The sequence below is a fragment of the Astatotilapia calliptera genome, chromosome 2 (assembly GCF_900246225.1).
Source record: "Astatotilapia calliptera chromosome 2, fAstCal1.2, whole genome shotgun sequence".
In the NCBI taxonomy this organism is placed as follows: Eukaryota; Metazoa; Chordata; class Actinopteri; order Cichliformes; family Cichlidae; genus Astatotilapia; species Astatotilapia calliptera.
The window spans coordinates 13,582,345-13,706,260 of NC_039303.1; the positions used below are offsets into that span (position 1 = coordinate 13,582,345).

At 44.6% G+C, this 123,916-nt stretch overlaps 1 protein-coding gene across 1 annotated transcript; it reads left to right on the top strand.

Moving 5' to 3' along the window:
* The first annotated feature begins 2,669 nt into the window (after positions 1 to 2,669).
* fat2 (FAT atypical cadherin 2) lies at positions 2,670 to 101,534 on the top strand. The gene is made up of 29 exons (XM_026185187.1): positions 2,670 to 2,942; positions 18,643 to 21,909; positions 23,039 to 23,350; positions 29,601 to 29,659; positions 31,359 to 31,670; positions 32,462 to 32,669; positions 38,979 to 39,118; positions 40,295 to 40,357; positions 40,982 to 41,194; positions 41,433 to 41,643; positions 42,600 to 46,267; positions 48,675 to 49,071; positions 53,069 to 53,268; positions 54,500 to 54,653; positions 56,311 to 56,544; positions 59,834 to 60,223; positions 69,596 to 69,807; positions 70,790 to 70,927; positions 71,009 to 71,152; positions 74,509 to 74,706; positions 75,456 to 76,056; positions 76,142 to 76,342; positions 77,828 to 77,985; positions 83,580 to 84,018; positions 85,286 to 85,439; positions 91,965 to 92,058; positions 92,149 to 92,297; positions 92,383 to 92,657; positions 98,595 to 101,534. Exons 2-29 carry the CDS (start codon positions 18,651 to 18,653, stop codon positions 99,092 to 99,094), a joined length of 13,083 nt encoding a protein of 4,360 aa, XP_026040972.1. The 5' UTR covers positions 2,670 to 2,942; positions 18,643 to 18,650; the 3' UTR covers positions 99,095 to 101,534.
* The last annotated feature ends 22,382 nt before the right edge of the window (positions 101,535 to 123,916 follow it).

Genomic DNA, 123,916 nt, shown 5'->3' on the forward strand with positions numbered 1-123,916 from the left:
TTAACAGAGAGCCAGCTAGCTTAGCTACACCGCCTGTGTAGATGGCGTTGTCACATGAACTTTCTCATCGTTGTAGCTGTACACGCCAGGCGCTCAGGCGCCAAAGCATGCAGCAATGTTTTATTCTGGTCTCAGAATGGCTCAGTACTTCTGTTTGCTCTCCATCCACCCATTCTCTTCTGCTTAAGGGTCGTGGAGCCCATGCAATCTGCCATATGGTAGCTGTTTGTTCTGCTTACCTGAAATGATTTCTGTCACAGTCACATCTTTTCCTTCGGAGAGACGAATTATAGCAAACAAACTGCATAAAGCACAGGTTTATTTGGCTCACACAATGATCCCTCTTTGTGACTTCTCCTTCCAACTATTTTGACTTCAAAAAGAAAACTACAGAGGATCATTATTGCTGATAGTGTTATCATTACTGTATTATACCTCTCTGTAATAAGTTGTACTGGAGTCGACCTGTGCTGACAGATAAGTGTGATTTGTGTCCCTCACAGGCCACGGTAAGCCCTTTTCCATTTTTCAGAGTTTATATGACAGGAGAGACTTAATACGTCTTTATTCAGTCATGTAGCACAGAGCAGATACCACCCCCACAGCCCTGATTGTTCTCTGTTTCATTTCCAGCCATTAATGGCCCGGGGCCAGACGTTTGAATCTGTATGCACTCAGATTATTTGTAGTGTTTGCACAGCAGTAACACAAAGCCCGCCGATTCTCTGCTCCAACTGAAGACCACAATGACTCAACTGTTAGTCTCACCCACCACTATCAGCAAGGCAACAGAGTCACAGTCAACTTTGTTAGTTTTTTAGTAACAAGAAGGAATCGGTGGTAAAACTAAATTAAATGCTGAGCCATGAAAAAGAAAATAATTAGATGTTATAAACATTCTAAAAGCCTATTTACACAATTGCAGTCTATGTACTTTACAGTGCAACAAGAGGGATGCAGAGGACTTCTGCTTACAGTCAATCAGACAACTAATAACAGCTGTAGTATGAATCTGTCATAATTCAGTGAAATTTGCTGAGCAGCTAACTATTCATCAGGATATCAGAATATTTGGTTATGATTGTCAGGCTCACGTGCAGCCCTGTGTCACATTACAGCTTTATCATGTGGAAGGAGTGGAGCTGCACAACAGTTTAAACATAATTTTGTGTTTTGCAAAAATATTGTACTAAAGTAAAATATGTAATCCTGCTTATACAGTTCCGATTGAAAGTTTAAGACCACTTGAAAAATGGCAAAAAACATAATTTGCATGGTTGGATCTTAACAAGGTTCAAAGTAGAGCTTCAATATGCAACAAGAAGAAATGGGAGTGACACAGAACATTTTTTGAGCATGCAGTTTAATGAAAACAACACTTAAACTACAACAGATTTTACAGCTGATCAAAAGTTTAGGACCACACTGCCAAAAAAAACCCTGTAAACCCCCCAAAACAGAAATCAAAGTTCCAAACATGAACTCAGTAATGAGTAGCTCCACCGTTACTGTTCCCAAAGTTGTTGATGCAAGCATTGTCATGAGGTGAGTGGGAACATTTCTCTAAATGGTGAAGACGGCCGCATGAAGGGCATCTACTGTTTGGAACTGTTGTCCATTTTTGTAAACGTCCCTTGCCATCCATCCCCAAATGTTCTCAATTGAATTTAGTCAGGGGAACAAGCAGGATGGTCCAAAAGAGTGATATTATTGACATGGAAGAAGTCTTTTGTCCTGCGGGCATTGTGTACTGTAGCGTTGTCCTGCTGAAAAACCCAGAGGTTACCACACAGGTGAGGGTCGTGAGGACATGCTCTCTGCAACATCTGGACATAGCCAGGGGCCGTTTGATTCCCCTGCACCTCCTGAAGCTCCATTGTTCCACTGAAGGAAAAAGCACCTGTAAAATGTTCTCATTATGTAAAAATCAAACACATTATTGGATTTTTATTACCCATGTATTGCTGGGCAGCTTGAACTATATTACTGTTATTTATCACAAACAATGATGGTTTAGGCAACAAAGGACTCTTTGACTCTGCTCACATTAGATCTCTGGTTCACTCTTGTTTTATTCACTTTTTACCAAGCTGAGTTCCTCTGTGTCAGGCTCTGAGGTGGAGATTATTATTGGTGCCTTTATTTCATCACATCTGGATTATAGTTAATCACTGTGTTGTCTTTACCAACCTCCCAGGTTGTTCAGAGTGCTCACATTCAGACTTGCTGCCCATCAACCCCACTTTAAGATTCTGCTATCGACTTTCAGACCTCTGCATGGACAATCACCAGAGTACATCAATGAGCTTTTACATCCAAACCTCCTCAGCAGGTCACTGAGGTCACGTGATCAGTGTCTCAGATCTGTGGATTAAACAGAAAGTGTTATCGAAATGTTTTACTGAATTCTGGGTTTGGCTGAAGGTCTGTGAGCTCTGTCCTCAGATTTGTTTTTACCCTTCAGGAAAAATCATATTTGCAATAAGAGAAATGTTAAAAATGAAGAGACTGGATGTACAGGATCAGAAACACACACATATGCACTCACCACAGAGGCTCAGTGCTGGCTGAGGCCCAAAGGCCTGAACCCACAGGCAAAGAAAGGGGGGGCAGCCCACGATCTGGGCACATGGAGGGTGTGTGTGTGTGTTGCACTGACAGAGAGGAGGGACAGTGCAAGAAGTGGGTGGAGATGAGATCCTGAGGGAGTGCTGAGGTGTGTGTCTGGTGCAGATCCTCTGAAGGCGCTCAGGCTGAGACTCACTCCTGTAACTCTGCATGTTTGTACACTCGTCTTCTTTTTCTCATGAACTTTGCACCAAACTGTGATGGGAGGACGACGGCTGTCGCCGTGCGAGCAAAGGATTTCTTTTAAAGTTTCCGAAGCGTGACGGGAGAGGAGAAAGAGGAATTCCTGGAAAAGACGTCTAACTGGACGTCAGGTAAGGTTTCCACGCTGCTTGCTGTTTATTGTGAAGAATAATACCACTATTTAGCACCTCAGTGTCACAAAACAATAGTCAGGAGGAGCTTTAAACAGGACAGAGGAGCTGAAAACTACATGAAGCTCACATGTGAGAAAAGTTCAGTTTTTGCTTCAGTTTTAAAGCACATGTAGGTTTTCTCCGAGGGCAGCATCTCTCCTTGGGAGGATGTCTGAGGTTTAACACAGAGAATAAATGACACGTTTTAGAAAAGAGATGAAAGTGTGAGTGTGTGAAGTGTGTGATCTGACAGGTTTCGCTCCGAGCGTTTGTATGGGAGGAGAGTGAAGGAGCACATGTCAGCGCATGCAGGCTGACGTCCTGAGCTTCAGCCAAAGTTTCTCGGCCTTGTCTTCATATTTGTCCTCAAGCTGATTTACTGTATGAGCAGTTAAATCAGCCTCTGCAGTGCGCTAATAATTTGATGGTTTTGAAATAAGGGTTAGAAGGCGCTGAGGTGCTCCCGTATCCGCCTGCAGGGTCTGCCTGCAAACTGAGTCATGGTGTTTGAAACCGATGGAGGCGAGATAACCTTTAAGGACAAAAACACATAACTTCTCTAAAAGCACACTTTCCCTTTTGCCCTGAACCTGGCTTGACCTCACAGAGTCTGTGTTGTGTCCAGTTGTAATTTGGCTGCCGTGACCCTGGAGAACAGCTGTATCTCCTTCTTGTTCTTCTTCTTCTTTTGTTCGATGCCTTAGCGGATTTGGAACAGCAGCTTGTCTGCCCGTTCTCTGGTCGGCATGTTTGACTTGGTAAGGATTTTACCCTGGATACACCTGGAGCCAGGCCGGCACATGCTGTATGTTAGCTGGTGATCCCGTCAGAGGTGGAGTAACCAGATGCCACATCTCTGATGGGATGTAATAGATTTACTAGAAATCTAGTAAATGGAGTTTCGTGTTTTTTAGGAGTGGATGTTCTGCTGGTATTTCAAAGCCAAGCGCTCCGTCTGGACCAATGGGTCATTTCTCCAGGGCCATTTAATGACAGCGTTGATAACACGGTTGTAATGACTTGTTGAGATAAAGACGTAGCTGGAAGGGTGGCTGAAACTACCCGCCATAAATGAGAGATGGATGGTTAGCTGGGAGCTATTAGTCCAGCCTGCTGGGCTCTTGATGGGACTGAGCTAATGTCTCACAGAAGATTACACAGGATCAAAAACCAGTGCTGAGAGGGCAAAATGAGGTTACATGCACCCTGATTCAAACACACACATGCCTACCAGAGCAGCGACACACTTCTCCTCCTCTTCCTCACCGAGTCCGAACGAGCCTGATTGACTGATAGCTGCTGCCTGTTAGCATCCTGTGGAACTTCTGTAAATACAGTGCTGTGAGGCAAGAGTGACCCTGTGTGATTTAAACAGTCCCGCAACCTCACATCACATGACTCATACCTTCACACAGTGGCTTCGTACCTGTTCAGGTGATCTGTTTTGGTAAACGCTGGGTGCAAAGGGGTTAAAAATGTCTCTCACAGCCACTGTAACACACACACACACACACACACACACACACACACACACACACACACACACACACACACACACACACACACACATATCTGTGACGTGAGAGTTTTTATGAGGGCCTTCAGTGGTGCAGCGCCACATCTCTCACAGATGCTCCACCAGTAAAAGCTTTGATTGTAAAACAGAGCTCGAACAGAGTTTAACAGCAGCATGTAAAAGCTGTGGCTGTCGGGCGTGGGTGGGAGGGGAGCTGCTCCTAAACAAGGAAAAATGTCTTATTTTGATCACAGATGTCGTTAGTCTGCAGACGGAAAAGGACATGAAGGAAAAACGTGTGATTGTGCAACGCTGCAGTAACGTTCAGTTTAAAGGAAAAAAAACAGGTTAGTGTACTTGGGGCAGATTTTTGGCAAATTAAATAAAAGTGCACACAGTGATTTTTGAGTCATTAGGACAGCAGATAGCTGAAAAAAACTCTGAAAATTGCAGGTACTACTATAGTTTAGTCAGACTTTTCTCCAAAGGTTCATTCTGTTCATCTGGACGTAGCGTTTTGTGGGAGAAACGTTTCGTCACTCATCCAAGTGACTTCTTCAGTCTCAGCTGACTGCAGGTTTCCCCAATCCCCAAAACAGTACATGTGCATAATGACTGAAACCAGCCCACTGAAGGAACAATGGGCTGGGAGGTCACCTTCATCATAATTATGCAAATTCTCATGACCATTGATCAACAACCACTGATCAATGACCACTGATCAATGACCACTGATCAATGACCATGAGTACCATTCACAGAGAGTTGGGGAATGGCTGCAATCACAGCACTGTAAGATGGTGAAAGATGTACCCTTAGGCCCCCTCCTCGATTCAGAGATGGTCTTTCCCTTTTCACGTAAATGGCCTCCTTGACTCTCCTGGACAGATGTACATATGTGTACATCCTGGACAGCCTGCCTTTTGAATGCAAAATAATGCATTCTGGGTAAACTTTGAGGGGTCGTGTTCAGTGGGATAGGTGTCTGAAAAAGGTTCATTTTTACCAACACATGATAGCAGCTGTTATCCATGAACCCTCATTAAGTTGCGAAGGCTCAAAAATAAAAATAAAACCTTCAAAGGCTCCAAACAGTAAAAAGATTTGGAGGTAAAAGTTTGCATGGCTTCATTAAATATGTTAAAGATAGTGTAGGTCAGGTGGGGAAGCTCTGGTTGATTTATCAATCTTTGAACTTCTCTGGCCGTGTCAGCGCACTGTGACCACACGTGTGTGTGTGTACTTGAATAAAGCTCATTTGATTTGGTGGACACACACAGCCCAGTTTGACGTTGCATGATCCTGACCACTAAAACCAGAAAAACCTCTGAAAATGTTAACATTTAATAAACCACCAGTTATAAAACTGAACAGTAGAGCTCAGATTTTCCACATCCAGCCTGTTTAGTGTCTCTCTCACAGAAAACTGTCTCCGCGCAGCAGGCCAGGCCACCTTACTTTGCCCGGTATGGCAGGCCGAGGCTGATGTCCGGACCGCAGCTCTCATCTGCCTTTGGTCACGATCACCTATGACTCAGAACGGTGAGGAGTCCCACGTGTACGCTGAACCGGGGAAGATTGGACGTTTCTCTTTGAAACCCCCTGCTGAGGTTAGCGTCTCTGCTTTTGTTGTAGAGCAGAGCTCAGAGTAAAGGTCGGACACATTTCTGATCAAACCCAGAACATTAAATCATTTCACTCACTCTTTCCTCAACTCCTTATTTCTGACGGACTCTCCGTTTGAGGTTTCACTCACAGATGTCGGTCATCGAGGCCGGGTTAAGTCCTACCACACTGTAACTCACTCAGATATAACCGTTCAGCTAAAGGCCTCCACGCTCCAGCTTCACTCTGGGTGTGAATGGGGTTAGTTTGGAGGCCATGACCTTTCCAGACAGAGGTCACCATTGTAGCCTCACCCTGACGAAATCCAGCATCTGAATTTCAGCTGTGAAAGCTGCTTAAAGGGCTTAACATCTGCTTTTTAAGTTAAACACACCCCAGAAAGGCCCAGACTGCTGATTTTCATCAGATTACTGTGAGGAAGCTGGACTTTCAGCTCAAATAAAAAAACAAGCTGCCCTGCCACGAAGCTCACAGAGTAACGTTACTCTCAGCCTCATTATAAAGTCCCCCTAATAAAGCCCCGAAGCACTAATTTATATATGAGAACAGGTGAATAATTTGGGATGGTGACTGGAGCTGACCGTGCAGGGGTCAGGGGTCACAGTCATTGAGCTCTGCTAACGATCACGCAGGAAAAAAGCTATAAAGCGAGAGCAGAGCTGTGAGGCAGCTTCCATCAAAAAGAAGAAGTCATGGGGGTGGGGAGTCAGTCAGTCATACCTCCGACTGGCAGATGCCCAAGAGCCCGATTTTAATTGGTACCTGGAAGTAGGAGCGCATACAAGAGCAGCTGTCTGTTCTTATTTGAGTATTTTTTCACTTCATACCTCAACAGCCCTCAAACAGCGGAGCACGTTTCACTTCTCCTGTGAAGGTCCAAAAACACTCTGCAGACCTCTGGCTGTAAAAGAAAAAAGCTGACTGACACTTAACACCATGTAGAGTTTAAAGCCCTCCTAACCTGACACGTGGAGCCATCCTGCACCTGGTTGGTCCCTGAACTTAACCCGAGGTCTTTACAGATCTACGTGATGGAGGGATCTCTGTTCTGGTTTTGTCCTCTGAGGAATAAATCCAGTTGACCAAATGTGTCACACTGACAGAGTCTGCACTGTGTGCTGGTAGAGTCTCGATCAGTCGGACTGTTTCAGGAAACTGAGATGTCTGAATAGCAGAGAGGATGCAGGTGAAAGACAGAATCGCGTGTAAAGACGGGGCATGACTTCATGAGAAAACACAGCGTATGTATGAAAGCACCAATAATGCTGCACGTTACTGAGACAGCAAACAGATAAACTGCAGCTGCACGTGGCCGACAGGGTGGCTGTGGAAGTTCTGCCTTGTTGATAATCACTGATCACTGTGGGGTTGGCTGGTATTCGCTCTTCTTCATAGTCAGTTTCAAGTTCCAACAGGTTTGGCTTCATTGAATCCAACATTACAGTTAGGACTAGCTTTGCAGCGTCTGAGTGTCGGCCTCATTCTGGGCCACAGTCCAAGCTTCTGGAGGTTTATTTAAAGTCATGAGCCAGTGGTCGCTCTGCTGTCTGCTGCTTCATGAATGTAAACGTGAACCAAGCTGCACATTTTCACTTTTCAGAACAGTTAATCAATAATAACCTATGGTTTTTCCCTGATTGTTGGGGTTCTCTCTGCATTACTCTAGGTCTTTACCCACAGAATAACGTACTTTGGTGCAACTGCTGTTGTGATTGAAATAAAACTGAATTGAACTGAAACTGCCAGCCAGAGTCGGCGAGAGCCTTTCCCGTCATCTGTCCATCCACGACTAACAACAATCACTCTCGGCGATGGTCATGTTCGAGATGGTGTTCGTCATTTTTACAGCAGTAGCCTGTGAACTGTGACAGATCCATACCTGGACGATTCCTCTGAAATCACCTCACTAATCTGTCTGAGATGAGCCTGTAGGTGTTTTCGCATCAGAAACTATGAAATGATTGTGTGAGGGACACACACTGTGCATAGATGTTCTGCAAACAGCAGGCATTTCAAATGGCTGCTGACAATTTGCAAACAGTGCACCAATACAGGGATTAGCGGGGATTATAATGGACAACTCTTCAGGATTAATAAGAAGACCTTGAATCCCCTCTGAGGAAACTGGACCTGGCGTCGATGTTATTTTAAATGTAACTTATGATTCATGAGACATCTTCTTGTTTCATGTGCTGCGCTCTGATTGCTGTTCTTCATCAATTTTAAAACTCTTTCCATCATTAAGCTGCAACGATGTGCTGCAGAGCTGCACGTGTCACAGAGCATAAAGCGACCTTTCGTCTGAAGGCGAGCAGCTGCTGGAGCACCTCATTGTCAAATTTGACATTTGGGGCTGATTTTTCTCTTAAAGGAGGAGGAAGACATTCTTTACGCTTTGCAGTCATCAGATCTTAGGTGTTTTTTTCACCTTAAAACAAAAATGAGTACTTAATAAAGTGGCAGCGGGCGAAGCCTCCCCATCCATCACGGTCCGGCGCTGCAGCCCAGACTCATTACTGTGTGAGATTGTCCCAGTGTAACGACCCTCTGTTGTTCTTTTTAATGGCTACCAAGGAAATTGAACTCTGCAATTATGCAAATGAAGATGAAAGTCTGAAAGTAAGTTGAGTTTCTGGCAGAGGAAAACATGCCGCCGTGCCTCGGCCCAGACGACTGAGCGCATTAAAGGATAAAAACTTCAAACCGCATTCTTAGTGTTTGTGTGGCTTCAGAAGAAAAAGGCCGCCACGTTACCGGCTCACTGATGTGCAGCTGTGGGCATGCTGGGACACTGGGTGATTAGTGTCAGTAAGTGATTTGTACTCAGCTAATTACTGATTGGTGGCACAGGTGAAATAACGTGAGCCAATCAGGCTTAAGCTTCAGTTTGAACTGTCTCCAGCTTCCTGACTGAGCTTTCGGCTGTGCCGAGTTTGCTCTGCACAGAGCTCAGCTGTTTGTCAATAATAAGAACGATCATTTTTAGCTTTAACACAGCGGTTGCTTTGTGAAGCTTTCACTGATTTCTCATCCTGAATTTGTGCACTTGTCATGGCCTCGTATTTATATGTAAACAAGTACAACATAAATCAGGTAAAAACTGCTGATGGGAACTGTTCTCAGACTTAAATACATGGTTTTGTGTATATTTCTGAACCTGCATCCTGTCGGGGTCTCAGCAGGACAAACCTCCGACCTGCTGAGCCTCTCTGTCCGTTTCCTCCGTGCGCCATTAGCAGATGTCCCACACCTGGACCGAACAGGTCGACTCACCATAACCAACACTGGATCCAGCTTTTAGATACGGGATGGCAGTGATAGGTTTGTCTGAACTTTGTGTCTGTTTAAACTTCCTGGATGAATTAACAAACCTCCACGGGAGCTCTAATATCTAACTTTACTTATGTTAATTGAACACTAGAAATGATCGTAGGTCTGCTTATTATGGGCCTAAAGTCAGCTAAAAAGGCTCCCGTGCTGTGCATGCAGTGAGACTAAAGCTCTATGTGTACCTGGGTTTGTAGTATAAATGGATGATTTAGCTGTTAGAGAAATAAATAAAACACTGTTTTCATTTATGGAAGTGAACCTCAGCTCTGTGAAACACCTACACCTCAGCAACTCCTTTATGTGAAGACTGGGATATTAAATTTCAGGGCCCTCGTCTCTGCTCGCTTTTTTCAGAATGGGGGTGTAATCACTGACAAAAAGCAGGAAGTGGGTTGGTGGGATTAATACACTCACAGAGGGAGCAGGAGGAAGAATAATGCCAGATAGTTTCCAGTGACAAAAGGAAAACCCTGAGATCCTTTCACTCGCTCTGCGTTTCACTGCAGTTTCCTGGAGGAGAAGCTTTTGTACAAACATATGGCCGTAATTATTGTGCTCTTCAGGCTGAAACAATGTGCCCTGCCCTCCTGTTATAAAATACCCTCAGGTTTTCACAGCCAGACTGGCAGCTCTGCGGATCCATGATTCAACTTGTTGCAGGAGTCGTCACACAGGAAACAAACTACTACCTTCACGCTCAGTGAAGTGACTCATGTTCAGCTCCTCGTAGCATGGATGAGTAAGAACATAAGAGCAAAAGGCTTAATTTATAATAAAACTGAACTAGACAGAGCAGGCTGGAGGAGGGTTCCACTTTATGCAGGAAGTCAGACTATAAGAATAAACCATTTTTAGAAACGTATCACTTTTCAAAGCAAAACGAGGCCTGAAAAAGAGAAAAGTGTGACGTATTTCAAGGATGAGGCCTCATGTAGTTTTTTTCTTTCCTTGAACAGATGAGTCAGATTTAATTTTTAATTTAATTTTTAATTTTGAATGAGTCTGAGACGGTCATGATCAGTTCAGGAGGAGATAATCTCCATGTGAGGACACTTTGTTCCTCTCACGCTCCCTCTGCCCAGTATATCTGGATTTTTTTCCAGAGGCCTGTGGCAGTTCTATGAATCCAGATTCAGTGATAAGACCCGCCAGCTTCCTTGTGTCTGATGGTGTGGAGGAAGTCATCTGGTTTCAGGAACTGTTTACTCTGACATGCAGCTGAAACCTTTAACTGAGTTTTCTACAAAATGCCCTCAAAGTGGATCTCTTATTTCTTTCTATGACTTTTCCAAAGCAGCTTTGCATGATTAATAGTTCAAAATAATCCTTCTTTGTGCCCCACAGCTCCTCCTCATTATTAATAAAGCTCTTTCAGCTCTGATTGGCTGCCCCCTGCTAACAGAAGTTTTAAACAGCAGGTAGGTGACGAGACCACATTAGAGAAACCTGCTCTATGTGACATCATCCAGAGCTTGGAGTGATAAAATGAGTGTTTGTATTACAGCACATCATCAGAAACATGTTAACGTCAGCATGAACCACTGGGACTCAGAGTTTTTTACATGAATGCAAATTATTCCGATTTTAAATCGGCGTGTTGAAAGGTTGCCCAGTTTGAGTTTTAAGAAGTGTTTGTGTCAGTTTAACTGAGCAAACGTTGTTGATCAATTGATTTTTTTTTTGCTTTATACTGTGTTGCCAGGAAGTTTACATCTGATAAAATGCGAGGAAATTTAAGATGAAATGAAAAGATTATGCTAAAAATAAAAACCGAGACACAGCAAAGTCGAGAAAAAATAACAAAGATCTTAAAGATTGCTGAAAAAATGTACCAGCATGCACAACTGTGTTGAACTTAGCACTGCAGATAAGATGCACATCAGGCCTCTGTGCTAAAAGTGCTGAACAGAGGCGGCGACCATTAAAGACAGGAAGCTGTCTTTGACCCCATCCAGCTCGCACTGACTGACGGGGCGGGACCAGGATGCAGATGCTGCTCTGTTTGAACCCTGAGCCATAGGGGTGATGTGGAAATGTAAGCCATGCATTTGTTTGTGCCCCAAAATGAGGTCTGAGGGGGAAGCGCTGAGCTCACTGAACGGACAGTTTGCCATTTCCTGTGCAATGGGGCCGTTTGCTTTCAGAGCAGATCATCTCTCACATTCCTTTAAGTGATTTTCGCTCAAGTTCTGCTAGGATTTTGAATCCACATGGAATTAAATTGTACCTGAGGTGTTCTTACTGATCAAAGAGCTGAGAACTTGTGGTCCTCCTCATGCATTTGCCCTTCTCCCTGACCTGCGCTTCTGTGAAGGATGACATGTATTCCTTCATTTCCTTTGCCTGTAAATTTCAACCAAAAGCACTCCGTGTGTTTTTTAAACCTTAGTCTGTTAGAAATAAGACAGCTTAAATCATCAGCCCAGAATTCACTGCAGATCCAGCGTGCACGCTATCCTTCGCAGGTCAAAATGTATGTTAAACATTTACAGTTTATGGCATCCTAAGGCCCACACAGTGGTCCGTTTATCCAGTGTTTGATAAAACAGAGCACCAGCGCCACTGCAGCCCTCTGAGCAGTGTGTATGAACGCGTGCTGATGAAACAAATCATCCTGATTTGTGAGGTTCATTACAGGCCGGCTCAAAGCTCATTAGATTCAAATGGATTTCATAATGTTTTCCAGTTTCCCAGCGAAGGTCGAATCCATCTTCGTCTCCCTGCTTTGGTCCTTTTTATTTCACCACTAGATGAAGAAGCATTAGATTCCTCCTGTGACTTTTAATGTTCCCAAACTGTGTTCAATACTCTAATATGCAGTAATATCAATATGCAGGTGCAGACTGGCACAGAGCAGACTACAGTCGTACGTAAACTCCTTCAACAAGACGTGTTTATTAATCACTCTTTAATAACTAATTTTTAATAGAATACCTGGCCTACTAGTTTCTCCAAAAAAATGCTAAAATTCAAATCCTATTAGAGGACATGCTTGAACCTAAATCTGCATGATCAGGGAATTCCTGTTTTATGCTCAAAATTCCTCTTTAAAAAACACGTTACTCTACGTCCCCATGCACGTGGTTTAAATTTGTATATCTATTTGTATTTGACTGTCTCTAAGTGCTGCTGTACAAATGGTAAATATAAGACTTATCTTGTTTTATCTTATACTAAAAAATTATATTATATATTTATTTGATAAGATTGCTTTAACCTTGAAATATTCAAACTGGACTAAATGAACATGTAAATGTTTAGATTTGACTGACATGAGGCTGAATCAAACAGCTTTGTCTGAGAACACAACGCTTTGCTTTGATGTGAAGATAAAAAATAATAATATATATAAAGACATTATGCATGTGTATAGTGAGATGTTCAAGGGCCTTTTAATAATAAAGGAGAAATTAAATAGAAAAAACAAACACTGAAGAAGAGTCAGGAACATGACGGGAAATCAGATTCAGGCTTCTCCTTAAAACTTATCATAGAAACTAAAGCAGTGAAACGGGCACGTCTGCTTTCACCTCAGCTGAGCAGGTAACACTTTATAATACTGCTCCGACTAAGGGCTTAATTCTCCTGTAATTTATGTAATTATATTTACTTACAAATAGTTAAAGGTAAGACCAGGGGCGATTCTAGGATCAGAGCTTTGGGGGTGCTGAGCACCCAGAGAGCTGCCCATCCAGGCAAGGTAAACTTTCCTCATCACGATGAGACTTCTTCCCTGTCTCTGTCAGTCCCTGCATCCTTAAATGTCTCCCGTTGTCCCGAGTTCCCTCTGACTGTCCCCTTGGTGCATTTAAACCCCTGGTCCTCCCTGTCCTCGTCCTCTGTTGTCTTCATCTCCATTATCAGTCATCACAATTTTACCATCTCTGTGCAAGTCTGCAAATTTCTTTATTAAATCATAAGATTCTTAAATTCATCAAGTCTCTCTGTGCCTGGGTCCTCGTCACAAAACATGACATCACTGTTTTGTACATTTTAACACAATTTAATCCCCACATTTGTGAAAGAAAAGCAAAACACTTGTTTGGAAAGTCTGTAACAAAACCATCAAATCTGATCAAGGTTATTTAAATGCTGCAAAAGAAGAATGGATTGGAATTTTTAAAAAATACATATACTAATAATTGATGGCATTCATATAGCAGGGCCCTCAAAGCACTTTACAATTCTGGTGGAGGCAGGTACACTTGGTGACAGAAGCGAGGCTGCCATATCGCGCCATCAGCCCCTCTGGCCATCACCAGTAGGCGGCAGGTGAAGTGTCTTGCCCAAGGACACAACGACCGAGACTGTCCGAGCCGGGGCTCGAACCGACAACCTTCCAGTTACAAGACGAACTGCCAACTCTTTGAGCCACGATCGCAGTTTCCTAACCTTAATTACTGCGGGATAATAATGAATGATGCTCACTGTGAGTAAAAAGTAAGCTGGGTGCATTTTTTGGACAGAGATTCACTTTTAAAGTGTATTATAATACAATAGAGATACATAAAAATACACTCCAAAAATGGAAGAGTCCTTGAAATGTACAAAATATTATTAAAAAATGTAAAAAAACTGAGACACCTTAGCCTCTGGTACAATGTATACAATGTATGAAAAGATCTTTACTGCAGATACTAATATGGCTCTGCAGATTTTTTCTTGTCTTTTATCCTCTGCCGCCTCAGCTTGAGGTTGGCAAATCTGTCTATCACATTTTGGTGTTCAAGTCTCTCAAGCATCTCTTTCTCAACTGACATCACAGCCAGGTGCTGGAGTCTGCTTTGACCCATGGTCCTTCTCAGCCAGGTATGGAGCTGACTCAAGACACTAAAAGACCTCTCACAGCTCCAGCTGCTAACTGGGTTTGTTAGGACAACCTGAATAACAGTTTTCAGTTTGGGGAAGATCTGATTATCCAGAAGATTGTACAATGTTAACATATCTGGAATGGCACCAGCCTCACTCTTGAGCTTCAAAAAGTCTCTGGCAACCGTGACTTCCTCTGACTTAAGCTCAATATGGTAATGCAGTGCCAGGGCTGACAACCCAGTTTGTTTTGCAGACTGTGTATAGCAGCTTTAATCCGGTTGTTCAGTCTGACGTCACTAGCCGTGTCTGGGTCTAAACTCCGCTGCAGGTCCATATATCAAACGATCACTATGGCATTACTGAGAGTTGAAAAACTGTCTAAAGTCTTTCATCTTTAATAAAATGATCAGCGTTCTGCTCTACCAGGTGTAACAATTGAGTTTAACATCCAGGCATCCATGAAAATGGAATTTATGACATTTAACGGAGTTAGAAGTTAGCAGGGAGTTAGCTCGCTAGCTTCTATCTAAATACAATATAGCATGTCCTGACTGCGGGGTTTTGGAAACAAATTAAAACGTAGCCTACAGCTCTGTTATCACTTCCAGCATAAATGAAGACAGAAAACTAAACAGCAGTGACGTTTGTAGGGTTACTGAAGTTGGGCTAGCTTGTAGCTTTTCCAACTATTTATTTATAAGTGACTTATGTATGTATGTATGTATATATATGTATATATTGTACTATTCTTAGTTAGCGTATTGTCTGTCTTGTCTTAATGTTGGTTTAAAATGGAGCACTGTAACAAAAAATAATTTCCCCCAGGGATCAATAAAGTATTCTGATTCTGATTCTGATATAAAGATGTGCTACGTGACAGCTAACGACACAGCTATGTTAGCATAATATAAACAAGCTAACTTTTTTTCCACTCTATAAAAGTTAACGTGAGTGTTGTCGGTGGTCAGGAACAAATGTAATCGCATGGCAGGATGCTGTAAAAGGACCAAACTTCAGCCAGGAGAACAACTGAGATAATCCATCCACAATACGAGGTTAGTCATTCATATACTGCTGCATGGGCTGGGCTGTAGTTACATCCTAAGGTTTTAAAAACTGAGCTTAAATAAATGATTAGCGGTAATAAAAGCCTAATAAAAAAGAAGTCCTCTCTCAGTTTACTTTTAACCAAAAGGCAAATAAAAAAACCACATGTACATCTAATAAAGGATATAAATATTGAAACACTGATCCAACATTATCCTTTATTGATGGATCATTTGATTTTACACTTTTACCTGAATGTGGCTCCTTTTTTTGAAAAAACTACCTCATATCCATTATGAACCTGGCTGTCTCTCTGTACACAAACAAACACACACACACAACAGGAGTTATAAGGTTAATGGGCATCCAGTCAGTTAGCTAGTTAGTACCTTGGGTTCAATATCGGCACATATGACAAAATAACCAGTTTCTCTCATTACATTTAAAACAGGACGGTGGTAACAACAGTAGGCTGCGGACAATGTTACGTTTTACATTTTAAATAGGCTGCATACATTTAAATGGGAGCAACAGGACGGTCAAATGTTGCTGATTTTACTACAAAGCAGGACGGATTGTAGGGTAGCAAACATAGTCGGAAAACACGTTTTCAACACTGCAGGTTACCTGGTGTAATATTTTTCAGCTAAAAAGAAACATGGCCTGACTCCTACCTAACTATATAAAGAGTAACTGAAGGTTAAATGCAGCTAACATGTCCTGTTTTAAGCCAGGCACTTACACCTCTGCTCCGCTGCGTCTCAGCCACCATCGCTCTGGCAGCAACGGCGCTAGAGCCAGAGCAGGGGAGAGCTGGAACAAACCACTTTGGGAGGGGGGAGGGGTTATCTATACTTTTGTTGTTAAAATGTTCCATCTCAATTACGTACTGTATGCTTTTTATATTTTTAGTAGTGTGTCCCACAAACAGCAAATATTGTCAAAAAAAAGTAAGAAATCTTTGGGGGTGCTTTGATTCATTTTGGGGGTGCTGAAGCACCCTCAAAAATGGGCTAAAATCGCCCCTGGGTAAGACCATTTAAATAAGGAGGTAATAAGTCAGGTTTTAAGTAAGTAAGTTTTAGCGCTTGCGTAACAATATTTCCCAGTTTTACATTATAAGCACGCTTTTACAGGAAAAGAGACATTTGGACTGTGATTATAAAAATAAAGATGTCCCAAAATGTCCACATTTCCAGGCAGCATAAATATTCTCGGTGGAGAGATCAGCGATCTGTGAGGTGTCCTAAAAAAGTCAAGTCAAACCCTGAAGCAGTGCATCTAAAATGTGCCGGTCACAAAATAGACGTGAGCACCAGAAAAAAATGATGGTGCAGAAAGCCTGGCTAAATTACAAAACACCTTGCCTCTCTTTTGAATTCCAAGCTGTGACGTTGGCGTTTGTAATCTGATCAACTGTCACCATGTGAGTGGAGATAACACCCCTCATACCTGTCACCGTCCAGTGAAAGCTCCAGCGCCAGCCTACCTGGAGACTCGGGACCAAACCATCAGCGCGTCCGGGAGTGCTGTTTTCCTAAACCCACATGAGTGTGAGATCGTGTGAGATACTGGTATTCATAACTTTCTGCCACAATAAGGCATCTTTTGTCTTGCCCTTTTGTGTGTTCAGATTTGTTTAGACAACTGAAACCGAATGGTTGGTGTGAAGGTGTGAAGATATTCTATTTGAAATAGCTTATTTTTGTGGAGGAACCGGAGGTAGAAGGGAGAACTTTTCATACCTCTGATCTTGGAAAAAGGAGTTTGTTCCTTCCAGATTCCTATGATTGGATGAACTGTCAGAGACGCAGTGAGGATGGTGTGGGCATCCTCATTATTTTCCAGATTCCTTGGACACATCAGACTCTTTGTACTCCTCTGAATAAAGGGAGCTTCACTTTTAAAGCAGTTGTGTGATTCATGGTTTTAGGTCATTTGTGAGTTACTTTTAGCTTTTTGTGTCCTGATGGGGTTGATCTTTCTGCCAGCACGCCGTGTACACACCATCAATCAGAGGCTTGGACCACATGGACATGATGAACCACAGGAAAACATTAGCATAGGTAGATATGGCGATTCCAGAGATGCTGAAGAGTTATGCTACAATGCTGATGTATGGAAACATGGATTAGGTTCAGAAGGATATTGTGGGTCATGATTTTGAAAGACAAACTTTAAAGTGTAAGACAACACTGGCAGTGACATCCTTAACTTTTGATGTATGTCTTCATCAGATTTGAGTTTTAGGCCTCTACATCATCACGGGGATGTCTTCATCCTAACCCCCTTAAATGATTTCGTTTGTATAAACAAATTGTGAGCAATACATTGGACAAAATGCTGAATGTAGCAAAAATGGAAAAAATCTTTTGATTTTTTTTGCATGATCATCGTCATCATCATCAGGTTTGGTCCAAGTCCATCTTTTCAGAACATGTTCAGCTGCTGCTGCTGTGACTCATTTATGCAGAAAGTGTAAACAGGTTAAAACCACTGTCTTTCCCTAAGGCTAACCTGGTTTAGAGTCTGAAGTTTCCCAGGAAGTCAAAGAGAAAGTAAAAAAAGGAATTATAACTGCACCATATGCCTCCAACCTCCCAACAGACACTGTAGGTCTGTTACTCAGGTCCGTTATTTCTCGCTGCAGCTGGCGCATGAATTGAATCTGATTAAAAAGCATTGTCTTTCAGAACACCTTATAATAAAAGATGCTGTTAAACTGGAAGAATAAAAGACAAAACACACATGTGAGCTTTGTAGAGTTGGACATGAATGTGGGCTGCAGGTAGTGATTGTTGGTTTTATATGTTTAACTTTTTGATCAGGTCTTCCCTGTAAAAGGTTATGGGTGTAGCAGTTTAATGACTCATGCCTCCACGGATAAGTGCTCTTAGTCTCTGAGCCACCCACCATCACCTACCACTCCTCCACACATCGTTGCAATGACTCAAGGCGATTATTGGGACAACTCTGCGCTGCTGATATTCAGCCTCAGAGAAATGATTAGGGGGTATTTGGGCTGCCAACTCTCTGAAAAAGCTTGTTGGCCTGAAACAATCCAGCGTTTTACTGGTTTTACGTTTTGTCAAGACAAGTTAGGACAAGAGTGAGACGCCTCTCCGCAGCCTCCCCTCGGCTGTTGTGTCAATATGCTTTCTCTGTTGTACTCTTTGTGCTCGAGCTTCAGGGAAGTGATTGGTCTATTTACAAAATAGCTTGGAGTGTACATTTCATGTCTTGTCGTGTGATACAGGCAGCTGTTGTCTCTCCCTAAAGGCTTTTCTTACATGACTTTTATTCTTCTCTTTTCTGTCTTTTTTACAGATGTGAAAATGTTCAAAAAGGGGATTATGATGGCAGCTTCAGGAGCAATCCTTCTTGTTTTTGCCTCAGTCCTCACATGTGTGACAAGATCTGAAGGTAGTTATAGACTGGGAAAAGGCAGTTCTCCTCTGCTGTTTACACACCACCTCTACAACGCTGCCATCAACGAGAACTCAGCCCCGCGGATGTACGTTGAGACGCAGGTGAAGATGGGCATTGAAGTGACAGATCCGCTGTGGGACATCAAGTACAACATCGTCTCAGGTGACGATGACAGCTTCTTCAAAGCAGAGGCAGTCAAAGTCGGAAATTTCTGCTTTCTCAGGATCAAGACGCGCAGCAGCAACTCGGCTCTCCTCAACAGGGAGGTCCGAGACTCGTACACTCTCACTGTGGAGGCAAAGGAAAGCACTTTTGGCTTCGAGGCAATGACGAAGGTCTTCGTCCAGGTGCTTGACACCAACGACTTAAAGCCTCTCTTCTACCCGGCATCGTACAATGTGGCCATCAGGGAGGACGCTCCTCTAAAGTCAAGTGTCACCAAAGTCAGCGCTACAGACGCCGACATTGGGAGCAATGCTGAGTTTTATTATTCATTCACCAGCAGAGCTCATCCGTTTGTTGTTGACCCTTTCACGGGCACGGTGAGCCTCATCAAGAGGCTCAATCACACTCGCGCACAGCGCTACGACCTCACCGTATTAGCAGAGGACAGGACTAAAAAGATATCCGGTGTTCAGAAATTTGGGAATGTCGCCAGGGTCACTGTAAACATACAAAAGATGACCATGGCATCTCCAGTTATCACACCGCCCCCTGAAGCTACAGTGTCTGCAGATGGAAAAATAGATATCAATGTCCATGTGGAGGAAGGAGTTAAGCCAGTGGAATCCCTCAATATCATTGGAGGGGATCCCCACAAGTGGTTTGAGGTAATCCCCTCAGGTGTGCAGGGCAGTGACTTCCAAGTGATCTCTACAAAGAGGATTATCTGGTCTCAGGCTCGTTTTGGGTTGAATCTTTCACTGCAAGCTAAAGACAGGAGCTTGCCAAGTTTCCTCTCTCCAATCACACAAATCCACATTCCAGCCTATCATTACAGCCCACTGGCATTTTTGGAGGACACCTACATTGTGACTCTGAGTGAGTTTTCACCCCCACAGACTCATGTACTTAAGGTTTCTGTCACCTCAGTTCCCTTTAACGTTACCTTTAGTATCAAGAACAATCCAGACACCTCTAACTTTAAGATCAATCCTAAAACTGGGATTATCATAACTACAGGGAAATTTGATTATGAGAGGAAAGATCGATATGAGTTTGATGTAATGGCCAATCACGGTGAAGCTGAAACTCACATCGTGGTGGAGATAACGGATGAAAACGACAACAGCCCAGAGTTCACACAGACATCCTATCAGGCCACGCTGGATGAAAACAGCCCTGTTGGCAGCAGCGTGTTGAAAGTAGCAGCTTCAGACAAAGACAAAGGCAAAAACGGCTTTGTGACTTACGCGATTGCAAATTCAGGCCCTTTGCCTTTTACAATAGATCCATTCACGGGCATCATCTCTACCTCCGAACACTTGGACTATGAACTGATGAAACGGCGGTATCACCTGAGAGTTTGGGCGTCGGACAGCGGCGGCCCCTTCAGTCAGGTCAGCGAAAGCCCTGTGACAATAACTCTGAACAACATCAACGATAACATCCCTCTGTTCGAGCAGGTGGGCTGCAATGTTAGTGTACCTCTGGATTTACCTGTGGGACACGAAGTCGCAAAGCTGTCAGCTATTGATTTAGATGAGCTGCAGCAGCTGAGGTATGTCATCGAGTCAGGGAACGAGCTCCAAGTGTTCGGGATCAACTCTGTGACTGGAGTCATTTCCCTGAAACAACCTATCCCTCTGCTGCAGGGTTCATTCACTCTGAGAGTTGTAGCCACCGATGGGAAGCATCACTCTGAAGCATCGGTTGTCAGGATAACCATTACTAACCGAGGTGAAGATCGAACGCTGCACTGCAAGGAAACTGGCATTGCCAAACAGGTCACTGATAAACTAATCAAGTCAATCAAACCCATTTTAATCAATCAGGAGGAGGACACATTCTCAGATATCCACATCACCAATCGACATTCTCCCAAGTTTGATACAAGCATTCCCAGTTCGATTGATCTCGTCGAGAACCATCCATTAAATTCAACCATTGTTCAGTTCAAAGCAACAGACAACGACTCTGGGTTTAATAGTAAGCTTGTGTACGCCATCTCGAGTGGGAATGAAGATGGCTGTTTCTCCATTGATACGTTCTCTGGTGATCTTCGGCTAGTTTGTCCACTTGACAGAGAGAGAAAGGGGTTCTACATTTTGAACATCACTGTTTATGACTTGGGAATACCGCAAACTTCTGCGTGGAAATTCATTGCCGTTAACATCATGGATGTCAATGACAATCCTCCTGTTTTCGATCAGCCCAGGTACGTGATCCACGTGCCTGAAAACAAAGAGGTGAATTCGGTTATTTTTACATGTCGCACAGCAGACCTGGACTCAGATATGAGTGGTAAAGTCCAGTATTCCCTCCTGACAATGACCGACATGTTCAGGATGGATGAATTCACCGGAGAGCTGATTGTGACGGGTAGACTGGATCGAGAAAGCTCACCCAAGCATGATCTCCTGATTGAAGCAAGAGACCAGGCTACAGTCGGCCCTCAGCTGTTCTCCACTGTCAACCTGGTGGTGATTTTGCAGGATATAAATGACAACCCACCCAAATTTGTGCCCAAAGTGCATAAAATAAAAGTTCCAGAAGATGTTCCTGTGGGCACGCTGCTTGTCTGGGTGGACAGCATGGACTTGGATCTGGGCAGTGGAGGCCTTGTCACCTATAACCTCAAAAACACAGAGAGCGGGATCTTCCATCTCGACTCCTCCACCGGCGCCCTCACCCTCGAGAGAGAGCTGGACTTTGAGAGGCGGCCATCTTACAATCTCACAGTCTGGGCAGTCGACCACGGCCTCCCTCGCTCCTTGTCATCGTCATGCTTCGTGGAGATCGAGGTTCTGGATGTCAATGAGAACCTCCACCGGCCGGTGTTCTCAGAGTTCGTCTATGAAGCTCTGGTAAAGGAGGACTCAGCTGTAGGGACATCTGTGGTAACTCTCACGGCTTCAGACAAAGACCTGGGCAGAGATGGGGTTGTCAGGTACCACATCCATGATGGTTCTGGCTTAGGAGTGTTCACCATTGATGAGGAAGCAGGTAACTAACACTTGGTGATTCAATTTTTGTTGTTGTGATGTTTTTATCTAAAAAGTAGAAAAGCAATGTTAGCAATTTTTAGTCAGATGTGAAGCCTGATCTCGCTCTCATAGTTTAGCTTAGCAGAAAGACTGGGAAAAGGCCTTTGTCCTCTCCAAAGGTTGCACCATTAAATCTCACCTGGTAACACACTAGGTTTCCATATAGAAATAAAGTTTAGGAGCTAAGAACCAATCTGACTGAAAGCCAAAGCTAACCACCTGCTAAATAAAGCACTGTTTAGCAGAGTGTGTCTTCAGTGAAGGGTAAAGATTATAGACTAGTTCTCAGTAGAAAGGTCAAAGGTCAGAACCGTTGTGCTCTGTAAACAGTAATTAGCACTGCAGCATAAATTAAACGGCACAAGTGTTGCATGGTAACATTTGTCTTTTCCACCTCTCTGACACGCCTCGTGCTGCATTGAACTTTACAGCTGTATGCTCATGTGCTCACTCTGATAGAACGGGACGTGTACTTGCTTGAAGAAGCAGTTCTTCGTCTGGGGTTGTTAAAGTAGTTTGTATATTTTTCCATCAGCATATCCTTTGCAGAGGATACCCTGCGACCTTGCAGCGTATCACAATGTATTCCATTGGCCCGCTGCTGTACTTAAGACTCAAATAAAATCAGACTGAATGGCGTTCACTGTGACAAAAGAGTTATGCTGAAATATGTCTTTGTCTCCACGTTGCTGCTTCATTATCTCTCACTTGGGGCATCAACATTTAAACAGCCTCTTCAGACCACTGTGCAGAGGAGTACATTTCCATTGTGTTCAGGCCTCTGTGCGGGCCTCTTTTCTAGCGTATTAAGCTAACACAAATATGTCACACATTTTGCTGAACAGGGAATAACTTAAAATTTCACAACCCACGTCTGGGCTCCTTTCCAGATTTTTTTTGAATGCAAAGAGACACCTTAAGCTCAGTGACGGCGCAAGTGGCTGCTAGTTCCTCCCGGGCTGTACAGTGATTAAGCATGAACAGATTAGATGGATAAGTGATTCATTCCTGAGGCAGGGCAGCATGTTTGAAACATGTGAATACCAGTGTAGACAACAATGATTTAACTGTACCGTTGGTGTGTTTAGGTGTGATTCGTATGACAGAGATGCTGGACCGCGAGACGGCGCCTCATTACTGGCTCTCCGTCTACGCCACCGATCTGGGGACTGAGCCTCTGATCACCTGGACTCACGTCTTCATCGAGGTCCTGGACATTAATGACAATGCTCCCGAACTTTCCCAGCCGATGTATTTTGCATCTGTCCCAGAGAACGTGGACACGGTCGAATCCGTCATCAAGGTGTCGGCCACAGATGTGGACACGTCCTCTGAGGGGAAGCTTTCCTTCCAGATGCTGGAATCTCACCGATTGCACTTTGACATCGATCCTAACACAGGTGAATACTCTTCAATGAAAAATATAATCAAAGGAGACCTTGATGAATTTCAACATGTCACAGAAAGTTTTCCTGGCTCAGAAAGGTAAAACAAGGTGATATCATGTGAGTTATCTCAGTCGCAAACTGAGGCACAACATTTTAACACCAAGTTTTGAATGGCAAGCTAACCTGGAGAATTTCTTATCCATCCAGACCTTTTCTTTAACTTGTCCAATTCAAGGCTGCAGCGTCACAGGGCGAGCGGCAGAATACACTCTGGACACTTTGCTAGTCTGTCCCACAGAGAGACACACACACACCTACAGTCAATTTAACCTCAACAGTTTATTTAACGTCAGGGGTGTCCAACTTGAGAGCTACTGTCCTGCAGCTTTTAGATGCATTCCTACTCCACCACTGCTGAATAAAATGGTTGGATTACCTCTTCAGTATGCCATCAATTTTGGCAAAGGCCTGATAACAAGCCATTCATGTGATTCAGGTGTGTCGGAACAAAGACTGGAGTTGGACACCCCTGGTGTATGTCTTTGGACTGTGAGAGGAAGCGTGAGTACATGGAGAAAGGCCAAACTGCCCCCAGCTGTACAAAGAGTGTTTAACCTTAATTATGAGTACTCACCAATAAAAACATGGTCAGTACTCTGAACTCTGTCCTTAAAGTTCCTAAACCTTCATAAGATTGAAAAAATAATTTCCAGACCTAGCACTTATTCCATCCAACAGGTAGACATTGTGTTTTTAATTGCAGCTATAATTATTTTGTTATTGAATTTATTATTAGAATATAGTACAAAAGTACAATTTTCCAGTTTTCCAGCTTTGGCTCACGTCTCCTCCCTCCCACTTAAACATTTCTCACCCCTGAATCATGGTATTGAAGCATTCAGTGAGCAGCATATGTGCAGGCAAAAATACAGGAACTCTGGGATGTAATTGGATCAAGTTGCTCAGCGTCATTCTGGCATTTCACGAGCAGCTCGAGCAGAAAAAGAGACTTCATGCTCTCATTGCAATTGATTTACATCTTGATTCAAACTCCCTTTGTGTGTGCAGGACATCTGGCAGGCCTCTGTTGCAGAGTGTTTTGGTATATCTGTACGTGTTACATTTTGATTCATGGGTGAAAAGCTAACAAGCATATGCATGCTTGCAAATGCAGTGTTGCAAGCATGAGTGCAGTATGTGCTGCGGAAGCTAGGTCTGTCTATACCTATACAACAGGGAGCTCCCTGAGAGTCACTCACAGAGTCAGTCACGTGCGACCTGAAATAAAAACTGAGTTAGCATGACGGGAACAATGAGGAAGCCTAAACATCTCTGCCTTCCTCGCTGACAGTTGAAGCTGAATCACCTGGCGAGGACTTTGAAGTTAAAGCTATTGAGCGCAGCATTAGCTGTGATGCTACCAGCCGCTACCAGCCCTGTCCTCGTCCTCTAACATGCTATTTGTCCACGCCCCGAGGCCAGTGTACCGAGGGATTACAGAGATGTCGCTCAGAGACGGGGCAAAGGTTTGCTGCCAGCTGGAGTGTGTCACATTCAAACAAGTATTTTTCTATAAATGCAGGTGTATTTGGTATCCATTTACTCATGCATAGAAGCACAGGATGAATAGTGTTTTGCTGAAAAGGGGTTATTAAATCTCTGTGAACCTTTTTGTATTCTGAGGCTGCAGGCTGAGGACAGCTGACTGACACTGACCCAAATTCTTGCAGAACTGACCGAAGTTTTATTTTTTTTTATCCCTGTGCTGCAAACTAAAAATAATTAAAGTAAAAAAACTCCTAAAACCTGAAGTTCCTCTAACATCTAGCAGAGGCTCCAGCAGTGATAATAAACGTGCAAAAATAAACGTGCATTATTAGGGCTGTGGTCTCTTTGACTGACGGGTGGCTGGTGACCAGTGTTGCCAACTCCTCAGTAAGGAAAATCGCTATTGGCTGTCCTAAAAGTCGCTAGAAGTTGCCAAATGACGTCATCGCCTAATTTGCATAATTGTTCATGCTAATGTAATTGTAACCTACGGTGTTTTAGAGAGAAATAACATCGTGGAAGAGACAAAGTGAGTAAAAAACGCGTTTTCATGTCAAAAAGTCGTCATAAATAAGTCTCCAATACCACCAGAAAAAGTCGCCAGATTTGTCGCTAGTTGCTTTTTAGAAAAAAAGTCGCTAAGGTGATCTGAAAACTCGCTAAATATAGCGACAAAGTCGCTAAGTCGGCAAGACTGCTGGTGACACAAGTGGCTGTAGCTGCTAGCTGCCTGCTAGGCTTCTCCTCAGCTAGCTGGAGTTCCTGAACTGGACCTGTGGACTAGGGCTGGGTATCGTCACTGATTTCTAGAATCGATTCAATTCCGATTCACAAGGTCCCGAATTGATCCACGATTCGATTTAATTCGATTCGATTTAATTCGATTCGATTCAATTCGATTTGAATCTGGGAAATTTTGACAGTCAGAAATATTATAATTCAGATCAGTACATTTACATATTTTTGTATCTATAAAAAGGAAGCTGACACACGCAAGACTTTATCAAAAGTGTGTGCATCACAGCAGATGCCTTTAAAGGCATCTGCTGTGATGCACAGAAACACAGAAAAACATGAAGGTGATTTTCCTGGCCTGGGATTTTATAAAAATATTCTGCAGTACATCATAAACGAAAGAAATCCATTAATCAATAAATGAACATTACCTCTGAAGTTACAGCGGTTTTATTAGAGACACAGTTAAGTGTTTTGCATTTTGCATACTTTTAAAAAGTTTAAATTTGTTCAGTATTGAACGGCAGAAATTAGGTTTTCTTTTTGGAAGTATATAAAACGGAAAGAAAAAAAACGTCGGCCGACAGCGCTGTAAACAACGGCAGACTTGTGCGTAACAAGCAAGCGAATAATGAAGAAAAACTGTTCTTGAAGTACAGAGAGAGAGAGCTGTGCATCGTGGTCGAAGCAAAACAGTAAAAGTAAGAGTGAATACATGACGATGTTTATGTGAAGCGTAGTTTGGATCTTCTTTTGCTGCTGGTTCGGTCAATATTGTTTGGAGAGACATCAAACTAACAGCTTTAGAATCAGCGCATAAAGGGCGTGAACACAAAGCGCGGACCCGCCGACAGATCAGAATCAGCGAGCTGTCGGCTTTCAGCCCCGACTGTGAGAAAGGCGACATCTGACTGATTCTGATCCGCGGGTTGCGCTGTGTGTGCAGAATCCATGTTCCTGCTCTCATTTACTGTCTTAGCTGTTTGGTGGTTGTTGAAATTTTGTGAGGTTTCACCTGAGATTCTGGCATTTCGGGCAAAATAAATTTATATTAAAAAATCGATTCAGGATTTTAATGAATCGATTTCACGTTATCCAAGCCAGAATCGATTTTAATCGATAAATCGATTATAAAAACCCACCCCTACTGTGGACCACATTTGTGCTGTTGGAGCTCTTACTAATAGTTTTTACATTAAATCGCAGCTTCCACAGGTCCAGTAAACATCAGAACAAATGCTAAACAGGCTTTTTGACTTCGAGGTCTGCAACTGGTTTTTGTGGTTCACTGAAGTCCAAATCAACAGGAAACCTAGTTGCCATTTTGTGGCCTCTAGAGCTCTGACCTCAGCTTCTTTCAGCTCATACGGGATGAACTGGACTCGAACTGGGACCTCATCTTCTGCCTTCAGTGGTCACTAACACTCCTGGAGCCATGTCGGAGCACAGGCTGTCATAGCTTAAATCAAACAGACTTTTAGGATGTGCTGACATCCTCTCTGACTTTTACTTGTAGACAGCAAACTGAGCTGTCCTTAAAATCCTTTGACAACAAAGAATCAAAGAAATATCGTGTACTAGCTTATATAGATTAGAAAAACGGCGTAAGCAGAGGGAGATCATGTTACCTGGAACCTGTTCCTCTTTGGAACATGACCCACCTTGTCTTACTGTTAACAAATGAACCTCTTATTAGTAATATGAGGGTGAAACCACTCGTGCCTTGACAAGATGAAAGTGACTCATGACCACAGCGCTGTGTCCGTTTCAGGCGAGAAGAATCGAGGAAGCTTCGTGCTTTAATGCAGAAATGCACATGAAACATTGTCGTGTGTGTTTTGAGAAAAAGCATCTCGTGGAACACTTCATTATGTGTTTGTTTGTTGACAAGGCCAGGCAAGTCAGGAATGTGCCCACTTCATTAGCATTTTGCAACAGCAAATTCCTCAAATGGCTGCAGGCTGTTGATGATTCAAAAAGTGATATGATGCGATTGTGTATTTTATATTCTTGACATACACAAAGCACTCACCAAGATGTATGATATTTTTCTTACTATTAACAAATTTACATGAAAAAGAGTCCAACACCTGAGACCAACTTTTATATGAAATCTGTCTTGGGTAGCACATTCTCAGTCTCAGAGCCTGAGACTGAATTATTACGTCTATCGAGACGGGAACGATACACTGTGTAAAGGAAGGATGCAGCCAAAAGCCCAGCTTTGAAGCCTTAATGTGTTTTGGCCGTTGCCATGTTGGCTTTTCGGAGGCAGGAGTGACTGTATGTGGATGAGAGGTTGGAGTGCCAAGGCTCCACCGACCTTGTTATCAAGCTGAATCCACAGACTCAGTGGGAATGTCACACAGACACAGATACCTGCTAATTACCCCTCAGTAACATACAAACAAAAATTCTCAAACTTTTTTCTCATTGGCATTTCTGAAATAGTTCTCAGAAATTTGCGATGTCTGAATTAAAAAGCAAGTGAAACTAGTCCACATTCAAAAAAGAAGAGACGTAAAAATGTGATGTGAATCCTGCGAAAAAGGAATGAACGGCCCCTGACGCAGAAGCAGCTGTTTGTCCTCGTGTGGTTTTGACAGGCGTCCTGGATGGCTGAGTGAAAACAGGCGGTGGGGAGGGACGAGGCTTTAGCCGTGATTCCCACATCTGCACTAATGACAGGAACACACTTTCTAATGTTCCCACCTGTCCCTCCCAGCAGGGCTTGTTTGCTCTGTCATAAAAGGACTCGATGACGCTCAGTGGGGCCTCTTTTGCAGCACTTACGACCCCCTCCTCTGTCTGCAGCTCCCACACCTCTTTTGGTTGGAGACACAGAGACTTGTATTTTCCCAGCCTGTTGCTGTGTGTCTAGGACGCTTCTCCCAGCAGCTGCAGACACTTAAACACGCTGATTCAGCAAACTGTCAGCCGCGGTTTCCCTCGCGGTGTCTGATAATCACCTGTCACACAGTTCAGAGGCCGACTGAGCTCAGGCGGATGCGGCGGAAGCATCTGATTGGCTGTGAGTGACCCCTCCTCCCAGTGATCAGTCAGTGTTGTGCTCTGAGTGTAAGGTGACCCAAATTGCTAATTTCCAACTGTAGAGCAGCTTTGGATGACAAAATAGTGGTTTTGTCTTTCAACAGTAAATTCCACTGGTCCTGTAATGTGACACAGGTGCTTCCCGTATCTCCCAGCCATGCTGAAGGTGATGCCCTCCCCTTATGAGCAGCCGCTCTATGCTTCTGTCTCCTGTTGGTTATTTTGAGTTTATGGGCCTCCAGTTTTTTCCTGTTCTGCCAGCATCAGTACCGACAGCTCCAGTTTCTGTGAGAAAACGATCGAGTCCGGACGCCCCAGCCTTTGCCTGGTGGCAGCGGGATGGGCTCCAGCCCCCGCCCCCACGACATTGAAGTGGAGAGCGGAAGGAAATGGAGGTTTTTTAATGTCTTCTGAAAGTTTATTCTTGATATTAAACAATGCAAAAAAATGGATGCTGTTTCTTTTTTTAGACAAACAGAAGAAAGTCCTTTGCAAAGCTCCTCGATGCGATCTCTGTCGTGTTGAAGGCGGCTTGTTCTCTGCTTCAGAAGTTTATCACGCGATCCATCGCTCACTCTGTCCCTGTTTGATATCTGTATCAGTCTTTATTCAGGTCGACTTCACCTCAGCACTGCATCACACCGCCATCATCATCATCATCTTTTTTTTAGCTGTTTGTTGTAATTTTTTATAGCGACATAAACAAACATTGAGTGACCCTCAAAAACAAAAACAACAGAAACAACATCAAGAGCTGTAAAATACAATGTGTTTTCTTCTGTTACTACTCAGGGACACCCGCCTCCATTCCCAACCGCCACAACACACACACACACAAAAACTCCCAACTCTGTTTGTTTATGTGTAACCTGCACTCTCACTTCCTGCTAACAGCACCTGTGTTTGGTGTGTGTGTTTGTGTTTGCAGGTGTTATCAGCACTGTCTCAGCTTTGGATCGAGAGGATAAACCGGAGCACAGTATTGAGGTGAGACTCTGATAAACAACATTTTCTCTTCCCATCAGATCGATGCAGAAACAGGAACACAAATCCAGCTCTGCTGTGAATCGCCGACGTTCCCATAAATCCAGAATACACAGCAGTGCTCGCTGCTTTACTGACACGCTGAGTCAGGAAATAGCACAACCCCCCCACACATAACGATTTTTTCGAGAAAGTTTTCAGACGAACAAATAAAAGTGAAAAAGGTTTTTTGCCCCGTCCGAATGTGTTGTGATGATTATTATTTATTTATTTCCAATATTTTTTTTTTAAAGGCCAATAGTTCATCTTTTAGTGTGTCTCTGTTGGTTTGTGTTGTTGGCTCATGTTAAATATTTAAGATATATATGGTTAAAAAAATGCATGGCATAAAATAACCGTGTTATTGTGTATATATTTATTTATATTTAGATTTCTTCATACATTCTTATATAGTTCTATATTGTGTATTGTGTATTTTGTTGTACAGTTATTTTATTTTCAACTTTAATTTATATATTTATCTTATTCTTCCCAGTTAAATTTACCTTTCATTCTAATTTGTGTTGTACAGTTATTTCATTTTTAACCTTAATTTATATTTTATTCCTTCCTAGTTAAATTTACCCTTTTTAATTTTTCATATTTATTTCCTATCTTATTCATAGCCTTTTCCTTTTTTGTTCTCTTTAGGTCACGAGCAGTTGTCCAAGCATTTCACTACATATCGTACTGTGTATGACTGTGTACGTGACAAATAAAATTTGAATTTGAATTTGAATTTGAATTAAGAGTGCATGAGGCTGAGAGTATGAAAACTGGAATTCTTCCTCAGGGAAACAAGCTTTACTTCAGTTGGAAGCTCCACTTTAAAACTTCCACAGAAATGGGAATCAGTGCACAGTCATTACATTTAATTATGTTGTTGTTATGTGGACAATCGGAGGTGTGTAATGAGATAAAAGCAGAAAGAAAAGGCATGTGACTGGTAACATTTAGATGCTGGTTCAGATATTTCAACATCAGAAAATCAAACCACATTTCTGGCTACCGACTAAAAGAAATGTATCTCAGCTGCTTGGAAATTAATCTTCCTTAACTGGTGTGACATTTCAGGACAGACCCAAAGTTTCAGAGATTTGAGCCGTCCATCTGAGACCATTTTTATTTTTTCTGATATTATCTATTCAAATCAGTTTTATGTATAGAGCTCCAAATTAGAACAACAGCCTTCTCAGCCTTCTCCATTTTTTTGTAATGATACTACAGAGAAAACAACAACAGGCAGATAACTCCCCTATGAGCAAGCGCTTTGGCGACAGCGGGAAGGAAAAACTCCCTTTTAACAGGAAGAAACCTCCAACAGAACCAGGCTCAGGGAGGGTCAGACGGGTTGGGTGTGAGGGGAGGAAGGTGGGACAAAGACAAGCTGAGGAACAGAGCCAGAGATGAATAATAACTAATGATTAAATAAGACAGGTGCATGACCACATGGAGAACATCTCCACCCCAACCTCCCCCACTCCTAATAAAGGAAAACTCTTAGCAGCAACACAAAAATACCCCCGCCTCCAGCAATCTTTGTCGTAGCTTTAAAACCCCAAGAAATTCATTTAGTGGTTTAAAATTAAGTCAAAGTAAATATAAAGATCAATCGTGCTTTTATTATTCTGATGTTGACCCTCCAACTCTTTTTCACCTTCAGGTTATCGTGTCGGATAACGGATCTCCGGCTCTGAGCTCCACCGCCACCGTTGTGATCCAGGTTCTAGATGCCAACGACAACCCTCCCAAGTTCATGGAAAAACGTTTTGACGTCAAGCTGCCTGAACGGCGTCACGATGGTGGCAAACAGGAAGTCTGCAGGATACTCGCTCAGGATAACGACGAGGGCCCGAACGCGGCAGTAACCTACAGTCTGCAGGAAAACGTGGACGAGCAGTTTGAAATCGACCCAGTGACGGGCGTGGTCACATCGCACGGCGACTTCTTGCCCGAAAGCTACAATATTCTCACAGTAGGTGCTGCAGAAATTTTCACCACAGCAAGTTTACTTGTCCCGTCAACGTTTCATACGGCTGATGAATCTGAAGCTGTTACAAACCTGTTGTTAACGCAGTGTTTACTCATTGGATGAATTTACTGCATGTATGATTATTTTATCAAGCTCAATTTTTCCGATGTTTTGTGATGCAAACAGATCTGACCAATCAGACCACTGCATTTGGCAATAAGTGCACTCACAATACGGAAATAGTAAAATAATCGTAGGTTACCTCTGCTCCGGCTCAGTCGGCTCTCTGAACGGATTATTACGTTTCCTCAGATGTGTTTCCACCTCTGACATCCTTAAATCAGGACGTCAGGATCTCATCATCACTTTTTTTCACCGTTGTTATTTAAGGATTTTTTTTACACACACTTGCGATTTGTGTCCCAAAAATTAGGAATTTCATGTCTTTTTTATTTTTCAGAATGCGCTCGTTGTGCAACACCTTCAGTCTGTCAGCATCTATGTGTTGATCCTGACTCAGTCAGAGCGCCCCCTAGAGTCAAAATGACATAAGCAGTATGCGATTGTTACTGTATGTGGCACGACTGTTACCATAGTTACCATAGGTAACCAGTGAGTCCAGGCCCTCAGCTGTTAGTTCATCTGACGCGGCGACATGAGTGACGGTGTAATCGTCATTTTTGGTGAATCTGAAGAAAACATCTGGACGTGAGCTGGAAGTGTTTTCAGTTACCTGCTGGACTGGATGTGCAGGTGTGTCACAGCTTCCTGTTTAGTTTCTCTGTTTATTCCAGATTAAAGCTACAGACCAGGGCAGCCCGTCCTATTCATCCACCGCTCGACTCAACATCGAGTGGATCGCCCTCCCGCCTGCCTCTGCGGAACCAATCGTGTTCGTCGAGCCACACATCAACTTTGCTGTCATAGAAACAGACCGCGTCGCTCAGATGGTGGGCGTCATCTTGACGGAGCCGCATCGGGAGAAGTGGTTCGATATCGTGGGTGAGTGGAACCACACACACACTCTGAGGTTTGACCTTTGATGGAAGCCGAGCATCACACAAATGGCTGTAATGACCTTGAAAGTAAGACAAATGATGGGGAGAAGTGCTGCTTGCATTCACGCCTGCAGAGCGCCCACTTCCACAAAGAAAACAAATTAGAGGAATCACCTGCATCAGAGCTGGCTGAGCTCATAGTAATGATTCAGAGTTTCTCCGTCTCCGCTCCTCCCGCTAAACTCTGCGGCCATGGAAATGATATTTGACGTTCGCCATATTTCCACTTAGCCCAGAGTGCTGACTCGGAGAGTCACAGCTAACAGGGTCTCATCATTTTACAATCAATCCTCATGAGTTTCCAGATGAGCTGAAGTAGTGTGATTTTCTTAAGGTCAACCAATATAATGCAGCCCGTGCAGGACGAGAGCACCGGAGGAGGGAAATGTTTAGATGTTGGTGATTTATGTAATTTTCCTAAATGTGCCTGCTCGGCTTCAGCCAGAAGTGCCCCAGAAGTGTGTCGGCTTCACTGAAAGGCCGACATTCCCATGCGACATAACTCGACCCGCATGAGCAGAAAAGTGAGCGAGCGGGTTCATTGCTTGAAAAACTCAGAGTGACAGTCGAACCGAACCTGACTCAAGAGATCCAGTCACGACGTTTATTACTACAGTCATGTTATTGCAATAAAGAAAATTGATGCAGGCGTTTTTTTTACGTGAAAACATTTGATTGATAACTGAGGCATGGTGAACTGGTCCCAGAGCCGTGACCTGTGTTCACTCAGCGAGATGAGAGACCCCGGAGCGAGTCATCTGTGGGATAATGTTTTCAGCTTCTCCCTCTTCTCTTGATCGCCGATGTTCAGGGTTTATTTCATCGATCAATACAAAGATTGCATGAATGATTCCAGCAGGTGGCGAGGTGTCAGCTCCAGTGTTGGCATGGCTTTTATCTCGTGTGTGTGTTTGTCAGATATTTGTGATGACACTGCAGCTGGATGTCATCACCAGGGGCCAGTGTTAGAGATGGTGTGGGGTCAGGTTTACGTCATCAGTCCTTCAGATGAGCTGCTGCAGTGAGGACAGAAGTCAGAATGTAGAAAGATTTTCCTGGTGATTAAATCAAACAAAGTCTGTGCTTCTCAGTTTTCCCCCTCCTTTTGTGCTGGACTTCCACCAATCAGCAGCTTACTTTCAATTCAGCCTGTGTGTTTTCTGTTTAAAAAATCCCAGGAGTTAGATGTGACTCAGAAGGACAGATTCATCCTCCCTTTTCTGATTCGTCAGTCATGTAATCACTGAATAAACATGTGAAATTATGCTGTTACATACTGACATTTGCCTGGCGGCATCTCAGGCTTCTGTCTGTGCACAAGTGAAAAATCTGCAGTGCTTTCAGAAAACAGGTAGAAAAACTAGCAGCGGATAAATAATGCAAAAGGCCGGCGCTGCCTGAAGAGGGGGAAAGGATGGAGGAGAGGAAAAAAAGGTCTTGGTGTCAGCGGTATCAGCAGGACGTTTCTCTCTGTGAGCAGGACACAGCAGAGCTCCTCTCATCACCTGCCAGATCCCCACTGCAGGGACAACTGGCCTTTCCTCCTCTGCCTCCTCCCTCCTCTCAGGAGGCCGCCACGGACAGCTCTACAGAAATCCATGAGAGGCATGACATCACATTCAAGTGGAAGTCATCGCTGGCTGTTCCCTTTGAGGCTTGCAGGAAAACACATCAGGGTTTTGCCAAGTGCTTCCTGCCAGGCGGGGTGACGCGTGCAGAGAAAGACCGAGCTTCCTCCTGCTCGGCTGGCTGCGCCGAGCTCGGTCTGAGCCAGAGCCCGGGCGTGACCCTGTGCGTCCCAGAGGAGGCGCTCGGGTCTGCTCATTCTCACATTTATTGTGATGGAGGAGCTTGTACACACAAATTCAAATTGTAAGAGTCATTTTGTCTGAAAAAAACTGATAATCTTTATAATCTTCACCCTGTGCCTCCTCCTCCTCCTGTGTTTGCAGGGTTCCATCTTCTTCTCTTATTTTACTGTTTGGCACATGGGTGCTGATATCTGATGGGACTCTCTCAGACAGATATCATCAGGTATTTATTCCTCTGATTTGCCCTCCCCCCATCAGATGTCTATCGCCGTGCTGTGTTAAGGGCCAAGTGGAAACGGCAGCAGTGGAATGTTTGCTAGCAGGCGAGGAATGCAACCCGGCTGTTTGTGGATGGATGTGGCGCCCTGCAGGTTCACTGGGCACTGATCTGAGATCTGGGTCCTGGATTGGGTCCCAGAGGGGTGCATTAGGATGAGGCTCCAGCTTCTGTTCAGACAGAGCAGTTTATAAAATGTTTATCCCGAAAGGTGACATTTAACCCAAGACATGTTTCACTGATCAGACTTAGGAGGAATGAAAAAAGAAAACCACATATGCAGTAAAAATCCAGTCATGTCATGTTAGAGGTTAAAGCTGTGCTCACACAGCTGTTAGCGGCTTATTGTCGATGCTTTTGCAGGATTTAAGTCTGAAATAAATCGTGCACATGTGATTTACTACTTTGCTCCTGATGTGGTTTTAAGCTTTAAGCTACGAGTGTTCATTGTTTTTGGAGTGACAGACGTCATCAGAACAAGCTCAGGTCTTGCTCTGTCCTGCAGGTGAAGACGTGCAGGACAGAGCAGGTCCTGCAGGTGAAGACTTCACCCACATGTTTCTGAGCACAGATGATAATTTGGGCTGAAGTTGATGTGCAGTGTGGGCGGGAGGACGTGTCTGCAGGAGGTTGTTTTACAGCAAGCAGAGCGCTGTGCGCAGAGATGAAGGAAACTGTAGAGCACAAACAGCTCAGCAGTTCTCTGCAGGATCACGTCAGGTACACAAACAGAGACGTTTGCAGCAGTGAGATTACGTTAGTTTAAAGTCTGAATATGAACGTTAATAAAGACGTACAGCCGGCAGAGCGACAGCTTCATTTAGTTACAGTAACTTCGGCAACACGCAGCTCGTTCTGGTCTTAAAACATCTGATTTTAATGCGTGTTGATGTTCATGAACGGAGGAACTCCTCACTGATGCCTTTGCTTCAGCGGCCTGCTGCTCACAGTCACGTGTTGGTGAGCTGTTGAGCTTTAACTCTGCCGATAACGACGCTTCTCTCATTGTGTGTTTGCGTGCTCCTGTAAGTCATGAATCTGATTTGCTGTATGTCTGCGGCGCCGCAGGAATGAAGACAGTCCATCTTCGTTTTCTGACCCTCGGCCAGTGACTCGCGGCGCGCAGCAGGAGATGTGAGAAAATGAGCTTTTCCTGGTGGGGTAGCTGACCTGACCCCCTCTGCGGCGGCTCGGCCAGGTCAGGAGAACAAGGAAGCTGGCGGCCGAGTTGAGAAATGAAAACTTCCAGGTTTGTGCCTGGGAACAGTTAGACGGGGAAAGCGCAGCAGGACGTCTGTTGCCGGTCATGTTAACTCTTCCTCCTCGATTCGCCCTGAATAGGCGGTGGCTGCAGCTCTGCCGCAGTGCCCACAGGCAGTCATTACTCAGACATTTGTATGGTGATGTAGGGATGACATATCAACTACCACTGAGGCCCTGCAGGACGTTCAGAAGCAGGCTTACCTGTCCAACACTTCACACCTGAAACACAGGAAAGGAAGACACACAGAGACATTCGCATGTCATGTGTTAAATCTTTGCTTTCTGAACAGAGAGGCAGGGCTCAGACGTAAGAAGTTCAGGTGTTACTCACCAGTCTGACATGCTACCCAGAATGCACGTGTGAAGTTTCAGCGCTGGTTTGTCTCCACTACGTCACAGACGTGAAACTGCTTCAATTCGTTCAGACCGATGGATCCATCGGTCTGAACAAGAGCAGATTTAGTCTTTAGTTTGGTCTTGGAGGGCTGGGGTGGGATTTGGGAGGTCTGCAGTACTAATGAGATATAAGGGCTCAAAATCCTAGAAAAAAAGCTTGGCCTTCCGGCCACTGGCACCTTGCCCTGGTCGACATTCACAGGTTATGTAGACGGAGATAAATTCCTGAGATGAAGCTCTTTTTCTTCTGTGGGTCATTCTTTTCTTAAAGAAGCCTCCAGTGTCCGCAGGGATCATATCATTTTTTTCCCTGGAGACGATCAGTAAAGTGAATTGCTTGACCCGATTATCTATCGATCAGGAACAAACGCCAATGAGAGACTGTGTGTGTGCGATGAAGAAGTAAAAAAGAACAAGAGGACATCAAAGGCTTAGTGCAAAAATAACACTGCACTGCCTCGCTCATCATGTTACACAGTAATATCAGTGTGTGTGTGTGTGCGTGCATGCATGTGAAACGAGGATATCGTAATAAACACCATCTGGCTGAGCAGGCATGAGGCTTACCTTTCTCACGTACATCCACAGAACCTGCTGAGAAAGAGAGACAGAGAAGGAAGGAAGGATAAAAGGGAGGAAGTGTATGAAAAGAGCAATAAACAGATGGTGGGAGGGGCTCAGTGAGCAAATGCACAGGTACATCACTGTATGTGTCATAGTTCAGTGATTTGTGACAAAAAAAGTCAAGAAAACTCATTGGATAACCACGGACAATGGGATTCAGGTGCACAGATTAGAAGGACAAACACGCTAAAGTTTCCTCTTCACCGCAGAGTAACCATCGATGCTACAGCTCATAAGGTTCATACAGAGTTAAACCCTTAAATATCTGGTCTGTGTTCCTCTGTAAAATCAAAAGATAAAGATGGGACTGAAGTGCAGTTTAGTAGCTTTTCACTCCAACTCACAGAATGAGGCCCCAAAAGACATTAATACCAGTGAAGAACTCTGTCGTTAGGCTGAAAAGGGGCAAAATAAAACTCCTGGAGATACTCGAACTGAACGGTGTTGGTGTGAAAGCAGTCCAGTCTGAGAGGAATTTTATTCCCTTCAGCCTATTGTCAATGGCTATGTGTCTGTGACATCGAACACCAGGAGGAAGAGAGATGAAGGTTAATTATAGACGCCCCCTTACTGTTCTCGTGGTGCATGAAAAGATGGAAAGCTGTGATTGGTCACAGCTGTAGTGTGCCATATATCCGTGTCATGTTCCAGCAATAATCAGCTGATTGTGTCCTTTTTACCCTGGGAGGGTGCTGCCATTGCCCGCAGGGTGGATGGGTGGAGGTACACCTACTAAAAGTCTTTTTGATGGGTTTAAAGTTTTCGGACAAGTTTTCTGAAAGTCTTGTGGACACGATATCTCAAGAAATAGGTGACCTAGTGTTTTCAGATTTGGCTGCAGCTCATTAGGTGCAGCAATGCATCAGTTCATTGGTGCTTCCAACCCTGGCTGCTTCAGTTTGCCTGCCAAAGTATCCTGGGGAGAGATTGTGAACCCTGAGTTGTATGTGAGCGTTAGATAGAAAGAACAAAGTGCTTCTGTGAATGAGGCAAGCTTGGAGTGCTGCGGTGGAGTAGAGAAGCACATAAGAACCCTCCTTTAACTGTTTACCGAACCAGAGGTGATACTACAAAGTAATCAACTGGGAATACTTGGAATGGTGTTATTTGAGCAACACATTATCCTTCTAGCTTCGTGATTATGATGAGGAAATGGTTTCACAATCCTATCTTTGTTATAAACAGACACACAGTGTTTCAGCCTCTAATCCTTTATCTGTAAGTAAGACTGAACTCTGTGGATCATATTTCATGCCTCAGACCATGAGCCACTGCAGCACATCCAGCTGTTTTCTGGCGTGGACGCGAGAGCAGACGAACCAGTTTCTGCTCTGTTTGAACTTGAAACAAGCTTCAGTTTAAGCAAACCAAAGGTCACCATCAAAGGGAAGCGATGCATCGGAAAGGTTCACATGTTTAGTATCGAACTGCATGCTGCTCCACAAATCCAACATCTACCGCTGCTGTTGACAGGAAACAAACAGAGATCTCGGACAAGTGGTGCAGACAGGTGAGTGGCTCAGTGGGCCAATAAGAAGGCGTCACAGAGTTGTGCTGTGGACTCTGGTATGAGTCTGTGTGTCCCGCCTTACCAGCGCAAGAGTGTCTGACACACATTTGTTTCAAGTAGAAAGTGACCCGCTCTGCACGCTGCCTCAGTGTGGGTCACATGATGTCATCATAATGGTGATATCATAATGGTTCATAACTGGCTGTATGTGTAATTACATGTAAATGAAAAGCAGCAGCACCAACCCTGAATGCCCCCCCAGAAATTATTGTTAACACAGATTGCAAAGTGAATCTGTGTTAACAATGCCAATAATCGTCACAATCAGCCTAACTGGTAATAACTCAAACTTGTCCCCCTCTCGTCTCTCAGGTGGGGATGAGCAAAAAGACTTTGACATCCAGAAGAACACTGGGAGGCTCTCCATCGCCCGCCAGCTCGATGCGGCCCGGCGCTCCATCTACAACCTGACTGTGCGGGTCACAGATGGGCACCACAGCACCATCACACAGGTTAGGAACACAAGTGTCTTCTTCTTCACTAATAAACAGATGTTTCAGCGCGCAGATAACAGCAGCACTTAGTGTTGGTGTGTGGACAGAGGAGATGAGATGGTGAATAAAATAAAGGTTGTTCCACTCATTACCAACGGCTGGAGGGCAGAATTCGATTGTTTTTACCTGCCTGTGTTTGAAACAAGTGACGACCTTTGTCTTTTCTGTTTACTGCTATTAGATATTTATATATTTTGATGTTTAGCATCAGGAAATCCTGAGACTAAATCTGCCTCATCGCACTCACATCACACATTTGGAAGCTGTTTGCGAGAAAGAGATAATGAGGCCAGCTAATTATTAGGCTCAGTTAGGCCTGCAAAGTTTTTAGTTTCATTATAATTATAAAAGTATACTGTTAAAAAGTTACACTTCGAAACACATCAGCTCTCAACAACTTCTGCTGAATATCTGTACTGAGGAACCAAAGGAGCCACATTGATCAGCTTACAGAATTCACCCCAAACATCATATGTGGGTGTTTTTGGGGGTTGTCTCCTTGTTACCCCTGGTCTTAATTTCATTAACACCCAGTTTAACAGCCCCCTCTGATACCTGATGCTGTACTTTGTGAGGAACATGACACTTTTGGCTGATACTGAATTAACAGTTTGGGTCAGCCGTTTATTTAAAGCGCCAGTTCGTCTCATTTAGTCTTCTAAAAATAATCCTTGTCTGTTAAGGAGGCACTTCACACAAATGGAGTCTGGGCTGACTCACAGTGACAGTAACTCACAGCTGTTTTTCATTTAATGAGACAAATAAAGGACTGAGACAACGAGCCACTTTTCATGTGAATTTATAGATTTCTGTGTTTGTGAAGCCACAGTTTAAACCACTTGTTTAGTCGAACTTAAACAAATACATCAAAGCGTCCAAACGTCATTTTCTCCCTGTTTCTGACATCAGAGGAAACAAACGGCGTGTCTGATGGCAGCACGCTGTGGCAGCAACACATACAAACATCCTACAACTCCATTTGTGTCTTCATTTTCAGTCTCAGGGTTGCTGTAGAATCTAACTCAAGATCCTGCGGGCAGTCACAGATCAGCCGTTTTGAAGCTTGACCTTTCACATTTGATATTGTTCATGCTGAGAATCCATTTTCTCAAACCCTGTGTGTCCCAACTGCAGGTCTACGTCCAGGTGCTGAACATCAATGAGCATCGGCCCGTCTTCCTGGAGCCGCTGTACGAGGTGAGAGAAACGACAGCCCGCTTGCATGTTCTACAAAAAACTGTGCTTTGTTGTGTATCTGACGGACAAACACCAAACCAGTTCCACATCACTGCTTTCCGCTTTCTCCCTTCTCATTCTCCGTTGCCGCCATGCTTTTTTGGCCATGTGCGTATGAAAACAAAGGCACATCTTCTATCGCGATATTTCATTTTCTTATCGTTGCCTAACATTGTACCGGTATTACCATGAACAGTATAATATGGCCCAGCCCTAATGAGAATAGATTCAAGCATACTGGAACCAGTTAGCGTTTGGAGTCCTGATGATGACGTCAGAAAGTGACGTGAACATTTTGAAATGTGTTTAAAATACTTATTCTGTGAGTTTGGATGAAATTTCATCCAATCTGTGGTTTTGGCCCAACAGTGATGGCCCAACTTGCATTTACTTTACATTTTATTTTAGTGTGTTTAAAAAACTCTCACTGCGCTGTTCCTACTGACTAAAATGTCAGGCTTCTCTGGATTCACTCGATAATAGCTGGTTATGAAGTCTCACAGTAAAATGTTTTGGAAGTCCTCTTTCTCTCAGTTGTTTGTCGGTCACAGTAATCAGCCTCCAAATGTTCTCTGTGGGTTTAAGGTGAGGGTTCCTGAGGACACCTCCCCATGGAAGGACATCCTACAGATCAGCGCTCAGGATGGTGACACCAACAGCAAGCTGGTTTACTCCATCCACAGCAGCCTCCACCCGGACAGCACCAAGCTCTTCCACCTGGACCCGAAGAGCGGAGTGCTGGTGATGACGGAGGAGCTGGACTACGAGAAGATCGCCGTTCATACGCTCACCGTCATGGTATTGAAAACTGCTGATTTACTACCACAAACATGTTTATGGAAGAAGAAACTCAGATTGTGTTTTCCATAATGTCCAACAGCGTGAACTTTGAATGCTGATGTTAATTAGAATAATAAGATGAAAAATAATCTCTTCGTCTGATCAGAACAGTAAAGTAAGACTTTTATTTGTCTTTATTCAACCCTTCAGTTTCTTTGTTCCTCCAGCAGTTCATTATCTCCTCGCTCGTCTGCAGGTGCGTGACCAGGGGATACCAGTGAAGAGGAACTTTGCAAAGGTGGTGGTTCACGTGGAGGACTGCAACGACCACTCACCGGCTTTCCTCAGCCCTCGCTATGAGGTCGGTGTCTCTAACCTGGCCCACGCGGGCACCGAGGTCCTCCGGGTCAAGGCCCTAGACAAGGACATGGGAAGCAACGCCCACATCAGCTACTCGCTGCACTCTGGTGAGCAGGCCTCTCTTTTTATTCATGGTGCTCCCTTTTCTCATTTTGAAAGCTGGAAACCTCTGAGTGTCAGGCACTTGAAGTGAAAGGTTTAAGGGCACAGCGATGATATCCGAGAAATCGTCTCTGTGTATTCACAGCTGCAGTTTCCTCCTCTTCGATCTTTTCTTACCTCACAGCTGAAGCCTGCTTTCGGCCTGCTCTGTAGGTTTTTCTCTGATGCTTATCGTGTGTGTTCAGAGCGGTTATGAAAATGCGTGACGGAGCATGGCGCTCGACCCGAGTTGCCGCAGTGGAATCCTTTATGCCTGCTTGCTGTGTTTCAGACAGCAGAGAACATCCATCTTTACAAGTGTTCTGTCTCAGATTCAGCTTTCAACACTTCTTTTTTTCTTTAAAAAAATGGGCAGTGGGCAAGATAAATGTCTCCCAGAGGAGCTTCTGCTTAAATCACTGCAGCAGATCCAAGAAAATCCCTCTTTAATTCAAATTCTTTGAAAATCTTCCTAAAAGTAGATCGTGGAAACAAACAAAGGTAATTTCACATTGAATACTTTAGCTTTTGTTCACCCACCTGTTTTTGAAACAGAGGAGTTTATATGAGAGAAGTGTGTTCAATATCTTGATATCTAGATTGATAACAGTCTTAAATTTGTTAAACCTGAATGGCTTTTCCTTTTTTCCTGAGTTTCTAATAATGATCATTTGGATCTGAGTACATCATGGTCGTCTCAGGCAAACTGTTCCATTTAAGAGGAACAGCCAATCAGAAGAAAACTTTCTTAAAGAGGAAGGGGCTAAAAGATCTTGTTTCAGACATCATTTTGAAAGCTCAGTAATAAAAGGCATGGAGCTGATTTGATTTCTTGGATTGCCAACAATGAAAGGTATTTTTGAGGTATTTTACCAGTGGGATATTTTATTTGTGTCAAACTTCCTTTTCTGTGTCCCTGCAGGTAACATCGACAACGTTTTCAACATAGATCCAGACTTGGGATCCATAAGCATCTCCAAATCTTTGGATCTGCAGCCTCAGGACCTGTTCCACTTGACTGTGAAGGCCACAGATCAGGGTTTTCCTCAGCGCAGCGACCTCTGCTCTGTCCACATCCACGTCCGGGTCTCTGAACAAACCCCACCCACTTTCCTCTCAGATGATTACCTGACGGAGATCAGTGAGCTGAGCGCTATTGGTACTCCCGTTGTCACCGTGTCAGCCTCAAGCCCAGCTGCGGTGCATTATGAGATAGAAAGCGGTAACCGGAACGGAACATTTTACATCAACTCCTACACGGGGTTGATTTCCACACAGGGGCGCCTCGATTATGAGACCTGCGATTCGTACAAGCTGAGAGTTACAGCTTCCACCACAGCTGGAGCCGTGTCCAGGACGGTCGTTCACATCTACGTGGTCGATGAGAATGATAACGCGCCTGTGTTTGAGCAGAGGGAGTACCAGGGGCAAATAGGTGAGTCCGCTCACATAAACAGCATGGTGATGGGAGAAAGAAACACCCCCCTGGTCATTCGGGCCTCGGATTCAGATCGAGATTCAAATTCCTTGCTGACTTATCAAATCCTTGAACCAGAGGCCCTGAAAGTCTTTAGAATAGACTCGAGTATGGGGACCATCTCCTTAATTTCACTGCTGGACTTTGAAACCAAGGCTGAGTATCACTTCACGGTACAGGTGAAGGACTCAGGGGAGCCATCGCTGTATGCGGCAGAGCCGGCCAAGGTCACTGTTCGCATCCTGGACCTGAATGACTGCCCACCACAATTCACTGCCTCTGTGTATGAGTCATCCATCATCCTCCCAGCTGTCAGAGATGCAGAGGTGGTGTGCATCACAGCTTATGATGCTGACTCAGCAGTGTCATACAGCATCACCGAGGGAAATCTTCATAATGCCTTTTCAATTCACCCCAATACCGGACTCATCACTGTGAACAACGTGTCTGACTTCAGGCCGTTTTATCAGCTGCATGTCAAAGCCTTTGACGGCCTCTACAGAGATTTAGCTATTGTCAACGTAAGCGTAACAAACCTAACGGAGAGTGACCTCAGATTTGAGCACAAAGTCTATTCAGCGAGCGTTTCTGAAAACATAAAGACTGTCAAAACTTTAGCAGCGCTCAAAGTCACAGGATGCTTTTTAAACGAACCTCTTTTATACTCTGTCCTAAACCCAGCAGGCAGGTTCACAATCTGCCCAACAGCAGGCCTACTCGAAACCACAGGAGTCCCTTTTGACCGGGAAGAACAAGACGTTTATGACGTTGTGGTTAAAGTGCAGGACATGAGAACCCCACCGAGAACAGCCATCACCAAGGTCAAGGTTTTCATAGATGATGTCAATGACAACTTGCCACAGTTTTTAAACTTGCCTTTTTCAATGATGATTTCCGAAGACGCGGAACCAGGAGATGTTTTGTATCAAGTGACCGCCATCGACAGAGATCTGGGAGAAAACGGAGCCATTGTGTACAATTTGGAGGAAGACTATGGCCTCTTCAGAATAGATCCAGACATTGGCGACGTGTCCCTTCAAAGACCTCTGGATTTTAATGCCCTGAATAAGTACGTACTAACGGTGTCAGCTATAGATGAGGGCGAGCCCAGTCACAGCATCATGGCTCAGCTCAGCATTCAGGTGAGGAATCGAACCAATCCAGTCTTCCAGACTCTTCTGTATCCGCTAAAAGTCCCTGAAGATGTTCCTCCATTCACCACCATCCTGCACGTCCAGGCGAGGAACCCCGAGGGTTACAGGCTCATCTACAATCTTGAAGAGGAAAACGCTTCAAAACACTTTCACATTGATTTCAAAACTGGTGTGCTGACAGTCACCAACCCCCTCGACTATGAGAGCCAGACCATGCATGTGCTGATAGTCAGAGCTACTGACTCAGTGACCGGAGCTTTCTCAGAGGCCTCAATTGAAATAGAAGTGGAGGATGTCAATGATAATGCCCCGGTTTTCTCTAAGCTAATGCACAATGTGAATATCGCGGAGGGGCTCCCAGTTGACACCTCTGTGATCAAGCTTTCTGCCTCTGATAAAGACTCTGGTAGAAATAAAGATTTGACCTTCCACATGGTGAAAACACACGGAGATGAGAGTGATTTCTTTAAAATAAACTCTCAGACTGGGTTGATTGTTACAAAACAGGTGCTGGATTATGAAAGCAGGAAACATTTTAATTTAAAAATCAAAGCCACAGACAATGGGACCATCCCTCTGAGCAGCGAGACTTTTGTGACTATAAATGTCACCGATGTCAACGATAACCCTCCGGACTTTGACAGCTCCCGGTATAAAGCCACACTTGATGAAATGGCAAAGTGTGGCCACATTGTCATCAAAATCCAAGCTTCAGACCCTGATACTGGTGACCTGAATAACCTCAAGTACAAAATTCTCTCAGGGAATGAAGGCCGGTACTTCAATATAAACGAATCCTCGGGTATCATCTCCTTTTCTAATGTCTGCAGGAGGAATCTCGATCCTCACTATAACCTGACTGTGGCGGTTTCTGATGGCGTGTTTCAGAAAACTGCCCCCGTCAGTATCGATATGATAAACAGCAACAGGCACAATCCATACTTCAAGCAGAGCGTCTATGAAGCAGAGCTGGCCGAAAACGCAGAGGCGGGAACTCGCGTGATCCGGCTAGCTGCAATCGACCCAGATGATGGGCCGTACGGTAGCGTTGACTACACCATCATAAACAAACTTGCTGATGAGAAATTTGCAATCAGCAAAGATGGGCAGATTGTCACAACTCAGCCACTGGACAGAGAAAACCCCTCCCAGAGGGTCATAGCAATCAAAGTCATGGCTAAAGATGGAGGTGGTAAAGTGGCGTTTTGCACTGTCAAGATTATCCTTACAGATGAGAATGATAATGTACCGCAGTTCAAAGCATCTGAATACCAGGTTTCAATCCAGTCGACAGTTAATAAAGGCTCCCCAGTCATTCAAATCATGGCTTATGACGCAGATGATGGCAAAAATGCAGACGTCACCTACCTGGTGGATGAAGCGGAAGAAGTGACCGAAGACATTATTGAGATAAACCCTTTCACCGGAGTTGTGAGTGTCAAAGAGAGCCTTGTGGGCATGGAGAACAAGATCTTCAACTTCAAAGTCAAGGCTCGTGATGGCAGCCTTCCTTTTTATAACTCCACAGTCCCCGTCCAGGTGAAGGTTGTTCCGCCAGAGGTTCCTCTTCCGAAGTTTTCCGAGCCACTTTACACCTTCTCGGCTGCAGAGGACATTCCCATAGGGACTGAAATCGGCGCTGTGAGGGCGGACTCCGACATGCCCCTCATTTACAGCCTGGTGAATGGGAACACCGTTGAAAGCAACAAAGACAAAGTGTTCAGCTTGGACCAGGAAAGTGGAACTTTGTTGTTGCAGAAGAGCATTGACCACGAAAAGACAAAGTGGTACCAGATAGATGTGATTGCCCAGGGGAATCACAACGGGACGGACGTGGCATCTTTGGTTTCTGTCAGCATTGAAGTCCAGGATGTCAACGACAACCAGCCAGTGTTTGATGCAAGTCCATACAGAGCTTTCCTGGCTGAAAACATGCCTGTTGGAACCACTGTTATTCAGGTGAGACACAGGAAGCTTCATTTGATACCCGTCATGGTTTAAGCAAAGTGTGTATAAAAGTCTGAACTGTTATACACACTGAAAAATGCACTATAAACTCGCCCATCCACTCTAGTTACCAGACTGCAGTGTATTATATGTTCTGTCTGAGAAAGGACTGTTTCCTCTGATATCCTTGGGTAAACAGGGAGTTTCCAGCAGGGATTTTCCTTACCTGTTTTTGTAGCAGATCATCATTAGGTTGCTGAGGATGGTCTTACACCCAACGAAGCTGCTTTAGGCGGAAATATTTACCGAAGGTTCAGAAAAGTTAGACTCTGCTTTCAGTGCAACAACTGCATCATTGCATATATAAATATATTCCACACATGTAGCAATTAAAATTTAATGCTATTCTTCCAGCTGCTCTCACAGCGGATTATTTTCAGATTTCATACTATTCATCTTTTTAAACTAGCCCTTTCAATACATTATTGAAAAATGTAAGGGAAACATCACCTGTGATTTTTGGGCGTAGAGCAGACTGAGTAGAAATGGTGTCATTATTGGTTTGCTCTTTCAATAATAGAGTTGAGCAGCCCAAGAGATTTTAAAGCCACTGGAGTCAAGACAAAGCCAAGGCTTTGTTCTCAATTTTTACAGAGGATGACATTTAGGCACGGATGCAAGACTATCACACTTTGGATACCTTGGTTAGCTTACTTCCCCAGGACTTCTACAGTGTGGAAATCCAAATAATACACCATGTGCTGGAGCAACTGCCCCCTCTAAGAAACAACCAGGACAGGAGTTTGTGAGAATCAAAGTTCCTTAAACTGTTCAACACACAAATGAATCCATGATGTGTTTAGGCTGGTTCATAAGTTCAGAGAAAAGCAGTTGGTGCTTCAAATATAACACATACAACATAGTAAACATGGAGTATTTTTCTACTGGCAGTGCCAAAAAATGCACATTAGCATAGATTCAGATACCTGCTAATCAGTGTTCATTACATCCAAATAAAATGCTAGAATTTCACTGTGCACCAAGCCTGGAGCTCAGACAGAGTACAGTAACCTCCCCACAGACATACCATTGGTCAGATAATGTCATTGAAAAGGCTCCAACAGCACAAAAAAATGGTCCAGAGGTCTAGTTCAGGCAGACAGCTAGCTGTTACAACTGCGTGTGTCACCTGTCAGTCAAAGGGGGTGTCCAAATTCATAGGTTGCATGAAGCTGCATTTATACGCCGATTACCTCACAGTGACGCGACGAAGGCTGTCCAAATTTGTAGACTCCGACAAATGCGGCCGACAAATGCGTCCTCCTTTTCCCCAGATTTCAGGATGGGTCGGGTGTATCCTTCGTGGCCCAACCTATCCCTGTGCTTTGACGTTTTCAGAAATGTCTGTTACCCACCAGATTGATAGCTAGCCGGCTCACTAGAGCCGTTGAAAACAGCGGACTCCCAGCACATCGTTTTCAAACCCCCACGGTCTTTCGCTACTCAGGTTAACCATGATATACAGGTCACTTAGATAACTTAAAAATGTTATTGTTTGGGTATTTTCTGTGTTTTATTTGTTTCTGAGTAAATCGGTTTGGCTGAGATTAAAGTTATAGTTTTTACACAGCTGAATAAACATCAAACAGAAAACGGATTAAACAGAAGTGTGAGATGGTTGAGAATTTACGCCAGTGTCCTGTTATATTTTAGATAGCAAGGAGCAGACAGCTGAGTTTATTAAACTACACCGAGACAGATCGTGACACAAATCTGAAGGCTACACCGTACAATTTCACAGCTGCTCACTTCTGGGCTACCCGGCCTTCGGAGGACCCAGCCCACATAGACTGCATCCTCCTGAGGCTGGGTCCTCAGGAGAATGCAGCCTATGAATTTGGACACGACTAAAGAGGCCATGCCCCTAATAATGCAGACAGTAAGCCTTAATCCAATTTAATCAGGTCAGTTATAGAATAATTTTCTCCCCGTGTTTTGGTGGGAGAAATTATCTATAGAGACCATTATAGTTTGAGCATCACACTGTAAACGTGTTTATTCCAACATGGGAGTCTGTGGGACTGACTCTCTGCTGGATCATCTGCTGGATGCCAGAAAAACTGCAGGTTTTGGCACTTCGGGTGTCAGTTTTTTTCAGTTATATCAAAGAAGCTGATTTCGAGTTTACAGAAGCTGTGATGACAGGTAAACTCAGTGCATACCTCTGAAAATGCTGAATTATGGATGTTTCCCTGGTTTTCTGTTTATTAAGCATTAGCATTAGCAAATACAGGCCATTTAGCTTAGCTTAGTGAAATCCTGCAGCAGTGTATGAGCTAAAGAAACACCTGGATTCTGCAACAGCATCCCATGTTCAGATACAGTCTCAGCACAACTCTCTGCACCTATCCACCTTTAGGTAACGGCCAACGACCCGGACACAGACACCAACGGTGTGGTGACCTACACCTTGGAGCCGCTGCCCGATGACACTGCGTTGGACATTACTGAGGTGTTCTCCATCGACGGGGAGAGCGGCTGGATCACCACACTGCGAGAGACCGACTGCGAGGCAACCAGGGTGTACAGGTTCAACGTCGTCGCCACTGACCACGGCGGCAACGCAAAACTGTCATCCAGCGTCCTGGTGGAGGTGATGGTGACGGACGAGAACGACAACCCGCCAAAGTTCACAGAGGAAGTGTACCGCGGCTCGGTGGTGGAGAACAGCACTCCCTACGAACCCATTGTCTACATGACGACCACGGACGCTGATGTGTCGTTGGAGAACCGCCTCATCACGTGTTACATCACAGGTGTGTTCATGGGTGTGTGTGTTTGTAAATTTGAGCCTGTTTGTTTTGCTCTTGCGTGTCTGGGCATTACGTTTGTGTGCGTGTGTCAGCAGTGTTGTTTTGTCCGTGTTTGCGTGTTTATCAGCGTCCCGTTGAAAGAGTGGCCGCTCTGTTACGAAGATGTTAATGAGGTGAAATGAGTTACGTGTTAATCACCCCCAGCAGAGAGTCAATATTATTGAGCCTCAGATTAATCGCACTGCACTGCCAGCTAACGAGGGGAGAATACCAACAGGTTGCCCTGCAGCTAACAACAAAACAAAGCCTCGAATTAATGCAAATCCTGTTTTCCCCCAGACAGTTAAACCGTTCTAAAGGAGCTCTCTGTCACACTGCGGTTTTCCTAACAGACGAGTATTTGCTTTGGAATAATTTATAATAGAAGGTTTGTCTGATGCTGACATTTGCTCTGCTCTAAGAAGCGAAAACAGAAACAAAGCCTGCCCACCTCTGCTGTGATTGATGAGAGGATTTTACTCCCATCACCACAGGATGATTTTCTATTCTGTTTGTTTTTTCCTCCTATATTTAATTCCTTTAACTTTGCAATTGCACAAACATTCACATTGTTGTTCTGGGGGCTGTTTGAGACGCTTCACGCTGTAAAAATGCTAATCTGGCTCCCAGTGAAGGCAGCAAAAGACATAAAGAACGTCCTGTGTAATGAGGACATGACTTCAGCGTCCTCAGCAGCAGTGCAGACTCTCAGCTTTAGTTCAAGCAGGTTAACTAAATGCTAACTGTTCAAGAGTGACAGAGTTCCTCCCTCTTTATTGTAAAATCATTTTAAATGTTAGGAGTTTTTTCCCCCTGCAGTCTCTCTCATGAACACCTCGAAGAATACCCCATTCCTCTGTGTTGAGATGCTCTCAGGTTGCTTTTGCAGTTTACTTTGGGTAATTATCATCTGTTCTGCTGTGAAGCTGTGCAGAAGTCTGTACACGTCACACTTCATCCTGCTGTTTCTATTAGCAGTGAGATCATCATAAATCACCAGAGAGCCAGCTCCACTGCAGCCATACAGGCCCAGGCCATAACACCGCCTCCGCCATGTTAGACAGAGGATTTGGATGCATGCACTTTTCTCTCCATCATTCTGCTTCATCTTCATCCTGTTTTCATCTGTCCAAAGAGTTTTACCAGTACTAAATAATAAAAATAAAAAATATATAATGAAAAGAATAACGATATAGAGAAAACCTTTCTTCACTTCTGTTTCTTTAAAAAAAGTGACAAAAATATGAGGTAGTGCTGAATTCCTGCCAAAATAGTGCACAGATTATTTTCCAAATACAGAAACAAAAACATCAGAAGATTAATTTAAACTCTTTATTAGTCAGCTGTGTGGAGACCAGTGTTGGGTAAGTTACTTTAAATTAGTAACTTAGTTACATTACTAGTTACTTCTATCAAAAGTAACTCAGTTACTTCAAGTTACTCATTACTTTCAAAGTAACTAGTTATTAGGAAAAAATAACTTTGGTTTTACTCAGAATTCTCTTGTTAATGTATTGCTTCCGTAACTGGATACCAAGCAAGATTGCCAGTCTTCTAGCTTGCTTACTTGCCACAAGTGCACTGTGCCACCTACCAATAGAAAGGAAAAAATAATGTGCATATTTCCACAAGAGAAATCCCACGCCTGGACCGTCGTTGTCCGCCGCCATGATTCTAGCACAGCGTCATGTGCACTTTTTACATCCAACACAAAAACTGCAGTCGTGGTGCTTTCGATTGTACTCAGAACTCGGGAATTCTGCCTTCTGAATAGGAAGATGTAGGTAACACCAGACTGCATACAGGGCTGGACTGTGACAAAAAATTGGCCCGGGCATTTTGACTAGAGACCGGCCCACCATTATAGGAAAAATCATAAAGCCTTTGAATGAAAATAAACACTGTTGTGACAGTGATGTACACTGTTTTGATGCTATATATGTATCAATCTAACAATCGTTTGTTGTAAGATTCAGATAATTATTTTTTAAAAGCGAGACATTTTAAATGAGAATAAGAAAGAAAAGTATGTCTTTGTGCCCCCCTTTCCCTGTTAATGCCCTACATGCCCCCCTGGCAAAACTTTGCTAGACCCGCCCCTGCACAGTTACCAGCTGTCAGCTACGTAAAAAAGGATCCTGGTTTTATTTGTCTCTCAGAAACAGTTCATAACTTCCCTTCAACTCATTCATGTCACCTAAAAGGTAAACCTGTTTCTCCATCACCTGTTCAGCTCTGATGATCCAGTAAGGACATCTCCTGGTTTCATCTTCATGTTTCCCTCTCACCAGATAACCAAACCATATCATGACCAGCAGCTTTACAGCTGTGGCTCCAGCAAACATCAGCTGATACTAGAAAGTAATATTAAATAAATTCTAACAACAGCTGACCAAGCTTAAACGTGCTGCTGTTGTTTAGCGCGACATCCGCTGGTTTCCTCTTTCTGGCACAGAGTGGGAGATAAACAAACAAGAGAGAAAAGCCGATCAGCTGATCACTGATCAGTTTCATGATTGAAGTAGAAACGGGAGAGGGAGGGGAGAGAATGAGAGAAGAAGAGGCAGCTGTGCAGCAAAGACACAGAATAACTCCAGCTTTGTGTCTTTTTCATTGTAGCTGAAGTCCGGGACAAACTGTTCCTTTTCACCTCAATAAGAAACGCGTAATATTTTCTCTGAATACCAGACGATTCCGTTTTTTACGGGATGGTTGGCAATTAGAAACTCCGTCATGCTAGCTAGTACCCAGTACGAAAAAGTCAGCATAACGAAAATAATCTCCACCTAAACTTGGTTTATGTCTGACCCAGATAGACTGCAGACTCCTCTTGCCTCCCCTTTCCGTCATTCACCTGCTGGCCTCCAACACTTGCTAATGTTACTGAATCTGTGGAAGCTCCACGATAGCCACCACATGAAGTAACGAGTAACGACCCTATCTAAATCCCAGTAACGATTAACGCGTTCCTGGTTTTGGCATAATAACTAGTTACCGTGCTCGTTACCACAATAATAACGTAGTTACTGTAACGCGTTAGTCCCAACACTGGTGGAGACAGAGCAAGGCGGTTGTTTCTCAAATCCATAACATGAAGTCTAACACTTTTATCTTCAGACTGAAACGCTGACCCATAAACATCAGGAAAAAGTTTTCAGAGCAGAGTGTGTCTGTGTTTTTAGGTTCTGTCTGTAAAAGTGTTGCTACTCTCACATTATCATGCATTTAATATTTTGGGGGATTGCTCTGAGTATTTGATGCGTGAGTGGAGGGGATTTTTTTTTTTTGACTGAGTTATAGATACTTAATATTAATGCAGAACATTTAAAAACAACAAGCTGACCCGAGGTGCCTTCAAGTCACAGCAGAGGGTATAAAAATAAACAGGACTCAGATAAAATATATTAAAAAGTTAAACTTAAATGAGAACAACAGATTAAAAATGCAGCAGGACGTATTAGACTGAAGTAAGAGTGAAGACTGAGGTCAAACAGCATAAAAACACGATTAAAATAAAAAGACTGGAAAAGAAATAAAAGGAATCAAATCAGAAATTAAATAAATATTCAAACTTCAGCTACAGGGAGTCAGGAAAGAATTAAAAGTTGATTTTCCTTCACACCAAATTGTAAACAGGGATACACAGGAGGGTCTGACTGATCTGATAAGGTTCAAAATGGGACAGGTTAGTCAAAATTCATCCATGCTGACCATGTCGACCCCTTCCAGAGTGAACCGATGAACATTTATCCAAAAGTTTGAGTCACAAAAGAAAAGATCAGAAGAGAAAAGCTGAATTCACGCTCATTAACGTGATCACACGTCTGATGCTTCAGCAGAATGAAGGACAAAGCAAGCTTTTCTGGTAGAAGCCTAAAGCAACAGTGCTCACGGCTTTCTACCTCTGAGAGCATGACGCCAGGCCTCTCTGCTGTCACTCACGTCCTTCTTGCTCCTGCAGCCGGAGACCCGCTGGGTCAGTTCGCCATCGTGCAGGTGGACGAGGGCCAGTGGGGTTTGATTGTGAAGGAGAGTCTGGACCGAGAGGCCAGAGACAGATACGCCTTGAGAGTCACGGCCACCGATGGCAAGTTTGAGGCTCCCATCAGCGTGGACGTCCATGTGCTGGACATCAATGACAACAGCCCGCTGTGTGAGCAGGTGAGTACAGGTTACTTCAGCTCTGCAGTTAGATGCATGGAAGCCACTCAGAGTGAAAATGGTAAGGGGAAGTGGACGCTGGGCTGTTTTTGAACCTTTATTTTTTAAAGCGTTTGTTTTTCCTTTAAAGGTGCTTCTGGGAATATCTCCACATTAAGAGTAAAGACAAAAGCTGCTGCTTCCTGTACAGGCTGTAAAGCCCCCGAGGCTAATTTATGAAACTGAGCTATTAAAAAAAAGATTAGTCTTGACTTCGTGTAACATTTAATATTAAAGATGGTTTCAGTATAAAGCCAGTATTTCTCCCTGTCTGTTTCCTCACAGTCATTACTAGAGTTTAATGGAGACAGATGCATGAAATGTTCACCATCATAGATCACGTATCATCCAGCAGCCAGGAGAAATATTTCTATCATAATAACATATTGTTTAACTGAAACCAGGTAAATAACATTTGCATGAATAATCTTTACTTAACAGTTAATAAAGTCCTTTTAAGTCTTTATAAGCCAGTTATAAAACTGGCTTTGACACAAAGTCTTCTTAAAACAAGACTTTATGGAGTATTGCATCATAAGCAGTTAATAAGTAAAAAATAATTTATTTATTACACTTGGAAGGTTTGTGGTAGGTTTGTAACATGTATATTAAACAGTTAATTGTGACATAAATCCATCCATCCACCCCCTCCATGTATACATCCATCCATGCATCCACCCATCCATGTATACATCCATCCATCCATCCATGTATACATCCATCCATCCATCCATGTATACATCCATCCACCCATCCATGCATCCACCCATCCATGTATACATCCATCCACCCATCCATGCATCCACCCATCCATGTATACATCCATCCACCCATCAACCCATCCATCCATCCATGCATCCACCCATCCACTCACCCATCCATCATGCATACATCCACTTATACATACATCCATTCATCCACTTATCCATGTATACATCCATCCATCCATCGATACATCCATCCATCGATACATCCGTCAGTCCGTCTGTCCCTCCCTTCCTCCTTGTGCCATATGTTATGGTGTCAAAGTTCAGATGTAAGTAACAACTTACTTAACGTGACCTTTTTCTCAGCTCTGTAGGTGTGTTTCTGCTGCTTCCTGTTTTTTCTCTTTAATCCAACGCTGAGTAGCTTAACTGAAACCCACCCAGTAAATGCAGGCCTGATTATTGTTATTATCCTCCTGCTGCAGCTCGTGTACAAAGAGGTGGTGATGGAAAACTCGCCCTCCAGCGTGTTTGTGCTCAAGGTTTCAGCTTCCGATCCAGACGTGGGCACTAATGGCCAGATTTCCTACACACTCCACGGGCCAGATGCCGACAAGTTCCACCTGGAACACAGAACAGGTATGATGGTGTCTGTTTGACGTCAGTGCACGGCATCCCTGTCAGCACGCGTTTGAGGGTGCAATAGCATGAACTGACATCCATCACCTGATATCTTCACCACCTGCTGAGACATCAGTCAATCTTTTGACCCACTCACAGGTCAAAAGCCGCTCTTGTCATATTGTGTGTAAAACTAGAGGTTGATTTTATACTTGAATATAGAAAAGTAACACGTGCATGGATTTCCAAAAGTTCAAAGCTGCTTTAGATTGAAAGTTGATTGTATCATGATGTGAAATTTGGGCACTTACAGCCCCAGACTGTACAGACTGTTCAAATCTTGTCCAAACAATCCTCCTCTAAGTGTCCACCTCGTGTGGATACTTAGATCATTTAAAAAATATATATAATATAATAAAGAAATGAATGTTCTAAGTGGGGCTTTTAAAGTTCAGAAAAGCAAGAACACTACCACAGAAAGTTCTTGGTTGGGCTTGAAGGTAAATCAAAGCTCCTGAACTTCATGGAAGAGTCATTAGAAGAAAAGCTTTCCTCTGGAAGTCTGAACATCAGAAGGATCCCGGTGCCTTCGTGAAACATTTTCAAAAGAAAGTTTTTGTTAGAAAGACGTTTGGAGAACAAAGAGTACAGGATCTATGAAAAGAACTCCTCTCTGTGGGGGTGCATCAGGAAGAAATGGAAAGCCTCCATAAGTGGATGGCTCATAGCAGAGCACAGTGATCCTAAACACACCTTAGCATCCACTGCAGACTAAAAAAACACAACGGGCTCAACCCGAGGCCAAGCTGAAGGCATTAGGATTGAAAACCTAGACTTCAAAAGAGGCGCACCATAACGCCGTAAAGCCCATGAAGATGAGAATGTGCCCAAAAATCCTAAAGCAGGAATTCAAAGACTCTCCGTTCCCTGTAAAGTCTTTACAAGCTGTGATACCTGCAGCAAAATAGAATCCAAAATAATCAAAGAGACATGCTCACACCTTCACGGGAGCCAAACTTCAGCAAGGTGTGCATGAAACACTAAAACACCGATGGGGACAAGCTGGTGATGTGTTTAGGTTCCGCTGGAGTTTAGCATCCTGCCATTCACGCGACAAAACACCAAAAAGTTTTAACATTTGACTGAGTAATATAAGTTTATAATACTCGGGCCTAAAACTGTCACCTGTAAATGAGCAGCACCACAGTCACACGATGTTTGTGTCATGGCGATGAATAACGTGTGCGGCCTCTTTAAGCTGCTCGTTAGCGGAGGCCTGTCCTTCGTGGCTGGGGTATTTCCTGAATATTTTATTGCTTATCAAATGTTCATAAAGAACAGGAAATGCAGACACTTTTGTTTAGTGAGGCAAAGCAGTGTGACTTATCTGACTCCATGCAGACCAGTTGGACTTTGTCTTTTTGGAGGGAGTGACTATCAGTTTTAAGCAGGAAACACCATGCTCACCTGCTCACACCTCAAATATTAAAATAACACCTCACAATATTCATCTCAACACGCTACATCTGACCTGAAGATGACTGCTGATACTTTAATTATAAGACATACGTCATCATCTGCATGTGCATCACCAACGTGTGGAGATGTGTTGGCCTTGTTTTGGGGATGTTTGTGTTCCGTGGTTTGATGGTTGTGTGTCGTACACCTGTCCCAGGTGAGCTCTTCACGCTGGCCGTGCTGGACCGTGAGAGGAACGTGGAGTTCAACCTGGTGGCGAAGGCGACGGATGGCGGGGGTCGATCCTGTCAGGCCGACATCCTGCTGATGGTCCAGGACATGAACGACAACCCGCCCCGCTTCTCGTCCAGCCACTATGAGGTCACCGTGTTCGACAACACCACTGTCCGCACGCCGGTCGCTGTGGTGTATGCCAAGGACCCTGACACAGGTGAGCTGCTGCTGCTGAGTTTGACGTGTCGCTGTGGGTGCAGCGAAGGTGGAGTAACTAGACAAACTGAACACGGAGTTGTTTATGTCAGGTCCGAACATGTTGGGACAAACTCTTCATTCTGGTATCAGGTTAAAGCCTGATGCTCAGGCGTGCCTGTGTGTGTGTGTGTGTCTGTGTGTGTGTGTGTGTGTGTGTGTGTGTGTGTGTGTGTGTGTGTGTGGGTGGGTGGTTTGACTGATCCCAAACATAATAAAGGCAAAGCCGTCCATGAAACACCCACCTGAAGTTCACCTTTGCTGTGTTGTTCCAGCTGTGATGGGAATTATCTGCATCACGTAGCTTTTAACCTTTGACCCCTGCAGCATGAGCACCTCACTCATTTTACATTTTTAGCTTCAGTTATAGCTGACTCTTTCTAAAAACATTGCGCTCTAAAACAAAGAATCCTAATTAATCTGTTTTCATTAGAGTCTGCATTTCAAACCTGAACTTTCACCCTTTAGATTTTTACTGCCACATTTCTGCTTTTAAACATGACATCAGAGCTGCCGCGCTTCCTGCAGTCGGTCGCGTGTCTGCGTGTCCTCATTAATGTGTGAAAATATGTGGGTGTGCCTTAATGACAAAGCAAAACCAAAGGCCACTACAAAAGCAGCTAAAAATAATGTCAGCCATAAAAGCCGTTTAACTTGGCTTTGGTGTCACATTTGGACGTCTGTTATTATTTCATGCAGTGTGGGTAGTCCTGAATTACTGTAAACACTGCCTTTTTTATGTACAGGTGTTGCTTTACCTTTTTAAAATGACAATTAAATCTAGAGAAAACTTTAATAAGACACTTTAATGATAAAAAGTAGTTTTATATGCAGTTTTTGTAGTTATTTTAAGGACAGCCAACGTCTGTGTGAGAGCTCTGATCAGTGTCTGTGGGGTGGGGGGTTTCGGGGGATGGAGGGCAAACACGCCTCTGCTTTGATGTGTAATTTGTGAGTGTAGCGGGAAAAGGTTGGACATGAAACGAAAGACGCTTATTTTTCAGAACCAGCTGCAGGCTGATGGCTCGGTGACGTCATCAGAGTTTCTTAAACATTTAAAGTGTGAACGCATATTCATGCATCACTTAAAACTTTAATGGCATTTCTGCATTGACGCTGCTGTTTACGAGTCGCACGCAAAAGTTTGTCACAAAAGTTTCACTGCTTTTTATTTCCAACACGTAAATATAAAAGAAATACAAAATAACATAGTAACATTAGTAATATCTCCGTGTGAACAGTTACACACGTATGAATACAGAAACACTTTTTGCATCTTTAGATTCATCGCAGCCTTAAACTGTAGGCCCACTGGTGTCCATCTCACACAATATTCAGAATACTTTCTGGCAACAAATGAATGAACTTCAGACATCAGCTGTGCTTTTTTCAGCTCTACAAAATCCAAGAGTTACAGAGTTTATCTTGAACACGAGTAAAGACTCTTTCTTTGTTAAACCTTCTATTTGTATTTTTTTCCCCAAATACCACAAATTTGGTCTTCTTCATGAGGATTTACTTTTGTCAAACCGTTTTTAAATATTATTCGTTTCAAAAATCTGTTAATGCTACACTTGTAGGCCGCTTGCTCTAAATCCCGATAAGAAGAGTAAGAAGCAGCCAGTGTTTCACATTGGTTGGTATTATTTGTGCAGAGGTGGAGCTGCGTGTTCACTTCTGTCTTTGTGGTTTCCTTTGTGCTGCTCCTCCTTCCTGTGATTCATGTAAAGCCCGGGGTTTTGTAATCAGCACACGTATCGCTGATGTACCCCAGCCCTCTCTTACTGAGGCGAGCGGCCACACTTTGCTGCAGATTGCCAGTGCAGTCGTAAACACCTTATTAATTAGTTTGAGTGCTGCATGGGTGAAGTCACATTAAAGAAAAGAGCTCGGTTTGTGCAGGTGTGTGTGGTTTTTGATGTGTCATTCAAATGGTGGATCACAGTGGGACTGCACACACACATTAGTTTGTACAAAGGTGGACAGATTCAGACAGGTAGGACACACACAGCCCCAACAGGCTGGCCACGCCTTCAGATGTGCAGCGGCATGTCCTCTTTCTCAGTGCTGACGACTTTCTCACAGATGCCAGTGACTCACACTCATGTTTCCATTTTTTAATGCTTTATTTGCCAGATAAATGGATAAAACCACTTCAGCACGCAGAGAAAAAACTGCAGGCATCAAAACAGAGATGTGGAGTCACATGTGACGGTGAAACTGTGCAGCAGAGCTCGAGCAGCAGACAGAAAATAACCGTAGTTGAAGTGCTAATCCTCTGAAAAACCAACACAAAGTGTTTGACCTTTACCCGTAGTGACATCTTTAGGCTGCTTAGTCTGTTCAGCAGGAGATCAGACAACGAATAAAAAGAGTGAGAAAAATAGAGGCGTTATTTCACGAGCTCTGCGGGAATCTGAATGTTCTACTTATTGCTCTGGAGTTAGTGGTTAACGAGCCTCCTCATGGGGAGGGTCATTTTTATCATCAGTGGTTTTCATTAGAAACACACATGCTGGGCTTTTCACCCACACACTCCCACTGTAAATGTGTAACTGTGCAGAAACAGTGGGATCTCCTGGATGCTTCGTGTTTTTTCATGTTTACAGCCCGGAGAGTTCAAAGCGTGCGCTGATTATTCTTTCTTTTGATTCTTTTAATTGGCGCTATGTGGAAATCCAGATGTGGCTTAGATAACAGTTTCTTGACTAATTCATATTTTTCTGTTTGGATAAAAGGATCAGTCACACCCAACAAACCAAAGTAATAACCTGACTCTGGATGGCCTCCAGTTACACTCTCGAAACAATTTTGGATAACTCAAAACAAACATGTTGGACTTTCATCTCTGCAAAATCAAAGTCCCGTCATCCGGGGTTTCACAAACTTCCTGAAACACCTTCAGTGGATCCAAAACACCTGAACTCAAGGGGAGAACAGCTTCTGTTCATTGGCTCAGGGCCTCATTTACTGTCAGCCAATCACAGCTGGGATCGGCTGACAGTAAAATGGAGACGTATTTGTTTCTTGATGACCTGAGTATATTTATTTATATAGTTACATTTATTTATATTAACATATTGATTAAAGCCGTCTGCTTATACAGTCTGTCTCTATAAGAGATTTCACTGCTTTAGTCTTTATGATTCTAACCTGAGCAGGATAAGGTCGCTATTAAAAGTGATGACCTGATGCAGAGAAGCAGGTGAGACATCCTCACACACCTTACCTGTCCGTGTTCCTGTGCTCAGGTATAAACTCCGAGGTGAAGTACTCCCTCCTGTCCGGCGATGACGGCTACTTCTCTCTGGACGAGTTTTCGGGGATCCTACGGCTGGAACGACCTCTGAACCCTGAAACTCCGACCACATTCGAGCTAAAGGTGAAGGCCACCGACCGCGGCCTGCCTCGTCACCTCCACTCTGTTGCCACGGTGACAGTGGATGTGGTCTCTCTGGACGACTACCAGCCCGTCTTCATGAGCTCCGAGTACACCGCCCAGCTCCCAGAGTCCTCGGCGGTCGGGTCGGAGGTGCTGAGCGTGTCTGCGCTCACCAGAGACAGCAGCTCCCCGGATCCCATCGTGTACCGTATCATCTCTGGGAACGAGGACGGCCGCTTCCAGCTGGACTCACGAACAGGTCAGAACAGCTGATTACACGAAACACTCGGCGTTTCATTATTGCGCTTAGGCAATAGTGAATGGTGGAATTGTAAAGCGCTTTGAGGTTATCGAAAAGCGCTATATAAATGCAATCCATTATTATTTTTATTATTATTATTAGGCGTACAGGTACAGGTGAGCTTTACACCTGAGCGGCATTTACCCGGCCCCCCAGAAACAAGCCACATATCAAATAATAATAACAACAACAACAACAATAATAATAGTTGTTATTATTCTTATTATATAGGTCCTTTCAGCTGGAGAAAAGAAAACAGCAGCAGAAATAATGAGTGAGGGTTAGTCAGCTGAAAACAGACAAGCCAAAACAAAGGGCTGAAAGATGCTAAACCAAATATCAGGTGACCACTCGCTAACAGTAAATATAGACACAAAAAGGATTTCAGAATAAAAGCACAAAGAGAAAATGGGACCGTTGGTTGAGATTAATTTATTGTGACAGAGTTTTCTCCACTTTTGTTACTTTACAACAAAACGATATACAACTTTTATTGCTATGGGTGACTAGAGGCTCACTAATTAGCTGAGTATTTAAATTCATGACAACGGTAATATTTCCTCTGCATTAATATTCAGGTAAAGGAAATGCTTTGGGCTCAGTCTGAATTTAAACAGTTTAATCATTTTGGACAAATAATCACAAGGTTTAAGTTTTTCTACCTGCAGATGTTTTTAAAAAGGATTAAGACTGTTGCCTTGGTGCAGAGAGGCTTTATTAATGCTGCAGATGGTGCAGCGAGCGCTCGCGAGCTTCGCCCTCTGCTGGGTTTAACAGTCGGACTGAACTGCAGTGTGGGACTCACAGCTCGTTGCCAATAAATCATTAAAGGCCAGAAGAGGTGCACTCATCTGTTTATTTTGAAAAGCCAAGACAAGACGATCAGAATCTCAACTAGATGGGATTCACTGAGATTGCAGGTTATTTTTGGTTTGTATGACACTTTAAAGCTGAAATGGAAAAGTGTGAAACTGTTGGCTCGGCCTGCACACCAGAGCAAAGAGACCAGCGAGCAGCACCACAGTTCCAGCAGTTTAGCGATTTCACTGATCGATGCAGCCTCTGCAACAACGCAGGTCACTAACTCACATGTCTTTACTTATTCTCAGTTTGAAGCGCTGTCAGCCTGCAGCACACACTCACGCTTGCATGAGTGTGTGACGGTCCTTCATGCAGCTGCTCTCTGGACAGCAGAAATAGTTCTGCGTGTCGTCCCGTTAGGATTGTTTTGTTTTTTTAACAGCCGGCTGACACTAGTTTCATATTTACCCAGCATACAGGATGTGAGAATATGATTGGTCAGCGTAGTTATTTTTAGTTTGGTGAACTTTGAGCTGGTCGATGCTATGTCAGTGAAGAATTCCAGGCGAGCGGGTTGTGTTTGACCTGAATCGTGTGTTTTATGAATGGATCCTTCCCCCTGCAGAAGAGGGAGTGCTGTTTGTGTGTCGGAAGCTCGCACGCCTCCGGTGTTCCAGATCAACTGGCGTTTAGATCAACTGGCGTTGGTCGAACAGATGTGTGGCAGTCTTGCGTTTCAGGAGCTCCTACCGACAAACCAGCAAAAAAAACGCCAAATGTGTCATCTGTGACACTTGTGAGGTTATCTCAAACACACTCCGTCAGTCTTGATGCTGTTGAACAACAAAATGTTTAAAAATGTGGCGAGTTTACCTGGTGATATCCTCATGCGCGACGCGATCGCGAAAACAGCAAACAAGTAACACCACGCCGTTGTTGTTCACAGGACAGCAAGAGTAAACGATCGGGAGACCCTTGTCGTCGTTATCGTTCCACTCGCACGGTTTATTTCACCGAATTCAGCGTTTTTGCTCCACAACTAAAGCGAGCAGTTTGCTCTGTGCACTAACATGGACTCGAGTCAACCAGCGCCACCTCTGGCCAAGTGCCACAGCCTACAGCCAGATCAACCTGTGACACACATCTGCACCACGTTTGAATTCGTGTCATGCACATTTGCACCTTTCAATTGTGTGTTTGTGCGTCATGCAAACAAACCTTTGAAATGAATGAAATGATATCATGTATTTAATATCAGCCTACATTTGTACAAAATGCCAAATGACATACACATAAGAATCACCATCCTGATATCAATACTTTTGCCCATACGAAAAATGTCGTGAACACACTAATATTTCACCAGTGTTGTAACATCACATGTCGTTAGCGTAGTCTGTCTGTGTCTTCCCTCTGCAAACAAACATGTTAGAGTTGGTTGTGATATACAGTCTGCATAAGTGTGGTCAATCTAATAAACATTTGTAAGGAGATGGCAGTTACTGTGAATGTACAGCAGGTGATTAGTAATAAACAGCCAGACAATGACTCTGACAATCTCATTCAATCTTGCAGATTGCACCTTCTGTGGAAAGTGGTACCACACAGTGTGTGTGGACTTCCCCTGTGCAGAAGGCGACTACAAATGTTGTGGGTGCTAAATAAACAGAAAAAAGTGATCCCTGTTGTCTTTGCTTACTGATTGTTTTCAGTGTTGACAATCCACATTGCTGGCATTGCATCTTTCAACATGTTTGTGGGCAGATTTGGATGTACCAGGGGTAAGTGCAGCCACTCAGCCTCTACTCACTGTGATCATAGCAGCAGGTGCAGATGTGTCACAAGTTAATCTAGTAGTGGGCTATGGTCATGTGTTAGTGGTGGGAACAGTCATATCCACTCACTCTCACTGGCTGTTTATTACTAATCACTGTGTAACTGCTGTGGATTCACAGTAACTGCCGTCTCCTTACAAATCTTCATTAGATTAACCACACTTATACAGACTGTATATAACTCCAGCCATGTTGATGAATTGCCTATATTGGCTGGAAATATTCATTTTCAGGGAAAAGACACAGACAGACTATGCTAGCGACATGTGATGTTACAACACTAATGAAATATTGATGTGTCATATTTGTCCAAGGCGTATTTCATTGTTATGGAAAAAGAGAATATTAAAATCATGATGACCAATTGGAGTGGTGATTTCTATGACTTTGTGTATATAATTTGGAATTTTGTACAAATGTAGGCCAATAAGGAATATATGATATCATTTCATTCTTTTCAAAGGTTTATTTGCATGACGCACAAACACACAATTGAAAGGTACAAATGTGCATGACACGAATTCAAACGTGGTGCAGATGTGTGTCACAGGTTGATCTGGCTGTAGGCTGTGGCACTTGGCCAGAGGTGGCGCTGGTTGACTCGACTCCATGTTGGTGCACAGAGCAAACTGCTCGCTTTAGTTGTGAAGCAAAAACGCTGAATTCGGTGAAATAAACCGTGCGAGTGGAACGATAACGACGACAAGGGTCTCCCGATCGTTTACTCTTGCTGTCCTGTGAACAACAACGGCGTGGTGTTACTTGTTTGCTGTTTTCGCGATCGCGTCGCGCATGAGGATATCACCAGGTAAACTCGCCACATTTTTAAACATTTTGTTGTTCAACAGCATCAAGACTGACGGAGTGTGTTTGAGATAACCTCACAAGTGTCACAGATGACACATTTGGTGTTTTTTTGCTGGTTTGTCGGTAGGAGCTCCTGAAACGCAAGACTGCCACACATCTGTTCGACCAACGCCAGTTGATCTAAACGCCAGTTGATCTGGAACACCGGCGGGAATCGCCAACAGGAAGAGTTCAGCTTTCTGTCTGAGATGATTCACAAACAGCAGAAGCTCCAGTTTCTCCTGTTTTTCTCAAAGTTAATTTCCAATCAATACTCATCCATCCACAGCACGATTAGAGATGAGTGACTCACTGGCTTGTGGATAATTTATGATTTGAGTTTTTTGATGTCTGGAGAATTCAGTCTTGAATCAATTATTGATCCTGTGCATCATCCGTAAACATCTCCGAGCATATTGTGGAGTACGCGGTCATAAATAGTAAATCTCCCTCCGGCCTCTGATCAAATCAGGGGCGATTTTAGCCCATTTTTTTAGCCCATTTTTGGGGGTGCTTCAGCATACAGTACATAATTGAGATGGAACATTTTAACAACAAAAGTATAGATAACCCCTCCCCCCTCCCATAGTGGTTTGTTCCAGCTCTCCCCTGCTCTGGCTCTAGCGCCGTTGCTGCCAGAGCGATGGTGGCTGAGACGCAGCGGAGCAGAGGTGTAAGTGCCTGGCTTAAAACAGGACATGTTAGCTGCCTTTAACCTTCAGTTACTCTTTATATAGTTAGGTAGGAGTCAGGCCATGTTTCTTTTTAGCTGAAAAATATTACACCAGGTAACCTGCAGTGTTGAAAATGTGTTTTCCGACTATGTTTGCTACCCTACAATCCGTCCTGCTTTGTAGTAAAATCAGCAACATTTGACCGTCCTGTTGCTCCCATTTAAATGTATGCAGCCTATTTAAAATCTAAAACGTAACATTGTCCGCAGCCTACTGTTGTTACCACCGTCCTGTTTTAAATGTAATGAGAGAAACTGGTTATTTTGTCATATGTGCCGATATTGAACCCAAGGTACTAACTAGCTAACTGACTGGATGCCCATTAACCTTATAACTCCTGTTGTGTGTGTGTGTTTGTTTGTGTATAGAGAGACAGCCAGGTTCATAATGGATATGAGGTAGTTTTTTCAAAAAAAGGAGCCACATTCAGGTAAAAGTGTAAAATCAAATGATCCATCAATAAAGGATAATGTTGGATCAGTGTTTCAATATTTATATCCTTTATTAGATGTACATGTGGTTTGGTTATTTGCCTTTTGGTTAAAAGTAAACTGAGAGAGGACTTCTTTTATTAGTGATCTTAATAGTATTTTTTAATCTAATTGAATACAATCTATTTGTGTATGATTGTCAGTCCAAAGAGGGAGAGAGGAAAGAGGAGAACATGAGGAGAAAGTACAAGGTCAGGAAGAACCAGGTAAGAAAACAGACAGGGAGTACTAACAGGCACAACAGAAACTGTTAAACTGGCAAAGAAAAACTAATTTTACTCGTACAATCTGGAAGTTGTGTTCTCCCTATGTTAAAGCTGCTATACACAGTCTGCAAAACAAACTGGGTTGTCAGCCCTGGCACTGCATTACCATATTGAGCTTCATTCAGAGGAAGTCACGGTTGCCAGAGACTTTTTGAAGCTTAAGAGTGAGGCTGGTGCCATCCCAGATATGTTAACATTGTACAATCTTCTGGATAATCAGATCTTCCCCGAACTGAAAACTGTTATTCAGGTTGTCCTAACAAACCCAGTTTGCAGCTGGAGCTGTGAGAGGTCTTTTAGTGTCTTGAGTCAGCTCCATACCTGGCTGAGAAGGACCATGGGTCAAAGCAGACTCCAGCACCTGGCTGTGATGTCAGTTGAGAAAGAGATGCTTGAGAGACTTGAACACCAAAATGTGATAGACAGATTTGCCAACCTCAAGCTGAGGCCGCAGAGGATAAAAGAAAAGAAAAAATCTGCAGAGCCATATTAGTATCTGCAGTAAAGATCTTTTCATACATTGTATACATTGTACCAGAGGCTAAGGTGTCTCAGTTTTTTTACATTTTTTAATAATATTTTGTACATTTCAAGGACTCTTCTATTTTTGGAGTGTATTTTTATGTATCTCTATTGTATTATAATACACTAAAAGTAAATCTCTGTCCAAACAAATGCACTCAGCTTACTTTTTACTCACAGTGAGCATCATTCATTATTATCCCGCAGTAATTAAGGTTAGGAAACTGCGATCGTGGCTCAAAGAGTTGGCAGTTCGTCTTGTAACCGGCAGGTTGTCGGTTCAAGCCCTGGCTCGGACGGTCTCGGTCGTTGTGTCCTTGGGCAAGACACTTCACCTGCCGCCTACTGGTGAGGCCAGAGGGGCCGATGGCGCGATATGGCAGCCTTGCTTCTGTCACCAACTGTAGCTACCTCCACCAGTGAGTGAATGAATAGTGGAATTGTAAAGCACTTTGAGGGCCCCGCAAAGTGCTATATAAATGCAATCCATTATTAGTATATGTATTTTTTAAAAATTCCAATCCATTCTTCTTTTGCAGCATTTAAATAACCTTGATCAGATTTGATGGTTTTGTTACAGACTTTTCAAAAAAGTGTTTTGCTTTTCTTTCACAAATGTGGGGATTAAATTGTGTTAAAATGTACAAAACAGTGATGTCATGTTTTGTGACGAGGACCCAGGCACAGAGAGACTTGATGAATTTAAGAATCTTATGATTTAATAAAGAAATTTGCAGAGTTGCATAGAGATGGTAAAATTGTGATGACTGATAATGGAGATGAAGACAACAGAGGACGAGGACAGGGAGGACCAGGGGTTTAAATGCACCAAGGGGACAGTCAGAGGGAACTCGGGACAACGGGAGACATTTAAGGATACAGGGACTGACAGAGACAGGGAAGAAGTCTCATCGTGACAAGGAAAGTTTACCTTGCCTCAATGGGCAGCTCTCTGGGTGCTCAGCACCCCAAAGCTCTGATCCTAGAAATCGCCCCTGGATCAAATGCTGTTTGTCACACACCGGACACACAGCACTTTTTCTCTCTTACTGCAGCTCTGTACTGTGAGCCAGAGCGCACAAATCTCTGCGAGCTGTGTAAGCTCCAGAACCAAAAGACAGCGCCATCACACAAATGAGGAAAACCTCAGTGACGTGTCACTTCACGCTTCTGCTCAGGCAAAAACACAACGTCAAGCTGGAAACAAAAGTCTTCCATGCATCATCGTTTCAGTTATAGGATTTGAGATGAACAGTTTATAGCATCACAGTTTGATTCTTGGGCTGGATTAGAGCAGCTTCACATGAGTCACAGTTCAAAATAATCCTTCTTTTTCTCGCACTGGACCTCAGTTCATCCTCTGTCTGAAACAAGCTGTTTAAGCCCTTGAAGCTGGCTTTGTTCTGATTGGCTGACCATTATAAACAGACAGTCTAACAGCTTCCTCTCTGTGATGTAATCCTAATCTAAAGAGTGTTTAGAGCACTCAGGCTTCCCTGGCAGTATGGGGAGGTGATGGGGGAGAGGGAGGGCTTTGCTGCTCAGGGCCCAGATGATAAGTGAAAGAAAATGGATGAATGGATCTATTGGTCTTTATTTTCTTTATTTTCTTGTACTTTTGTCTTGTTTGCCTGACTTTTAGGATTTCTAGGGCCTCCTCCACCTTCTGATAAATATATGAGTTGACTCTGCCCTCCATGGAGACACTCGTGATCAGCATCTTTTGATGCTTCGTGGCCGAGTTGTTGGGGGGTTGTTGGGACCAGAATGAAGACTCTACTGAGCTTGAAGCTGAGCTTGCTGCTTCCAACAGTGCGAGAAAAGCTGCTGTAGAAAACCCCAATGATCCGAGCTGCCTTTAACCTGATTCCGGATGATCCAAGAATTTTCCAGAGGCTTTAATGTTTAGCAGCGTTTGTCTTTCAGGGCTGTGCTCAGTAATGTGGGTGGAGATCTGAAACCAAGCTTCGAGGCGGGCTGCTCTGTTAGTGTTCCGCACATTTCCTCTTAGACTTTATGTCTTTTTTAGTAGTTGTTGGGAAACATTACCATGCACTGAAAGTTAGTTAATGGCACAGAATTGCAGCGGTGACACAAAGGGAGGAAAAAAATAGTAAATCTGCAGAGTAAAAAGTGAAATCGCGGACTTCCTGCCAAGTTTGTAAAATGTGTTTCTGTTACTTCACTGAACGTTACTGATCTTTCACAGGCTGCGAACTTGAGGAATGTGTGAGCTGAAAACGCTCCAAAATCCCTCCTTTGACATTTGCCGGTAATGCGCCATTACGCCCAGAGGTCATTTGTGTCACCAAATCATGTGGGTGAGATCAGAGATGTTAATGAAGAGGGAGACGCACCGTGGCAGCTTCCAGTGAAACGAGTCGTGAATGACAGGACTCGTCAAAAGCAAGCTAGCCTGGACTTGATGTCTTGGCTCTCTGATTATTTTCTTTGAGCCCACACACACCAGCGCACATTAGCGCAGATGTGAATCAACCCGTCAGGAGCTGCTGTCACGCTCTCACATTCTTCATGGTTTTTCTGCTTTTTGCTGTGAATAAAATTCATAATTGTAAAGATTTCATTTTTCACAAAGAAGCTTGGTTTATTTTATTAAAGTCATCAGTTTAAGCTTTTAAATCACGGGTGTCAAACATTTGTCCCGGGGAGGTGCAGCTTTGGTCCCGTGGAGGGTCAGTGTGGATGGAGGGTTGAACTGAAAATGAGCTCTTCATTTAGGGTTGAGTCCAAAGAGGGCAAAACTATGACCCACTGGGAGACTAACTGGAATTATAAGAAACCCACAGTGAGGCTGAGAAACACTAAAAAGGTTATCAGGGAAGTGTAAGCAGCTGGGCAGAATGAGACACCGAACACGACACGGGGGAAACAAAAACAGACGCAAAGCACAAGGAACAGCTTTCAAAATAAAACAGGAAGTGAGGTCCGAGATAAAGGATGTGGTGTAGGAGCAGAGTGGGTGTGAGGAGGGTTAAAAATGTGTCCAAACTCCTGGAGTCGGTTGGTCACACAGGGACTAAATACATACAGACTTTGTGGGGCCGCTTGTGGCTCATGGTGCACACTGAATCGTGGGAAGTCGAGCTCACAAAGCAACCTTCTGATTAGCAGGCCGCCTGCTCTGAGCCACCAGATACAACAGATCAACAGTGAGGAGAGTGAGGGCTCCATCCAGGTGATGTGACCCAGTTACCTGCACCACTTAATTAAAATTGAAAGAGATGTAAAAAGGTTGAGTCCAGTTTACTTTATCTGCCTTTTGGCAGCGCCATTAAAAAGGCCTATCATCCCCAGTTTCTGATTGGTCGAAGGGCTTCATCAAAACAGTAATTATGAAAGAATTCATGTGCCGGTTTCGGTCTTGTACCCACTTGTGAGCGTTTCCCTGTAATGTGTTTGTAACTGCACAGTGTGCGTGCCTCCGCAAACCCTCAGAAATATGAGCAGTGTTTGATCTAATGTACGAGGTGTTCACTTCTCCACTATCAGCTACGATCAGCGCTCTTAAGCAAGGCATTCAGCTTATTGCTTTAACACATTGGCTGCAGAGCTGCTGAGTGGTGATAAAAGCTGTGCAGTGGACTTACTGTCCAGGTGAGAATGCACAGAGGCGTGTCACATGATACCATACACAGAAGGAGGGAAGTTTGTACTGCAGGGAAAGAGGAAGGAAGCGAGGGCACTCTGATTTACTGAGCTCAACTCTTCTCTCCTGTCCCGTGTCTCCTGCTTCTCGAGGCGAGGATGGAATTTTGAGCAAATTTAGCACCAGTGTCGGAGCACGTGATCAAACCAGCCGTTTCCCTTCATGCAGGCCTCGTGACCCTCGTGGCCCCGCTGGATTTTGAGGTTTCCCGGGAGTACTACCTGTCTGTGGAGGGGAGCCGTGGGAAGTCGCCACTCAGTGACATCGCCACGGTCATCATTAACGTGACAGACGTGAACGACAACCCGCCGGTGTTTGGGCGCAGTGACTACAGTGCCGAGGTGTTGGAGGATCTATCACCTGGGCGCCTAGTGATGAAGGTGAGAGGTGTGACTCACACGAGGTCGGTCGTTGTTCTGTATGGAGTCCGCATGCTGGGTTTATGTAGCACATGCTCAAGCTTTTAATTAACAATGTTCCCCAGGTCGTACACAGAGACGCACTGACAGCTTCACAGCTGAGGGGCAATCTGCATGTATTTAGTGCTCATGCAAGCTGATGATCTCATAACACGTGCTAATGTAAAGAAAACAAGTGATGAAAAACATCATTCACACACATTAATAACAGCACGGGAGGAGCACGCACACACATGCAGTTGTTCAGCAGCACGTCAGCGTCATCCTTTCAGGCCAGCAGCAGAGATAACACAGCTCACTGCCTCCCGACGGTCACAGCTGGGCTGCGTGATTCTCTCCTCCTCGTTTTTCTTGTCATTTGTTCCCACGTCGTCAGGCTCACCTTTAAATAACGAGACAGAGGTTCTGGTAGCGGAATGAAAGGATTCGTTAGTTGCAGTCACAGAGGAGGAGAAGTCGGGCGGGACAACTTCAAAACACGGCATTATTCATTTTCAGTCTTTTTTTAATCTATTATCAAGTTTTGACTTTTAATAATAATGTTACAGTCGAACCAACCCAGATTAACTGGATGACTCATTGAAGTTATTATGTTAGAGAGAACAAAAGTATGATAATGATACTGAAGCTGAAGAGGCAAAAATCCAAGTCCAATCTAATCCTCATTTAAATGAAGGTGAGAACGAGTGCGCTGTTGTGAGGAAGATGCACGCTGTGCGGACGCAGCTGCTGAAAGCTTGAGAGGCTGGATGTGAAGAGTCCTCCAGCCAAGGAGCCACATTCAGACCTTCGCACAGAGCTCAGCTCTCCGTGACCTTTGACCCACTCGCAACTCAATTTGTCGGTGTGTCGTGGGGATGTTTTGTGTGACCCCTGACCTCCAAAGAGGTAGGCGCAGTTATTCCTCTCCCGATTTTCATCCTTGCTTTTTCTCCATGTCCAGGTAACTGCCACAGATGAGGATGGCCCAGTCAATAACCTGCTGCGCTACTCGATTGTGAGCGGCGACCTTCTGCAACAGTTCTCCGTCGACGCTCGCAGCGGTGACATCACTGTCCGCACTGCGCTGGACAGAGAGGAGGTGAGCGTGCTCAGGAGCAATGTGAGCTGCGTCGCACTAAAGAAGCAGCAGGTCACGTGAAAACTCTCTCCTCATCTGCAGATCCCTCACTACTCCCTAACGGTGCAGGCAGCAGACGAAGGCAGCCCACCTCTGTCCTCGGCCGTCCTCGTCGCCGTCACCGTCAACGACGTCAACGACAACCCGCCCGTCTTCTCTCAGGTCAACCACAGTCTGCTGCTGCAGGTACAACGACCCGAGCGTCACCCACCCAGGCTGGAAGCCTTTATTCATTTAAAATATTAATGTTATTATTATGCTGACAGATATTCCCCAGATTCCAACTCGTGTTCCTGCTGCTGTTCGAGTTGACCTAGAAAACAAGCTTTAAAATGAGCTGCAATGAGCCCAATACACCACATTTGAGGGGTAATGAGAGAGTCTCACCATGTTCTGTAAATATTCAGACTTTATATTCTCAGGTCAAAGGTTTGCTTCTTAAGTAGTGATTTTAATCTCGGAGAAGTTCTCCGCTGTTTTATCCCTTATGTGTAACTTTCTAAGAAAAACATCCCCATTTTTTTGTACATTTGTTGTTTTTTGATCCAAGCTCAGTGGTCCATATATTCCCCCGCCTCATGCCCAGGTTTATAATCACTCTGTCACCCTGCAGATATGTAATGTGGCTCTGCAGCTTTAAAAAGACACAATCATGACTGCACCACACGCCTGCGTCAGGAAAAAGAGAGTTATGTCGAGGGAAAGAAATACGTGTGTGTACCCAGAACCGGCCAGAATGAATCACCTGTCATTAATAAGCTCGGCTGTCCTCAGGGAGGGCGCCACAGTTACAGTCCTGTGTGACTTTTGACACCTGTGGATAAACACAGACAGAGACAAGCGGTTAAGGCGTCCCCGTAAAGCAGCTGCTCGGCCTAACAAGGTGATAATGGAGACAGATGACCTGATGGCTGCAGGTAATTAAAGAGAGCTCACTACAGGTGACCGTTTATCCACCTGTCAGTACTCTCTGTGACAGGTGGATATATGCTGCTCCGTCATCAGAGCGGTTTCTGAGCTTTCAGGGATCAAAGCGGCAGAAAGACGTCAGCGTTTCGCTCTCACCTGAAACTCCTAATTACGTTGCAAAGTCAAAGCTTTCGCTCCAGTGTGTATTTTTGGATGCTTCATTGGGATGTGGATGCCCACATGCCTGCGTGCGTGGACATGAATTCACGCTGCTGGCAGTCCCATCGCAGCGCCTCACTGACAGTTACTTTTTCCCCCGCCAGCTCGCAAACTTCCATCAAGTCACTGATCCAGGACCGAAACACTGCCAAACCCAGTGTGAGGACAAATCCGGACTCTGGGTTATCGTCCCATCTGCCGACAGCTCCGCAGCCAGCTCTGCCTGATGAAGAAACTCAGAAAGAATGCAGCTTTAAGATAATTGCACGTTCCACCTGCACATTGGTCTTGCTATCATGAAGCTGAGCTTCGTCTCTCCTGCGTCCTGTGAGGCGTGCTGTAGTTGGAAGTTTAAAGGTCCTCTCTCGGAGGTGTTGCACATTTTAGTCCATTAACTCTGATGCATCCTCTCCCAAAGCACGCCGCATGTTTTTAGATTGATAACCTATTTTTCCAGGAAGCTCTGGTTTCTATTAATTCCCTACAATATGAAAATCAGCATGCAAAGCCTCTTAAATTAGTTGAGATAGTAGGTAATCCATCACAGCAAACAGCTGAAGGTCTTCATTATTTTCTGGCACAGTCAGTGGAAACAGGAGGGAGTCACTCTACAAACAGCTTCCATGAAACGACGCCGAAGTGTCTCTGAGCTGTACAGACATGCCAGCTGTTCTTTAAATGACCAGTAAACACGGATGGAGTGCTAAACAGGAAGAGTGTGATCAGTGTGGCTCTGTCCAGCACACATAAGATATTTGACATCCATCCATCCACCCACCACTCTATCAATCCACCAATTCATTCAATCATTCATTTATCCATCCATCTATCCATCCATTCACCCACCAGCAGAGATGGGCAGTAACACGTTACTTGTAACGTGTAATCTGATTACTTTTTTCAGGTAACGAGTAAAGTAAGGGATTACTATTGCAAAAACGGTAATTAGATTACCGTTACTTTCCCATAGGAACGCTGCGTTACTGCGTTACTAAAACCGTGATTTCTTTTTTGCGAGAACATCTCATGACAGTGACGTAAGCGAGTGCGACGTTCGTGACAACAGCTGTGTGCAGATCAACAATGGATCATATATCGAATCAGAACCAGAATCAGAAAGGGTTTTATTGCCAAATGTTGAGCGGGTTTACAACATTAGGAAATTGCTTCAGTGCAAACATACTGTTATAAATACTGTTATAAATTAAGCTTAAATAGACATGAAAATAAAAATGAGAATAAGAATTAAAAGTGCTAAGTAGATAGAAGGATAGAAAGATATATACATGATATATACATGTATGAATGCGGGAGAGAGTATGAGCGTGCAGCGTTTAAAGTGTGGAAGCACTGACCTTACTTTGAGTTTGATTCCATAAAAAGTGACAAAAACATTAGCGTCCGTTGTGCGTGGGAAGAAAATTTCTTTTTACAGCGAAAAAAACCCCTAAACTTCCAAGCAAATACCGAGTGCGCAACGACGTAATGGGAAACTCACAGAGAAACTCGCGGATTCTTCCACTGACCGCTGCCGCACACCTGCACCAGAGCACACCTCCGCCTACCCTACTACTGCTTTACAGGTGAAAATAGAGCAACAGGACCGCTAGTCTTTGACTTTATTTATTTTCTGCTGTGTTTTACTTGCATCTATGTGAAAGAGTGAGTGTAAACACACACAAAAAAATATTTTAGAATTTTTGGAATGTGCAGAAAATAGGTTTAAATATTAAACAAATTTCTTCTAGTCAGAGAATGTTGCAGATAATTTAATTTTTGCTTGATGCATAAAGTTAAAACTAATAAAACAAGTTTTAAAAAGAGACTTTTCCATTTGATTACATTTTGTATGATGAATTATGCAGAAAAAGTAGAATTGGGCTGAAAGATCTATCGCTTTATCACCTATTCAGGTTGCAAATCGTGTTTTTAAAAAGTAACTAAGTAATTAATTACTTTTGAAAATAAGTAATCAGTAAAGTAACGGGATTACTTTTTGGGGGGAGTAATCTGTAATTAGTTACTGATTACTTTTTTCAAGTAACTTGACCAACACTGCCCACCAGTCACTGAGCCTAAACAGGCCAGTGTGAGTGAAATGGATGTGAGCCGAGTGTGTTTGAGTATAATCAATGCTTCACATGTTCCTGCAGACAGAACATTTCTAACTGTCAGATTAAATCCTGCAGAATGAGCTGGATGACGTTGCAGTGTATCTCCCATCACATGCTTGATGTCATGAAATAGGCAGAGCAACTATACAGGCAGTGTTGCATGTGAATGATTTAACATGAGGTAGAACATACTAAATCTCTGGTTAATGGGAGCTCTGAGGTCGATGTTGGAGCTCTGTGGTGCTGGGATAACGAGAACATCCTTAGAAGCACAAAACTGAATAAAAATGTGTCCCGCAGGAGGGCGAGGCGGTTGGCAGCAGCATCCTCCAGCTGGTGGTGACGGACAAAGACACCCCAAGGAACGGCCCGCCTTTCTCCTTCCACATTGTCAGCGGGAACGAGGACCGCCGTTTCCATGTGGACCAGGGCGGCCTGCTGTCGCTCTCTGCTCCGCTCAGGAAGAAGGTGAAAGCTCACCATCAGCTCAAGATACAGGTGAGAAGCTCTTGTCTTTCTCTCACAAACTCTCACTGCAGGAAAGACATCTTAGAAAGTTTGTCTCAGCTTTGGAAGTGCTGAGCGTCGCTCCCGGCCTCAGCCACTGTGCTGTCCAGAGAGGTGAAGAAAAGTTAGAACAAAGTCGTCTTTATGGTTTTCTGTGGTTCTGAACTGTCAAGACTGACCCTGCACACCCAGTAATGATGACTGAGTTTGAATACAGGAATTATTTAAGCTGGAAAAATGAAAGTCAGAAGAATGACCCTGCTTCAACTCTTCACTATAATCCATTTACAGAAGGGGTTATTCTGAGGGTTCAGGCTGTTTCAGGTTGCAGCTGATGGTGCATATTCGTGTCCTGCACTGTATGGATTTTGTTGGCTGGAACAAATATATTTTGGGATGCTGAGAGATGATACTTTAGTCCAAAATGCTCCATTTTTCATTTTGTTCTCTGCTGTCAGAGGGAGAAAAAAATAAATCACAGTGGTTGGACAGTGTTTGGTTGATCACAACAAAGAAACAAAAGGATTAATATGAAATGTGAAATACAAATGTTTTTGCTTTGATTGCAAGTGAGAAAAAGGTTTATTAGAAAGCATTAGAGAGGAGGGAGACACACACCTGCACACCTGTAAATGCATAAGGAGAAACAGACATGTTACCTGTCCCAGCTTTTACATTTCAATGATATTTCATAAGAACAAATCAAATCATTTAATTTTTTGTGCTCCACCTTTGCCCAGGTGACAGACAGCGGCCACCCTCCCCTGTCCTCCATTTGCGTGGTCAACATCAATGTCACCGAGGAGAGCAAGTATCCTCCGTCTGTGGTGCCGCTTGAGGTCTCCATCACCACCTCCGGAGGGCTGTTTGCAAACCGGGTTGTCGGCAGGCTCCACGCCTCAGACCAGGATGTGCAGGACGTCCTGACCTACAGCCTGGTCTCGCAGAGTCCCGACGGCAGGAGCTTCTCCGTAGACCAGGCTGACGGCAAAATCTGGGCAGACGAACACCTGGAGGAGGGCTCGTACGCGCTCAATATCAGCGTGAGCGACGGGAAGTTCACCGTCTGGACCGGGGTCAAAGTTCACGTGTGGGTGGCCACTCAGCAAGCGTTGGACTCTGGACTGACTCTGCAGCTGGTCGGGATGTCGCCGGAGGAGTTCCTGGGCGATCACTGGAGAGGCCTCCAGCGCAGCCTGGGACAAGAGCTGGATCTCCCCCGGCAGGAGCTCCACCTGGCCAGCCTACAGCAGCGGCCTGACCCCCGGGCCCTGGAGGCCCTGCTCATCTGGAGGCCTCAGGGCGGCCCCGTTCGGCCCCTGCCCACCAGCAGGCTCGCAGGTGAAAGTGCTGCATGATCACACGTGGTCAGTGAGGTCAGTGTTCAGTATGTGTGCCATCTGACATGTTGGACTCTTTGGTACAGGAATTATATCGGACATCGAGGACTCTCTAGGCCTCAGCATCCTCAGAGTGAGTCACAACGGCTGTCTGGGCAGCGGATGCCCACCGCGAGGCTGCAGGAACTCCGTGCGGCTGTTGGGAGAGAGGCTGGGCCATTTCACCACCGCCAGAGCTACTTACATCACCCCGCAGCACACCTGGGAGAGCGCCTGCCCCTGCAACCGTACGTCCACCTGTCTGTCTGTACTCAGAGCATATGTACGTATGAGTGAGCTGACAGGGTGCAGCAGCTGTTTCTGACATCTTCTGAAGAGCAGCATGTTTGAATCGTAAAGTTCGGGCCTGCAGGTTTGCAGGATAAGTGTGCTGCAGTAGAGTCATGTGACTGAACACCCACAGAGGGCACAGCGTCCTCCTGGGTTATTCAGCTGTGGTGTAACTGAGCGAACCTGACATGAGGCCGGTTCAGCTCTTTATCGAGTCCTCTGTCACACGTGTAGGACTAGGCTTCTAAGCGAGCTTTCTGTTCGTGGAGGCTGGTGACTTTAAAGTGAACATCGTTGTAGGGTCTCTACCTGGAAAACGATATATACTGCATGCTTACATGCTGTGTTACACTGACCTCCTAACCCCTGACGTCACTCCATATTCAAAGAGCTGCAGAGAAAATGATCTTTTCATGCTTCAGTGTGTGCAGCCGGAATTTCGTCCTTTTCTTCCTGAGATCTGAGGATGAGGAGGGTAAATATTCTCACCAGTGTCAGCCTGTTCTGGTGCATCATGTCGTTCAGGTTAACCTCCCTGCGGTTACACAAGCTGAACTGAGGGAGTAAATCCCCGGATTTCATGAATGGCTGTCAGTATTCCCTCAGCGGGCCACATTGGGATTTGTGCAGGCATTCCTGTATGGATTATAGCTGCAGGGGGTTTTCCTCTGGCTCTTCTTGTCACCAACATGTCTGACTCTACTTTTTAACCCTCTGCTCTTAAAACCAGTAAAGGCTGAGTTTTGTGCCAGATGTGCCACACTGCAGGTCCAAATGAAACTGCTGCCACGTGTTTCTTCTGCAGCTCAAAATTCACAAGTTCAGTTTAGAAAAAAGGTAAAAATCAGAGTTCCTGGGCTCTGATCGACTTTGGTGTTGTTAGTAAACCTCCCCACAGGCATCATCAAAGTTTAATCTTAGACCAACTAAAAAACAAAAGCAGAAGAGAAATTTGCTCATGGCTCTTATTTGCTCTGGGTTGCCAGACTGGACTCGTGGTTGCCGTCTGTGCCTGACTCTTTGCTCCGTTTTTTTCCTTTTCCAGTAACAACATCAAATAAATTTTCTCTCAGATCAGAGATCACACATTACAGGTTACCACCTCGTTTCATCTGAAGGTGTAAAAACATCAAAAGAGCCGCGCCTTTTAACACAGATTAGGATTATTAAAGATAAGTGGATGCCTAGCTGATTTGGTGAGAACTGCTCTGCAGGTATTTAGTGAGACAAACATAAGATTCCTGATCTCAGAAGCTCGCCGCGGTGGCACCCTCATGGTTGACGCGGTTAAAGTCCGAAAGACAGAATACGTAGAAGTCATCCAAAAATAAAAATCAGATGATTAGCACATTTACTCAGGAGAGGATAAACCAGGCAAACGCCTGGCCAGCTCATTCTTCTGTGTGTGACCTCTGCTTGTGTTTCCTCTGTTTGTGTCTCAGAGTCGGCGCTGAGGTTCGACAGTAGGTCCTACCTGAGGTACCTTCACCGTAAGGACGAGGACAACCAGGACTTCAAACTGTCACTGAGGTTCAAGACGATCGAGAAGCAGGGCGTCATTGTGTCCACCAACAGCAGCACCGGCTGGGGAGCTTTACAGGTATGGATGCATCTGCGGTGCTGTCATCAGAGAGCCGGACATCTTTGGTTTTACAACTGATGTAGTCTTCCTGAGAACACATGAGAGCTCTCACTGTTTCAGAAGTGTGCAATGAACTATGTCTGCCTGATCCTGTTGAACACTGTTGCAGTGTAGGGGTTTGTGTGAGAGGTTACCCAGAATGCACTTCGTTCCAGTTTATTCCGACTCTGAGAGAAGCTCACAGAAAGGCTTGAGTGGCTTCGTTAAATACACTAAAGTCATTGCTGCGGATTAGAGGGGTCACATGACCAGATCAAACCGGGACCTGCGTCATGCGCCTCCTCAGCCAGCGTAGAAGCTTCATGCAGGTCTGCGATTCAGAACCGCTTCTGAAATTCAATCAGGCATTTAGGACATGAGCACATGAAAGTACCTGTCACGCAGAGATACAAGAAAGGAATACCCGATATGCTCTCGATTTGTCGGGAGAACCAGCATGATGGTGAGGAGTTTTATTTCAAAGCAGTGACTAAAGAAAGCTGAACATCTCTACAACAAACTCCACTCTCACGCTGGCCTGCCTCGTCAGCTCACAGAGGTCCGGGACATCGCTGGAATTTCACACCGAAGAAGGCAACGTCGTCTAAAAACAGGCGGACTGACCCAGATTCACCACAGTGAGAAGAACACAGACCAGCAGCTCGGCGGGTATCAGATACTTCACACACACACACGGCGGCCGGCAAACAGGAGCAAATCAAATATCGGTATTTACGATGATGTGAGTGGGGATGAAGTGAAGCACCAGGTCATATCTGTGAATCATAGCTGGAAACTTTCAGGGTAGGTGTAGAAAAGAGGACTCGTATGCAGGACTCCTTTGGGAGAAGATAGTGGATGTATTTACAGTGCGGTAAAGGTGTAACAGTATATAAGTGAAAACACACGTAGTGACTCCTTCCAAACAGTAATCCCGAGTGGCGGTCCAGCTCCCGTGATCTCTCTCTCCGTTTCCCTCCTGGTGGCAAACACACAAACACACACGGAGTAACTAAACAATCCTCAGATCAACGTAAACTGCCACAAAAACCATCCGCGCTGCTCTACCGTGCTTCACACAATGATCCAGCGCTGACCGAAGCTCGATCGCCCTGTTAAGTAGGCAGCCCGGGAGATGGCGGATAATTGGCTACAGCTGGTCGGCTCCGATCAACAACAGGTGCGGCCAGTCTCTGCGCAGGAATGCCGTCACAGCTCGGAGGTAAACAATCCCGTTACGAGAGAGAGAGAGAGAGTGGGAGAGAGGGGAAGGGAGCGACATGCACACAATAACACATGGGCAGGCATCCAGGCGAGGGCTGTCGGACCATGACAGAAACATTTTGGGATGAAAAGCCTCACTCGACGGTCCCCACAGAGACCCGCCTTAAATCAACTCAGCGGCTCTGCTGCTAAATTAGTGTCAAACAACGTTGTTAAACATTTGCCAGCTGAGATGCCCAGCTCAGGGGAAACTTCCTGTGAATGAAGGAATCAGAAATCCTTGTTCCGCCAAATGCTGCAGTTTTCTTTCTTTGTGTCTCAGGAGAGCAGCAATAGAGACACACACGTCTTCTTACCTGCTTGACTTTGTAAAAGAGGAAAATGCGAGCACGCTGCTTATCGTGCACGTCTGTGTAGGAACTGTATTTCATCTCGATGTGTGAGTGTGGAGCAGGAATCAGTTCACATCCAGATCACAACAACACTCACCTTGGGTAACTCTACAAATGCAAAAACTGAGCGAGAGGGGCTGCTATTGTGTGTGTGTGTGTGTGTGTGTGTGTGTGTGTGTGTGTGTGTGTGTGTGTGTGTGTGTGTGTGTGTGTGTGTGGATAATAGCAAACACTGAAATACATTTTTGCACGCAGGAATGAATTTTGTTCACTCAAATTTAGCTTTTCTTCGCTAAATTTCTCCTCAAAATGCAACACTTGCACCTGCAAACTTTTTTTTACGTGCGCTCAAATTTTTTTTACGTGCGCTCAGGATAGTGGCACAAAAATATCACCATAAACCTGCAGAGTTTCACAGGCTGTAAGTTTCTGAACTTAAAAAAAGAAAAATCTCCAACATTTATTGCCTCGTTTCGTGGAGCAGTACAGGAAGCTTTATTAAGCTGACTGAAAACAATGAGACCTGAACAGATAACTCATGACCCAAACCTGGTTTGATGATGTTTCCCCTCCTGGGCTTTCCTCCTCTATGAGCTCTCCGGCTCAATATTCACTCGCTCTGATTCTCAGGAAATTTCAAAAGCACCATTCAGCCTTTCCCAGCGTTCTCCCTCCTGGGCTTTGGATCTCGGTCCCTGCCCGCTTCATTATGAGCAGAAATGGCTTCAAAAGGAATTTCTGAGCAGCGAGAGCTCCCTCACCTGGGTTTGGTTCAGAGAAACTTCCTGAACATACGAGGCGCTATTCATACACCTGATTACCCGGGAGGACTGAGCGGACTGTATGAGTGTACTCTTCCACACCTCATCAGTATTCTCTGTCAGCTTTCACACCTGTGGGACAGGAAATGCGTGCTCACCTTCAGACCTGTTTGCTGCCATTAATTTCTTTGCTTCTGCATGCATGCGCTTGGAATCGGCTCCTTTCAAATGAAAATGTGTGAGCATGTGGATGAAAAGCTGCCAGGGTGAGAAGTGTAGAATAGGAAGAGGTGATTTGTCACTCCTGTGTGATGAGGAGTGTCAGTGAACACACTCCATACACAGTTGGTGTTTCTGCAGTGACACAAAATGCCTGAAATGTCAGTTTAGGCTTTTATCGCGGTGAGAGAGCAGCAGGGAATCCTGCTCACAGTCTCATTCAGCAGTCGTCCCTTTGTTTTATTAAATTCCACCAGTGTGGGTCTGCGGCGGGCGAGGCTCTGAGGTTTCTGTTGCTCACTTTGCTCCACAATCAGAGCGGAGGAGGCGATTTACAGAACTGAAGAAAAGGAGAGCTAAGCTGTCTGCGTTCCAACCTGCAGAATGAGCTGGTGGTGGCATTTGATCACTCTGGAGCCTCTTAGACGAGGTGTTTTCTGTCCAGCTGGGAGGAGCCTGGGCCGTGCTCAGGAAACTCTGGGGAGATTATATTTATTTAGGAACAACTGAGAATTGAGAAGGCTGTGATGTAGGGTTAGCAAGCCTACCCCATAAAACCCAAATTCCTACGGAAACATTGAAGAGGCTTGGTTTAGAAGGAGGACCTTCACACTGAAGACTAAGGACTTCATATGGTGAGGAAGCAACAGGACTGAAAATCCTTCTTTAAGGAAGATCAACATCAGTGCATGGGAGGAGGAAAGGCAGGCCACAGAAAACATCCGTGGGGTGTCCTGGTTTGTGTGTGTCTTTGTCCATTTCATCACAAAGACTCACACACACATGCGTGAGTAAGTAGGTGTAGGGACAGCTGCCCAGAGGAGCTGGATGGAGGTGCCGCCACCCAGTTGTCAGGCACAGAGGGAACTGTTATGAAGGGGGAAACTATTAACAGGGACCAGAACAGTTTCTCTGTCATGCTGTAAACGTGTTTATTTTAACAGTCGGTGGGAGCTCTTGCTTGGATGGTCTTCGTGTGTTTTAGTGTTTGAGCAAATGCTCACGAACACTGAATGGATGATTATTAATTTTCATATTTGGAAAACAGTCGCGTCTCCCTCAGGAGGAGTTTGCAGCTTTTTCTCAGTGCTGCTGAATTTTGATCAGGTGCAGGGCAGACAGTGATGAATATGTCCAATACTCTGAGGACGACATGAGTGAAAATGTAATTACATGTCTCCCAGGTTGAGTCACTATTTATCCCCAAAGAGAGTAAACAAAAGTTAATGCACTTTTATGCTAAATGTGAGAGCATTGCTCCTGATAAACATCGCGTTAGTGACATCAGCTTTTAGCCTCTCAGACTCTTGGCCCGTTTAGCCAGCCTGATTCTGAGCAGTCTGAACTGCTGCCTTTCATCCTCCCAAAATTCTCTCCCAGGTGCTGAAACATCACCTGCAATCTGCAGACTGTTAAAGACCAGCGTTCCTTAAAAACACTGGATTTATATCCAGGATGTGAGGATGCACACTCTCTGTCAAGTAGCTCAATTGGACAGGTATGCAGTTTCCTGGCTGTGCAGCTCTTCTCAAAGCCAAGAGTCAGTCCTGATGCAAGGAGCCTCTTTGAGTTTCATACATACCTCTGTTGTCCCCGTCCAAGTGAAGACACGCAGGATCACAAGTGTGAGCAAAGCTGAAATCCAGCCCCGATTCACTCACTTTAATTAACATAGCACCAAATCACAACAGCAGTCATCTCAAGGCACTTTGTATTGTAAGTTAAAGACCCCACAATACTACACAAAACCTCCACAATCAGACCACTCCCTTTCAGCAAGCACTTGGCAACTGTGGGAAGGAAGAACCATACAGGGAAAGGGGTGTGTCCAAGGGTTTTTCCTTTTTTTTAAAATTGGAAACTTCTATTTTAATGTTTGAAGCGCGTCAGATTGCTGAGTTTTCCTTCTTTGGCCTGAGCTCGGCCTTCTCCCTCTCTGTCTCGGTTTGACACCAGCGCTGTAGTTTGCCTGCGTGCAGTCGCAACACACATCACACGCTGCGGGCACTCTCCAGTTTATCAGCAGCACTGACAGGATGTGATATATAGAGGCGTGAAGCACTGATGCTGCAGAGCTGAAGTCTCTGAGGAGCGGGATTCGACTTATGCTGCGCTGGTGCTGTAAAAGCCCGAGTGCATCATCTCCCTCACACGGCTGCCATAAATCACACCCAGAGTCACAGGAACGTACATGATACAGAATAAAGACGAGCAGCACAATTCAGCCCTCAGCTCCCTCCTTCAGCCCCGTGGGCTGTCATTAATCCATGAGAAGAGTCCTGCAGGTCCGGCCCCTCCGATATGAATCACTGCTGAAGCTTTTTACTGCCACAAGAAAGCAGAGAGAACATGCGGCAGCGATAGAGAGCAGTGCAGCATCACCCAGAGGACGGCCTGAACGCTCTAGAGGGCTGCAAATAAAGACAGGAGCACGCCGAAACAGACACAGCAGCTATCAATAATGCCTCCGGTGACCAGCGAGGCCAAAACATCCATGCTCCTTGGAAGTTGGAGTAGCATGGTGTTACATGTAGAAAACATGACCTGGCTTTGGGAACGCTGAGCGTGCAGAAACTCTGAGAGGACGCAGAGTGCACAGCATGACACAGTGAAGGACCTTTGACCCAATATTTTTGGCATTCATTCAAAATCTGAAACATAAGTCACAGCACGAGCGCCTAAACGAAGGAAGATGAATTTAAAGCATTTTGAGACTTTTTTCTAACAAACTACAAAACACTAAGTGATGGAACCACTGAAACGAATCTGAAAGGAGCATTAAATGTCAGAGCTGCTTCCAAGCAGGATGTCGGTGGTTAAATAATGTTAAATAATGTTGTTTCTTCATTTAACAGTTTCTTCTCCCCAGAAAGAAAGAAAATAACAAGTCAAAGGCTTACACTCAAAAACTGAGTCGGACGTATTCTTCTCTGGTTTTCGTGCATGTGTCTCACTGACCTTTGTCTTCCTCCCTCAGTTGGCCGGCGGAGACCTGCTCTTCAGGTACAGATGTGGAACCACCACCCCTGCCTCACTGCCGATTGGCTCTCATATGGTGTCAGACGGTCGCTGGCACAGCGTCCTGCTGGAGGTCAACTCCTCCTCGCTGAGGCTGACCCTGGACGGGCAGCATCCGGTGTCCGCCTCCTCAGTTGAGCCGTGCCAGATGCTGCGCTCCCATGGAGCGTTGCTCTTTGGTTCTCCTCCAGAGCTCCACCAACAGCCACATAATTTCAGCGGCTGCCTTGAGGGCCTGGAGCTCAATGGGGAGCCAATCAGAACAGGCGACTCGGCGGAATGGAGGGGGTCAGGGAGCAGGAGGGTGTTTGGGGTGTACCAGTGTTGCAGCGGGGGAGGAGCCTGCGACAGCAGCCCTTGCAAGAACGGAGGTGTCTGTGAGGAGGACGCCATGGGGGGTGAGTCGCCAAAAACTAGATTTTATTGAAAGTAAAAAAATAAAACAGAGATTTCGAGATTGTGCACAGAACTTCCTGAAACAGACAAATGTCCACACTTCAGGGCCAAAGTCCCGAGTCCAGCTCAGGGCTCTTACATCATTTAGTTTCCTCTCAGCCTCCAGTTTAGCCCGCCAAAATAAAAGCAGGAAAAATGTGCCAAAACATAAGGAAATACCACACAGTGTGTGTTCCTTTATCATAGTTTAATTAGTGTTTTTGTTATGATGACTTAATAAAATTAGATTAAAACAAACAAACAATGTGAGCTCAGTAACTAAAGTACTAAAGGAGAACAAGTGAAGTACCACAGGAGGAGGAGATGGACCGACGTGCGGATTCAGCAGGAACCCACACCCATTGGAGCTGAGGTTCTCCTCAGGAGGTTCAGCTCCATGTGTCCTCCTCTGCTCCTCCTCTGAGGAGGATTCGAACTTAAAAAAGTTGCTGTTTTTGCCCCTGCAGTCATTTTTATCTCATCACTAGAAGGAAAAAACAAAAATTTAGTGCCTGCAGGTGGTGGAAGTTAAGCTTTTAATGAAGAATCAGCCTCAGTACAGCTGCAGGGCAACGTTCAGTTTGCAACATTTTATGAAACTGTTGAAACAAATATGATTTTTTGTCTGTCCCCATCTCACAGCGTCGTAGCAACAGTCGTCTCAAGGCACTTTATATTGTAAGGTAAACACAACATTAAGGAGAAAACCCCAACAATCAGGTGACCCCATCTGAGAGACCGGTTGGGTAAAAACGAGTGTATCAACATGTCAATCATAGCATAGCCCCACCCTAAATCCTCCCCTGCTTCCTGTCGTTTACAAATCAGGAAAGCTTTATTTTTATGACTCGCAGATTAAGACAAATACAGGTGTATGTGCAGAAGTCAGTTTAGATTGTAGATTAGACACATGATAATGGAAGAGTCGTGATCTCAGCCTGTGTCCTTGATCCCTGCTTCCTCATCCTGGTGGCTTCCCTCTCTGATTCTGGCTGATGAAACATGATTTTTGCTGCCTTCTCAATTCCACGTGCTATTTTCTGCCAGTTATCCATGGGAGAATAAAGCTTGCACGATTTTTCCCTTTAAACATCAACAAGGTGCTGCACTCTCCGGCCGGACCTTGCTGACCTTTGCTTTGATTATTTCGTGCCTGTAGGGGAGACTCGCTGTGGCTTTGATCAGTTGCTCTTGTCTCAGATGTCTGGGTGTGTTTTATTTGCTCTGCAGAGCCGCGCTGCAGGTGTGCAGGACTCTTCCACGGCGCCCGATGCGAGCTGACCGACAACCCATGCGCCTCCCAGCCGTGCACCCACGGCAGGGTGTGCATGCCCATGGATCAAGGTTACCTGTGCAACTGCTCGCGTGAGAACCCTGAGGCAAGGTAGGCACATGTCCACACACCTCATTCACCGATGCTTTTAACCATCACAGCCACTTTATTAGGTACAGTGGAGCCTGCCTTTGCCGTTCAAATCAATGTAAGCACAGAGTGTATCCTTATTCTTCATAACTTCTTCATCTGGCCCCAGCCCTGAGTGATGGAGATCCATTCCTGTCGCATCATCCTCTTTATAGTGTGCAGGTTTGTGATCATCTACTTGACTTTTAAGGACTGACCAAACTAAAAATGTCCTCAAAGACCAAACAAACAGGCAAAAGTGATAACTACTTAACTCAGACAAAGGGTGGAAACCAAAAAGAGAGACCAAGACTCAAGTGCATGAACTAAGATCCTGCAACAATAATCCAGAAGAGGAAAGAGAAAATTCAACATCAAGGTCCTGAGACCATGGCAACAAGCTCTTTGAGCATTAAAACGTGATTGGCTGATTAGATATTTGCTTTAGAGAGCAGCTGCTGCACATGTGCCACTGTGCAAAAAGCATTGTGTTTTGGGTGATATATGCTCCAGTGATAACAAACTAGTGTTGTCACACAGCAAGTCACTGAAACTAAACTGAAAACTAAACCTTTGTAATGGTCACTTCAGAGTTGGAGACCAGGTCTGCAACCACTCACAGTCAGCCGCCGTCTTCAAAGTGACTTCGGTGCATCGAGACCTTCATTTTTACCCTCGAGTTCAATCAGGTTACACCCAGTCTGCAACCCGCTGAGTCGAACCCCTGATTGCATTGCGACGGGGTGCAGACTGACTGCAACATGTTGGTAAATGTCTGCATTTATAAGTTAGATGATGATTATTTGCAAACCTTCAAATTTGCCAATCTGTCTGAGAGCGACTGCAGTCACACTGCAACTGATCTACTTCTGGGCTTTTTTTTTTTTTTTTATAGAGCAGTGAAACTAATAAAAAAAACAACTAAAATTGACATTTTGAGGGTAAACTGAAACTAAAGATATAAACACGAACCAAAAAACCCAGTCTGACACACACACAAGCTCACACCCCCCCCCCCCCCCCCACAGAGTTACGGCCATATTTGCATCTCCTTCCTTTCATTAAAGCTGCTTCGATCCCCGCGGCTCTGAGCCACCGTCCCTCTTCCAGGTGGGTTTGGTTTAATTCGCTGAATGAAAAATGGCTACTGCTGGATGGTAGTTGCAGGCGGCGTACTTTTGCTTTAGGAAAACATGCAGAGATATTTTATCAAGCTGTCACCACACAACAGGACATTTTATTTAGTGTCATGGTCCTGGGCCATGTTGGCCCAGTGTTCTTAGTTTTCTTATATGTTTGTATTTTGTTCCTTATTTAGGCCATGTTTTCTGAGTTGCCCTGTTGTGTTGTTCCCTAAGTGTTTTCCCTTCATGGCTTTTACCCCCTGTGTGCCCCTCTGTGTATCTGTGAGCCCTCGTCTCTCCTTATGTTTTATTCCATGTTTCCCCTGCCCATTATGTCCAAGTTCTCCCCGTGCTCTCTCTCCCCCCCCCTGTGTGCCCTGTGTATTCATGAGCCCTCGTCTCCCTTTGTGGTTGTTTCATGTTTCCCCAGCCCGTTATGTCTGTGTTTTCCCCGTGCTCTCTCTCCTCCTGTCTGAACCTCTGTGCACTTCCTGTTTACTTTGTGACTCTCACGCCCGTACATGTCATGTTCAGTTCACCCCGCCCTGTCTCGTTATGATTATCAGTGTCACCTGTGTTCCCCGTGTGTTCCCACTTTCCTCGTTAACCCTCTGTGTATTTCTGTCTGCGTCTCCCTCTGTTCGGCGTGACGTCGTCCCTCATGCTGTGTGTGGATCTCCCTGTGTCTCCCTGTGAGTTCTTAGTTTATGGTTTCCCAGTTTAGTCTAGTTTGTATGTTTGTTCTACCAGCAAATAAAGCTGTGTTTTGAGTTCACCTCCCCGAGTCTGTGAGTCCTGCATTTTGGGTCCAACTCCTGCCTGCCGCACAGCGATTCATGACAGTACGACGTCACCAGATATGGACCCAGCAGCACTCAACCCACCAGAAGAACTGCGTCTGGACATAATCTACTCCGTGGAAAGACTCCTGCATCTGTGGCTCGAACATGAGGGGAAGGAATTTCGCTGTGCTGTGGAAACCAAACTACAGCGTTTAATCTCTGGTCTTCCCTGGCTACTCAGTGCGCTCCACCCACTCGAACAGGATTTAATCCAAAATGAGCTCCACCTTCATCCCCCAGCTGCTACTGCCCACCTGCCTGAAGGGCCGGATGTGGAGCCGCTCGGCCCGTCAGAGCCATCATCTAAAAAGAAACGACGACCACGCCGCCAGCGCGCCACCCCACAGCCGGACATTCAGACTTGTACATCGCCGGCTGTGGTGAGTAAGGACTCTTTTTTTTGTGTCGAACCGTGGAACTATTCATTCAGGGGCTGTGTTTTGTGCTACGGACGGTAATGTGAACAGTTTATCAGCTGCCCAGCCTCCTGAAGCTCTCTTAGCTGCCCAGCTACAAGCTGCGTCTCCTGTGTCCCCGCTAGCACAGCCATTAACTCCACCACACGCTCCATTTTCACCTCTACCATCGCTTCAGTCATCGGTTCGGTCTGCCACTCAGTCGCCCTTAGTTCCGTCATCCACACTACCACCTGTTTCCCTTCCACCACCACCATCACTACACCCAGCCATTCAGGCTGCTACTCAGTCAGACATTCAACCCATAGCCCTGCCGTTAATATGCTCTGTAGCTGAGCCACTAGCCGCCCGACCTGCAGCCACTTCAGCCACTCCTCCACCCGTCACACCTCCACTACAACCATCACTGCAGTCTCCAGTGCAGTCTCCAGTGTCCCCAGCGCAGTCTCCAGTGTCCCCAGTACAGCCTCCTGCAGCTCTGCTTTCCCCAGTGCAGTCTCCAGTGTCCCCAGTGCAGTCTCCAGTGTCCCCAGTGCAGTCTCCAGTGTCCCCAGTGCAGCCTCCTGCAGCCCTGCTTTCCCCAGTGCAGTCTCCAGTGTCCCCAGTGCAGCCTCCTTTAGCACAGTCACCCACTCAACCACCAGCACCACAACCGTCACTACCTCTAGTTCATTCCCCTGTGAAGTCATTAACTCCACCACCTACTCCACTCTCACCACCACCGTTACTACAGACATCAGTTCAGTCCCCTGTGCAGTCATTTACTTCTCCACCGTTAGCAGCTCAGGTCCCCGTGTGTCCAGCAGCTCAGGTCCCCGTGTGTCCAGCAGCTCAGCTCGCACCTGAACCTTTGGCCCAGTTCCCCGTAGCAGTGCGGTTTTCTAGCCAGCTTAACGTTGAGCCCGGGGTACCAATTGTCTCTGGCTCTACATCGGCTCCTGCTGGAAGCTCGGATGAGCTCATCCAGCACTCCGCGGCTCCCGTGTCGCCATCTACCTTGTCCGCTGGGGGTTCCAGTGAGCCCAGCCAGCACCTCCTCGTCTCCGCTGGAGGGTCCGAGGGGCCCGTTCAGCCTCCTGTCTCCGCTGGAGGGTCCGAGGGGCCCGTTCAGCCACCTGTCTCCGCTGGAGGGTCCGAGGGGCCCGTTCAGCCTCCTGTCTCCGCTGGAGGGTCCGAGGGGCCCGTTCAGCCTCCTGTCTCCGCTGGAGGGTCCGAGGGGCCCGTCCAGCCTCACGCCTCGTCAGCTGGAGGGTCCGAGGGGCCCGTTCAGCCTCCTGTCTCCGCTGGAGGGTCCGAGGGGCCTGTCCAGCCTCACGCCTCGTCAGCTGGAGGGTCCGAGGGGCCCGTTCAGCCTCCTGTCTCCGCTGGAGGGTCCGAGGGGCCCGTTCAGCCTCCTGTCTCCGCTGGAGGGTCCGAGGGGCCCGTTCAGCCTCCTGTCTCCGCTGGAGGGTCCGAGGGGCCCGTTCAGCCTCACGCCGCATCAGCTGGAGGGCCCGAGGAGCCTGTCCAGCCGCCACCTGCGACCGCCTCGTCCTCGCCTGGTCCGGCTGCATCCGCCTGTGCTTCTGCTACGCCTGGTCCAGCCTCTGCCTGTGCTTCTGCTACGCCTGGGCCAGCCTCTGCCTGTGCTTCTGCTACGCCTGGGCCAGCCTCTGCCTCTGCTTCTGCTACGCCTGGTCCGGTCTCAGCCTCTGCTTCTGGTCCAGCTTTGGCTTCTGCTTCTGCTCCGCCTGGCCCAGCTTCGGCTTCAGCCTGTGCTCCCCCTGGTCCAGCCTCAGCCTCTGCAGCTCCGCCTGGTCCGGCCTCAGCCTCTGCAGCTCCGCCTGGTCCAGCCTCAGCCTCTGCAGCTCCGCCTGGTCCAGCCTCAGCCTCTGCAGCTCCGCCTGGTCCAGCCTCAGCCTCTGCAACCTCGTCTGGTCCGGCCTCCGAGTCTTCGTCCTCGTCTGGTCCGGCCTCCGAGTCTTCGTCCTCGTCTGGTCCGGCCTCCGAGTCTTCGTCCTCGTCTGGTCCAGCCTCAGCCTGTGCTTCGCCTGGTCCGGCCCCCGCATCGCCACCGTCTGGTCCTGCCTCGTCTGGTCCTGCCTCGTCTGGTCCTGCCTCGTCTGGTCCTGCCTCGTCTGGTCCGGCCTCGTCTGGTCCGGCCTCGTCTGGTCCTGCCTCTTCTGGTCCTGCCTCGACTGGTCCTGTGCCCACCAGGCCATGGCCAGCACGCCTGAGACTGGAGGGCCGCCGCTGCCTTCCGCGCGGTCGGCCCCCTGAACTGCTCCATCGTCTCCTTCGCCGCCGCCGCTGCCTTCCGCGCGGTCGGCCCCCTGAACTGCTCCGTCGTCGTCCCCCCCTTCGCCATCGCCGCTGCCTTCCGCACGGCCGGCCTCCGGACCAGCTCTGTCACCTGTGCCGCCCACCTGGTCGGCCCCCCGACCATGTGACCCGTGAACTCTTGTACCTGTGGGCTCTGGGTCGCCCCCCTGAACCTTATTTGGACTATAGTCATGTGCTCCTGTGTTTTCTGTTTGTTTTTGTTTCCCGTTCTGGTCCCTCCGTCCTGGTCCCCCGCCTCCCGCCCTGGGTGGGTTGTTTTCTGTTTTTGTTTTTTCGGGTTTGGGCTGTCGGGAGCCAGCCCTTGAGGGGGGGGTACTGTCATGGTCCTGGGCCATGTTGGCCCAGTGTTCTTAGTTTTCTTGTATGTTTGTATTTTGTTCCTTATTTAGGCCATGTTTTCTGAGTTGCCCTGTTGTGTTGTTCCCTAAGTGTTTTCCCTTCATGGCTTTTACCCCCTGTGTGCCCCTCTGTGTATCTGTGAGCCCTCGTCTCTCCTTATGTTTTATTCCATGTTTCCCCTGCCCATTATGTCCAAGTTCTCCCCGTGCTCTCTCTCCCCCCCCCCTGTGTGCCCTGTGTATTCATGAGCCCTCGTCTCCCTTTGTGGTTGTTTCATGTTTCCCCAGCCCGTTATGTCTGTGTTTTCCCCGTGCTCTCTCTCCTCCTGTCTGAACCTCTGTGCACTTCCTGTTTACTTTGTGACTCTCACGCCCGTACATGTCATGTTCAGTTCACCCCGCCCTGTCTCGTTATGATTATCAGTGTCACCTGTGTTCCCCGTGTGTTCCCACTTTCCTCGTTAACCCTCTGTGTATTTCTGTCTGCGTCTCCCTCTGTTCGGCGTGACGTCGTCCCTCATGCTGTGTGTGGATCTCCCTGTGAGTTCTTAGTTTATGGTTTCCCAGTTTAGTCTAGTTTGTATGTTTGTTCTACCAGCAAATAAAGCTGTGTTTTGAGTTCACCTCCCCGAGTCTGTGAGTCCTGCATTTTGGGTCCAACTCCTGCCTGCCGCACAGCGATTCATGACATTTAGAGTGTCCAAAGACATTCAGAAACGTTCCTCTGGTCTCCAAAGCAAAGTCTTCCTTCAGATAATAACAGGAAACATGTTTTTCTCTGCAAAGCGCTGCCGGGATACACTGAGTGAAGTAAAGCGGGGGACCTGAGCACCGGGGAAATAAACTGAGCTGCGGGCACATTTATGGAAAACAGAGTGCTGGCTTTGTGTGAGTGCTTCCGCTCCAGCACTCAGCAATCAGATCTGTGCCAGCAGGGTCTCAGGGTGGTGTTTCGTGCCCATGCCAGCTTTGAAGCTTATAGGATCATCACTGATTTAACCTCCACCTCTGTGCTCCTCTCCGCTAATGAGCGCTTGTTCAGACAGGCTTCAGGACCAAAGAGTAACCTCTGGAGTTTGGGCAGTCTCATCAGCAGAGAAGTCCAACTGAGGAGGGACAGGAGCTGCTGTGTGTGCGGCTATCACCGGAATCTTTTATCATTTTTTCATTTCATTTCCAACATAAATTCTTTTTACAAAGTTAAAAACTGTGGACACAGTCACATGAAATTCAGGTCCTTCTGAAACTAAAGCTGATATTTGCTCTGTGAGCTTTTGGGATGTAAAAGATCAGAACAGGACTGAAAATCAGTCCAGAGGTGCCCGAGGAGACGAAACTGAATGTGAGGTGTGCAAAGTTTAAATGAGAGTTTTGGTTCTTTTCACTCACAGTTTGCTGTTTTTTGGAATATTTTAGTTTTCCATCCTCTGAAAGTGCTTTAATGTTCCTCCCTTTAACCTTTTAGGTGCCAAGACACAGGCTGTTCACCCAACGAGTGTCCTCAAGGGTTCGGCTGTAAAGTCACTAATGGTGCCATCTACTGCGAGCCACTGCCTCTGGTCAGTCATGACGACAGACACACATGACCTTAATGTTCTTTCTTCTTCAGTGGCAGCAGATCAAACTTTAATCATTTTCCCGTTCTTCAGGTCAATCCATCGTTTGGATACATGGAGATCATACAGATTGGTGCCGGTGTGCTCGGATTAGTCTTCTTGGTCGGCGTCTTTGTTTGCATCAGGAAACGACATGTTCAGCAGAAGAAGAAAAAACCCATCTGCGTCCAGGACTCCAACGGGTAAGAGTTTTTATTTCTGAAGTTATTCGTCAACATATTCCATCAGATCTTATTAAATCTCTAACGTCAGCTGCTTCACCTGCAGGTACTTACAGTCCAGTCTGGCCAAGAGCCTGAAAGCAAACTCCCAGGAAGTCAACCCCATTGAGATGAGCTCGCTGGTTGGTCCAACCAATGACCTCGACCACACACCGTTCAGATCGCTACGGCCACGCAGCCAGATCGGTTCGTCGGCGGGTGGGTCTCCAAAGACGCAGGGGCCGGTCGTGTGCAGCGTTGCTCCCAACCTTCCTGTCAGGCCGCCATCGAGCTCTGATAACGACTCCATCAGGAAAAACCACTGGGACCTGGACTATGAGGGTGAGTGTTGGTTTGAATTGGGGGACTGGGAGACTTTCTGATGAAACCTCAGCATGCTCTTGGACATCTGATTGTGAGCATTAATAATGAGAATAAAGCAGGACTATCAGCAGCACTCATGCAGCGCAGAATGTCATTAGATCCGACGCTCCTGGGGTTTATCGCAGTGATTCTTCTAGCTCAACACGAATAGACAGAAGGATGACTCCACTAAAATTCAGTTTCGTCTGTGATCCAGACCCTTCAAACATTTTCAAAAACTCCTTCAGGACCTAAAGTGTGCGATGTTTGCAAACTCTTCCGCCGAACAGGTGAACTGTTCTGCGTTTCACAGCTGTGAGCCGCATTTAGACAGCCAAACACTGAGTGCATTAAAAAAAAGGAGGAAGCAGGGCTATGAGATGATCCTGGTATCAGATGGAAGCAAAAGGTCTTTTTGAGCAGCCACCTGTCCCGCCAACTGATGTGATCCATGAACGTTTACCCACAATACACTTTAGGGATTTTAACAGTGCTGCACTTTACATCATGCAGCATGGACATCATGCATCTTTGGTCTGAAGGTGTGTTGGATTTTGTTGATAGAGGAAACAAAAAGACAGCATAAATGTACGAGAGAAGGCGTTTGGACAGGCATGCAGATAACACCGGCATCCTTGCTGTGATCAATCCAGGGAAGCATGGAGTCTGTTTTAAAGAAGACTTGACTTCAGGGCAATAATTAAAGCTCTGACTCTTTAATAAGACAGCGTTGGAGTTTCAAATAATCCGACTGGAAAATCGTTTGGAGAGATGCCATCTAAGTCACAGCAGCATTTTCAGTCCTGACATATAGAAGGTCAGAAGAGACGCTGTAGTCACTCGATGTCGCCGTAAACACGCAGTTAATTGTGATGTGCAGTGCTGCATCATGTGAAACGTGCACTGTCTGTCAGTACACGGCACTGATTAAACTCTGGGAGATGAAACATTCAATGAGGCGACAGGAAGTGATAACATCGGGAAGCGATTTTTCTGTTTCACTGCTGTGATCACGTCACATCTGCCTCCTCACTGTCTCCACGTCTCGTTCTCGTTAGTACTCTTCCTTCAGTTAGCACCTCTCAGGCTCCCTAAATCTCTACAGCTGTCCCGGGGGTTTCTCCGAGCAAACGTTATACGTGCACATTAAACATGAAGCTGTGTTTCCACCAAGCTGCTGAAAAACAAAGTAACAAAAAGCATCCACAATAGACCGCCATGTTAAATGCTATCTACTGCTAGCAAACACTGAACAGCGTTTCATCGGCGACCTGGAGCTCACAGGCAGCAACATTTATGAGCTCTATCAAAATAAAGGACGTTCTCTCCTCGTCCAATCAGCTGCTGTCACTGACGACACTGATGAGCTGCAGTTGTGGTTCAACTTTACCAACACAGCATGAACCCAAAAGTGGTGTTTTCCCGGAAATAAACTCTATTAACAATCATAAAAAAGAACTTAACAATAAATTCCTCCCCACCGTCCAAAGACATGCAGCTTGTGGGGATAGGTTAATCGGATAATCCAAATTGTCACTAGGTGTGAATGTGCGAATGAATGTGAGTGCGAATGGTTGTCTGTCCCTGTGTGTTGGCCCTGCGACAGACTGGCGACCTGTCCAGGGTGTACCCCGCCTCTCGCCCTATGACAGCTGGGATAGGCTCCAGCGCCCCCCGCGACCCTGGAAAGGATAAGCGGAAGCGAATGGATGGATGTTATTGATTAGCAGGTATCTGTTTCTGAGTGATGTTTGACGACCAGTCTAAGTGGAAATCACATGAAGATGTGATGTGCCAACTTAACCCCACCATCAGTGTCACACAGACTGATATTCGATGATGTTTAATCTGCGCCTGGTTTTAGTTCAGAGAGTCCGCGTTGGTTCTGTCCCGTTTGCACACCTGAGCTCAGGTGTGGAGCTGTCGTTGTCCTCTTCTGAACTTTTTCATGAAGCAGTTTGAGTAATTCAGCCTGTGAACAGCTCAAACAGGTGGCCTTTATTCTACTATGAAAAGGATTTTCATAGTAGTGCAGGTCTTTATTTTCCTGCTTTGTCGCCGTGAGGCTGGCCGATAAGATAACGCTCCTGTGTGAGGCCAACGTCTGCTTCCATGTTTGTCTCCCTCTCCTGCTGTCGTGCTCATCTGTCTGTAAGCGATCCATACCACCGAGCTGTGAGTCCTGCGTCCGTGGTCGTGTTGCTCAGACAGATGAAGAGGCAGATTGGGTGTTTGTCATGCCATCGCTCCTCAGGCAGCACCCGGCTGGCAGGTCGTTCGTCTGTTCAACCTTACGAGCACAGGAAAGGACACGTTTCTGTGTGAGCCGCTTCATTCGTTGTAAGACTTATTGTTAATGGTGACGCCACCCGAGGCTGCCGAGTGACCTCCATATCAAACTCTTCACAGGATGATAACATGATTTCTGAACTGAGTCAGGCCTGGCTTTAGAACAAAAGGACTGGCTGTGCACCCTTGGAAAAACCTGGAAATTGTTCTAATGATCATCAAACCACGACTTTATGGGCATATACTCAGGTGTCAGAGCTCATCATTAAGGGTGCTGGAGAGGTCATCGAATGTTGTCTTTAAGGGGTAAGAGTCCAGTCTGGTCCTAAAGATGGTCAGCATGTGTTCGCGAGGACTGCTTCAGGTTTAAGCAGCACTAATGTTTGAGTTGATACTTCATTTTAATTCTCCATCAAGATTTTATGCTTGAATGAGGATTAAAGCCGCCACTGCTGGTGTGAACACAGCGCCGTAATCTTCCAAACATCATGAGCTCGCTGCTGATATTTGATGTTTTCATTTGTTTTCTGTGTTTCTGGATAAAATCTCAGTGAAAGTTTCCAGCAACACTGATCTGTAGTTAAATCATGCACACAGTGGTAGATGGCAGCCCATTCAGCCCTGAGATGGGATTACCGCCTTGCCCTTGGTCAGCCTTTCTTAAACATTTGTGTGATTTGGAAGCCTCACAGAAAGCCTCCAAAGGGGAATTTCATTACTTTTAATGGTCTTTTCAAGGCTGTTTGAATATCAGACTTTACAAAAACGGCTACAGGGAAACTTTTTGTCCCCAGTTCTCGAATCTTTCCAGCTCAGCAGCAGCTAACCCTAAACCAACATGATCTGCCCACTTCAGGCACAAATACCCATGGCGGTGAATTCTAACACCAATTACAATTTTTGCTTTTACACGTCATTTCACTGATTATAAATAAGGCCCAGAGGCTCTGGACTTTCATCACACATGTGTAAAGAAAAATGATGCAACTCCCCAACAGGACTTTAGTCTGAAAACATTTTCAGATAGAAAGCTTCCTCTAATTCTACCTCAGTAGGAAACAGAAAGACAAAGAGGGAGCTTTAAAGTGACCTGCCGTCTAAATACAACATCATTTATTAATTTGTCAGTAAGCATCCTAAATTTCAGAAAGTCATCCGTGTGAACCATCCTGTTTATCTTTATACATACAGACATTGTTTCAGTTTCTACAAATCCCAGGCCCTTTGGAGCAGCTCGTGCTGTTAGCCTGAGCCACCGATCAGAGTTACTGAACAAAGACTGTTGGTGTGGGTGAACCGTTAAAGATGCTGTCAGGCTTTCATCGCCGAGCTGTGTTTACTTCATCCTCTCATCAGTCACGTCTCTCCTCTCTCACCTTCCATCTGTCCTTTTCATTTCATCTTCCACCCCCTTTCCCCCTCATCTCCTCGGCTTCTCTCCAGCGTTTCCCTTTTGTCTCCTTTGCATTTCCCTCGCTCCTCTTTTGTCTCATTTTGTCTCTGTGTCTACATGTCAAGCAGCCGGGAGTCTGCTTGGTATTCTCAGAGACCAAACTAACAGCAGGAAATCCCCTAAAGTTTGTCTGAGCAAATTGCCGAACACGTCTGCTCTGTTACTTTGAGATTTGGGGATGAAGGGCAGGAATATGAAGTGATAATCCTCGGGAAGCAACTTTGTTTTCTGCTGAGCCCTCGAGTCTGCGGGGGTCTCTTCTGGGACGTTTTGGGACCATTTCCTCGTGATGATGATGATGATGATGATGATGATTAGTGTGTTGGTATCACTGTTCAGAGGTTTTAGGCACAGACTGGCTTTACAGGTTTCCACTTGACTGCAAGGGATGATTTTCTACCTGTTTTCATGACTGTAACTCCTGAGTAAGGATTGACTGTTTTAAGCTATTTAGAAAGCACAAAGGCAGCCCTGTTGAGTTTGTGTTCTTTGATATTTTCTCATTTTTCGTATTGTATGACAGTATGGGCCCAAGCATCTGCTGAAGGCTTCGTCCAGCGAGGCTCAGGAACCCGGGATCAAGAGCCTGTTTGATGGCAGCACTGTCACATCTGACAGTGTGGGCTACTTTAGCTGTCATCAATCAGCTTTCAAATCAATAAACGTGATGTCACGGCGGCTTTGCTGATGTCACTGGTGTCGGGATGATATCACGGCAGCTGTGATGTTGTCACGGCAGCTGTAAAATGTCAGTCATGTTTAGGGGTAAAGGTCAAAGGTCAGGCAAAAGCAAATAAGAACTGCAACTCTTTAATTCATTATATGATACATTTATACTATTATTATGTGTAAGCAAATTTAATTAATATGTACTCTGTAGTCTATTTCACTGTGTGTATGTGAGTAAGGACACAAGAAAATAATTATTGCATCATATTGATTTTTATTTTTTTTGTATTTTTAGTGTCCCATTTTATGGCTATTTACTTATTATTTTATTTTTTCTAATGAGTTGAGCTCTTTCTGATAAAATGTTAACCTTAATGAACTTTTTTATTAAAATTAATAAAAAAAATTTATTATTTATTGTTGAATTAATGATCAAATTCAAGTTACAACTTTTAAAAACTTATCAGTGATTACTGTAAAAATGCAGAGCACATCCAGAGCTACAACAGATTTTTATGGATTTACAGACTTTTAGTTTTTACGGTAATTATTATTATTGATGTTTAATATTAATAATAATAACTATGTGATAATATTATAATTAATAATAAATATGAGGTTTGAGGGCGGTGTTTCGTAGCTGAATTATAGAATGCTTTTTACACATATGACTATGTCTGTGATGCTCTGATGAGTGAACTCCTCTTTGTGGAAGTGACGCCGTGCGTGTGCTCATAACCAGATGTGTGTTCAGAGCGGTGACCTCTGACATGACAGATTAAATGTCACCGAGTCACCGCTAAGGTTACGTAAGCGGCACGTTTTCCTCTCTCCTCACCGACTTCCTGCTTGTTTAATAACTAAAGTCTGAAGCAGCTGCTGCACATGATTAAAAATCCTCCTGACGGTCACTTTTGCTTGGGATGAGCAACCTGAAATCACCAAATTAGTATTTCAAGGTTGAGACGTAGCTCGAGATTACAGCGCAGAAAGATGGAGGAGCTAATCTTTAAGGTTGCCCTTGAATTGTTTTAATCTTGGCCATAGAGAAGTAAGGAGGATTATTCTACTAAGGAAGTCATTAGACATGTTTCTGGATCAGTCGCCTGCCTCTAAGTGAAATACGGTGACCTGGGGACGCGGAGCTATTCTCACACACACCCACTGAGTGTTTAATATGCAGATTGTTAAAGCTTTTGAAACCCACTTTCAGCCCTGTGTTCAGTGTCAGTAGATGTGGAGAAGTTTCACTTTGATTTCAGCGTAGTAAAGTTCTGACTCCATCCCGGTGGGTGGGGATTTTCAATCCCTCGTTTCCAGCGAGTTGCTGTCGCTGATGATAGACGACATTGCAGTAAATCAAATGTAAGAGCAGGAGTGGCCTGGGTAGTGTTTGCCTGGGACATTTTAGGTGAAAGTTGGAAGTAAGTGATGATTTTCTGAGCTGATTGTTTGAGTGCGAAACCATCAGTAACCAGAGCTCTTCCTCTGCTTCCTGTCCTCAGTCTACCCCGCAGACCCGGACTATTACGGCCGTCCGGCGGTCCAGGATTTCCCTCAGTTTGACATCGTAGAAGACACTTACTCCACCTCCACCATGGACTCCCGCAGGAACTCTAGGTTTGGTGGCTTCCCGTTCCCGCTGGACCGCTGCGACCGCCGTGCACCCCTGCCACCGTGCTACAGCAACCAGAACCTGGATGATTTCCTGGGTCCAGACGGTCTTCCTCTTCCGAGCTCTCAGTGCCCCAACGAGTACACCGCCATCAGCTACTACCCGACCCAGCACACCCGCAGCCTCGACAACGTCACGGGCTACAAGAGACTCAGCATGCGCCTCAGCGTCGCCATGCCCTCATACGCTGAGCAGGCCAGCCCGCCGCCGGCACCGAACCTGAACCAGGCCCAGCCTCAAACCCGAAAAGCACGACAGAACCCACGCAGCTGCGATGGGTCAAGCATGGTGGAGAGTGACTACGGGAGCTGCGAGGAGGTGATGTTTTAAGGTGGTGACATGTGGGCGTGGTCCTCACACGGCAATCAGAAGAGATTAGATCTCTTCGTCGCTCTGTGTGAGATGATCACAGCATGTGGAATGATTCTTCACACACCTCTGATTTGTTAGACTCTTTAAAGTGTTGCAGTCTTGCTGCGCCAGATTAGACAGAGCATCTCAGGATGGCTCGCTCACCTCCGCAGAACAAGTTCAGCACAAGTTCATCTTCTGTTGTTGGGACACCACCCAGGGTGTTCGCTGTCTCGACAGGGCTGTGAAATCATGGACAATATTACCCAGCGGGCTGTGAACTGCTCAGACTTTTGAAAGCTTCAAAGCGGAAAAGTCTGCCTCTCTGCACTCCAAACACACCTCCCACATTTCACCGTTCACACACACTCGTCTGATCAGCCACACAGCTGGAGCTGTGCTGAACACGGACAGCACATCCTGCTGGGTGTGTTCGCTCATATCTGCTCCTAAAAGTGCAGAAACAGGTTTATGGTATGTCTAAGGATTTCAAATCTCAGCGTATTAAAGCACATTTCATACAGGAGAAAGGTGTCGGTGTTTGTTGTTAGCATTCAGAGGGCTGGATCCTCGTTAGAAACATGAAAGCGATTAAAAAAGTGACGTTATTGTGAAGTGGACTTTGTATTTTTAGCTGTAAGAACTCTGTAAACATCTCTTTGTGGATTTCAATGAGTGAATTTGATGACAGTATTTTCCGTGTTTGTGTATCGCTGCCCTGCATGATAAAGGGAACTCTTAAAGTGCAGCAGGAGAGAATCGTCCATGCAGCCATTTTAAATGGATTGAATGAGCAGAGAAGCTCGGAGTGCACGATGCAGCGTTTTTATAAGTGACTGTTAGATAGTGAAGAGTCGATGTTTAGTTTAGTTTTGTCAAATCAACAGTTTGACCTTTTCTTTTTCCCAAAGAACTGAGCAGAGACGACTTGTTTCTAATAACACATAGAGTTGGTCAGTTCATTGTCAAACTCCCTCCTGCCAAATTACGTGTGAAGGTTATGATCTGAACTGCAGGAAATTACAGAGGAATATTTGGATGTGAGCAGCTTCAGTTAAAAGCTGAAATAATTGTTAATTGTGACTCACAGACTGGTTGTTTCAGTGTTTCTGCTTAGTTTTCAACTCTGTGGTAGCCGTGGCACTTTGTGAAGATAAAACTCTCAGGATTCGCACTGTCCTCCTGCTACCTGCTGGTGCACCGACCACTTCTTTGATCCCCAAAACTCCTAAGTGGTCATCCTCAGCCTCTCCTCTCAGCTGTGTGCAGTGTGTCTGTAAGCTCAGGTTTTAAAAACTCAGTGTACCTACAGCACACGGGGAGCTCATGGTGTCCCAGAGACCAAATATTTGAAGGCTTCAGAAAAGGCGAGCTCACTTTGTTGCGACAGCTGGAAGAAGATCCTCATGGATCATTTTATTGGAGCTGAAAGAATCTGGATCTTTTGTTTGATTTCAGGGATGGAAGGACAGAGTAGAGCAGGTTAAACGATGTCCAAGCCTGAAGTTTTTTTCAATGAGCTCCTCCAGGCGGTTTGTGGATTCCAGGACAGAAGATCAGATCTGGGACACTGAGTCGATCTGGCTGCTGTTTGGTCAGTTCATGTTTCTGTAAACGATGAAGTGCCAGCTGAATATGAGCGCTGTGTTTACCGCTGCCTCCAAAACGTGCCAAGGCTGCAGATGTAAAAATCAAAGCCTGCATAAGCGGCGTATGTGGTGAGCTCTCGGAGGCTGGGGAGATAAACAGTGCACGAGAGCAGCACTTGTATCTGGAACACGGCATTTGTAGTAACGTGAAGGCGTTAGCAGACGGTGATTCGGGCAGGGCTGGTTCTTAATGTCCTGACTGTCCAACCTGTCCCATCTGGCACCATAATGTCAAATTGCCAAATCAAAGCACGCACACTCCACATATGATTACATATTACTCCTGCTGAGCTTTGGCTTTTGGAAGAATTCGGGTTGAAACAGAGACATGGCTACCACAGTGTGATTGTCTCATACTTTTGTTTATGTTACGCACAAAAACCAGGGGCAACCTAAGGGCCAGCCGTGACTAAGGCTGAGGATGTGTGTGTAGATGTGTTATGGACATGATCCTTCTCTCACTGGTGGTTCCACTGTGAGCTCTTTCCCTTTGTTTTGAGTCCTTTGTACAAAAGAGATCCCATAATCCGCTCGTGTCGTGCTGTACAGTCTGTGCCTGTGTGTTGCTGTGCTGAATATGAATCACTTGAATGTATTGACATGTGTTGTTTGTATTCATTTCATCCATAAAGTTTATTTTTGTACCAATGTGGGCATCCCCATGTTTTGCCCTGATGTTTTTCTCTGAGAGATTTTATTAAGATGCTGTCTGTCCATTTGTTTTCCAATATTGTAAAGAGAATATGAATAAAGATATTATCTTCTGTAAACACCGACCATATCACGCTCTGTTCCGGTCAGAACAGGCCAGGTGGAAAAACAGCCCTCATCAGACAGGATTAGTGTTATCACAGGAATTTGATCTTCACATCTGGAATGCAGCACGATGATAAACTTTTACTGTTAAAACTACTAAAATCTCCCCATTCCTCTTTAACAGGGCAAGTGGTGTCCCCCAGAGGTCTGTTCTAGGACCTTAAACCTGTAGTCAAGTTATCAGTTCAATTATATTTTGTTTAAATAGCAGCAAATTGCAACACCAGTTGTCTTAAGGGACTTTATAATGACTTTATAATGTAGGGTAAAGTCTCAATAATATCCTGATGCATGCTCAATCATCCAGGTAAGGATGATTCTGTTCATCTGGACGTTTTCAGTGGGAGAAACATTTCGTCACTCGTCCAGGTGACTTCTTCAGTCTCAGCTGACTGCAGTTTTCCCCAACCTTATAAACAGTGCTTTTGCACAATGACTAAACTAGCACCACTGAATGAACAATGGGCTGGGAGGTCATTTCCATGATCATTAATATGCAAATTGTCATGACCATTGATCAACAACCACTGATCAAAGACCAACGCTGAGGAACGCTGGTTTGAGCGGGCAGTCAAGGTCATTTACGGGAAAAGGGAAAGACTGAATTGAGGAGGAGGCCTAAGGGTACATCTGTCACCATCTGTCACAATGCTGTGATTGCAGCCATTCCCCAACTCTCTGTGAATGTAACTCATGGACATTGATCAACGGGCTTTGATCAGTGCGAAAACCTAATTGTCTCTCAGCAGTTTGTGAAATACCTGTTCAGTTCAGCTTGAGCCAAGATGACTAAAGCTGGGCATACACTGTGCGATTTGTGGCCCATTTTGAGACATTTTTCAGTCATGCGACCATTTTGGGGATCGGCCTGAGTTTTGCCTTAATCGTGTGTCGTGCATTGTGTAGTATACATGGGGTAATGAGAAGCGATTAACACCTCACAACCAGCTCCCGATCAGCAATTGTACGGTCATAAGAAAATCAAACCTGTTTGAAATCCTGGGTGCCCCTCGTGAGGGTATCGCACTGTTGAAGCAGTGCCATGAGCCGATTTAACGCAACCTCTCACGCTGTGCATGCGCAAACAGAAATGGAAGTGAGAAAGATGGAGTAGCACGGCAGTGCAGCGTGTGATCTGGACACAAGCGATGGAGGCCCAACTTGTAGAACTTTGGCAAGCTCATCCGTGCCTTTTTGATGTGGTCTCACAAAATTATCACGACTGCAACAACCGTGAAAAGAGTTGGATGGATGATTGTAATGACCACGGCAGACCCAACAACATGAACATGCTTTTAAGCATCACTTTATTGCACACACTATTTAGTCAAAGGAGCTTGCAAAGAAAAGCGTCTGGACTTCTTTAAGTTGCTTGAAGACGTTTCACCTCTCAGAGAGGTACGATGACCTGGATGACTGAGAACCTTCACAGACGCACGCTATTTACACTTTTCTCACGGATGCTGTGCACACTCGGCTGCAGTTCTCCTGCTGCCAGCCACACACATCAATAACAACAACATGATAGGACTCAGTTCAGCCTTTTAACCCAGCGCCTACCCTGCAGCGGCACCGCTGTTCACACCCCGCCGCATAATTGCTGCTCGATTGCAGCTACCTGGTCAATGTTTTTCAATTCAATTCAATTCAATTCAATTTTATTTATATAGCGCCAAATCACAACAAAAGTCGCCTCAAGGCGCTTCATAGATACAGAGAAAAACCCAACAATCATATGACCCCCTATGAGCAAGCACTTTGGCGACAGTGGGAAGGAAAAACTCCCTTTTAACAGGAAGAAACCTCCGGCAGAACCAGGCTCAGGGAGGGGCGGCCATCTGCTGCGACCGGTTGGGGTGAGAGAAGGAAGACAGGATAAAGACATGCTGTGGAAGAGAGACAGAGGTTAATAACAGATATGATTCAATGCAGAGAGGTCTATTAACACATAGTGAGTGAGAAAGGTGACTGGAAAGGAAAAACTCAATGCATCATGGGAATCCCCCGGCAGCCTACATCTATTGCAGCATAACAAAGGGAGGATTCAGGGTCACCTGGTCCAGCCCTAACTATATGCTTTAGCAAAAAGGAAAGTTTTAAGCCTAATCTTAAAAGTAGAGATAGTGTCTGTCTCCCGAATCCAAACTGGAAGCTGGTTCCACAGAAGAGGGGCCTGAAAACTGAAGGCTCTCCCTCCCATTCTACTTTTAAATACTCTAGGAACAACAAGTAGGCCTGCAGAGCGAGAGCGGAGCGCTCTAATAGGGTGATATGGTACTACAAGGTCATTAAGATAAGATGGGGCCTGATTATTTAAGACCTTAGCAGTTTAGCAAAGTTGGTGGTGTGAGTGTGTGTGTCTGTGTGAGTGAAAGACAGAGAGGGAGAGAGAGGGAGAACGAGAGACAGATTTTGTGTTAGAAGATTTTGTAACACTTCATGTTACCACTTCATGTTATTATGCACGCACAGAGTGGTCACGTCAGGTCACGTCAGAGCATCAGGCCGTATAGTATGAGACTATGCATTGTGACCTATGAACTTCTAACCCCTGCGATTCAGTTGTACAGTTTGAGCAGGAGCTGAATAACATGACTAAAAAAATTGCAGTGTAGGCCCAGCTTTAGATAAACAAGATCACTGCACAGGAAGCAGAACTGTCAGTTTCTCTAGTCTAACCTGTGGAGGGATCATGGACTGCCTGCAGTTTGCTTACAAGAAGGTGCTCTTCACAGGTTCACCTACAGGAACCATCGCCCAGCACATCCAATCATATTCCTCGTGGAGGCGTCACACCACACACCAAAGAAGAAAGTGCAACAGGGCTCGCTTTGTGAAGAATTAGAGTAGTTTCCCGGAATGAAAAGTGCATTCATCTAGATTGTTAATGGAGCGTGTTTAAAGACATGAAACGCTGCAAAAACAAGCAGAAGCTGCAATATGATGATGATGAATGATTCCCCACAGACTCAGTCATGTTCCTGAAATGATTAAAGACACGTAGTGAAGAGCAAACGAGATACGAGCACCTTCGTCTGCAGACTGAGGCTGTGAGAGTGTGATGGGACGACAGCACGTTGAGAGATAAATGCAAGACAGCATGTGCATGTTTTAAACTTCCCTTTTAAAACAAATGCTCTTATCTGGCCGAGTCTTGACATTACCTGATAAGGTGTGTCTGTTTTGGGTGAACCTGCTTTCAGCTACTTCCACTTCAAGTTAGTGACTCCTGTTTTCTAAAACTACAGGTGAAACTTCAGCTGATATTGTGTGCACTCATTATCCATCTATGTCTGTCCATCCGTCCATCCGTCTGTCCATCCGTCCATCCATCATTTAATCTGTCTGTCCATCCATCCATCCATCCATCAGTCCGTCCATCCATCCATCCATCAGTCCGTCCATCCATCAATCCAACCGTCCATCCATTCATCCAACGTCCGTCTATCCATCCAATGACCATTCATCCAACCATCCTTCTCCAGTCCTGAGCACTCATGAGCTGAGGCGTGTGTTCCGGAGCATTAACACCAGGAAGGCGGCCGGGCCAGATGGAGTGCTGGGCCGGGTGCTAAAAGACTGTGCTGCGGACCTGGCGGACGTCTTCACCTCTATATATAACACCTCGTTGTCCTGTTCACTGGTACCATCCTGTTTCAAAGCAGCAACCATCGTTCCCATCCCAAAACAGTCAAATGTCACATGTCTGAACAATTTCAGACCTGTGGCACTCACCCCCATTCCCGCCAAATGCCTGGAGAGACTGGTCATTAAACACATCAGAGCTGCTTTTCCACCATCCCTGGACTCGCACCAGTTTGCATACAGGGAGAACCGGTCAACCGAGGATGCGATCGCCACAGTGCTGCACACATTACTGAAGCACTTGGAACACAGGAACACCTATGCACGGCTCCTCTTTGTAGACTACAGCTCGGCTTTTAATACCATCCGGCCATACAAACTCCGTCCCAAACTCCTCTCTGTGCAACTGGATTGTGGACTTCCTCACTAACCGTAGACAGAGTGTCAGAGTGGGTAAGAACACCTCTTCCACCCTTGTGGTCAACACCGGTGCCCCTCAGGGGTGTGTTCTGAGCCCTCTGCTATACACTCTCTTCACCCATGACTGTATTTCCTCCTGCGCGTCCAATCTCATTGTTAAGTTTGCAGATGACACTACAGTGCTCGGACTTATATCCAACAATGATGAGACAAACTATAGGACAGAGGTGCAACAACTAGAGTCATGGTGCCACGACAATAACTTGGTCTTAAACACCAAAAAGACCAAGGAGATCATTGTAGATTTCCGGAAGAGGGGTCATAACAACCATCTGCCTCTCTTCATTGGCAGTGAGGCGGTGGAGAGGGTGAGCAGTTTTAAATTCTTGGGGGTAACTGTGACTGAGGACCTGTCCTGGGGCAACCATATCACCTCAGTTGCACGGAAGGCCCAACAGCGCCTCTACTACCTGAGGAGACTGCGGAGCGCACACATTCCCAGATCTCTGATGTTGAACTTCCCCAACTGTGCCATCAGCAGCGTTCTGACGTATGGATTTCTAGTGTGGTTCCCCAGCTGCACCAAGGCCGATCAGCAAGCACTCCAGCGGGTGGTGAAAGAAGCTGGCAGAATTATTGGAACAAGTCTGCCAGAGATCAGTAATATCTTCCCCACTCGCTGTCTGAGGAGGGTGCAGAGTATCCTGCGGGACCAACATCACCTTGCGCGCCACCTTTTCCATCTGCTGCCCTCAGGGAGAAGGTACAGGTCTATACAGGCCAGAACATCCAGACTGGCCAACAGCCTGTATCCACAGGCTGTGAGGCTCCTGAACTCTCTGCCCCTCTCTCACGGACAATAACCATATCCAACTTCTTAATAGCAATGAACTGGTCTGCATTGGTGCATCATATCTTTATTCTCTTCCCCCTCCTGCCCCCCCCCCCCTCTTTCTTAAATAGATAACTATCATATCTGATATCATATCTCACAGTACAATAATATTGAATGGGTTGCATTGTTGTATTTCTGTCATGTTTCTCAGGTCTTTGTCTGAATTTCTACAAACATTATTGCTAAGGATTGTCTTATTGCATTGGAGTCACACTGGGTTAAATATGTACACTTGGGTTTTAAGGGGTATTTATTATTTTCTTCTTTTTTTGGGTTGTATGGAAGCCCCAAACGCAATTTCATTGTTCTTGACAATGACAATAAATAAATACTACTACTTTTTCCAGCCGACCATCTATCCAACTTTCCATCCATCTGTCAATCCGTCTATCCGTCCGTTCATTTATCCGTGCATCCATCTATCCGTCCATCAGTCTGTCCATCATCCATCTGCCCGTCCGTCCATCCATCATTTAATCCATCTGTTCATCCATTCATCCAACCGTCCATCCATCAATCCAACCTTCCATTCATTCATCCAATGTCCGTCCATCCATCCAACTGTCCATCTATCGTCTATCTGTCTGTCCATCCATTCATCATTCAATCTGTCCACCCATCCATCCATCCATCTGTCAATACGTCTATCCATCCGTCCATTTATCCATCCATCCATTTATCCGTCCATCAGTCTGTCCATCATCCATCTGCCCGTCCGTCTATCCATCATTTAATCCATCTTCTGTCCATCCATCCAACTGTCCATCTATCGTCTATCTGTCTGTCCATCCATCATTCAATCTGTCCATCCATACATCCATTCGTCAATCCACCCATCCATTCATCTGTCAATTCTTCTATCCGTCCATCCGCCCATCCATCCATCAATCATTCAATCAGTCCATCCATCCATCCATCCATCCATCCATCCATCTGTTATTAAGTCCTTCCACCTGTCAGTCAGTCCATCTGTCCATCTCTCCATCCATCCCTCCATACTCAGGGCAGACTGCACAAATCACAGCAGCTGCATTCTGTGGAAGGTTTTATTTCCGTGGTTAATTCTTTCTACAAAGAGTAATCTTACATTTAACCTCCACACATCAAGCTGCTCCGTCTGCAGTGCAGCAGAGGCTTTCCCACCAGCTGTTTGATGCCCACAGTTTCCTGATTATGTCATCATCCTGACAGCCTGACATGATCTGACTGATTACAATGATGATGTTTCAGCGCCAAATCACACAGACCCCGAAACACTTGCTAATGACTAAGTATCTCCTCAGCCAACAATTTACCCTGCTTCCTTAGCATAATGAGTGCGATATAATACTTCATATAAGAATATGACTCTCATTATTCCTGGTGAGGAAGGCCACACCCTTCCTGCACAGGACACTGCAGGAAACCTGGGAATAGGCTGATTGTTCCTGAACAGTGCAGCAATGTGAGAGGAGGTAAAAATGCTGAAAATCTGCTGGTTAAAATTTTATATTATACAGTGGGGCAAAAAAGTATTTAGTCAGCCACCGATTGTGCAAGTTCCCCCACTTAAAATGATGACAGAGGTCAGTAATTTGCACCAGAGGTACACTTCAACTGTGAGAGACAGAATGTGAAAAAAAATCCATGAATTCACATGGTAGGATTTGTAAAGAATTTATTCGTAAATCAGGGTGGAAAATAAGTATTTGGTCACCTCAAACAAGGAAAATCTCTGGCTCTCACAGACCTGTAACGTCTTCTGTAAGAAGCTTTTCTGTCCCCCACTCGTTACCTGTATGAATGGCACCTGTTTGAACTCATCATCTGTATAAAAGACACCTGTCCACAGCCTCAAACAGTCAGACTCCAAACTCCGCCATGGCCAAGACCAAAGAGCTTTCGAAGGACACCAGGAAAAGTATTGTAGACCTGCACCAGACTGGGAAGAGTGAATCTACAATAGGCAAGCAGCTTGGTGTGAAAAAATCAACTGTGGGAGCAATCATCAGAAAATGGAAGACATACAAGACCACTGATAATCTCGCTCGATCTGGGGCTCCACGCAAGATCTCATCCCGTGGGGTCAAAATGATCATGAGAACGGTGAGCAAAGATCCCAGAACCACACGGGGGGACCTGGTGAATGACCTGCAGAGAGCTGGGACCAAAGTAACAAAGGTCACCATCAGTAACACACTACAACGGCAGGGAATCAAATCCCGCAGTGCCAGACGTGTTCCGCTGCTGAAGCCAGTGCATGTCCAGGCCCGTCTGAAGTTTGCCAGAGAGCACATGGATGATACAGCAGAGGATTGGGAGAATGTCATGTGGTCAGATGAAACCAAAGTAGAACTTTTTGGTATAAACTCAACTCGTCGTGTTTGGAGGAAGAAGAATACTGAGTTGCATCCCAAGAACACCATACCTACTGTGAAGCATGGGGGTGGAAACATCATGCTATGGGGCTGTTTTTCTGCCAAGGGGACAGGACGACTGATCCGTGTTAAGGACAGAATGAATGGGGCCATGTATCGTGAGATTTTGAGCCAAAACCTCCTTCCATCAGTGAGAACTTTGAAGATGAAACGAGGCTGGGTCTTCCAACATGACAATGATCCAAAACACACCGCCCGGGCAACAAAGGAGTGGCTCCGTAAGAAGCATTTGAAAGTCCTGGAGTGGCCTAGCCAGTCTCCAGACCTCAACCCCATAGAAAATCTGTGGCGAGAGTTGAAAGTCCGTGTTGCTCGGCGACAGCCCCAAAACATCACTGCTCTCGAGAAGATCTGCATGGAGGAATGGGCCAAAATACCAGCTACTGTGTGTGCAAACCTGGTAAAGACCTATAGTAAACGTTTGACCTCTGTTATTGCCAACAAAGGTTATGTTACAAAGTATTGAGTTGTATTTTTGTTATTGACCAAATACTTATTTTCCACCCTGATTTACGAATAAATTCTTTACAAATCCTACCATGTGGATTCATGGATTTTTTTTTCACATTCTGTCTCTCACAGTTGAAGTGTACCTCTGGTGCAAATTACCGACCCTTGTCATCATTTTAGGTGGGGGAACTTGCACAATCGGTGGCTGACTAAATACTTTTTTGCCCCACTGTATGTCTTGTAGAAAGACATAACCGGTGGACATATGACCCAGAGCCAGTAAAAATATGTCAGCCAGGTAGGTTAGCCAGCTGCTTCTCTAGTTTCTCAGCTACGAATCACAGCTTTGAGCTGGTGAAATACACTGACTGTGGAAGTGTGACGGGCCCGGGCAAGGGGAGGTAACATGTAGAGAGAAGAATGATGGGATTTTGTCAACGATCCACATCACTTCACTTTTCATGGTTAAGTTGGAAAGAAATTCACATATTTGAGCTGCGGTGATCAATAACTCATAAGAAGCATTATTAGAGCATTATTAAAGGACCAGCAACAGCTCTGAATCTTCCTCTGAGCTGGACCGACAGCACTGGAAAAGAGCACAGACACAATCGGTGATAACTTTGTGTTGATACATTCTTACATTTGGTCCCATCAGTTTCTACTGTAGTCACTGAGTTTTTAATTTTTTGTTCCAATTTTTTTTTTAAATGACCAGACAAAAGAGTGATGTCCCGCTAACTCACCGTGAGGAGGAGATGTGCCCTCTCTGCATGGATACATTCAGTCTCTGGACTGAAGTTTCCAAACTAAGTTATTCTTCTTTTCTGTTTTAACTGACGAGAACTCTCCTACAGCAACATGAAACACATCTTCCTAACGTATGTATTTTGGCTGACACTTTTCACAGTACTGAAATAATACTTTGAGCACTGTATAGCTTTCAGTGGTTAACTGAAATACAAATACTGACAAAATAACCATCATGCAATATGGCGGGACGATAGCGAAAGCTAGCTTACACAGCAAAATAAACAGCGCACAGTTCACCTCTTACAGTGAACAATGACGGACTAAAAGTAACACGAGTTTTGTGCATTGTAATAACCTTAAACAGGAGAAATAGTAGTGGGGGGGGATAAATGAACATACTTGACACACAGCTTTCGCTTTCACTCGTCTGTATTGAATCCCTCTACTGGAGACTTGAGGTATTACCAATGGATCAACACCTAAAAACCTCAATGAATCGAAGTAATGTAAAGAACAGTGACCAAAGTTCCTCCACAGTGAAGCAACAGACTGGAAACATCACTGAACTTATCATGAGGTGGACTCTTCTCTGCCCGGAGTGAGGTACAAACTCTCTGTCACATGACTGTATGAGCATGTGTGTGGAAACAAAATCACATACACTATACTGCCCAAAGTATTTTATTATTTTATGTATTATTAGAGCTGGGCGATAGAACGATAACGATATGTATCGCGATATAACTTTTACTCGATAGAGAAATTAAGCTATCGCGATAGACCTCGCCACTCTTGTCCTCTTTAAAAAAAAAAAAAAAAAAGGTCAGCCAATCCAAATTAAGTAGCGCAGAGCCGAACCAATCACAGCCGCAGCGTCACGTCGCGTGACTTGTTACGTACAGCACAAGTGCCAAGCCGCACGTGTGTTTGTTTGGGAAGCAGCCAGCGGGTAATGGAGGAAATGAGTGTGCCGACTAGAAAAATCAACCGAGCGTGACCGAAGAGAAAACAGATGATGGTTCCAATGCCGGAGAGATTGTCGAACGGAAGAGCCATAGAAGCTCCGTAGTGTGAAGGTATTTCGGCTATTTCAAGTCTGACAAAAACAGAGTAGCGTGCACTGTAAATTGTGCTGAAAGCAAGTCTGGAAATACAATAAACTGGTGCATGCGTCACACTGTGCGCCACGTTATTGTTTCGGTGAAATGAATTTCTACAATACTGTTACTGTTAATTCTACTCTCTGCAGTGTTTAAATGCTTACATATACACACAGTTACTGTCCCTCCACACATACGACTCGGTTCTGCTTCTATGCCCCAGCTTTGTTTACTTTTTCCCACCGAGGCTTCTAGACTTCTGATTGGCCAACATTTCTGCACGGTTAGGAATCTAGCGCCACCTGCTGCTTTGGCATGTTCATAGCAGCGTTTTCCTTCATTTCTGCCTTAATGTGTGGACGGGATTATTTTTTAAAACGAAAACGGAAAATCTCCGTTTTCAAAAATACCCGTGTACGTGTGGACGTAGCCTCAGTCTCTGACTGGAAGCGCTAATTCGTCATTCGGCTTTTGTCAGACTAAAGTAACTGTTAAAACTGTTTGAAAAGCTAAGCTATACAACAAGGAGAGATTGAGAATTTCCTTTTAGTTCTCAGTTTATTTGATATTGACAAAAGTTAGTCAATTTTGTCTGTTCTTCTGTAAAACAAACTAAGATTTATTTTTAGAATTAATATTTTGTTTCTAAGTGGAATTGACAATTTAGTAGTTTGTTTCGTTTGTTCTATTTTGAAACTTAAACGCTTTAGCGGCTGCCTTTTGTGTAGTTTGCAATATTTGCCTTTATTTATCTGAAAAAGTCTCATGTTCCTTAAGTACATCTACCCTGTTGAACTTATTATGGGAAATAAATATTTAAATAAAAACAAGCTGCTGATTATTTCACATTTTACTTGTGAGCAACGGCACATTTAAATCTTACAAATATAGTTATTTGGCTTATATCGTGATAGATATCATTATCGCCTGAAATGAAAAAAACATATCGTGATATGAAAAAATCTCATATCGCCCAGCTCTATGTATTATATATTATATTATAATAAGAGTATTTGCTTGTCTACCTTCACTTACAGTCTTTATGGCCCATGCTTTGTTCACTGGTGTGAAGTCATGTTGGAATAGGAAGGGACAAACAGGGCAAAGGTGTAAACCCCAGCAGAGCAAACCTGCCATAGTCTGCACACACGCACACGCACACACACACACACACACACTCAAACCATATTAGACGGTGGCCTGCTGGATTTTAGAATCAAGGATCAAATATATAGGGAGTTCATATTTATGTGCACAGGTGTGTGTGTGTGTGTGTGTGTGTGTGTGTGTGTGTGTGTGTGTGTGTGTGTGTGTGTGTGTGTGTGTGTGTGTTTGGAAAGACATCAAACATCTTCAATTATTTCAGCACCTCGGGTGTCATTCTCATTATCTACGACCAGTGTGAGAGGGTGTGTTTTCTTTTTTTTCTGTCCCGTTTGGATCTTTAGCCATCAGAATTGTTGTCTTAAGGCCAAGAAAGATGCCAAGCAGATTTATTTTACCAAGTGGATCATCATGGCCTTGCCATATTGGTCCATTTGATTGACCTTTATTATAATTATGAATTTATTTTATTTTCAGTTGCTACAAACGGGACAGACATGACTGGGGGATAGGACAGGGAGAAAGAATGAAAGAAAGAGAGGGAGAGAAAGAAAACCAAAGGGAAGAAGAGACGGTGAGAAGGGGGGGAAGAAAGAAAAAACAAAAGAAAACAAAAAAAAAACACCTGGATCACCTGTATGGAGAAAAAAAACCAGAAGAGAAAGCAAACAACAAAGAGCAACATAATAAAAAAAACTGCACCATCACAATAAACTAGCTAGCAGTAGATAACAGTAGATACTAAATAATAAACGATATTGTGCAGCACGCAAGATAGACAGCGCACAATGTGCTTTGAGGCAGCAGCCAAGAAAGCTGTTTGTCTGTGAACACCCGTGTGTACATCTGTGTGCATACCTGTGTGGATCAGCATGCTTGTATGAGTGGGTGTGTTTTCATGAGCAGCGAGTTGAACAGCTGAGGAGTAACACAAACGTCCCAGAGATACACACACCTGTGCTGCTTTATGGAGCACGTGATGCAGAAAAACATTGTTGGCAATGAAGAACAAGTCAGCGCTGGAGTCAGCAGACTTTCACTGAAACGTCTCCACTCAGACATCTGACCTTAGAGATGGACCCCAAAATGACTGCAAGATTCCACTCAGTTGTGAGCAAAACTTCAACCCTGCACAACTCACATATAATAAGCCACAGAAGTAATTTTAAATCGAGCACTATTACTGAATGTTTGTGGAACTGCTTCATTAATCGTTCATTGCTGTTAGTACAGAAAATAAATGATTGCCTTAATCTTCCACCTCCTGAGGCTTTATGGAGTTTTACAGTAAGTTTCAGCCCTTTGTTGTTTACTTGGTGTTGTATTTTTCAACCACAGCAGGGGACCGTTCAGCAAGAAAAGGCTCGGAAAGCCCACATCGGAATATAGAGAACAAACCATTTGAGAGCTACACATTTCATTTTAATGCCAGAAAGATCATTGTGTATTTAAAAGTGTCTTTACGACGGCTGCTGCAGGTTTGATATGGGACTGAGAAAGAGCATGTGGTACTCACAAATACAGTGATTACCTGCTGATGCCAGGGTGTGAGGATTCATACCTCAGCTCAGGCAACCTTTTCCAATCCACACGGTGACAGGGTGGGTCAGTGAGTGACCTCCTCCATGGTGACGGATTAAAGAGCCTCTCGGATGAGCGCTTACGACTGACACAGCAACTCTAAAACCTAAACTCAAGTCGAACATTTTTAACGAATAAAAAGTAAATTGTCACCATCCATCTGCCAGTCAAAGAGGCCACACCCCTAATAATGCAAACTTTAAGCCTTAATATAATGAACGATATTTGGAGACCAGAGCAGTTTTTATATCAGGCTGCGAACATGCTCCCTCCTGGGAGTCTATGGGACTGGCTCAGTGCTGCCTCTGCAGGAGGTTTGGGTGCCTCAGGCTTCAGCCGTGGCTGCTGATGCTTGTTTGCAGCTAAATATTTGCTTTCATCACGCAGATGAAACCAGTTCTGTATGATCTGTACGAGTTGTTTTTCTGACCTGAGTGGGCATTCATGAGAAATTTCTCTGCTCTGCAGGCACTCAGAGTGACTCAGCAGATTCATTTTTTTCATTCCTTGACCTGAGAGTAGACTTTACAATTGGCCCAGACATTTGTTGCTTTTCCCCCCGCCTGCTGGTCATCATGCATAAATTCCTTATTTCCAGGAGAGCTTCTGTGCTTCTTCTTGATTGAATTTGGTGAGCGGATGCCTCGGGGTCTGAATAAATGCACCCTGAAATCACTGACAGGAATTTGTGCGTGATGCACTGATGCATAGAAGATGTAAATAAGAAGCAACCGATCCCTGGTTGTATCTCTTTCTCTGTGTTTTTCTTGACATATGAGGCTTTCTGTGCCTCGTACAGCAGAGCGACTCTCGCTCATCAATAATAATGTACAGTATAAAGCATGTTTCAGCTATCATCTCAAAGATGCAGGTGTATTTGCATACATAGATGTGTGCATCAAAAGCACTGAATCACATTATTCACAGTGGAGACTCGGGCACCAACAAAGTGCATGTGAGATGAGGCAGACGAGTATTTGGCCTGTTTGGATGAAAATCCAAAGACTTAGTGAGCGTTATGTTTGATGTGGAAATGAAAGATTCAGATTCTCAGGGCGCCATCTTGTCTTCTCACACCTCAGCCTCCACCCTCTTCTTCCTCTGCTCTTGTTTTGGGGGAAGGCGCATGATCCAGATCTGTCTCCTCATTCAGTCCGTACTGTACTTCATTCAAAAACAGGTGAGCTTCTGTTTTTGCTTCTGGTCCTTTATATTTAGTCTGCACCAGTGTTGGGTGTTACGTGTTACTAAGTAACGCGTTACTGTATTTAAATTACTTTTCCACTGAAAAAGTAGAGAAACTAATTACTGTTCATTTTTAGGTATTTTAAATACAATTACTTACAATGTACTTGCGTTACATTGTAAAATAACTAAACTCGCTGAAAATCATTAATCAATTTCAATAATTTATCTTCTAAAGGTAAAAATAAACTCTGCCGCTTTAACATCGCTGTAGTGCAGCTGTACGTCATTTCGCGCCAGTTTGCCGCATAGTCGTATTCTACAGCGGAAGATGTCGGACTCGGCTGAAGCGAGGGCCTGTTTTATGAAATATTCCCGTCACTTCACTTTTCTAAAACAAGCAGACAAGAACATTACAGTAATATGTAAGCTATGTCCTGGGGAGAAAAAATTATCGTCCGCTGTCAATAGCACGAGTAATCTGCTGAAGCACCTGACACGGCAGCACAGACAAAGACTTCTGAGTGAGCCATCTTCATCATCCATGGATAACACCGCGGCAACTCCTGCTAAGCAGACGAAACTTGATTTCACTTCAGCAACACAGAAAGTGTCTGAAGGTCAGCTTAAGAAAATGATTGCAGGCTACGTTGTGGAAGAGATGCTACCGCTGCGTACTGTAGAGTCTCCGTCTTTTAGGTGCATATTAAACAAAATACCTGCGTGTGGCAAAAAAGCAGCACTGCATGATCGAAAAACGTTTTCTACTTACTTCGATAAGTGTTATGCTGACATGGAAATGGAGCTTAAAGAGACATTCGAGAGTTTGGAATATATTTCCACGACTGCTGACATTTAGACCAGCCATAACAAAAGTTTTCTCGGAATGACGGCACACTGGATTGATCCTTCTACTTTTGTACGAGGACATGCAGCGCTAGCATGTAAAAGAGTTTGAGGGAGACACACATATGATGTCATCGGCAATGAAATCGAGCAAGTACATTCGGCTTATGGACTGAACTCTAAAGTGACAGCCACCGTGACAGACGACGGGTCCAATTTTATCAAAGCTTTTAGAATGTTCCAAAAATCAGACTCTGATGAGGAATCGGAAGAAGATGAAGAGGTGACATTTACTGATGTCACCTCTTCAGTAAGATCCTCTCCACAGAATCTGAAGGACAGTTTTCTCTCCCTCCACACTTAAGGTGTGCATCACACACACTGAACTTAATTTTTCATGATTTTGAGAAATGGCTTCAAGCAAATGAGGCAAAATTAATCTACAGAAGTGCAACTTCAAAGTGTTCTGCAATGTGGACAAAAGCAAACCGTTCTTCTGTTGGTTGGAGTTGGTAGATAATTTTTTCAAGAAAAAACTCGTAGTACCTGTTTCAACACGATGGAATTCATTTCACGACGCTCTGTCCAGGATCACTGACATTCCCCTTGCTGAATTAAATACTGTCTGCACTCAGTTTGGAATCAAATGCTTCACTGATCGAGAGTATCTGTTCCTAAAGGAGTATTGTATCGTGTTGAAGCCACTCACTGTTGCACTAGACATATTGCAAGGAGAAGAGAACTGCTATTTTGGAATCCTTCTTCCAACTCTGGAGATTCTAATGTCCAGGATGCTGGCACTGCAGGACGAGCTTAAGCTGACAGCATCCCTCCCTGATATCATTGTTAAGGTAATATATATATAGCCTTACCCTAAAATTAATTTTTGTTTTATTTATCATGCTCTTATGTGAAGTGTCTGATGTATTTTTTTCTCATAGGCGATCAAGGTGCGCTTTTCCTCAATGATGGACAATAAAGAAGCTCTCCTGGCTGCAGTCACTTTGCCTAAATTTAAGTTACGCTGGATCAGAGAAGAAGAGAAAAAAGACATGGTTAGGGCAATGCTTACTACAGAGTGCCGTGGGTTGTCTCTTGAAGACCAACAACCTGCTCAAGATCACAAGAACCCTGCTAACTCCACTTATGACTTTTTTTCATTTGAGGAGGACGACTGTACCTACTCTGCTGAAACAGAGGTGATGGAATATTTGAAATCTGCTGGGTCTGAGCTGGGTGTTCTTAGCCAGTTTCTCAGGATTAAGGCCATTTCACTGAGGTACAACACAGCCACACCATCAAGCGCACCAGTCGAAAGGCTTTTTAGCCTCGGCAATCTTGTGCTTACACCCAGAAGAAACAGACTGTCAAGTGAACGCTTTGAGAGACTTACATTAATGAGATACAACAACTTTTTCAAAAACAACACAGCTAAGTAGTACAAAAAATGTTTTGGAAAACATGAGTGCATACAGCATGCAGGAAATATGGTGCTCATTGGTTTGAGGAAGTTTCAGAGGAATTCTGTTTGTTAACCAAAGTTCAGAGTTAACTTCACTTTGATGAATCACATGACATGATTACATACATTATGTATGAATATGTTACTCATTGCATTGAAAATGTAAAAATTTTAATGTTCATTGCGTGAAATATGTCATGTTTAACATTTTTTAAGTTAAGCTTTTTTGTTATTCAGATATGTTGCAGAAAAATATATTTGTTATTCTGGAATTGTGTTTCTTAGCTAAAGAAAGTGTCACGGTTCTGGGTCCGTTGGACCCAGTATTTTGAGTTTATTGTGTTTTGATTTAAGTTTTCATCAGGGATTGTGTTCTTGTTCTCTTGTCGTGTTATGGTGATGATTATGATTTCTATTATTAGAGTTCCATGTTTCTGTTTATCTGGGTTTACGATGTGAGTTTAGTTTCATATGTCATTTCCTGTCTGTCTCTCAGTGTCAGGTCTGCGTCTTGGTGTGGTGTTCTCATTTCCTGTTTTATTGTGAAGGTCTGGGTCTCATGTGAGTGTGTTCAGTTTTACCTTTGTCTCGTCTTGTTGATTATTCCCAGCTGTGTCCACCACCTGTGTGTAATTCCCATGTGGTTCTCTGTGTATTTAAGTCATGTCTTCCGTCATTGTTGTTGCTGGTCCGTCTGTGTATTCCACCCTGCGTCATCTGTGTATCTACCATGTCACATCCGTGTGCTCTCCCTGCTGTCCATCGTCATTCTCCTCTGCTCGTTCTCATTCAGGTTTGTGCTTTGTAGTTTAGTTGTTTCCCAGTATAGTTTAGTTCCAGCTCCATTTGCCGTTTGTATTTACTTTCATGTTCAATAAACCACCTTTACACCTTCACGACTGCCTGCACTTGGATCCTCCTTCATTTCCTCCACACGGCTCACCTCACTCGCCGTGACAGAAAGTTACATTCCTTACTAAAAAATGTAATTATTAAAGAATGTTTTTTTATAGAATGTAATAAAGATGATTCAGGAAGCAAAAAGGCTAAACTATTTCATGTTAACTCGTATTTTTTTTTTAATTATTTATTATTTAAAGAGTTTAATTTCTATTGTTTGTCCACTCAAGGTTTATGGGGATTTTAATAAGTATTTAGTTAAATTACTTATTGAGTAATTAAGTTACTTTTCAGACACAGTAATTAGATAAGTATTTTAAATACAATATTGATTAAGTAATTAGTAATAGCAGTGGCGGTCCTAGCCTGTTTGGCGCCCTGGGCGAACACTCCCTCTGCCCCCCCCCCCCCCCCCCCCCCCCACACACACACACACACACACAGACAAAACATATTAAGGATTGTACATTAACATAACACTATTGTACACACACACACACACACATATGAAGAGAGAGAGTATGCATAGTATGCAAACGGCTAACAAACAGCCATCATAATTCATCATACAATGAGAACAGGACAAATCAACAATTGACAATGACTAATTAATATTAAAATCTGTAACATAATGTATTGTTTGCAGTTTAGTCTGTTACTGTTGCTATTTTTTACCATTTCTTCTTGGAGCAATTGTAACACACACACAAAGTATTCTGATTCTGATTGTTTCAGGATATATGCCTTTATCCAATGACACATCTGCTTACCTGATAAACGACAGCATTCGCTGTTTAAAGCATGTCTGTCGTAAAGCTGAGTGTTTGTGGAGAAAGACTCGTTTACAGGTTCATCTCTTTCATTTAAAAGACCTTGTAGTTTCTTTTAACGCTTCAATTCGTGATGCAAGGGCTGCTTATTTTTCAAACCTAGTCTCTAGAAGCAGAGGTAACCCTAAGGTTTTATTTGATACAATTAGGGATATTGTTGCTCCGGCTTCTGCTGCTGTCCCTATTTATTTGAATGAAGACTGTGAAAATTTTCTTTCCTTCTTTGTTGAAAAGGTTAGCAATGTAAGGAGCAACATCTCTCCCTCCATGTACCATTTGCCTGTTCCGATTTTACTTAAGTGAGCGACTGTGGCTAAGGGGGTTGGGAAGCGCATCCATAACTGGAAGGTCGCCGGTTCGATCCCCAAGCTCTCTGTCCTGTCGTTGTGTCCTTGGGCAAGACATTTACCACCTACTGGTGTTGGCCGATGGCACGATATGGCAGCCTTGCTTCTGTCAGTCTGCCCCAGGGCAGCTGTGGGTACAACTGTAGCTTGCCTCCACCAGTGTGTGAATGTGAGAGTGAATGAATAGTAGCATTGTAAAGCGCTTTGGGTGCCTTGAAAAGCGCTATATAGATCCAATCCATCATTATTATTATTAAGCCTGTCAGATTTGAAAGATTTTCACCTGACCTATCAATGAGATCCTTGATATTTTATCCGGGTCTTTACTTAGAAATGTTTTTAAGTCTATTGGTCCTAGTGTTCTTAAAATTCTTAATGCATCTCTACTCTCTGGTCAGATCCCTGTTTACTGTAAAAGTGCTGTCATTCACCCACTTTTAAAAAACCTAAACTTGATCCTTCTTTGCTTTCCAGCTACAGACCTATCTCAAAATTGCCTTTTATTGCCAAGATTTTAGAAAAGGTTGTGGCCAAGCAACTCACAGTTGTTCTAGGTGAACATAACATTCTTGATAAATTTCAATCTGGCTTTCGTAAGGCTCACTCTACCGAAACTGCACTTCTTAGAGTGTCTAATGATATTTTGATGATTTATGATGCTGGAGAGTGCACTGTTTTGATGTTGCTGGATCTGACCTCTGCTTTTGACACTGTTGATCATCTTATTTTGTTAGATAGATTAAACCACTGGGTGGGTGTATCTGGTACCGCATTGGAATGGTTTAAATCCTATTTGTCAAATTGATCTTTCTCTGTGGCTACCTCTAAGTTCAGATCCTCCGTCAGCTCTCTTGCCTATGGGGTGCCTCAGGGCTCTGTCTTGGGACCAGTATTGTTTTTGTTGTATTTACTCCCTCTTCTGCAACTTCTTAGCTCTTACTCTGATATTTCATATCATTGTTATGCAGATGATATTCAGTTATATAACTCTTTTAGGCCACCTGATGTTTCTAAGCTCCAAATCCTGCAGTCCTGCTTAGATTCCGTTAGAGATTGGCTGGCTGGTAATTACCTTCAACTAAATGCTGATAAAATGGAAGTCATTATTTTTTGCCCCTGAGAAATTTGTTCCCCTCGTGGTTAAAAATCTAGGCCCTCTTGCTTCTTATATTAAATCATCCATTAGGAATTAGGAACCTTGGTGTTACATTTGATCCAGCTCTGACGCTGGACACACACGTTAAATCTTTGGTTCGCTCTTGTTTTTACCATCTAAGAAATATCGCTAAGCTGAGTCCCATTGTGTCACGTTCCGAATTGGAAATGATTATTCATGTTTTTGTTTCATCTCGCTTAGACTATTGTAATTCCTGGTTTACTTGCTTAAGTAATGCCTCCCTGGAACGACTGCAGGGTGTTCAGAATGCTGCTGCTAGGCTTCTGACAAAGCATCACAAATACTCCCATGCCACTCCCCTGCTGATTCAGCTCCATTGGCTCCCTGTCAAGTTCAGGGTCCAATTTAAGATCATAATCATGACTTATAGGGCCCTGCACGGTGTAGCTCCAACTTACTTAAGTGATCTTCTTCTTTCTTATCACCCCAGCAGGTCCCTGAGGTCTTGTGACCAGGGGTTGCTGGTTGTCCCGCATACAAGGTTAAAAACAAAAGGTGACAGAGCATTTGTATCAGTGGCTCCCAGACTCTGGAACTCGCTCCCTTTGAGTTTGAGATCTGTGGACTCAGTCATGTCTGTTTTCTGCCTCTGTAAAGCACTTTGTGATTTTATCTTGAAAGGTGCTATATAAATAAAATTTTACTTTACTTTACTGTATCTTTTGCTCGTTTCTCTTCCTCTTCTTTTCTCTTTTTTCTAAACTGTAGTGATGGGTCGGTCGCAAACGAAATGGCTCTTAGAGCCGGGTCTTTGACGTGAACGACACGAGCCGGCTCCTTATCGCGAGCCGTGGGGTTTTTATTCTTTCTCTCACCCTCTCTCTCGCACTTTTTTTCCGCTTCACTCGGCATGCGAGCCTTGTGCTTTACGCTGGGAAGAGGGGGGAGGGGCGGTAGTTACACTCAGTAGCACACGAACAGAGCCAGAGGGAGAGAGAGAAAGAGAGCCAGGGACAACAACGTGACATTAGAAAGGTATAGTAATCATCCACAACTATTTTCAGTTGCAGATGATAAAGGATTCAGAAAGTTTATTCATGCAGGCCCACATGACAGAGAATATGCATCTTCTTTTTGTTTTCATATTTTAATTTATATTTAATTATGTTGTGGTTTGCAGTGTTTTGTGTTGTTTCACTTTAAATTTGTAAAAGGAAAAAGCTGAAAATTTAAGTAGTTAAAAGTTGAAATGTGAATAGTTGGTTTTTGTATTATATGATTTATTTATTACATTTTATGTGGAGTGAATAAATAAAAGTATATTTACGGTGGCCCCTACAGACAAAGCACATACAAACTCCAAAACACGTACAAACCCCGAAGCACGTACAAACTCCAAAACACGCAAAAACTCCAAAACGCGTAAAAACTCAGAAGCACATAAAAACTCAAAACACGTACAAAACACAACAGAAGTGCTCCAGGATGCTAGGGGCAGTGTTGAACTTTTGTTACCTAGTGGCTACACAAGCCAGCAAGTACCAACGACCAGATTTGGTGTGTGGTAATAACAGGTAAATGAACTATATATGAATGCTTGTGTATAAATACACAAACAATACACATATGCTTTCATGCTTTGAATTGTGTAATTTAAGTGATCTAGGTAGCTCTGTTTTGGAAGTTCAGTTCATGCTAGGAAAATGTGTTTTGGAGTTTGTACGTGCTTTTTGGAGTTTGTACGTGTTTTGTCTCTAGGGGCCACCGCATATATATAAATAAAACCACTTTTTTTTTTACATTAGTAATTCCTTTTGTGCATAATTTTATATTATTGTTAATAATAAATTAATTAAAGCAACAAAACAACCTGAAGAGCCGGTTCGGACCGTTAGAGAGCCGGCTCTTTTTAGTGAGCCGAACCGAAAGAGCCGGTTCTCTAAAAAGAGCCGGAAATCCCATCACTACTAAACTGAGGACCTGATGGGTTTGAACTTTTCTTGTCCATCTTCCATCGGTTTTAATTTTGCACTCCAGTACAAACACCCATCCTTCAACCCGAGGATCACCACAACATAACCTAATAGACCTACACCTTAGTTCACAGATTCACTTTGTCTAGGGTGCATTTCTGAGATTTCACACAACCCAGGATTCAAATCATGAATTCATAATGGACTTGGATCTACAGCATCATGAATGGAATGTGCTCTATTTGGAAGCAGCATGGCCCCCCCTCCCCTTTCGACGGGTTATGTGTGAGACTTTAAATCATCAAACTGTAAATTTTAAATTGTTATTGATCCCTTTACCCCTAGCCCTAAAGTTTATATTTATTTTCTTACTCTTCTTATATATATTGTTTGTTTACTTGCACTACTGTAACTGGAGCCTCGTCGTCTTGTCTCTCTATGTACTGGACTGTAGCGGAGATGACAATAAAGTTTACTTTGACTTCAGCAGCAAGCAGGTGCACTGAGGGCTCTCGCGCTCACTTTATAGAATTTCAAAAAACCATCGGTCCAAATTATAAGTCTGTATTATAATGTCTGGTGTTTTTGTGTTTGTTGGTTTGCTTTTATTTTGTTTTATTTTGTGAGTTGGTTATTAGATGTAGCTCCAGCCGGTCAGAGAATCCCCCGCCGCCCCGCCCTCTCCTCCCTGCGCCGCAAGCAGCAGGTGCACCTCGCAAACGAAGAGCGCCCTTACTCCCAGCAAATGGGCGATAGAAAATCGATCGGTGCCTATGCCATTCACAATATGCACTGGCTAACGTCGGGGCAGCATGAGTACGAGTGTGAGTACAAATATAACCTTGGAACAAAATATCATCCAACAATCAGTTTGTTCAGACTCATGTCTGATTGACCGTTTCAAGTCAAAAGGCTTTCTTGTTTCAGGAATGTGGATCTATGATAAATCACACTGCACTTATCACAGGTAGGCACCTTGTTTCCAGGGGTTCTTTTAATTACAGCAGTCTCTTTGAGCCGAACAACACAGACGAATCAGCAACTACTAAGACAGAAGACACAATTTAAATACACTCAGAGAAACACAGGGAGATTACACAGGGACACAGCTGGGAGTGATTAACGTGACGAGACCAGGGAGGCAAACTGAAAACACTCACATAAGACCGAGACCTTCACAATAAAACAGGAAACACATACACGTAATGACACAACACACAAACTTAACACAGACTGGGGGACTCAGAACATAGGAACATGAAACGTGAAAAAGGAACACAAAAACCCAGAATAATAATAAACTGAAACATAAACACTGACTCACAAACTCCGGACCATGACAGGCAAAGCTTCACACAGACACACAGCTCC

Excerpts from the sequence above, each read along its gene's own strand:
- fat2 (XM_026185187.1), top strand. The coding sequence starts at position 18,651 with ATGTTCAAAAAGGGGATTATGATGGCAGCTTCAGGAGCAATCCTTCTT. Across the intron at positions 32,670-38,978 it reads GAAGTGGTTCGATATCGTGG|GTGGGGATGAGCAAAAAGAC; the intron begins GTGAGTGGAACC and ends CTCGTCTCTCAG. Across the intron at positions 92,298-92,382 it reads TGCGTCCAGGACTCCAACGG|GTACTTACAGTCCAGTCTGG; the intron begins GTAAGAGTTTTT and ends CTTCACCTGCAG.